Source organism: Bufo bufo, chromosome 1 (assembly GCF_905171765.1).
Source record: "Bufo bufo chromosome 1, aBufBuf1.1, whole genome shotgun sequence".
Lineage (NCBI taxonomy): Eukaryota > Metazoa > Chordata > Amphibia > Anura > Bufonidae > Bufo > Bufo bufo.
The window spans coordinates 828,153,565-828,297,743 of NC_053389.1; the positions used below are offsets into that span (position 1 = coordinate 828,153,565).

The following is a 144,179-nucleotide window of genomic DNA, read 5'->3' on the forward strand; positions in this document are numbered from 1 at the left end:
GATGCCAGAATATGTGCTGTGGGGCCTCTCTCCTCTTCCTGGGTGCAGGGGTCAAAGTAACTCAATGGTGGCTTCTCCTGTGGTGGTTAGTATGATGCCAGAATATGTGCTGTGGGGCCTCTCTCCTCTTCCTGGGTGCAGGGGTCAAAGTAACTCAATGGTGGCTTCTCCTGTGGTGGCTGATATGATGCCAGAATATGTGCTGTGGTGCCTCTCTCCTCTTCCTGGGTGCAGGGGTCAAAGTAACTCAATGGTGGCTTCTCCTGTGGTGGCTGATATGATGCCGGAATATGTGCTGTGGGGCCTCTCTCCTCTTCCTGGGTGCAGGGGTCAAAGTAACTCAATGGTGGCTTCTCCTGTGGTGGCTGATATGATGCCAGAATATGTGCTGTGGTGCCTCTCTCCTCTTCCTGGGTGCGGGGGTCAAAGTAACTCAATGGTGGCTTCTCCTGTGGTGGCTGATATGATGCCAGAATATGTGCTGTGGTGCCTCTCTCCTCTTCCTGGGTGCGGGGGTCAAAGTAACTCAATGGTGGCTTCTCCTGTGGTGGCTGATATGATGCCAGAATATGTGCTGTGGGGCCTCTCTCCTCTTCCTGGGTGCAGGGGTCAAAGTAACTCAATGGTGGCTTCTCCTGTGCTGATTGATATAAAGCTGATGGTTGTGCCATCTGACATGGTTGCCAGGGTCTGATTCAATGGGGGCCTACTCCTGTGGTGGGTGATCTAAATGCCTGATTCTCTGCTGTGAAACCTCTCTCCTCCGTCTGGGTGTAGGGGTCAAAGTCTTTCAAAGTCGCCTTCTCCTGTGCTGATTGATATGAAGCTGATGGTTGTGCCATCTGACATGGTTGCCGGGGTCCCATTAAATTGTGGCCTACTCCTGTGGTGGTTGATATGATGCCTGATTCTCTGATGTGGAACCTCTCTCCTCTGTTTGGGTGAAGGGGTCAAAGTAACTAAATGGTGGCTTCTCCTGTGGTGGCTGATATGATGCCAGAATATGTGCTGTGGGGCCTCTCTCCTCTTCCTGGGTGCAGGGGTCAAAGTAACTCAATGGTGGCTTCTCCTGTGGTGGCTGATATGATGCCAGAATATGTGCTGTGGTGCCTCTCTCCTCTTCCTGGGTGCGGGGGTCAAAGTAACTCAATGGTGGCTTCTCCTGTGGTGGCTGATATGATGCCAGAATATGTGCTGTGGTGCCTCTCTCCTCTTCCTGGGTGCGGGGGTCAAAGTAACTCAATGGTGGCTTCTCCTGTGGTGGCTGATATGATGCCAGAATCTGTGCTGTGGTGCCTCTCTCCTCTTCCTGGGTGCAGGGGTCAAAGTAACTAAATGGTGGCTTCTCCTGTGGTGGTTGATATGATGCCTGATTCTCTGCTGTGAAACCTCTCTCCTCCATCTGGGTGTAGGGGTCAAAGTCTTTCAAAGTCGCCTTCTCCTGTGCTGATTGATATAAAGCTGATGGTTGTGCCATCTGACATGGTTGCCAGGGTCTGATTCAATGGGGGCCTACTCCTGTGGTGGGTGATCTAAATGCCTGATTCTCTGCTGTGAAACCTCTCTCCTCCGTCTGGGTGTAGGGGTCAAAGTCTTTCAAAGTCGCCTTCTCCTGTGCTGATTGATATGAAGCTGATGGTTGTGCCATCTGACATGGTTGCCGGGGTCCCATTAAATTGGGGCCTACTCCTGTGGTGGGTGATCTAAATGCCTGATTCTCTGCTTTGAAACCTCTCTCCTCCGTTCGGGTGTAGGGGTCAAAGTCTGTCAAAGTCGCCTTCTCCTGTGCTGATTGATATAAAGCTTATGCTTGTGCCATCTGACATGGTTGCCGGGGTCTGATTCAATGGTGGCCTACTCCTGTGGTGGGTGATCTAAATGCCTGATTCTCTGCTGTGTAACCTCTCTCCTCCGTCTGGGTGTAGGGGTCAAAGTAACTAAATGGTGGCCTACTCCTGTGGTGGGTGATATGATGCCTGGTTCTCTGCTGTGGGACCTCTCTCCTTTGTCTGGGTGCTGTGGTCAAAATAATAGTAAGTGACCTTCTCCATTGGTGGGTGACTTGAAGCCTGATTCTGTGCTATGGGACCTCACTCCAATTAATATTGTTTAATTTTTATTTATTTTATGTTAACTCATCATTTCCCTATCTACATTTGTTTGCAGGGGATTTAACTACATTTTGCTGCCTTTTGCAGCCCTCTAGCCCTTTCCGGGTGTGTTTTACAGCCTTTTTAGTGCCCAAAAGTTCGGGTCCCCATTGACTTCTATGGGGTTCGGGTTCGGGATGAAGTTCGGGTCGAGTTCGGATCCCGAACCCGAACATTTTTCGAAAGTTCGGCCGAACTCGTCGAACCCGAACATCCAGGTGTTCGCTCAACTCTAAGTGAGACAAAACATTTTTTGGGCATTCAATTAATTGAAAATAACGATTAAACTGAAACAGGCTGTTTTTCAGCTGATCAAAATTTTAGGACCACATGCCTTTAAAAGGACTAATCTGTGCAAAGATGTGGATTCATTGTCATTTTCTGTCAGGTAGTCACACGTTGTGATGGCAAAGGCAAAAAAAACTCTCCCTTTTTGAACGTGGTCGGGTTGTTGAACTGCATAAGCAGGGTCTCTCACAGCGCGTCATCGCTGCTGAGGTGGGACGCAGTAAGACAGTCATTTGGAATTTCTTAAATGATCCTGAGGTTTATGGAACAAAAAAGTCAAGTGGAAGACCCAAAAAAATTTCACCAGCACTGAGCCGGAGGATCCAATTGGCTGTCCGTCAAGACACTGGACAATCCTCGACCCAAATTAAGGCCCTTACTGGTGCTGACTGCAGCCCCATAACCATCAGACGGCATCTGAGATTGAAGGACTTCAAAAACAAAATACGTCTTCAAAGGCCTTGAACGCCACAGAACTGCTTGTTTGGACTTTGCAAGAGAGCACCAAACAAGGACATTCAAAGGTGGAAGAAAGTTTTATTCTATGATGAGAAAAAATGTAACCTTGATGTTCCTGATGGTTTCCAACGTTACTGGCATGACAAGCAGATCCCCCCTGAGATGTTTTCTATGCGCCAAAGTGGAGGGGGCGCCATAATGGTCTGGGGTGCTTTTGGAACAATGGAGCTACAGGAACTGCAGGGGCGTCAAACGGCCGCTGGCTATGTCCAGATGTTGCAGAGAGCATTCCTCATGACGGAGGGCCCTCGTCTGTGTGGTAACGACTGGGTTTTTCAATAGGACAACGCTACAGTACACAATGCTCGCAGGACAAGGGACTTCTTCCAGGAGAATAACATCACTCTTTTGGCCCATCCTGCTTGTTCCCCTGATCTAAATCCAATTGAGAACCTTTGGGGATGGATGGCAAGGGAAGTTTACAAAAATGGACAACAGTTCCAGAAAGTAGATGGCCTTCGTGCGGCCGTCTTCACCACTTGGCGAAATGTTCCCACTCACCTCATGGAAACGCTTGCATCAAACATGCTAAAACTAATTTTTGAAATGTGATCAACAATAACGGCGGTGCTACTTATTACTGAGTTCATGTTTGGAAGTTGGATTTCTGTTTTGGGGAGGGTTTAGTTTTTTTTTGGAGGTGTGGTCCTAAACTTTTGATCAGCTGAAAAACAGCCTGTTTCAGTTTATTCGTTGTTTTCATTAAATTGAATGCTCAAAAAATGTTTTGTCTAACTCCCATTTCTTCTTGTTGCATGTTGAAGCTCTACTTGGAACCTTGTTAAGTTCCAGCCATGCTACATATGATTTTTTGCCATTTTTTAAGTGGTCTTAAACTTTTGTCAGGACTGTACCTTCAAAAATAGTAATTACTTTACAGATCATTTTGAAAATGACATTTTATTTTTTGGGGACGTTAGAAGGCTTAGAAGTATGGAAGCAAATCTTGAAATTTTTTGGAAAATTTCCAAAATCCACTTTTTAAGGACCAGTTCAGGTCTGAAGTCACTTTGCAAGGCTTACATAAAAGAAACCACCCAAAAATGAACCTATTTTAGAAACTACACCAATCAAGGTATACAAAACTGATTTAATAAACTTTGTTAACCCCTTAGGTGTTCCACAAGAATTGATGGAAAATAGAGATGAACTTTCAGAATTTCACTTTTTTGGCAGATTTTACATTTTAATCCATTTTTTCCAGTAGCAAAGCAAGGGTTAACAGCCAAATAAAACTCAATATTTATTACCCTGGTTCTGCGGTTTACAGAAACACCCCACACGTGATCGTAAACTGCTGTACGGGCACACGGCAAGGCGCAGAAGGAAAGGAACACCATATGGTTTTTGGAAGACAAATTTAGCTGAATTGGTTTTTAGATGCCAAGTCCTATTTGAAGCATCCCTGATGCACCCCTACAGTAGAAACTAAAAAAAAGTGACCTCATTTTGGAAACTACGCGATAAGGTGCCAGTTTTATTGGTACTATTTTGGGGTACATATGATTTTTTATTGCTCTATATTACGTTTTTTGTGAGGCAAGGTAACAAAAAAAATTATGTTTTGGCACCGTTTTTATATTTTATTTTTACAGCGTTTACCTGAGGGATTAGGTCATGTAACTTTTTTATCGAGCAGATCGTTGCGCACGTGGAAATACCTAATATGTCTACTTTTTCTTATTTATTTAAGTTTTACACAATAATAGCATTTTTGAAACCGAAATAATGATATTTTAGTGTCTCTATAGTCTGAGAGCCATAGCTTTTTTATTTTTTAAACGATTCTCTCAGGTAGGTTCTCATTTTTTGCGGGATGAGGTGTCGGTCTGATTAGTACTATTTTGGGGGGCATACACCTTTTGATCACCTATTTCTGGTGTCACATTCGATTACATTTAAAGAAAAACAACAATTTTGACTGTGAATAAATAGCAGTCAGTTGCACACACGTGTTTGTGTGTTTAAGGCCCAGCTGCCAGTGCATAGTGTCACTTCAGCGCAACTCATATCTGGTGTCACAGTAGCTTGCACGCATAGTACAACTTAACTAATCTAAAAAACATGCCAGGCAGAGGCAGGCCACCCCGCAGGGGCCGTCGTGGTCATGGTGCTGTGATTTCCTTTGGCCCTAGAATAATGCCCAGTGTTCAGAGGCCACGTACCCTGAACTTGAAAAGTTCTGAGGACATAGTTGACTGGCTAACACAGGACACCCAATCTTCTACAGCTTCCGCTCTGAATCTTGACGCACCATCCTCCTCCAGCTCAGCTTCGGGCACCTCTCAAGTTACCACTCGCCCGCCTGCCGCCACCACCAACACTAGCACCACAGCTGCTTCACTTGATCTGTCAGAGGAGTTATTTACACATCAGTTGGAAGAAATGAGTGATGCGCAACCATTATTGCCAGAGGATGTAGATAACAGGGATATGTCTCAGTCAGGCAGCATTACACACATGGACGTACGGTGTGATGATGATGATGATGTTGTACCCACTGCTGCTTCCTTTGCTGAGTTGTCAGATGCAAGTGAAGTGGTTGATGATGACGATGTGTCCGGGGATGTCACGTGGGTGCCCGCTCGAAGAGTAGAAGAACAGGGGGAAAGTTCAGATGGAGAGACAGAGAGGAGGAGGAGACGAGTTGGAAGCAGGGGGAGGTCGTCGCAAGGAGCTAGTGGCACAGTCAGACAGCATGCATCGGCACCCGGGGTCAGCCAGACAGCACGCCAATCAACGCATGCTGTTGCCACCACCAGAATTCCGTCATTGCAGAGCTCAGCAGTGTGGCATTTTTTTTGTGTGTCTGCCTCTGACACCAGCGATGCCATTTGCAACCTGTGCCCACCTAGGTACAACTGCTTTGCGAAGGCACATGATCGCACATCACAAATGCCTATGGGATCAACACATGAGTACAAGCAGCACACAAACTCAAAGCCGCCATCCTCCTCCTGGTCCAGCATCTTCAGCCACGTCAACCACTGCTGTCCTCCTTGCCCCCTCTCAACCATCCGCCACTCCGTCTCTCGCCTTGAGCAGTTCCTGCTCATCTGCCCACAGTCAGGTGTCTGTCAAGGAAATGTTTGAGCGTAAGAAGCCAATGTCAAAACGTCACCCCCTTGCCCGGCATCTGACAGCTGGCTTGAACTCTAAGCCCGCCAACTTTTACCATACAAGCTGGTGGAGTCTGAGGCCTTCAAAAAATTTGTAGCTATTGGGACACCGCAGTGGAAGGTACCCGGCCGAAATTTCTTTGCACAAAAGGCAATCCCCAACCTGTACTCGATTGTGCAAAAGGAAGTAATGGCATGTCTGGCACACAGTGTTGGGGCAAAGGTCTATCTGACCACTGATACCTGGTCTGCAAAGCACGGTCAGGACAGGTATTACACTTACACTGCGCATTGGGTAAACCTGCTGACGGCTGCCAAGCATGGAATGCGTGGCTCTGCAGGGGAGTTGGTGACACCGCCACGACTTGCAGGCAGGCCTGCTGCCACCTCCTCTACTCCTCCTACTCCATCCTCTTCCATAGCCTCCTCGGCTCAGTCCTCTTCTGCTGCTGCGTCTTGCTAGATATCAACGGCACCCCCCCAGCTCCCCAGGGGCTATTCCACATGCCGGATACGACAGTGTCACGCCGTCTTGGTGTTGACTTGCCTGAAAGCAGAGAGTCACACTGGACCAGCACTCCTGTCCGCCCTGAATGTACAGGTGGATCAGTGGCTGACTCTGCACCAACTGGAGATCCGCAAAGTGGTGTGTGACAACGGAAGCAATTTGTTGGCGGCATTGAATTTGGGCAAGTTGACACATGGCACATGGCACATGTGTGTAATCTGATCGTACAACGCTTTGTGCATAAGTACCCAGGCTTACAGGACGTCCTCAAGCAGGCCAGGAAGGTGTGTGGCCATTTCAGGCATTCCTACACGGCCATGGCGCACTTTTCATATATCCAGCGGCGAAACAACATGCCAGTGAGGCTCTTGATTTGCGACAGCCCGACACGTTGGAATTCAACACTCCTAATGTTCGACCGCCTGCTCCAACAAGAAAAAGCTGTCAACGAGTATTTGTATGACTGGGGTGCTAGGACAGCCTCTGCGGAGCTGGGAATTTTTTTGCCACGTTACTGGACTCTCATGCGCAATGCGTCCTTTTGAGGAGGTGACAAACCTTGTCAGTTGCACCGAAGGCACCATCAGCGACATCATCCCATTTGTTTTCTTCCTGGAGCGTGTCCTGCGAAGAGTGCTGGATCAGGCCATAGATGAGCGTGAAGAGGAAGAGTTGTGGTCACCATCACCACCAGAAACAGCCTTATCATCATCGCTTGCTGGACTTGTGGCAACGCTGGAAGAGGAGTGTGAGGAAGAGGAGTCAGAGGAGGAATGGGGCTTTTAAGAGGAGGAGGAAGACCAACCACAGCAGGCATCCCAGGGTGCTCGTTGTCACCTATCTGGTACCCGTGGTGTTGTACGTTCCTGGGGGGAAGAACATAACTTCAGTGAGATCACTGAGGACGAGGAACGGGACATGAGTTGCTCGGCATCCAACCTTGTGCAAATGGGGTCTTTCATGCAGTCGTGCCTGTTGAGGGACCCTCGTATAAAAAGGCTGAAGGAGAACGACCTGTACTGGGTGGCCCGCTACTAGACCCCCGGTATAAGCAGAAAGTGCCTGAAATGTTACCAAATTACCGTAAGTCTAAAAGAATGCAGCAGTTCCAAAATAAATTAAAAAGTATGCTTTACACAGCGTATAAGGGTGATGTCACAGCACAACGGGAATCTAACAGGGGAAGAGGTGAAAGTAATCCTCCTCCTACCACGACCACGTCGGCAAGGACAGGACGCTTTACTGACGTGTTTTTGATGGAGGACATGCAGAGCTTTTTAAGTCCTACGCATCGCTACAGCCCTTCGGGGTCCACCCTCAGAGAACGACTCGACCGACAGGTAGCAGACTACCTTGCATTAACTGCAGATATCGACACTCTGAGGAGCGATGAACCCCTTGACTACTGGGTGTGCAGGCTTGACCTGTGGCCTGAGCTATCCCAATTTTCGATAAAACTTCTGGCCTGCCCCGCTTCAAGTGTCCTGTCAGAAAGGACCTTCAGCGCAGCAGGAGGTATTGTCACTGAGAAGAGAAGTCGCCTAGGTCAAAAAAGTCTAGATTACCTCACCTTTATTAAAATGAATGAGGCATGGATCCCGAAGGGACTGACAGTGGGGGATGCATTTGACTAAAAAAGGCCTGATGAGATGCCTTGGGCTAAAAATTGTCCACACGCTGCTGTATTTAATCTCTGCATGCCGGATGACTTGCATGACTTCTCCGCCACCAACTAGGGTTCAAGCTGCAATGTTTTAGGGCACTTTCTGCCTGGGAAACATACATTTTTCTAGCTGCTGCTACAGTAGCGGCTGCAACAATACCTAATGTTTCAGGCATGTGTACATGCCTAATTTTCTGGCCTCTGGTGCTGCACTGTGGCTGCAAAAACAAAACAAAAAAAAAGGCACATACAAGTGTCAATTCCCCTTCGTGATCGTTACCTTGTTTTGGTGAAGGGTCTTGCGTATCACAATGAAGCGACCACCTCTATGAGTGTGTTGGCAATGGCAATGTTGGCACACCCCAGATGATAAGGTCGTTGCTTCATTGTGAACAGACCAAAAGCGATCGGCTGGATAATTTTGCATAGAAAAAACATTAATTTTCTTTGTGATTATCTAAGGTGATCATTAAAGCCTACTAGGCCAACAATGGGCCCACACTGCAGAATCATTGTTTTCTGGGTCTCTTAACTGTCACTGAACTACCTCAGCACGACCATAGGCTTTGAAAAACCGCCATCGCCTGCAATCTCCCAAACATGCGCACGAGCACAGTCATTACTACACCAAGATTGACGCATAGAGGAATAAAATTTATGTCATGAGTGTGTCAACTATTGACAACTCTTTGCGGTTGTCTAAAATCTATTCCATACACGTCCCCTGATAGGGGACGTAACAGGGATTAAACTGATAGGAATAGTACTACTTAACACACCACTCATATCTGGTGGCACATTAGATTGCAAGCCGTACAGTGCCCCAAATTGGAAGTGAGAGGACCGACCAAGCATCTTTTCCCATCTCCCGGTTCATAAAATCTATTACATACACGTCCCCTGATAGGGGACGTAACAGGGATTAAACTGATAGGAATAGTACTACTTAACACACCTTATAATAATAATAATACTAGCGGACGTAACAGGGATTAAACTGATAGGAATAGTACTAAACATACCACTCATATCTGGTGGCACATTAGATTGCAAGCCGCACGCGCAGTGCCCCAAATTGGAAGTGAGAGGACCGACCAAGCATCTTTTCCCATCTCCCGGTTCCTAAAATCTATTCCATACACGTCCCCTGATAGGGGACGTAACAGGGATTAAACTGATAGGAATAGTACTACTTAAACACACCACTTATATTGGGATTGCACAGTACATTACACGGCGCACGCGCAGTGCCCCAAATTGGAAGTAAGAGGACCGACCAAGCATCATTTTCCATCTCCCATTTCCTAAAATCTATTCCATACACCGGCCCCTGATAGGGGACAAAACAGATTAAACTGTTAAGAACAGATTTTTTTTAATTTTAAAAAAAGAGGACAGCCTCTGCGGAGCTGGGTATTTTTTGGCCGCATTACTGAACGCTCATGCACAATGGCTGTAGGCTCATGCGTCCTTTTGTGGAGGTGACAAACCTGGTCATTTAAACCCAAGGCAACATCATCGACCTCATCCCATATGCGTTTTTTCTGGAGCGTGCCCTGCGAAGAGTGCTGGATCAGGCCGTAGATGAGCATGAAGAGGAAGAGTTGTGGTCACCATCACCACCAGAAGTAGCCTTGTCGTCGTCGATTGCTGGACCTTTGGCAACGCAGAGAGGAGTCTGAAGAAGAGGAGTCAGAGGAGGAAGATGGCTTTGAGGAGGTGGAAGACCAACCATTGCAGGCGTCCCAGGGGGCTTGTTGTCACCTTTCAGGGACCCTTGGTGTTGTTCGTGGCTGGGTGGAGGAAGAGACCTTCAATGACGTCAGTGAGGACAAGGAACGGGACATGGCTAGCTTGGTATCCAACCTTGTGCAAATGGGGAGTTTGCAGTTGTGCAAATGGACTGTTTGTGGTTGTTTGCGGTGCGTTAAACGGGGAGTTTGGTCTGTCAGAGTTTGGTCTGTCACTGTGAAGCGAGCGTAACCCTTACACTACTTGATCGATACAACATCACATCATACCTGATGTTTTAAAGCACGTTATTCCAAACAATTTAGGAATGTTAGGTGATTTATGCCCTTTATGGATTAAAACCCGACTCTGCGTCAACTACGTAATTTTCCATGGGAGTTTTGCCATGGATCCCCCTCCGGCATGCCACAGTCCAGGTGTTAGTCCCCTTGAAACAACTTTTCCATCACTATTGTGGCCAGAAAGAGTCCCTGTGGGTTTTAAAATTTGCCTGCCTATTGAAGTCTATGGCGGTTCGCGAACATTTGAGAAAATTACGTTCGCAGTTCGCAAACAGAAAATTTTATGTTCGTGACATCACTAGTTAGGTCATGTGATATTTTTATAGAGCTGTTTGTTACGGACATGGCCATACCTAATATGTATACTTTGTTTATTTTTTTCACTTTAGCACAATAATAGCAGTTTTGAAGCAAAAAATTATCATATTTTAGTGTCTCTATAGTCTGAGAGCCAAAGCTTTTTTATTTTTTGACCGATTCTCTTAGGTAGGGTCTAATTTTTTGGCGTGATGAGGTGATGGTCTGATTGGTACTATGTTGGAGGGCATAAGCCTTTTTGATCACTTGCTGTTGCAATTTTTATTATGTAATGTGACAAAAATGGCTTTTTTTAACACCGTTTTTTTTTTTTTACGGTGTTCACCTGAGTGGTTAGGTCATGTGATATTTTTATAGAGCCGTTTGTTATGGACGTGGCAATACCTAATATATATCCTTTTTTGTCTTTTTTTCACTTTAGCACAATAATAGAAGTTTTGAAGCAAAAAATAATCATATTTTAGTGTCTCCAAAGTCTGAGAGCCATAGCTTTTTTATTTTTTGACCGATTCTCTTAGGTAGGGGCTCATTTTTTGTGGGATGAGGTGATGGTCTGATTGGTACTATTTTGGTGGACATACGCCTTTTTGATCACTTGCTGTTGCAATTTTTGTGATGTAATGTGACAAAAATGTTTTTTTGTTACAGTTTTTTTTTTGTTTTGTTTTTTACGTTGTTCATCTGATTAACCTAATATGTATTTTTTTATGTATTTCACTTTAGCACAGTAATATCAGTTTTGAAACCAAAAAAATGATGTTTTAGTGTCTCCATGTTCTGAGAGCTATATTTATTTTTTATTTTTTGGGCGATTGTTTTAGGTACTGGCTCATTTTTTGTGGGATGAGGTGACGGTTTTATTAATACAATTTTGGATGTCATACGCCTTTTTGATCGCTTGGTGTTGCACTTTTTGTGATGTAAGGTGACAAAAATGTCTTTTTTTACACTTTTTAAAAAAAATTATGGTGTTTATCGGACAGGGTGGATCATGTGATATATTTATAGAGCCGGTTATCACGGACACGGCGATACCTAATACGTGTGGGTTTTGTTTGTTTTTTCAGTTTTTTATTATAAAATAAGAGGAAAGGGGCGTTTTTTTTTTCTTTTTTACTTTACTAATTTTTATTACTTTAATAATTTTATTAAAAACACTTTCTTGTTTTACTTTTTTTACTTTACTTTATTTATGAAATTCACTTTTGGGGGTCTGATCCCCTCTGCAATGCATTACAATACATCTGTATTGTAATGCATTGCCTGTTAGTGTATGACACTGAGTCATACACTAACAGGTTGCCAAGGAGCCTGAGGTTGGATCTCCTCGGCTCCCGTAGAAGGCAGTTCCCGATGCCGTGCAAGGCATTGGGCAGCCTCTGCACGGCATTGGGCATCCTCTGCACGGCATTGGGCTGCCTTGTGTCGCATCGGGTCCCCACCACAGCAGTGCCGGGACTTGATGCGATCGTTCACCTGACACAAACCTCTTCTATGTCTCGGTCAGCACGGACCGCGGCATAGAAGCGGTTAATTCGCCGGCATCAGCTTTTACATCGATGCCGGTGGATACAGCAGGGGCCCGGCTACCACGGACTGCCGGGCTTCTGCAGTGATCGCGCGCGCACCGCTCCGGTGCCCGTGCGATCATGATGACGTACTATTACGTCAAATTGCGGGAAATCAGTGGTTCCCATGACGTAACAGTACGTCAAAGGTCGGGAAGGGGTTAAAGTAAGCAACAGTCACCAAAGCCATGAACAAATGAACAAGCTCCCCATCAAACTAGTCCCCAACATGGCACCTGGTTCTTCCACTTTAATTCATTTCAACCCTTTGCAAAATAAAAACTAATTGTAATGCTTGTAGGCAGGGACAGACACAGACAGTGGGCCCTGACCTAGAACCCAGCCTGCTTTCCCTAACTACTTGCAGTACAAGCCCTAGGAAGCAAAACGGCAACTGGTGGACAGTTCCTATTAGTGATGAGCAAGCACCAAAGTATTCAGGTGTTTGGCCCGAACACATTGCTGTATTTGTGTGCTCGGCCGAGCACCCGAGTATAATGGAAGTCAATGGGAGACAACCTGGCACCCCCTGCTCTGAAGAGAAGAGGGTGTCTGGTTCATAAAAAAAGTTTAGAAATTGATGGAAACCCCATCAACATGTTTTGGCAACAGCATTAAGAGGATAGCTGGATGCATCTTAGACTCCTATTATGTACACCATACAATAGACAACCACACAAAGGCTATATGCCAAAAGCCAGGTATGTACAAGCCATAAATCTATCCATGAGACAGATAACAGCCAGCACACCTTACAATGGCAGCCTTGTACACTAAGAGATATTCAAAACCAGCTTTCATCTGACTGAGAACCAGAAAACCTCAAAGTTATTTTGCATCTGTTGAATGGCTTGTGAGGACCTGCACACCTAGATCAATATCATTAGGGCGACAAAAAGTTTTCAGATTTTCCTAACATAATATTCAATAAACTTTCTATACAGTTTTGTCATATGAAAACTCAACATTTGCATAAACATGGGAAAGACATGCAAATGAGCAGGATCTGCCTTGTGTTTCAGCTGTTATAAGACTATGAAAACCAATAGATGGCGCTATTGAGTTATGAACAGCACCCTCTGTTGAATTCACAGACTTATGACAAGACTAATATTCTTGTCAGAAAACAATGAAACCAATAGAGTGCTGTAACGGGGCGCCAAAGGCGCACTCGGTCTCCCGTCAGCCGCAGACCTGCTGCTTAGCTTCGGGAGCAAGGATCTGTGTTTTGCCTCGTTCCCAGGGCGGCTTTGCTAGCTGGGAGGCTCCCTGCTCCTAGGTCTGCCTTGAGCGCCGAGCTGATCACTCGGTGCTCGACTTGTCTGTCTCTCGGTCATGTGACGCTAGCCACGTCACATGACCCTCACTCCCCACTATAAATACAGGCGGCCTGCTGGCTACAGGTTGCCTGTGATTTTCGTCCTATAGGCTGTGTACTTCAATGTTATTAAGCTACCTCTGGAATTGAACCTCGATCCGCCTCTTGACACCTCTTCTGCCTGCTCCATGTACCTTGACGCTACCTCTTGGATTTTGACCTCGACTTGTTTACGGATTTGTCTTTGACTCTTCCCTTGTTCTGACATGACCTCCTGGACTGACCTCGGCTAGTTTACCCGCCTCGTCTTCCGTTTTTGTTCTACCTCTTGTCCGTTTATTGTAACTTCTCAGTGGCTGTCCTCTTCCCTGCTGTCTCTTTCTCTCTGCTTGCACTTAGTAGGTTAGGGACTGTCGCCCAGTTGCGCTCCGTCACCTAGGGCGGGTGGTGCAAGTAGGCAGGGACAGGGGACCGGGTGGAAGCTCAGGGGGTGCACCTCTGCTCTATCTTGATACCCGTGACTCTACCCGTGACAAGTGCGCTGTTCATAACTCAATAGCGCCATCTATTGGTTTCATAGTCTTCTGACAAGAATTTTAGACTCAGTCTTATGACAAGATTATTAGTGTAGCCTTTTGCATGGAAAAATTGCGATAAAAATTAGCGATTAGAATATTTGCGATCTACACTAGGATGATATCTGACACTGGGAAAGCTGGGTAAAAACTTAGTAATAAAATCTGACACTGGGAAAGCTGGGTAAAAACTTAGTAATAAAATCTGACACTGGGAAAGCTGTGTGATAGCTCACAATCTACACTGAGTTATTTCCCAGCTTTTCCAGTGTCAGATATTATCACTGACATACTACATAATTATTAAATAATTTTTGCTATATTCGCTATATTGCTATATATTAGTCTTTTAGAATATTACGAATATTCAAAAAAATGAATATAGAGCAATATAGCGAATATGATCTCAGCGAATGAATCATGACTTATAAACAGCGCCCGCTGTTGTGAGTGAATCATTTTGTCATAACACTATGCAACTAATAGAGGGTGCTGTTCATGAGAGATTCTGTTCATTTGCATGTTTTTCTAATCCATGTTTATGCAAATTAGTTTTTTTATGACAAAACTGTTGTCACGCACACAGGGAGTGGGGAAGTGACCACTGAGCTCAACCCGCACCCCTGTCCCTGCCTACTTGCCTCACAAGTCCTAGAGACAAGGGACAACTGGTCGACAAACCCTAACTTAGGTAAGTGAAGGAAAGACGGACAAACATACAAAGCGACGTAAAACAAGCCGAGTCAAAACCAAGAGAGCAGCATGGTACCAGAGGAGCAAGCGGAGGATCGTCAGGAAGGAGCCGGAGTAAAAAGCAGGAGGAAACGCCAAGACCAAGGGATGAGACAGCAGGGAAGTCAAAACACGAGCAGAAGATCAGAACACCAGGTAAGTAAAACGCAGGAAGGACCTCAATATCAGGCAATCTGTGGCCAGCAGATTGCCTGTTTAAATAGGGCGCTAGTAGAGTAATAAAAATGGCCAGCGTCACATGACTCCAGAATACCAATACAACTGAGCGCCGAGTGAGCAGCTCGGCACTCAGCCCCATCGCGATTGCCCAGGGAACGGGCGATGCCGGGAGCGCTGATGATGCGAGCGCGCCCCAGCCGTCCCAGCACTGAGACAACTGTATAGAAAAATTATTGAATATTATGTTAGGACAATCGGAAAACTTTTTGTCGCCCTTATGATATTGATCTAGGTGTGCAGGTCCACCCAAGCCATCCAACAGATGTAAAATAACTTTGAGGTTTTCTGGTTCTCAGTCAGATGAGAGCTGGTTTGGAATATCTTATAGTGCACAAGGCTGCCATTGTAAGGTATGCTGGCTGTAATCTGTCTCATGGATAGATGGATGACTTGTACATACCTGGCTATTGGCATATAGCCTTTGTGTGGTTGACTATTATATGTTGTACATAATAGCAGTCTATGACGCATCCAGCTATTCTTTTAATGCTGTTGCCAAACCATTTTGATGGGGTTTCCATCAATTTCTAACCATTTTTATGAACCAGACACCCTTTTCTCTTCTGAGTAGGGGGGGGGCCTGGGGTTCTCCTATTGACTTCCATTGTATTAAATTATATTCAAGCACCCGAATTATTCGGCCCAGCAGTTCAGCCGAGCATGCTCGCTCATCACTAGTCCCTATGCTACTAAGGTGAATAGACAGACAAACACTTAGAGACAAACAACATAAAGGCAGAGCGTATGTAAATGGAGCATATCTAGACAGGCAATGCAGTACCAAATAAGAGAAAGAGCGTGGTCAACAGACAAGACAAAGTCATTTGTGATTAATTACATTGCATTTTTTGGTAAGTAGCTGATGCAATGACAGGGAACGGCAATAGCGCCGCCCCCATCATTGAACCCAACAGATGTCGCATTCATCACTGATTGCGGCATCTGAGATTAATATTAAAGCATTTTAGTGGTTGCTAATAGGGTTGAGCGAACCCGAACTGTAAAGTTCAGGTTTGTACCGAACTTTAGGATTTTTGGACCCTGGACCCGAACCCGAACTTTTCGGTAAAAGTTCGGGTTCGGTGTTCGGTGTTCGGCGAGTTAATGGCGCTTTTTGAAAGGAAGAGCAGCCAATCAACAAGTGTTTAACTCGTGTGCCCTTAGAAGCCATCACAGCCATGCCTACTACTGATTGGCCAGTGCAGCATGTGACCCAGCATCTATATAAGCTGTAGTCACGTAGCGCTGCACGTCACTCTGTTCTTATTAGTGTAGGGATAGGATGCTGCTGCTGTGAGGGAGAGAATAGGAAAGAATCTTTTATCAGAAGTGCTTGTTAACTAGCGATCTACAGTGATTTTATTTTGTGGGTGCAGTGCACAATTTTTTTACACTGCCCTGAGCCCAGTGACACAGAAAAATAACTTTTATCCATCTGTTAGTTAGGTGGGCGACGGCGGCCATTTTATGCAAGTTCAGTGCACCAGCACAGCATATGTGCTTTGTGACAATCAAATACAAGCTTGAAATACTGCAATTATATTTTGGCATAAAAAGAAATCACCCATTTTTGGCAATACCCTACATCTGGGGCCTTTGCTGCATTTGTCAGTGTGAAATACAAGCTTGAAATACTGCAATAATATTATGTTTTTAAAAAAACACCCATTTTGGGCAAAATAATAAATTTGCGGCATTTGCTGCATCTGTCAGTGTTAAATACAAGCATTAGATTCTGCTGTTATAGTCTGGGTTTAAAAAAACACCCATTTTTGGCAATACCCTACATCTGGGCCTTTGCTGCATTTGTCAGTGTGAAATATAAGCTTGAAATTCTGCAATAATATTCTGGGTTTAAAAAAAACACCCATTTTGGCAATACCCTACATCTGGGGCCTTTTCTGCATTTTTCAGTGTGAAATACAAGCTTGAAATACGGCAATATTATTCTGTTATTAAAAAAAACACCCATTTTGGGCAATATACTACATTTGTGGCCTTTGCTGCATCTGTCAGTGTGAAATACAAGCTTTAAATACTGCAATAATATCATGTTTTAAAAAAAAACACCAGTTTTGGGCAAAATAATAAATTTGCGGCATTTGCTGCATCTATCAGTGTGAAATACAAGCATTAGATTCTGCTGTTATATTCTGTTATTAAAAAAACACCCATTTTGGGCAAAATACTAAATTTGCGGCCTTTGCTGCATCTTTCAATGTGAAATACAAGCTTGAAATACTGCAAAAAAATTCTGGGTTTAAAAAAAACCACCCATTTTTGGCAATACCCTACATCTGGGGCCTTTGCTACATTTGTCAGTGTGAAATACAAGCTTGAAATAGTGCAATAATATTCTGTTATTAAAAAACACCCATTTTGGGCAAACTACTAAATTTGTGGCCTTTGTAGCATCTGTCAGTGTGAAATACAAGCTTGAAATAATGCAATAATATTCTGGGTTCAAAAAAACATCTGGCCTTTGCTGCATTTGTCAGTGTGAAATACAACCGTTAGATACTGCTGTTATATTCTGTTAGTAAAAAAAAACACCCATTTTGGGCAAAATACTTAATTTGCGGCCTTTGCTGCATTTTCACAGTGAAATTCAAGTGTTATATACTGCTGTTATATTTTGTTATTAAAAAACACCCATTTTGGGCAAGATCCGAAATTTACAGAGAACGAGGAGAACGTCAAAAAAGGGAAGTGGCCCCGGTCGTGGTGCTGCTGGTGGAGTTCCTGTTGCAGGGAGAGGACGTGGTCGATCTGTGCCAGCTACACGCACAAGTGAAACACCTTCCTCGGGTGCGAGTAGGCAACTTAATATTGTTAAGCAGGCAAAGCAGCAAAGGGAGGTGAATGTTATTGTCCATCTTGGGACAAATTATCTGGCTTGCAATGAGGTTTCAAAGTGAAGGAAGCTTTTTACACACTTGGTAATGATATACGGGAGGTTGCATCGACTGTTTCATTCTCTGCAGTTTTGCCTATGCATAACTTTCAGCATGACAGGAAGATGCGCATTAAGTAATTCAATGTATGGCTTGGTGAATGGTGTCTGGACCAAGGGTTTGGCTTTGTGTCTCATGTTAGCTCTCGTTGGAATGGAAAAGAACTGTACAAGAAAGATGGTTTGCATCTTTCTCTCAAGGGAACGAATGTCCTCAGTGAACAGTTCAAAATATTTGCTAAGGAGTATTTAAACTTGGAAAGGGGGACAAAAGAGTGATAATCCATTAGTCTGACTGCCCCCCGGAACAATGCCAGAAGATGCCAGTAGCATACAGGTTACAAAATGACAAGCTCAGAGTCTTGTCTACAAATGCTCGCAGTTTAGAGAATAAGATCAATGAGCTTGAGTCTATAATGGCATCTGAGAATATAGATTTAGTGGCTGTTACTGAGACATGGTTCAATGAGAGTAATGACTGGGATATAACAATACCAGGGTTCTCTCTATATAGGAAAGACAGAGAAGGCAAGAAAGTGGGAGGGTGGCCCTGTATGTAAAATATAGCATAAAATCTAATATAATATAAGTTAGCAAGACCAATTTAGAGTCAGTTTTGGTAATGTTGCAGCTTGATAATCATAAGGTAACTCGTGTAGGTGTGATATACAGACCACCTGGCCAAGTCAAAGAATTAGATGATCTACTAGTTAAGGAAATAGCTAAAATGACATTGAAAGGCGAAGTTATCATTATGGGAGACTTTAATCTTCCTGATGTAAACTGGAAAACCAAAATAGCTAGTTCTGCCAGGAGTACAGATATTCTAAATTCCCTACTGGGATTATCTCTACAGTAAGTAGTTGAGAAGCCAACCCGGAAGGAGGCCATTTTAGATTTAGTATTCACAAATGGTAATTTGGTATCTGATCTTACTGTAGGAGAAAGCTTGAGATCTAGTGATCACCAGTCAGTGTGGTTTACTATAAGTACAGGGACTGAGTCACACCACACAAAAACAAAAGTTTTAGATTTTAGAAAAACTGACTTTTCTAAAATTAGATTAGTGGTATACGAGTCCCTATCAGACTGAAACAGTTTCAATGGAGTCCAGGAGAAATGGGACTACTTAAAAGTGGCACTATTGAAAGCAACAGAATATTGCATTAGGCTTGTCAGTAAAAGCAAAAAAAGAAAGAGACCACTGTGGTACTTAGCAGAAGTGGCCAAAATCATTAAAAACAAAAAGATAGCATTTAGTAATAAAAAAATAAAAAAAAACGAGGATGACAGGCAAATTTATAAGATTAGGCAGTGAGAGGCCAAGCAAGTTATAAGTGCTTCTAAAGCACAGGCAGACGAGAAATTAGCTCAGTCAGTGAAAAAAGGTGATAAGACATTCTTCAGATACATAAATGAATAAAAAGGAAACTAAAACAAGGAATTACCAAATTAAAAACAAAAGAAGGAAGGTATATGGAAGAAGATAAAGAACTAGCTGACTGCCTCAATGAATACTTCTGTTCAGTTTTTACAAAGGAAAATGAAGGAAAAGGACCTCAGTTAGGAAGGAAGACTAATGAATCTTTTGATGCATGTGTCTTTACAGAGGAAGAGGTTCTAAGTCAGCTGTCTAAAATTAATACAAATAAGTCACAGGGGCCTGATGGGATACACCCAAAGCTATTAAAAGAGCTTAGCGGTGAACTAGCAAAACCATTAACAGATTTATTTAACCAATCACTGGTAACAGAAGTCGTCCCAAAAGATTGGAAATTAGCAAATGTGGTGCCCATTCACAAGAAAGGTAGTAGGGAGGAATCGGGCAACTATAGGCCAGTAAGCCTGACATCAATAGTGGGGAAATTAATGGAAACCATACTTAAGGAGAGGATTGTGGAACATCTAAAATCCCATGGATTGAAAGATGAAAAACAGCATGGGTTTACTTCAGGGAAATCATGTCAAACTAATCTAATAGATTTTATGGATTGGATGACTAAAATAATAGATGGCGGAGGTGCAGTAGACATCGCTTATCTAGACTTTAGTAAGGCTTTTGATACTGTCCCACATAGAAGGCTTATCAATAAATTGCAGTCATTGGGCTTGGACTCCCATATTGTTGAATGGATTAGGCAGTGGCTGGGGGACAGACAACAGAGGGTTGTAGTCAATGGAGTATATTCAGACCATGGTCTTGTTACCAGTGGGGTACCTCACGGATCTGTTCTGGGACCCATATTGTTTAATATCTTTATCAGCAAAATTGCAGAAGGCCTCGATGGTAAGGTGTGTCTTTTTGCTGATGACACAAAGATTTGTAACAGGGTTGATGTTCCTGGAGGGATACACCAAGTGGAAAAGGATTTAGGAAAACTAGAGGAATAGTCAAAAATCTGCCAACTAAAATTTCATGTTGATAAGTGCAAGATAATGCACCTGGGGCGTAAAAACCCAAGAGCAGAATATAAAATCAGTGATACAGTCCTAACCTCAGTATCTGAGGAAAGGGATTTAGGGGTCATTATTTCAGAAGACTTAAAGGTAGGCAGACAATGTCATAGAGCAGCAGGAAATGCTAGCAGAATGCTTGGGTGTATAGGGAGAGGCATTACTAGTAGACAGAGGGAGGTGCTCATGCCGCTCTACAGAGCACTAGTGAGACCTCATTTGGAGTATTGTGCTCAGTACTGGAGACCATATCTCCAGAAGGATATTGATACTTTGGAGAGAGTTCAGAGAAGAGCTACTAAACTGGTACATGGATTGCAGGGTAAAACTTACCAGGAAAGATTAAAGGACCTTAACATGTAGAGCTTGGAAGAAAGACGAGACAGGGGGGATATGAGAGAAACTTTTAAATGCATAAAGGGAATCAACAAGGTAAAAGAGGAGAGAATATTTAAAAGAAGAAAAACTGCCCCTCTAGTTTTAAATTAGAGGGGCAAAGGTTTAAAAGTAATATCAGGAATAGCGATGAGCGAACCCGAACTGTATAGTTCGGGTTCGTACCGAATTTTGGGGTGTCCGTGACACGGACCCGAACCCGAACATTTTCGTAAAAGTCCGGGTTCGGGTTCGGTGTTCGGCGCTTTCTTGGCGCTTTTTGAAAGGCTGCAAAGCAGCCAATCAACAAGCGTCATACTGCTTGCCCCAAGAGGCCATCACAGCCTTGCCTACTATTGGCATGGCTGTGATTGGCCAGTGCAGCATGTGACCCAGCCTCTATATAAGCTTGGGTCACGTAGCGATGCACGTCACTCTGCTATGATCAGTATAGGGAGAGGTTGCTGCTGCGACGTTAGGGCGAGATTAGGCAGATTAACTTCTCCAAAAGACTTCATTCTGTGATCGATCTGCAGCTGTGGATCATTGAAGTGCTAATATCGACTTGCTCACTTTTTTGAGGCTGCCCAGAGCGTTTTTAGATCACTTTTTTCTGGGGTGATCGGCGGCCACTTTGTGGCTTGTGGTGCGCCAGCACAAGCTATCACCAAGTGTATTTAACCATCAATAGTGTGGTTATTTTTTGCTATATCCTACATCAGCTGCAGGCTGAGCCTGTGTCACCGAAGTGCATTTAACCATCAACAGTCTGGTTATTTTTTGGCCATATACTACATCAGCTGCAGGCTGAGCCTGTGTCACCGAAGTGCATTTAACCATCAACAGTCTGGTTATTTTTTGGCCATATACTACATCAGCTGCAGGCTGAGCCTGTGTCACCGAAGTGCATTTAACCATCAACAGTCTGGTTATTTTTTGGCCATATACTACATCTGGTGCAGGCTGAGCCTGTGTCACCCAAGTGCATTTAACCATCAATAGTGTGGTTATTTTTTGGCCATATACTACATCAGGGGCAAGTTGAGCCTGTCACCCAGCGCCTAAAAAATAGACCTGACATTTCTATTCAACCAAATCTGCACAGTTTTAGCTGGTCAAGATATTTGTAGTGACCGTAAAAGCACATTTTTTGTTCTGGGTTGAAAAACTTAACACACACGCTACCGTGCAGATACAAGTCTAATTCTGTGATTAAACCTATACCTGTCACACAGCGCAAAAAAAAACAGGCCTCACATTTCTATTCAACCAAATCTGTACTGTTTTAGCTGGTCAAGTTATTTGTAGTGACCGTAAAAGCACACTTTTTGTTCTGGGTTGAAAAACTATTCCCAAATTTGCCATTCTCAAAATAACTAGTTTCTGCTATATGAGGCCTACTTGAAATCTATCCCAAAAAGGATATCTTACATTGAAGGTGCTGATAGTGTCATTCAGAAAAACTTAACACACACGCTACCGTGCAGATACAAGACTAATGCTGTGATTAAACCTATACCTGTCACACAGCGCAAAAAAAAACAGGCCTCACATTTCTATTCAACCAAATCTGTACTGTTTTAGCTGGTCAAGTTATTTGTAGTGACCGTAAAAGCACACTTTTTGTTCTGGGTTGAAAAACTATTCCCAAATTTGCCATTCTCAAAATTGTGGTGAACGGGAACAATTAGGAAAACATCCAATAAGGGACGCGGACGTGGACATGGTCGTGGTGGTGTTAGTGGACCCTCTGGTGCTGGGAGAGGACGTGGCCGTTCTGCCACAGCCACACGTCCTAGTGAACCAACTACCTCAGGTCCCAGTAGCCAGCAGAATTTACAGCGATATTTGGTGGGGCCCAATGCCGTTCTAAGGATGGTAAGGCCTGAGCAGGTACAGGCATTAGTCAATTGGGTGGCCGACAGTGGATCCAGCACGTTCACATTATCTCCCACCCAGTCTTCTGCAGAAAGCGCACAGATGGCGCATGAAAACCAAGCCCATCGGTCTGTCACATCACCCCCATGCATATCAGGGAAACTGTCTGAGCCTCAAGATATGCAGCAGTCTCTTATGCTGTTTGAAGACTCTGCTGACAGGGTTTCCCAAGGGCATCCACCTAGCCCTTCCCCAGCGGTGGAAGAGATAGAATGCACTAACGCACAACCACTTATTTTTCCTGATGATGAGGACATGGGAATACCACCTCAGCACGTCTCTGATGATGACGAAACACAGGTGCCAACTGCTGCGTCTTTCTGCAGTGTGCAGACTGAACAGGAGGTCAGGGATCAGGACTGGGTGGAAGACGATGCAGGGGACGATGAGGTCCTAGACCCCACATGGAATGAAGGTCGTGCCACTGACTTTCACAGTTCGGAGGAAGAGGCAGTGGTGAGACCGAGCCAACAGCGTAGCAAAAGAGGGAGCAGTGGGCAAAATCAGAACACCCGCCACCAAGAGTCTCCGCCTGCTACTGACCGCCGCCATCTGGGACCGAGCACCCCAAAGGCAGCTTCAAGGAGTTCCCTGGCATGGCACTTCTTCAAAAAATGTGCTGACGACAAGACCCGAGTGGTTTGCACGCTGTGCCATCAGAGCCTGAAGCGAGGCATTAACGTTCTGAACCTTAGCACAACCTGCATGACCAGGCACCTGCATGCATAGCATGAACTGCAGTGGAGTAAACACCTTAAAAACAAGGAACTCACTCAGGCTCCCCCTGCTACCTCTTCTGCTGGTGCCGCCGCCTCAGCCTCTTCTGCTGCTGCCGCCGCCTCGGCCTCTTCCTCCGCCTCTGGAGGAACGTTGGCACCTGCCGCCCAGCAACTGAATGCCAGCATTTCTAAACTACTGGCCTATGAAATGCTGTCATTTAGGCTGGTGGACACAGACAGCTTCAAACAGCTCATGTCACTTGCTGTCCCACAGTATGTTGTTCCCAGCCGGCACTACTTCTCCAAGAGAGCCGTGCCTTCCCTGCACAACCAAGTGTCCGATAAAATCAAGTGTGCACTGCGCAACGCCATCTGTGGCATGGTCCACCTAACCCCAGATACGTGGACCAGTAAGCACGGCCAGGGACGCTATATCTCCCTAACTGCACACTGGGTAAATGTAGTGGCGGCTGGGCCCCAGGCGGAGAGCTGTTTGGCGCACGTCCTTACGCCGCCAAGGATCGCAGGGCAACATTCTTTGCCTCCTGTCTCCTCCTCCTCCTACTCAGCTTCCTCCTCCTCTTCTTCCACCTGCTCATCCAGTCAGCCACACACCTTCACCACCAACTTCAGCACAGCCCGGGGAAAACGTCAGCAGGCTGTTCTGAAACTCATATGTTTGGGGGACAGGCCCCACACCGCACAGGAGTTGTGGCGGGGTATAGAACAACAGACCGACGAGTGGTTGCTGCCGGTAAGCCTCAAGCCCGGCCTGGTGGTGTGCGATAATGGGCGAAATCTCGTTGCAGCTCTGGGACTAGCCGGTTTGACGCACATCCCTTGCCTGGCGCATGTGCTGAATTTGGTGGTGCAGAAGTTCATTCGCAACTACCCCGACATGTCAGAGCTGCTGCATAAAGTGCGGGCCGTCTGTTCGCGCTTCCGGCGTTCACACCCTGCCGCTGCTCGCCTGTCTGCGCTACAGCGTAACTTCGGCCTTCCCGCTCACCGCCTCATATGCGACATGCCCACCGGGTGGAACTCCACCTTGCATATGCTGGACAGACTGTGCGAGCAGCAGCAGGCCATAGTGGAGTTTCAGCTGCAGCACGCACGTGTCAGTCGCACTGCGGATCAGACCCACTTCACCACCAATGACTGGGCCTCCATGCGAGACCTGTGTGCCCTGTTGCGCTGTTTCGAGTACTCCACCAACATGGCCAGTGGCGATGACGCCGTTATCAGCGTTACAATACCACTTCTATGTCTCCTTGAGAAAACACTTAGGGCAATGATGGAAGAGGAGGTGGCCCAGGAGGAAGAGGAGGAAGAGGGGTCATTTTTAGCACTTTCAGGCCAGTCTCTTCGAAGTGACTCAGAGGGAGGTTTTTTGCAACACCAGAGGCCAGGTACAAATGTGGCCAGACAGGGCCCACTACTGGAGGACGAGGAGGACGAGGATGAGGAAGAGGTTGAGGAGGATGAGGATGAAGCATGTTCACAGCGGGGTGGCACCCAAAGCAGCTCGGGCCCATCACTGGTGCGTGGCTAGGGGGAAACACAGGACGATGACGATACGCCTCCCACAGAGGACAGCGTGTCCTTACCTCTGGGCAGCCTGGCACACATGAGCGACTACATGCTGCAATGCCTGCGCAACGACAGCAGAGTTGCCCACATTTTAACGTGTGCGGACTACTGGGTTGCCACCCTGCTGGATCCCCGGTACAAAGACAATGTGCCCACCTTACTTCCTACACTGGAGCGTGATAGGAAGATGCGCGAGTACAAGCGCACGTTGGTAGACGCGCTACTGAGAGCATTCCCAAATGTCACAGGGGAACCAGTGGAAGCCCAAGGCGAAGGCAGAGGAGGAGCAAGAGGTCGCCAACGCAGCTGTGTCACGGCCAGCTCCTCTGAGGGCAGGGTTAGCATGGCAGAGATGTGGAAAAGTTTTGTCACCACGCCACAGCTAACTGCACCACCACCTGATACGGAACGTGTTAGCAGGAGGCAACATTTCACTAACATGGTGGAACAGTACCTGTGCACACCCCTCCACGTACTGACTGATGGTTCGGCCCCATTCAACTTCTGGGTCTCCAAATTGTCCACGTGGCCAGAGCTAGCCTTTTATGCCTTGGAGGTGCTGGCCTGCCCGGCGGCCAGCGTTTTGTCTGAACGTGTATTCAGCACGGCAGGGGGCGTCATTACAGACAAACGCAGACGCCTGTCTACAGCCAATGTGGACAAGCTGACGTTCATAAAAATGAACCAGGCATGGATCCCACAGGACCTGTCCATCCCTTGTGCAGATTAGATATTAACTACCTCCCCTTAACAATATATTATTCTACTCCAGGGCACTTCCTCATTCAATACTATTTTTATTTTCATTTTACCATTATAATGCGGGGCAACCCAAAGTTGAATGAACCTCTCCTCTGCCTGGGTGCCGGGGCCTAAATGTGTGACAGTGGCCTGTTCCAGTGGTGGGTGACGTGAAGCCTGATTCTCTGCTATGACATGAAGACAGATTCTGTGCTGACATAAGGCCAGATTCTCTGTTACGGGACCTCTCTCCTCTGCATGGGTGCCAAGGGCCTAAATATGTGACAGTGGCCTGTTCCAGTGGTGGGTGACGTGAAGCCTGATTCTCTGCTATGACTTGAAGACTGATTCTGCACTGACATAAGGCCAGATTCTCTGTTACGGGACCTCTCTCCTCTGTCTGGGTGCCGGGGCCTAAATATGTGACAGTGGCCTGTTCCAGTGGTGGGTGACGTGAAGCCTGATTCTCTGCTATGACATGAAGACAGATTCTGTGCTGACATAAGGCCAGATTCTCTGTTACGGGACCTCTCTCCTCTGCCTGGGTGCCTGGGCCTAAATATGCGACAGTGGCCTGTTCCAGTGGTGGGTGACGTGAAGCCTGATTCTCTGCTATGACATGAAGACTGATTCTGCGCTTACATAAGGCCAGATTCTCTGTTACGGGACCTCTCTCCTCTGCCTGGGTGCCGGGGCCTAAATGTGTGACAGTGGCCTGTTCCAGTGGTGGGTGACGTGAAGCCTGATTCTCTGCTATGACATGAAGACTGATTCTGCGCTGACATAAGCCCAGATTCTCTGTTACGGGACCTCTCTCCTCTGTCTGGGTGCCGGGGCCTAAATATGTGACAGTGGCCTGTTCCAGTGGTGGGTGACGTGAAGCCTGATTCTCTGCTATGACATGAAGACAGATTTTGTGCTGACATAAGGCCAGATTCTCTGTTACGGGACCTCTCTCCTCTGCCTGGGTGCCGGGGCCTAAATGTGTGACAGTGGCCTGTTCCAGTGGTGGGTGACGTGAAGCCTGATTCTCTGCTATGACATGAAGACAGATTCTGTGCTGACATAAGGCCAGATTCTCTGTTACGGGACCTCTCTCCTCTGTCTGGGTGCCGGGGCCTAAATATGTGACAGTGGCCTGTTCCAGTGGTCGGTGACGTGAAGCCTTATTCTCTACTATGACATGAAGACTGATTCTGCGCTGACATAAGGCCAGATTCTCTGTTACGGGACCTCTCTCCTCTGTCTGGGTGCCGGGGCCTAAATATGTGACATTGGCCTGTTCCAGTGGTGGGTGACGTGAAGCCTGATTCTCTGCTATGACATGAAGACAGATTCTGTGCTGACATAAGGCCAGATTCTCTGTTACCGGACCTCTCTCCTCTGCCTGGGTGCCTGGGCCTAAATATGTGACAGTGGCCTGTTCCAGTGGTGGGTGACGTGAAGCCTGATTCTCTGCTATGACATGAAGACAGATTCTGTGCTGACATAAGGCCAGATTCTCTGTTACGGGACCTCTCTCCTCTGTCTGGGTGCCGGGGCCTAAATATGTGACAGTGGCCTGTTCCAGTGGTGGGTGACGTGAAGCCTGATTCTCTGCTATGACATGAAGACTGATTCTGTTCTGACATAAGGCCAGATTCTCTGTTACGGGACCTCTCTCCTCTGCCTGGGTGCCTGGGCCTAAATATGTGACAATGGCCTGTTCCAGTGGTGGGTGACGTGAAGCCTGATTCTCTGCTATGACATGAAGACTGATTCTGCGCTGACATAAGGCCAGATTCTCTGTTACGGGACCTCTCTCCTCTGTCTGGGTGCCGGGGCCTAAATATGTGACAGTGGCCTGTTCCAGTGGTGGGTGACGTGAAGCCTGATTCTCTGCTATGACATGAAGACAGATTCTGTGCTGACATAAGGCCAGATTCTCTGTTACGGGACCTCTCTCCTCTGCCTGGGTGCCTGGGCCTAAATATGTGACAGTGGCCTGTTCCAGTGGTGGGTGACGTGAAGCCTGATTCTCTGCTATGACATGAAGACTGATTCTGCGCTGACATAAGGCCAGATTCTCTGTTACGGGACCTCTCTCCTCTGTCTGGGTGCCGGGGCCTAAATATGTGACAGTGGCCTGTTCCAGTGGTGGGAGACGTGAAGCCTGATTCTCTGCTATGACATGAAGACTGATTCTGCGCTGACATGAAGCCAGATTCTCTGCTATGGCATGAAGAGTCTGATTCTCTGCTGACATGAAGCCAGATTCTTTGCTATGCCATGAAGAGACTGATTCTCTGCTGACGTGAAGCCAGATTCTCTGCTATGGGACCTCTGTCCAATTGATATTGGTTCATTTTTATTTTTTTAATTTTTATTTTAATTCATTTCCCTATCCACATTTGTTTGCAGGGGATTTACCTACATGTTGCTGCCTTTTGCAGCCCTCTAGCTCTTTCCTGGGCTGTTTTACAGCCTTTTTAGTGCCGAAAAGTTCGGGTCCCCATTGACTTCAATGGGGTTCGGGTTCGGGACGAAGTTCGGGTCGGGTTCGGATACCGAACCCGAACATTTCCGGGAAGTTCGGCCGAACTTCTCGAACCCGAACATCCAGGTGTTCGCTCAACTCTAATCAGGAAGTATTACTTTACTGAGAGAGTAGTGGATGCATGGAATAGCCTTCCTGCAGAAGTGGTAGCTGCAAATACAGTGAAGGAGTTTAAGCATGCATGGGATAGGCATAAGGCCATCCTTCATATAGGATAGGGCCAAGGGCTACTCATAGTATTCAGTATATTGGGCAGACTAGATGGGCCAAATGGTTCTTATCTGCCGACACATTCTATGCTTCTATGAGTCCCCGTGCTGCTGTGGCGGGGACTCAATGTGTCAGAAGGCAGCCCTATTCCATGCAGTGGCTGTCCAATGCCTTGCATGGCATCAGGACCTGCCTTCTACGGGTGCCGAGGAGATCCAGCCTCAGGCCCGTCTCCTAGGCAAACCTATAAGCGAACACTGAGAATTGCTAAGCTATAAAAATATTATTTTATTGGAATTCATGATTAAAACATACAAAGGGAGATGACAGACAAATGCATAATGGAAAAAGTGTGGTACAATCCTGGGAGAATTTTTAGAGTACAAAGGTATAATAAAACAGGTGACCTGAGCGATAGAGCCTACAGATAAAATACTGCTACGTAAAATATGTATGTACATATAGATGTCCACTATCAATCAAATTGAGAGGTGCCGTTAAATGTAAAGTGCATGTGCAAACTGCAGTTTAAGCAGCGACGAGTAGCAGCTCTCAAATGTAAATCATTGATTGAGTGGGCGTCTATTTAGTCAAATGCTGTAAATACCATAATAAAGTGCATGTGCAAGCCACAACCAAGTGGCAAAAAGGGGTATGGTAAAAAAACTTATTCAAAAGGCTCAACAACAATGGTATATTTCAAGTAATTTTAGAGTAACAAGTCTACAGGAAGACCGCACACCCCGACGCACGTTTCGATTGAAACCTTCCTCTGGGGGTACAGTCTTCCTACTAAAGAGGCTGTATTTAAATGGGTGCTCCTCCAATCAAGGCTCACCAATTAATGTAAAGTACAGACATATGATGTCAATGGGACTCACTGCCCAATCACCGTCCTTCTAAGGGGTGGAGACACAGGTGGACCGTGCGGTGTCCAATCGCACGAATACAGCTGCACTCACTAGTCAAGGACCTTCAGTGACGTCATGAATCCCGCGAGATGTTCGGCGGTCACGTGATGGCCTGTCACGCGGCCGGCGAAGTCAGGGGGATAGATCACATGATCGCAAGTCGCGATCACATGATCCACACCAGCGCTATGGCCGGGAGATAGAACATGAGAGAAAAAAATCATATGATCGCGAATCGCAACCTGTTAGTGAACTACTCACTGTTGTACACAAACAGGCAATGCATTACATTACAGATGTATTGTAATGCATTGCAGAGGGTATCAGACCCCAAAAAGTGAACATCAGAAATAAAGTAAAGAAAAAAAGTAACAAAAAAAAGTGTTTTTAATAAAATTTATAAAGCAAAAAAATTAATAAAGTAAAAAAAGAAAAAAAAGAAAAAAATGACCGGCTCTATAAATATATATCATTATCCACCCTATCTGATAAACACCATAAAAAAAATAAAAAAAGTTGTAAAAAAAAAGCCATTTTTGTCACCTTACATCACAAAAAGTGCAATACCAAGCGATCAAAAAGGCGTATGTCCCACAAAATAGTATAAAAAAAACCTCACCATATTCCGCAAAAAATGAGCCCCTACTTAAGACAATCGCCCAAAAAATAATAAAACTATAGCTCTCAGAACATGGAGACACTAAAACATATTTTTTTGGTTTCAAACCTGCTATTATTGTGCTAAAATGAAATATAGGGTTGAGGGAACCCGAACCCGAACATTTTAGTAAAAGTTCGGGTTCAGTGTTTGGCGCTTTCTTGGTGCTTTTTTTTTTTTCAATTTTCAAAAGCTTTATTGAAAAATAAATATCTGTTACATTTGTGTCGATTCAATAAGAAGGAGGAGTAATCTCCCCTTTTACACAAAAGTGTTCTGGTAACAAATATAAAACACAAAACAGCATAACAACAATGTGGATGTATGTTAATAATGCTTTGTTCTATGTATCTCTTATCCGGGCCTAGAGGGAGGATTAAAGATATACACAAAAAACTGTTTACCAAGGCAGAGTAATTGACTAAATTAGAGGAAGCATCTAAAGGATCTCCAATTTTCCCAGAGAGACCTAAATTTGTGGTGGGATCTATTTTCCCAAGCCGCTATCTCTTCAAATCTGAAAATAGAGTCAACCTTGTTGAACTAGTGATCAAGGGAAGGAAGGTTAGTTGACAACCAATGGGTAGGGATTAGGAGTCGGGCAGTTACAATTAGGATCTTGAAGAGGGGGGTAACTTTTGTCTTGTGGTCTTGTGGCAAGCCCAAAAGAGCTAGCAATGGTGAGGGGGTGATGTTCGAATTGCAAATTTTGTTGCATTTTTTTAAAAACATTTTCCCACCAACTAAGGATAGAAGGACAGGTCCACTATATATGGAACATTGTTCCACGTCCCTCCCCGCATCTCCAGCAGACGTCTGATCCACTTCTATCATAACGGCAGGTAGTATCTGGTGTTTTGTACCATCTAGTTAGTACTTTATATCCATTTTCCTGGATTCTAGTACATCTTGAGGATATATGTGGCGTTTTGAAAAGTAGCAGTTGATCTTCGGGTGAAAAATGGGTATTCAAATCTTTTTCCCATTGGCTTATGAAGGAAGGTTTGGGAGGCAAGATGGGCGTAATGAGATATCTATAAATCGAGGATCTAGGTTTCCGAGGGGAAGATTGGTTGTGGATAAGGCTCTCGAGCCAGGTGATAGGTCTGAGTAGAGGATTTAAAGGAATGTTTTTGTTGATGTAAGTAAGCAGAAAAGATAGCAAGTGAGGCTGGGATTTGATCTCAGGGAGGGAGGAGATGAGAGAGTCCTGGACTAATCTGCCTGTCTCATTCTTCAAAAATATGGAGAGAATATACACTTCAGAGGAGCATATGTTGTGGGGGACACTTTGTCTGAGTTCTAGAGGGGCTAGACCTATAACATCTTTGACCTGGATCAGGGGGGAAGGAGACGGAAAACCCCAGTTTGAGCTTTGAAGCCATTTCCAGGCCTCAAGAGTAGCTATCGCCAGGGAGTTATGTTTGTAGGTTGAGAAAATATCGTGGTGAGGGTCCACAAGTAAGGCTCTTAGGGTCGGGAGATATTTAGGGGTTTCCATACCAACCCAAGATTTTTGTTCAGGGCATCTAAACCAGTCTAGGGTTCTGGAGAGAAGTATAGCCTTATTGTATAGTAGGGGGTTAGGGAGGCCTATACCACCTTGAGTTCTAGGTCTCTGTAGGGTCTTAATGTTAATTCTTGGTTTTTTGCCATTCCATATGAAGGAGCGAATGGTTTGTTCCAAGGAATGAAAAAATGAGTTAGGAATAGGGATGGGAAGGACCTGGAGGAGGTAGTTTAGCCTGGGTAGGACTAGTGACATGACCATATTTTTACCTCCAAACCAGGATAGTAAAGGGGGGTTTAGGGTTTCTAGTTGGTTTTTGATGGAGCTAAGTAGAGGGAGATAGTTCAGTTTGTATAGTGATGAGAGATCCGGGTGGATTTTAACTCCTAGATATGTTATGTGAGGTGAATCCCAATTAAAAGGTGAGGAAAAGAGTAGTTTTGATCTAAGTCTGGGGCTGAGTCCCAAGCTGAGAATTTGGGACTTTTTCATGTTTATTTTAAAGTTGGAGAGAAAGCTAAATTTGTCCAGGATAGTGTAGATAAGCTGTAGAGAGGTTTTAGGGTTAGAGGAAATTATTAAGAGGTCATCAGCAAATGCTGCAATTTTATGCTCTTGATCCCCTAATTTAAGACCTATAATGTCAATTTCTGATCATATGAGAGCAAGGAGGGGTTCAATTGTTAGGACGAAGATTAAGGGGGAGAGGGGGCATCCCTGTCTAGTCCCATTCTTTATGGGAAAAGGTTGTGAGGTAGTGTCATTAATCAGCACCGACGCCGAGGCATTGGTGTACATAGCTTGGATAGAGTGTATAAAAGCTAAAGGTATACCAAACTGCGTTATAGTGCTGTACATAAAATTCCAATGAATTCGGTCGAATGCTTTTTCGGCGTCAGTGCTGATCAGGACTAAAGGAAGATGGTGTTTTGAGGCGTGAAATAGGGCGTCAATTACTCTTGCTGTGTTATCCTTTCCCTCTCTTCCTTTGATAAAACCTGTTTGGTCTCTGTGGACAAGTTGGGGTAGAAGAGGGGCTAGTCGGTTTGCAAATAGTTTGGCCAATAGTTTTAGGTCTATGTTTAGTAGTGATATAGGGCGGTAGTTGCCACATTCGGTAGGGTCTTTCCCTTCCTTGGGTATAATGGTAATGTTAGCTTTTGTCATCTCTTGAGAGAGAGGGTCGCCTTGTAAGGATTGATTGCAGACATTTAGCAAGTGAGGTAGAAGGATGGTTTGAAAAGAGCAGAAATAGAAAGCTGGGAACCCATCTGGGCCGGGGGCCTTCCCTTTAGGGAGTTGTTTAATTGCTAAAAGAAGTTTGTCGCTAGTAAATGGAGAGTTTAGGGCCTTTGTATGAGTTTCATTAATTTGGGGTATTTTAATAGAGCGAAGAAAGAGGTCTATCAAGTCTTGATGTGCATAGTTTGGGGTATCGTTTTTTTGGGAGGTAGATTATATAGGGAGCGATAAAAATTCGACAATCTTTGAGATATGTCTTGTGTATTAGTGAGCATGATGCCTTCATTACTGCGAATTTTACAAATAAAGTTTTGGGCCTTTCTTTTTTTGATTCTAGACATCATAAATTTGGACACTTTATCACCGTGGGCGAAGTACTTATATTGTGCGTGAAGGAAATATTTAGCAGATTGGGTATTTAGTTGATTTTTTAGTTCGGCTCTGAGGAGCACTAACTTTGATAAATGGGAGTCTAGCAAAGATCTCTTATGTAGGGCCTCTATATCTCTAATATCTTTCAGGAGGGAATCAATGCGAGCTAGTCTCAATTTTTTTGTATAGGAGCCTAAGCTTATTAGTTGACCCCGGATATAGGCTTTGTGAGTGTCTCAAAGGGTATATGGGTGGATATCAGGGGTATTGTTGGTTGAGAAAAAATACCTTTTCTTTATTTTCTTGGGTTTGGATCAGCTGTTCATTGAGTTTCTATTAGGGGTAAGTATATGCATCCATATAGGGGCATGGTCGGATAGGCTAATAGAGCCTATTAGGGCCTTGGTGCATAACTGGATGTGTTCAGAGGAAACAAAGAGATAGTCCAAGCGCTGGTATGAACCATGCCGGTTGGAGTAAAATGTATAATCCTTAACATTGGGGTGTAAGGTTCTCCAGACGTCAAACAGGCGCCGGTCATAGAGAGATTTTCTCAATTTCCTTAAAGCTTTATTTGAGATAGCAGACTTTTGGGATGAGGAGTCTACCGGGGGGACCAACGTAAGGTTAAGGTCACCTTCCAAAACAGTCACTCCTCCTCTAAAGTGGTCAAACATCTGAATGGTTTTGTTAAGCCATGCAGCCTGGTTGACGTTTGGAGCATAAACATTAATAAATATATAGACCTGGTTTGCTATATTACCCTTTAAACTTATGAATCTGCCATCAGGGTCTTGGATATGGTCCAAGTAGGTGAATGGTGTGTTCTTACTAAAGACTATGCTAACTCCCCTAGAAGCTGAAGATTCAGAACCACAATGGTACCAAGTGGAGAAATAGGCGTGGGAGAGATTTGGGTAATGATTAAGTCTAAAATGTGACTCCTGAAGGAGAACGACGGAGCAGCCCCTTTTTTTAATTCAGAGAAAATTTGGCAGCGTTTGGAAGGGGCATTGAAGCCCTTTAAGTTGTAAGATGTAATTTGTAAATCCGCCATATAGGGTCAGAAATTAAAGGGCACTGCCCCGCCGCTCCTCTGCCCAGGGGGCACAAAATTGTAACTCCCTACACAGCACAGACAGACACATAGTGTTTCCCCCATCTGTGGGGGTTTAAGTGATCTGTAGATTAATATACAGTACAGACCAAAAGTTTGGACACACCTTCTCATACAAAGAGTTTTCTTTATTTTCATGACTATGAAAATTGTAGATTCACACTGAAGGCATCAAAACTATGAATTAACACATGTGGAATTATATACATAACAAACAAGTGTGAAACAACTGAAAATATGTCATATTCTAGGTTCTTCAAAGTAGCCACCTTTTGCTTTGATTACTGCTTTGCACACTTTTGGCATTCTCTTGATGAGCTTCAAGAGGTAGTCCCCTGAAATGGTTTTCACTTCACAGGTATGCCCTGTCAGGTTTAATAAGTGGGATTTCTTGCCTTATAAATGGGGTTGGGACCATCAGCTGTGTTGAGGAGAAGTCAGGTGGATACACAGCTGATAGTCCTACTGAATGGACTGTTAGAATTTGTATTATGGCAAGAAAAAAGCAGCTAAGTAAAGAAAAACGAGTGGCCATCATTACTTTAAGAAATGAAGGTCAGTCAGCCGAAAAATTGGGAAAACTTTGAAAGTAAGGGTTATTTGACCATGAAGGAGAGTGATGGGGTGCTGCGCCAGATGACCTGGCCTCTACAGTCACCGGACCTGAACGCAATCGAGATGGTTTGGGGTGAGCTGGACCGCAGAGTGATGGCAAAAGGGCCAACAAGTACTAAGCATCTCTGGGAACTCCTTCAAGACTGTTGGAAGACCATTTCAGGGGACTACCTCTTGAAGCTCATCAAGAGAATGCCAAGAGTGTGCAAAGCAGTAATCAAAGCAAAAGGTGGCTACTTTGAAGAACCTAGAATATGACATATTTTCAGTTGTTTCACACTTGTTTGTTATGTATATAATTCCACATGTGTTAATTCATAGTTTTGATGCCTTCATAGTCATGGAAATAAAGAAAACTCTATGAATGAGAAGGTGTGTCCAAACTTTTGGTCTGTACTGTATATATATATATATATATATATATATACAGGGAGTGCAGAATTATTAGGCAAGTTGTATTTTTGAGGATTAATTTTATTATTAAACAACAACCATGTTCTCAATGAACCCAAAAAACTCATTAATATCAAAGCTGAATATTTTTGGAAGTAGTTTTTAGTTTGTTTTTAGTTTTAGCTATTTTAGGGGGATATCTGTGTGTGCAGGTGACTATTACTGTGCATAATTATTAGGCAACTTAACAAAAAACAAATATATACCCATTTCAATTATTTTCTTTTACCAGTGAAACCAATATAACATCTCAACATTCACAAATATACATTTCTGACATTCAAAAACAAAACAAAAACTAATCAGTGACCAATATAGCCACCTTTCTTTGCAAGGACACTCAAAAGCCTGCCATCCATGGATTCTGTCAGTGTTTTGATCTGTTCACCATCAACATTGCGTGCAGCAGCAACCACAGCCTCCCAGACACTGTTCAGAGAGGTGTACTGTTTTCCCTCCTTGTAAATCTCACATTTGATGATGGACCACAGGTTCTCAATGGGGTTCAGATCAGGTGAACAAGGAGGCCATGTCATTAGATTTTCTTCTTTTATACCCTTTCTTGCCAGCCACGCTGTGGAGTACTTGGACGCGTGTGATGGAGCATTGTCCTGCATGAAAATCATGTTTTTCTTGAAGGATGCAGACTTCTTCCTGTACCACTGCTTGAAGAAGGTGTCTTCCAGAAACTGGCAGTAGGACTGGGAGTTGAGCTTGACTCCATCCTCAACCCGAAAAGGCCCCACAAGCTCATCTTTGATGATACCAGCCCAAACCAGTACTCCACCTCCACCTTGCTGGCGTCTGAGTCGGACTGGAGCTCTCTGCCCTTTACCAATCCAGCCACGGGCTCATCCATCTGGCCCATCAAGACTCACTCTCATTTCATCAGTCCATAAAACCTTAGAAAAATCAGTCTTGACGTTTCAGCTTGTGTGTCTTGTTCAGTGGTGGTCGTCTTTCAGCCTTTCTTACCTTGGCCATGTCTCTGAGTATTGCACACCTTGTGCTTTTGGGCACTCCAGTGATGTTGCAGCTCTGAAATATGGCCAAACTGGTGGCAAGTGGCATCTTGGCAGCTGCACGCTTGACTTTTCTCAGTTTATGGGCAGTTATTTTGCGCCTTGGTTTTTCCACACGCTTCTTGCGACCCTGTTGACTATTTTGAATGAAACGCTTGATTGTTCGATGATCACGCTTCAGAAGCTTTGCAATTTTAAGAGTGCTGCATCCCTCTGCAAGATATCTCACTATTTTGACTTTTCTGAGCCTGTCAAGTCCTTCTTTTGACCCATTTTGCCAAAGGAAAGGAAGTTGCCTAATAATTATGCACACCTAATATAGGGTGTTGATGTCATTAGACCACACCCCTTCTCATTACAGAGATGCACATCACCTAATATGCTTAATTGGTAGTAGGCTTTCAAGCCTATACAGCTTGGAGTAAGACAACATGCATAAAGAGGATGATGTGGTCAAAATACTCATTTGCCTAATAATTCTGCACGCAGTGTATATATATTCAACGAATGAAGAGGCAGCACTTCCAGTTGTTAGGTGATAGGGTGATGACCCCAAACTTTATTCCAGCTACGTTTCTGCCTTCTCAATTAAGCCTTTGTCAAACAAATAAAGTAGCAGCACACCACTAAATGCACTAAGACTGAGTGAACAGGTGAATGTGTGAACAGGGTCAAATACTTGACGCTAATACTTAGTGATAAGCAGTGAAGAAGCTCTTAGCGCATATTATTGATCAAAAATATGTTGGGCCCACCTACCAGACGACAAGGTAGCTTCTTATCAGGTGGGACCTACTCTAACACGGAATGTCCAGCTCCATTGTTACTCTGATTAAAAACACCAAGGGGTGAGGGATGGGCGGGGAGTGCTAAGTTCCAAAGAGGATGCCTAGTCCTCTATAATATACATATAACCAAAAAACGGACCAGCACCTCCAGAGACAAATCGCAGGTGCAAGCTACCCGGCAATAATACAGCAAACAAATAAAGTAGCAGCACACCACTAAATGCACTAAGACTGAGTGAACAGGTGAATGTGTGAACAGGGTCAAATACATGACGCCACCCCCCACCCCTTGGTGTTTTTAATCAGAGTAACAATGGAGCTAGATTCTCCATGTTAGAGTAGGTCCCACCTGATAAGAAGCTACCTTGTCGTCTGGTAGGTGGGCCCGACATATTTTTGATCAATAATATGCGCTAAGAGCTTCTTCACTGCTTATGAGTAAGTATTGGCATCATGTATTTGACCCTGTTCACACATTCACCTGTTCACTCAGTCTTAGTGCATTTAGTGGTGTGCTGCTACTTTATTTGTTTGCTGTATTATTGCCGGGTAGCTTGCACCTGCGATTTGTCTCTGGAGGTGCTGTTCCGTTTTTTGGTTGTATGTATATATATATATATATATATATATACACTGCTCAAAAAAAGTAAAGGGAACACAAAAATAACATCCTAGATCTGAGTTAATTAAATATTCTTCTGAAATACTTTGTTCTTTACATAGTTGAATGTGCTGACAACAAAATCACACAAAAATAAAAAAATGAAAATCAAATTTTTCAACCCATGGAGGTCTGGATTTCGAGTCACCCTCAAAAATTAAAGTGGAAAAACACACTACAGGCTGATCCAACTTTGATGTAATGTCCTTAAAACAAGTCAAAATGAGGCTCAGTAGTGTGTGTGGCCTCCACGTGTCTGTATGAACTCCCTACAACGCCTGTGCATGCTCCTGATGAGGTGGCGGACGGTCTCCTGAGGGATCTCCTCCCAGACCTGGACTAAAGCATCTGCCAACTCCTGGACAGTCTGTGGTGCAACGTGACGTTGGTGGATAGAGCGAGACATGATGTCCCAGATGTGCTCAATTGGATTCAGGTCTGGGGAACGGGCGGGCCAGTCCATAGCATCAATGCCTTCGTCTTGCAGGAACTGCTGACACATTCCAGCCACATGAGGTCTAGCATTGTCTTGCATTAGGAGGAACCCAGGGCCAACCGCACTAGCATATGGTCTCACAAGGGGTCTGAGGATCTCATCTCGGTACCTAATGGCTACCTCTGACAGACACAGCAAACCTTCTTGCCACAGCTCGCATTGATGGGCCATCCTGGTTAAGCTGCACTACCTGAGCCACTTGTGTGGGTTGTAGACTCCGTCTCATGCTATCACTAGTGTGAAAGCACCGCCAGCATTCAAAAGTGACCAAAACATCAGCCAGGAAGCATAGGAACTGAGAAGTGGTCTGTGCTCACCACCTGCAGAACCACTCCTTTATTGGGGGTGTCTTGCTAATTGCCTATAATTTCCACCTGTTGTCTATCCCATTTGCACAACAGCATGTGAAATTGATTGTCACTCAGTGTTGCTTCCTAAGTGGACAGTTTGATTTCACAGAAGTGTGATTGACTTGGAGTTACATTGTGTTGTTTAAGTGTTCCCTTTATTTTTTTGAGCAGTGTATGATTTTGTGCTTACCCACTTTTCAGTTGGATGGAAAAGGACTCTAGGAACCTAAAATGTGTTAGTATGATGACCATGTGAAAGGTTCAGAGGCTCCTTTTTTAGGTCAACTGCCAGTTTTGACTGCAAAAAAAAACTTTATTATTATCATTATTAGTATTAGTATTAGCATAATATACATGACTATAGATCTGAAGAGTTGATTCTCTTTTTGTTTAACTGAATTGGCCTGTGTATTTTTGCCACTAATTACCAGCAGTTTTATTTTTATATTTAATCATTAGATTATTTTTTTCCCACATGACTTGCTTTCCTCTTTGCCCTTATCTTCTGCTTATATATAAATATATGAAGTGAGACATTTTCTTTTTTAATGCTATTGCATATAAAACCTGTACAGATCCTCTTACATCACATGCTTCTATATGACAGTAAGCTACATTTACCCTCCTGTCTTTGTATATATACTTGTACTGATTATTATTATTCTTATATAAATGTTGAGAGAACACATTCATTTTCATCCTAGGAGAAGAAATATGAAAATATCTGAGGTAAGTGCTAGGAGACACAAGATTCAGTTTACACAACGCATTTTCTTAAATTTCAAGTGTGGAATCTGCGTTGAAATCCCACAAAAATATACAGTAAGTTATTCTAACAAACCTGAAGCAGAAAAAAATTCCACAACATTTTCTAGACATGCTACGAATATGTTTCCAATTTTTATCACCCATTTTCCGGCTAAAACCACCGTAGGATCTGTTACAATCTACAGTACATGTGCCAATGTATTTGTCTGTAGACAAGAGACTGAAAGCAAATATTCAATAGATTATGCTCACAAATCTGTGGGATTTATCACGCCCTGTACTTTAACAAGTCACAGGAATTTTGTAACTCTTTGGAAGGTTTATTTAAGTCTTTTTGCATTTTTGCACCACTTATTCCAATTTTGAAATGTAGATGGGAGGAGGGCATGGTTAGCTATGACAATTTATTTCACTTCTATTTGTAAAGAAGTAAAAAACTCACTCCAGTAGCAAGCAGCGTAGAGCAACTATTTCTAGGCAAAAGTGTTAGGCTGGGTTCACACAAGCGTGTCCGGATTAGTTCCGGATGCGTCCCGGTGTGTTGCGGCAAACCCGCGCGAGTAGGAATGCAATTGCAGTCAGTTTTGACTGCGATTGCGTTCCGTTGTTCAGTTTTTATCGTGCGTGTGCAATGTGTTTTGCACGCGCGTGATAAAAAACCGACTGTGGTACCCAGACCCGAACTTCTTCACAGAAGTTCAGGTTTGGGTTCGGTGTTGTGTAGATGTTATTATTTTCCCTTATAACATGGTTATAAGGGAAAATAATAGCATTCTGAAAACAGAATGCATAGTAGGTGATCAGTTGAGGGTTAAAAAAAATAAAAAAAAATAACTCACCTTCTCCATTTGTTCGCGTAAGTCCCGGTCTCTTCTTTACTTCTCAAAAGATGAACTATGGGCTAAAGGACCTTTGATGACGTAAGATCACATGCTCCAATCACATGGTCCATCACCGCGGTGATGTACCATGTGATTGGAGCATGTGATCTTACGTCATCAAAGGTCCTTTAGCCCATAGTTCATCTTTTTAAAGAACTAAAGACCGGGAGAACTACGCGAACAAGAGGAGAAGGTGAGTTAATTTTTTTTATTTTTTAACCCTCAATTGACCTTCTTCTAAGCATTCTGTATTCAGAATGCTATTATTTTCCCTTATAACCATGTTATAAGGGAAAATAATACAGTGTATAGACAGTCACCTAGCAACCGTGCGTGAAAATCGCACCGCATCCGCACTTGCTTGCGGATGCATGCGATTTTCACGCAACCCCATTCACTTCTATGGGGCCTGCGTTGCGTGAAAAACGCAGAATATAGAGCATGCTGCGATTTTCACGCAACGCATAAGTGATGCGTGAAAATCATCGCTCATCTGAACAGCCCCATAGAAATGAATGGGTCCAGATTCAGTGCGGGTGCAATGCGTTCACCTACCGCATTGCACCCGCGCGGAAATCTCGCCCGTGTGAACGCAGCCTTAGGTTTAAAGATTTATCAAACAATGTGTAACAGGTGATACATTTGGCACAGGAACACCAATACAGACTCAAGCGAAACTAAATTCAAATGTAACCCTCATTATAAATGCCCCCATTTAGTTTTTTATCATGGTTTTGCAAATTTTTCTAAAAAATAAAAACGCAAAAATGCAAAAACATGACATGGAAACACATTGGTCAGGAGGTAAACAACAAGTTGAATACTATGTTTAGAAATCAAATCATGTTTCCCTTGTCATGTGTTATGGTTCCTCAGTAAACCAGGTAAAACTATTTGTGGTCATCTTCAGTTTGTGTATCATGACAGCTGGTTGACAGTGGACCTTGTAGCCCAAATTATGCAAACAATTTTTGGCCAGTTACATTAATTTTGTTTATTGCTTTAAATTCAGCTTCTAACATCCTGCAGTTAAACAATTTTAATTTTTTTACATTTTAGTTTTTTCCTCCCTTTTTTCCAAGAGCCATAACTTTTTATATTCTCCGATCAAACCATCTTAATTTTGTGTTTTTAATAACAGTATTTAATTTACCATATCATGAATTGAAAAATGGGGAAAAAATATATATATATATATGAGGGGTGGAATTATAAAGAAATTAAATCCCATCATTGTTTTTTGGCTTTGGTATTTATGGAGTTCACTGTATGCTAAAACTGACATGTTACCTTTATTCTGTGGTTTAGAACAATTCCAACAATTTATTGTATTTTTTTTTACTACTTAAATAAAAATAAAATTAAAAAGAATGAAAAAAATATATATACTTTGTGCAGCCACTTTTTGTTTTCGTACTCCTAGGGTACTTGAATATGAGATTATTTGATTGCTTTTTCCATATGCTGTAATACTATAATACTGGCATCTATAGAGTGATCACACAAGGCTTAATAGGAAGATTACCATGGTAGATCAGCGAACATTCCTCACACCCAAATCTGTCACTACAAGCACTCAGCACCCCACTATTTTGGAGGGCAATTGGCGGTCAGACTGACCCCTCTCTCAGACTAAACGTGATCTCTGCCATTGTCCTATGAGTTGAGAATAGGGTGAGACGTGGCAAGAGAGAGGGACAGTGTTTCTGAAAAACAGTTTGAAAGAGCAATATTGGAGAGGGAGACTGCAGGAAGACCTATTCTGAGTAGGTTTTTATTTATTTATTACTACATTTACTTATTCCTAAAACAGCAGTAAACTAAGATATGCAGTTCAATCCCAATAAGATAGATGCCTTTATTATTCCAGTGCCAGCGTGCCAACCAATACCATCCAGTCTGCACCTTTTATGGGGGGCCAGGTCTTAATGACGATCATCCTCATCTTTTGCTGGCTTTACTTTTTCCAAATCATCCTTCTTGGTCTCCATGTCCTAGAAATGTCAGCAAGATACAGAGAGAGAGGAGGAGATGGATGTTCCTGATGACATATTCTCATCAATATTCGATAATGAGGAAAAGGAGGAAAAGCAGATGGCAGAAAAAGGGCTCCCACCTGTAGGGCAGGAGAGTGCTGGGGTTGAAGAAGTGGGTATGACAGAGCTGATTAATATTCTGTGTTTATAGTCGAATATCCTGCAGGAGATTGCAGGCGAGAACAGCAATATTTAGCATATTGTCCCCCCACCTAACCAGCCAAACCCACACCAGCAACATCCCGTTTAATGGTGCCAGGCGGCCATCAACAATGAAGACAAACTATACAGTGCGGTCATTATTAAAAAAAAGGCAGATGTGGGCTAATTGGCCAATGGCCGCAACCCACAGCAAAGCCAAGTACAGCGCTCGGTTAGCATTATTTTCTTTTTTAGAAGAAAAGCTAATTTAAAAATCTTTCCCAGAAACCCAAAGGTATGCAAATTAGCTTGCCTGACAAAATGGAAAAGAGGGTTTATCCTGTCTTATACCAACAGAATTAAGATATATGAATTTTCATCTATTCTTCCCAGAAATTAGTATTTTTTGATCTAACCAAATATAAAAAACATTGCAAATAAATTTCTCAAAGGCCAGTCAGCTAAGCAAGGGATTTTTCTCTTGAGACATTCTGGTTCTTTTTTCTTTCTGGAAGGAGGGCTAGCTTAGATATTTCACTGAGAAAAGTGTAATCCTGCATGAGATATTCTAGATTTCTTGTTGTTTTGGATGCATGCCTCACTTTCGGTTGAATATTATGTTAGGGGTAGATTAGTATGCGAGCGCTCCATACAGTAATAGAATGTATTGGCTCTGATGAGCCAAAGTTATTACTTCACAAAGTCTCGTGAATCGTCGGGTAATAACTTCAGAAATTAATTTTTACTGTAAAAAACTTTTTCTGAACTCGGGTTTGGTTCCAAGGTACCACTTGGACCTGAAACTGAATTCAATAAAATGTTTTTAACAGTAGAAATACATTTTTTAAGTTATTACCCAAAGTCTCACGAGACTTCGCAAAGTAATAACTTCGGCTCATCGGAGCCAATAAATTCTAATATTGTGCGGAGCGCTCATTCTGTACAGTATTCTAACGGATCGAGGTGCTAAGGAGGAGGCAACATCAGACGAGGAGAGTGTTGGTGGCAGCAATAAAGAGCAGAGGCTATGTACCTTATAAACAGTCAGGGCGATGTCTGCTTTGGAATCTGGTGATGTCACTGACACTGTGGGTGGCTAAGGCCCAGAACATGCCAGAGCTAAGCCGTACTCAGCTCCTCTAGCTTTGCACCCATATCCATCTGGCATTTTTCTCCACGCTGCTGGAAGACAGAAGTATTGCCCTGTGCAAGCTGTGCAAGAAAAAAATAAGACATAGGCAGACAAACACAAACATAGGCACCACAGATCTATTAAAATACATAAAATGGAAGCAGACTATCTTATGTTCAAGCACAGGTGGCAGCCAGTGACCACAACAGGAGTTCTTTCCTTCTCCCAGACCCCCTTGCAGCAGCCATGCTGCGCCCACGGGCATTATGGTGTCTTTTATATCGTCATCATCCTTTCGCTTCTCCAGCTCCTCTGACAGCCATCAATAATGGGATGCGTGGCCAGGAAACAACTCTACACACCCAGCAATCTAATTAGTAGCCATGTTGCTGGCATTACAGTTGTTGCTGTACCATTTAGTCAAGTCTTTTGCTTTTAGGGTACTGATGGTGTCCACTCAGCCTTGGTCAAAGATACCTAGCTGCCATTATTTCTCCCCAAAAAACATTGCTGCCTTGAACTCTCACGTGCTGGCAGGACCAGGACAAGGTATTTTGGTGCCCTAGGCAGATAAGACAAATTTTGCCCCCCCCCCCCATACACCCATAGGCCTCGTGTCTTGTCGTCAGCACATTGTCCAAAGAACTGCCCCGCCAGGGAACTCCTTGGAGCTGGCTTTGGTGTGCTCAGTCCCTGGGTGCGGTGGGTAGTAGCAGGCGTACTGTCTAGCGGACGGCCACTCTGCTTTTGCACCCTGCTCCCTCTTTTACTGTGCGGCCGGCGCTGTGTGACCACCACCTCTTCCTCCGAACTGCACACGTCACTCGCATGACCTTGATTGCATGTGGGGTCAATGACCTCATCATCCTCATCATCATCCTCCACATCATCTTCCACCCACTCTTCACCCCTGCCCTCCTTGCCGGACTGCACACTTCATAAAGCCGCAGTAGTTGGCACCTATCTTTCGTCATCATCAGAGATGTGCTGTGGTGGTCCTCCTATGTCCACATCCTGAAGCATAAGTGGTTGGGCATCAGTGCACTCAATCTCTTCCACTTCTGGGGCTGGGCTAGGTGGATGGCCCACGGAAACTCTGCCAGCAGAGTCATCAAAAAGCATAAGAAACTGCTGCATGACTTGGGGCTCAGACTGCTTGGCTGATTTGCAGGGGGGTGAGGTGAAAGACAGATGCCCATGGGCTGTAGGTGCCAACTCTGCAATTTCAGCAGGCGAGTATGTTGGAAACAATGTGAAGGAACTGGAGGCACTGTCAGCCACCCAATCTACTACCGCCTCTACTTGTTCTGGCCTCACCATTCATATACCGGTATTAGGGGCTACAAAATAATGCTGAGCGTTCTGTCACCTAGATGCACCTGAGGAAGGTGTTTCATTTGGGCCTGTAGCTGGCACAGATCGACCACGTCCTCTCCCTGCAACAGGAGCTCCACCAGCAGCACCACGACCGGGGCCACGTTCCTTATTTGATGCTCCCCTGCAGTATGCAGTGCAGGTGTACCTCACATAATAAATGGGTACATGTCACCCACCGAACTAACCGACGGATTAACTATATTTCTTTCCCTGTCATGTATGCAGTGCAGGTGTACCTCACACCAAAAATGGGTATATGTCACCCACCGAACTAACAGAGAGATTAAATATTATATTTTTGTGTCAGGGGTACCAAGATACTGCATTACACCCACAAAAAAATCGCTATACATCTCCCACAGAATTAACAGCCAGATGAATTATTATATTTCTGTGTCAGGGGTACAAAGATGGTGCATTGCACCCACAAAAAATCGTTATAGGTCACCTACAGAATTAACAGCCAGATTAGTTATTACATTTCTGTGTCAGGGGAGCAAAGCTGGTGTATTGCACCCACAAAAGAAATCACTATAAGTCACCCACAAAATAAATAGTCATATGAAATTCCTACCACTCTCCCTCACTTCAGCTTCCTGCTTCCTGTCCCTGCACTACTCAGAGCTGATGGGCGGTGCTACACATGACCCAGTTTGTATAGAGGCTGGGTCACATGATGCACCGGCCAATCACAGAGCTTAAAAGCTTGTTGATTGGCTGCCCTGCAGCCTTTCAACAAGCTTTATTAAATGCCTGAACACCAAACTCGAACCCAAAATTTTCCGGCAAAGGTCGGGTTCGGGTTCCGGTACCTAAACTCACAAAGTTCGGTACGGACCCGAACTTTGCAGTTCGAGGTCAATCAACACTACCAGGCTCTTATACATCTCCTCCACTGTGGACTTTCCCCCATCCACAACAGCAACGGAGCACAGCATCGCTCACACTACCCCTCATTCACATGTGTCAAGCCAAGCATTGCCACGCCATATTGGAGCTGATTGGGCTCGGTGAGAGTAGCCATACCGGCGAGCAGTTGCAAAGTACATCAAGCAGAAAACATCCCGCTGGCTGTCAACTTGATGACTTCAACTGGGCAAGGTGGTCAGTGAAATGGGTGCAACATTGTGGTTGAAATTCTATAATTTGAAAACCATTTTAAAACTGGGATCCGAAGTGTGCTTCAGTAACGACTGGTACCTCAGTACCGAAGTAAACTTAGGATTGCAGTTTTAAAATGGTTTTCAAGTTGTAGAATCAAATGTTGAAGTTCTTCACTGAAGTCTCGTGAGACTTTGGACATAACGACTTTGACATTTGATTTCTATGGAGAACCATCTTCAGATCTATGATCCTAAGTGCACTTACCTCAACACTATTCAGCACCCTATAATTGTGTTATGGGGATCTCAGTGGGGTGACTAATAAAAAAATGAGATGATCTGTTTTTATTTTTTGACTGATTTTACAGAGGAGGTCATCTTGTTTGAGCTTCTGTTAATAGCACTTAGAGATACGGTATGCTTTACAGCAGTCACATGGACAAGGCAGCAGTAGTCTGGGATTGGTTCTTTGACTTCTGTAGGAGAGTTTTCTAAACATGCTCTGTGACTTATGCAAAGATCACTGCAAAGGGAATGTGGGTAGATAAGCTGGGACATTACCTATTGTTATTGGTGGATCATATGCTATCTATGGATAGATACCTGTCATTCAATGATGCTTGTGAAGAAAATGAGATGACACTTAAAAATTGATTTTCGCATAACAGGCACTGTGAACAATTTAGATTATTTTATTTTAAGTATAGGACAAAACATGAACAATAATAAAAAAAAAATCTAACATTTAGGTCATTTTCTGATGATACCCTCTTAATTTTTTTTTATCATTGCAGGAGAACAATCTTACTGTCGATGTACAGTTTTTCCTCTTAGGATTTCAAAGTACTCAACATTTGAAAATGTTCCAGTTCTGTCTTCTTCTGGTGGTTTACTGTGGGACAATATGTGGGAATCTCCTAATCATCATCCTGGTGTCCACCAGAAAGAACCTCCACACTCCAATGTACTTCTTCATCTCACAACTGTCCATCAGTGACATCTTATTGACTACAGATATTGTCCCCAACCTGCTCCACATCCTACTGAATAATGGGGGGACCATTACTTTTATTGGTTGCATGACTCAGTTTTTGTTTTTTTGTGCATCAGAATCATTTGAATGTCTTCTCCTCACAGTGATGTCTTATGACAGATATGTGGCCATCTGTCATCCGCTCCGTTACACCTCCATCATGACAAGAGCCTATTGTTTGGTATTAACCTTCATGTGTTTGGTTTTCGCTTTTTCCATTGCATTGAATGAAAGCTTCACAATATTGATGCTGACGTTTTGTGGACCAAATATCATTGACCATTTTTACTGTGATCTTATCCCTCTACTAGAAATCACCTGTTCTAATACTTACACTATTGAGTTAGAGGTCTATATAATATGTTACCTAGTACTGTTGATCCCCATCATAATAATCATATTTTATGCTAATATTATTGTCACCATCTTACGGTTCCAATCTAATATCAGTAGACAGAAAGCCTTCTCCACCTGTAGTGCCCACCTCACTGTGGTCTCCATATATTACATTACACTACTGAGTGTTTATTATTCCCCCAAAGGAGGACAAACCTTAAACCTTAGTAAAGTCCTCTCCCTGCTGTATACTGTATTCACTCCACTCGTCAACCCCATTATATACAGTCTGAGGAATAAGGAAATAAAAAAATCTTTACAGGAAATAACCAAAAAATTTGAAATTTATAACAATGGTATAATATTCTATAGGTAAAGTAAAGTGAGTAAAAAAAAAATATTTCCTTATTCCAGAATTTTGTCTTTTTTTTTTTAGTACTGATCATTATAATTAGAGATGAGAGAATTTCTCAAAAATTAGATTTGGTCGGTTCGCCGAATTAACCGAAAAAATTTGATCCAAATATATTTGCGGTGAATTGCAATACAAAACGGCTATTTCCTGGCTGCAGAGAGCCTTTATAGTGGTGTAGAACACTGTGCCTTGCAGTAACACGCATAGGGAGTCTGCTGTGGTAGTGAAATAATACTGTGCGTCCATATGACATGCAGATGACAGGCGTCGCTCTTAGAATCACTGCACACTTCACTTATTTGGGCAGTCACGGGGCCAAAACTGACCAAATAACTCAAGTGTGAACTCAGCCTTACAGGTCTATGTTAGCGTCAAGAAGAAGCGCACTCCTATTACACCCTCGTCAGCTGATTCCACATAGATATCTACAGAACCTGTTCTATTAAACGCTTATAGTAGAGCCCCCCGACAGAGTGGAGAGGGGGTCAGCAGTAACTTTGTGTTGACGTCATTGATTATTTTGTCCTTCCTCTGATCCGTCAGAACAATAACCCCCAAAAATCTGATCCTGTCTGTGGAGCATCCGCCTTCACTCGGTCAGCATTTGGTTAGTAATCCATCAGTATATGTAATGCAAAAAAAAAACAGGAGTGGATCTAAAACAGAGATGACACGTGAAGGTAATATTTGCATGTTTTCTGTGTTTTGTACCCACTCCTGCTTTTGGCTACCAAATCATAAGCCAATTCTGATGGGACCATACAGGCCTTACAGCTGCTACACAGACAGGATCCGTTGTGCGTCTCATTTTTCCTTCCTTCTGACTAGAGTTAAGAGGACACTTGGATGTTCAGGTTCGACGAGTTCGGCCGAACTTCACAAAAAAGTTCGAGTTTGGCAACCGAACTTGTTCCGAACTAGACCCCGAACCCGAACCCCATTGAAGTCAATGGGGACCCGAACTTTGAAACACTAAAATGGCTCTTAAAAAGTCATGGAAAGGGCTAGAGGGCTGCAAATGGCATTAAAATGTGGATAGGGAAATGTCTTAAAATAACATAAAATACGTAAAAATAAAAAAATAATAATCTTGATCTAGGAGGAGAAGGTCCAGATGGAGTAGGAAGTTGAGGAGGCGGTAGATGTGGCAGTGTAGGTGGAAGCGGCAGTGGAGGACGAGGAGGTAGCCTACACTGGTTTTTGTTTTTGTTTTTTATTTTATTTTATTATTATTATTATTATTATTAATTTTTTCAAATTTTGGTAGACCCTAAAACATTGGGAAATATAACCTGTAATAACCCCCTCCAGCCGTGCTAAACAAACGTTCAGACAATACACTGGCTGCAGGGCAGGCAAGCACTTCCAAGGCGTAAAGGGCAAGCTCCGGCCAAGTGACCAATTTGGAGACCCAGAAGTTGAAGGGGGCAGTCAGTACGTGTAGGCATGTGCACACATACTGCTCAACCATGTCGCACGTCCCCGTGATGTCCACGATCCAATTGGATATCTTCTCTATCAACTTTCTATGCTCTTTTCTGCGCCTGGTGATCAAGGGTAGCAGGGAATCAGGTTTCCAGGCCAGAGAGGGAGCCTGAGAAAGGGATACCACATGCAAGGTCAATGGATGAAATAAAATGTGATCAAGCGGAAATGTGGGACAAATTATTGAAGCCGAAGCTTCCAAGTAAAGCGGCAATTACCCACTCCTGAATCGGGAGGTAGTGACGATAAATAACAATACAGGACTCTTAAGATGCCCTGTTATTGGAATGATTTATAAAAAATTACAGGGAATGTCACTGGGGTGTTTTAGATAACTTCTGCCTGATCGCACGTCCCCGTGACGTCCATGATGCAATTGGATAACTTCTCTATCAACTTTCGATGTTCTTTTCTGCGCCCACCATGGTGATCACGGGTAGCGGGGAATCAGGGTTAGACACCACAGAGGGAGCGTGAGAAAGAGAGACCGCATCCAAGGGAGGTCAATGGCTGCATTGTGATCAAGCTGAAATGTGGGACAAGTTATTAAAGCAGAATAATCGAATGAAAAGACATCAATTAAAGATGAATTTTAGAAATTTAAGTCCCTGTCACCTATGCAGAGCAGGGGTTTTTCAACTACAAAAATGGGTTAATGTCACACACCAATGTAACAGACGATTTTTAGAAATTTCGGTCCCTGTCACCTATGCAGAGCAGCGGTTTATTCACGGCAAAACTGGGTTCATGTAACCCACCAATAGAGATGTCGCGAACATAAAATTTTCTGTTCGCGAACGGCGAACGCGAACTTCCGCGAATGTTCGCGAACGGGCAAACTGCCATAGACTTCAATAGGCAGGCGAATTTTAAAACCCACAGGGACTCTTTCTGGCCACAATAGTGATGGAAAAGTTGTTTCAAGGGGACTAACACCTGGACTGTGGCATGCCGGAGGGGGATCCATGGAAAAACTCCCATGGAAAATTACGTAGTTGACGCAGAGTGTGGTAAGTTGAATTCGCAATGCGATTAATATAACCTGTATTAATCACATTGCCATTACAACTTAGAGCTAAGTTCCTAATGGTTGTATTGCTATAATTTACAAATATAACGAATATAGTGCTATATTCTCAATCTTCGTTATATTCTAGCAATACAACCATTAGGAACCCAGCTCTAAGTTGAATTCACAATGCGATTAATATAACCTGTATTAATCGCATTGTGATTACAACTTAGTCAAATTTGTGACACTGCAGCTTCAGAATGAATCTAAGATGGATGCTGTCCTTGCTTTTTGATAGGAGGTGGGAGGGTCTGGGAGGGAGGGTATGCTGATTGGCTGGAATGTGTCTGCTGACTGTGAGGTACAGGGTCAAAGTTTGCTCAATGATGATGTATAGGGGGCGGACCGAACATCGCATATGTTCGCCCGCCGCGGCGAACGCGAACAAGCTATGTTCGCCGGGAACTGTTCGCCGGCGAATAGTTCGGGACATCTCTACCCACCAATTGAACAGATGATTTTTAGAAATTTAGGTCCCTGTCACCTATGCAGAGCAGGGGTTTGTATACGGCAAAAATGGTAAAATGTCACCTGAGAATGTAACAGACGCTATTGCACCGTGCTCCCTCTTTTGCTGTGCTGGTGCCTCTGTGCGACCACCGCCTATTCCTCCATACTGCACACATCACTCGCATGACCTTGATTCCATGAGGGGTCCAGTACCTCATCATCCTCCACATCATCTTCCACCCAATCTTTACCCCTGCCCTTCTTGTCGGTCTGCAGACTGCAGAAAGCCACAGCAGTTGCCACCTATGTTTCATCATCATCAGAGACGTGCTGCGGTGGTCCTCCCATGTCCTCATCCTGAAACATAAGTGGTTGGACATTAGTGCACTCAATCTCTTCCACTTCTGGGGCAGGGCTATGTGGATGGCCCAGGGAAAACCCTGCCAGCAGAGTCATCAAAAAGCATAAGAGACTGCTGAATGACTTGGGGCTCAGACTGCTTGCCTGATTTGCAAGGGGGTGAGTTGAAAGAAAGATGGCCATGGGCTGCAGGTGCCAAATCTGATCTTTCAGCAGGGGACTGGGTGGGAGACAATTTGAAGGAACTGGAGGCACTGTCAGCCACCCAATCTACTACAGCCTGTATTTGTTTTGGCCTCACCATTCGTACTGTCCTAAATGCAGTGTAGGCCGCAAATGTACTTTCTAGCGCAAAAGATGAGCATTTGTCACCCAACAATGTAACAGACGAATTAGGGAAATGTATTTCCATGTCCACTAGGTAGAACAGGGGTATATCACAGCCAAAAATGTGTGAATTTCACTAAAACAATGTAACAGACGAATAAGTTAAATGTATTCCCATGTCAAATAGGTAGAACAGGGGTATATCACAGCCAGAAAATTGGTGAATTTCACCCGACAATGTACCAGACGAATTAGTGAACTGTATTTCCCTGTCTACTAGGAAGAGCAGGGGTATATCACAGCCAAAAATTGGTGAATTTCACCCAAAAATGTAACAGAAAAATTAGTGAAATTTATCAACCTGTCTACTAGGTAGAGCAGGGGTATATAACAGCCAAAAATTGGTCAATGTCACCCAACTGTGTAACTGTCACGGCCACGGTTATGGTCGTGACTCCTTGGGAGTCGCATACAGTTGCCCGCGGTTTTTGGTTGTTGTGTCAACCGCAACTGAGGCATTATGTAGTTGGCCTCGGTGCGGTTGCCGCGGACAACAGCCTTGTGTGCGGTTCCCGGGGAGTTGTTTTGGATGCACGTTTGTATGTCTGGTGTGCACTGTGTTTTATGTTTGTGTGCGCACGGACATCATTCCCCGCACTGTGGTTACCCGTGGCAACCTTAGGTGGTATTGTGTACATGTGGTGGCAGTGTCCCGGCCTTCGGGCTGACTCCCAGGACACGCTTGCCACCCATGTCGTTGCTTGCGGCAACGGCCACAGTGTGATCTGTTGGACACTTTTCCTTTTTGTGAGTTTCCCTTCTGTGGTGTGTGTAGGGTTAACTCCCTTCCCAGTGTGTGTGTGATGTCACTGGGTGTGTCCTTCCTTTGGGTGTGGCCACTTTGGGCCTATATAACCTCTCTCTGTGGCAGGGCTCAGGAGGTTGCTTCAGCATGCTTGCTGATAGCAGCCTCCTGTGTTTTTCCATCTGCCTGTGAGAGCCACCACTGTGGTCATAGATTTAAGTTTATGTTTATGCTTCTTGTATGTCATGTTGTATGTGATGTTCTGTTGGGACCTTCCTTGTCACTTTTGTGCAGTTTACGGTTCTGGATTCCTGTTGCTCAGGGATCCAGTCAGCAAGGCTGTGGCAGGTTGGAGGAACTTCTAGTTCGCCTGCCATACCCGTAAAACTGTTTGTGTTCCCCTTTTTCCCAACAGCTTGGCCAGTGAGACTCCTGCTCCTCCGCGTCTAGGAGGAGTAGGTCGTCTTACCCTGACTCCTAGCGCAGGGACCGGACGGAGGGTGAGTTAGGGATCCGAGGTTCCTGCGCATGGGTCCTCTTACCTTTAAGGTCGGCCCATGCAGTTAGGAGTTAGGGTCAGGGTAGGGACGCTGTTAGGAGGTGACCTGCTCCCTATCCTGTTCTCCTGGCCGAGTAGGCCAACAGCATCTGGCATTGCACGGCTGAGGATTTCCCCCATCCTCAGCCGTGACAGTAACAGAAAAATTAGTGAAATTTATTAACCTGTCCACTAGGTAGAGCAGGGGTATATCACAGCCAAAAATTGGTGAATGTCACCCGACAATGTAACAGACAAATTTGTAAAATTTATTAACCTATCCACTAGGTAGAGCAGGGGTATATCACAGCCAAATATTGGTGAATTTTACACGACAATGTAACAGACAAATTAGTGAAATGTATTTCTCTGTCCAATAGGTAGAACAGGGGTATATCACAGCCAAAAGTTGGTGAATTTTTCCCGACAATGTAACAGACAAATTATTGAAATGTATTTCATTGTCCACAATGTAGAGCAGGGGTATATCACAGCCAAATATTTTAAATACATAACCAAACAATGTATCAGACAAACTAGTGAAATGACCTAAAATAAAATAAAATACGTAAAAAATTAAAATAATAATCTTGATAAATGAGGTGGAGGTCCATATGGAGTAGGAGGTGGAGGAGGCAGTGGACGTAGTGGCGTAGGTGGAGGCGGCGGTGGAGGAGGACGAGGTAGCCAACACTATTTTTTGGTTTAATTAATTAATTAATTTTTTTAATTAGGGTACACCCCAAAATAGTGGGAAATATCAAAAATACAACAATGAGCAATTGCACTGCAGTATAACAATGGCTGGGTAAGGCCTGTACACATGTCTATTCTGCACAAGGTACAGACAAGTACCGTGAGATCCAGGCCTGGTTAATTTTAATGAACGTGAGCTTGTCCACATTGGCTGTGGACAGGCGGCTGCGCTTGTCTGTGATGACGCCCCTCCTGCCGTGCTAAATACACGTTCAGACAATACACTGGCTGCAGGGCAGGCCAGCACCTCCAAGGCGTAAAGGGCAAGCTCAGGCCATGTGCCCAATTTGGAGACCTAGAAGTTGAAGGGGGCAGACACATCATTCAGTACGTTTAGGCATGTGCACACATACTGCTCCACCATGTTGCTGAAATGCTGCCTCCTGCTAAGACGTTCCATATCAGCTGGTGGTGCCCGGTTGTTGTGGCGTGCTGATAAAGCTTTTCCACATTTCAGCCATGCTAATCCTGCCTTCTGAGGTGCTGGCGGTGCCCCAGCTGCGTTGACGACCTCTTCCTCATCCTCTGCCTTCGCCTTGTGCTTCCACTGTGCCCCGGATTTCAGGTGGGAATGCCACCAGCAGCGCGTCTACCAGGGTGCGCTTGTCCTTGCGCATCTTACGATCACACTCCAGTGACGGAATTAAGGACGGTACGTTGTCCTTGTAATGGGGATCCAGCAGCGTGGCCACCCAGTAATCAGAACAAGTTAGAATGTGACCAACTCGGCGGAACATCCTCTTCCATCATCACCGGAAGCATTTTTTTCAATGAGGCAGAGAAGTGGGATAGTAACGCTGATAACGGCATCATCGACACTGGCCATGTTGGTGGAGTACTCGAAACAGCGCAACAAGGCACACAGGTCTCGCACGGAGACCCACTCATTGGTGATGAAGAGGTGCTGTTCTGCTGAGCTACTCACCCGTGCGTGCTGCAGCTGAAACTCCACTATGGCCTGCTGCTGCTCGCACAGTCTGGCCAGCATATGCAAGGTGGAGTTCCACCTTGTGGGCACATCGCATATGAGGCGGTGAGCGGGAAGGTTGAAGTCACGCTGCAGCGCTGACAAACAGACCGTACTTTATTCAGCAGCTCTGACATATCGGGGGATTTTTAAGGAATTTCTGCACCACCAAATTCAGCAAATGCGCCAGGCAAGGGATGTGCGTTAAACCGGCTAGTCCCAGAGCTGCTACCTGTACCTTCATACTTATCCATTTGCTGCAGCAATTTTGCTTGAAGATTCCATGCAAAACCTTGCGCGTGGTGATGTATGAGGTCACCACTCCTTTTCGTGCTCAAATGAGTTAAGTACAATTATTAATATTTTTTTTTTATTAGCAACCATTAAAATTCTTTAATATTAATCTCAGATGCTGCAAACAGTGATGAATGCGACATCTGTGGGGTTCACTGACGGGGGCGGCGCTATTGCCATTCCCTGTCATTGCACCAGCTACTTGCAAAAAAATGCACTTTGTGACAAAGTAATTCATCACAAATTACTTTGTCTTGTCTGTTGACCACGCTCTTTCTCTTGTTTGGTACTGCATTGCCTGACTGGTTATGGCCCATTTACGTACCGCTCTGCCTTTATGTTGTTTGTCTCTAAGTGTTTGTCTGTCTCTTCACCTTAGTAGCATATGGACTGTCGACCAGTTGCCGTCTTGCTTCTTAGGGTTTGTACTGCAAGTAGGTAGGGAAAGCAGACTGGGTTCTTGGTCAGGGCCCACTGTCCATGTCTGTCCCTGTCTACAGGCATTACAATTTGTTTTTATTTTGAGAAGGGTTGAAATGAGTTAAAGTGGAAGAACCAGGTGCCATGTTGGGCACTAGTTTGATTGGGAGCTTGTTCATTTGTTCATGGCTTTGGTGACTGTTGCTTACCTTAATCTGTATGTTATCTTTTGTATATATCTTTTATTATTGTTTTGTAAGCTTTTATGCATCTAAGTCGTGTTAAAGGAGTTGTGCAGCCTGTTTATATTGATGATTTCTCCTCAGGAAGTATCGCTCTGTGCGAGCGTTTCTTTCTCTTCATTACGCTATGTCATCTTCCTTTTCAGCGGTGGTATACTCAAGTGAATGTAGCAAGTACTTGTGATTACACTGCATTTCCATGACGATGGGCAGCATAATGAACAGGAAGAGGCACTCACATGGAGCAGCCCTTCCTTTTCAAGCAGCTAGTCGGCGAGGGTGTCAGGTGTTGAATCCCCACTGTTCGGATATTAAGGAGGGGTCATGTTTAGAGTTGAGCGAACACCTGGATGTTCGGGTTCGAGAAGTTCGGCCGAACTTCCCGGAAATGTTCGGGTTCTGGATCCGAACACGACCCGGACTTCGTCCCGAACCCGAACCCCATTGAAGTCAATGGGGACCCGAACTTTTCGGCACTAAAAAGGCTGTAAAACAGCCCAGGAAAGGGCTAGAGTGCTGCAAAAGGCAGCAACATGAAGGTAAATTCCCTGCAAACAAATGTGGATAGGGAAATGAATTTAAAAAAAAAAAAAAATTAACCAATATCAATTGGACAGAGGTCCCATAGCAGAGAATCTGGCTTCACGTCAGCAGAGAATCTGGCTTCATGTCAAAGCAGAAAATCAGGCTTCACGTCACCCACCACTGGAACAGGCCACTGTCACATATTTAGGCCCCGGCACCCAGACAGAGGAGAGAGGTCCCGTTAGAGAGAATTTGGCTTCATGTCAGCAGAGAATCAGTCTTCATGTCATAGCAGAGAATCAGGCTTCACGTCACCCACCACTGGAACAGGCCACTGTCACATATTTAGGCCCCGGCACCCAGACAGAGGAGAGAGGTCCCGTAACAGAGAATCTGGCTTCATGTCAGCACAGAATCAGTCTTCATGTCATAGCAGAGAATCAGGCTTCACGTCACCCACCACTGGAACAGGCCACTGTCACATATTTAGGCCCAGGCACCCAGGCAGAGGAGAGAGGTCCCGTAACAGAGAATCTGGCTTCATGTAAGCAGAGAATCAGTCTTCATGTCATAGCAGAGAATCAGGCTTTACGTCACCCACCACTGGAAAAGGCCACTGTCACATATTTAGGCCCAGGCACCCAGGCAGAGGAGAGAGGTCCCGTAACAGAGAATCTGGCTTCATGTCAGCAGAGAATCAGTCTTCATGTCATAGCAGAGAATCAGGCTTCACGTCACCCACCACTGGAACAGGCCACTGTCACATATTTAGGCCCAGGCACCCAGGCAGAGGAGAGAGGTCCCGTAACAGAGAATCTGGCTTCATGTCAGCAGAGAATCAGTCTTCATGTCATAGCAGAGAATCAGGCTTCACGTCACCCACCACTGGAACAGGCCACTGTCACATATTTAGGCTTAGGCACCCAGGCAGAGGAGAGAGGTCCCGTAACAGAGAATCTGGCTTAATGTCAGCACAGAATCAGTCTTCATGTTATAGCAGAGAATCAGGCTTCACGTCACCCACCACTGGAACAGGCCACTGTCACATATTTAGGCCCCGGCACCCAGACAGAGGAGAGGTTCATTCAACTTTGGGTTGCCCCGCAATATAATTGTAAAATGAAAATAAAAATAGGATTGAATGAGGAAGTGCCCTGGAGTACAATAATATATTGTTAAGGGGAGCTAGTTAATGTCTAATCTGCACAAGGGATAGACAGGTCCTGTGGGATCCATGCCTGGTTCATTTTTATGAACGTCAGCTTGTCCACATTGGTTGTAGACAGGCGGCTGCGTTTGTCTGTAATGACGCCCCCTGCCGTGCTGAATACACGTTCAGACAAAACGCTGGCTGCCGGGCAGGCCAGCACCTCCAAGGCATAAAAGGCTAGCTCTGGCCACGTGGACAATTTGGAGACCCAGAAGTTGAATGGGGCCGAACCATCAGTCAGTACGTGGAGGGGTGTGCACAGGTACTGTTCCACCATGTTATTGAAATGTTGCCTCCTGCTAACACGTTCCGTATCAGGTGGTGGTGCAGTTAGCTGTGGCGTGGTAACAAAACTTTTCCACATCTCTGCCATGCTAACCCTGCCCTCAGAGGAGCTGGCCGTGACACAGCTGCGTTGGCGACCTCTTGCTCCTCCTCTGCCTTCGCCTTGGGCTTCCACTGGTTCCCCTGTGACATTTGGGAATGCTCTCAGTAGCGCGTCTACCAACGTGCGCTTGTACTCGCGCATCTTCCTATCACGCTCCAGTGTAGGAAGTAAGGTGGGCACATTGTCTTTGTACCGGGGATCCAGCAGGGTGGCAACCCAGTAGTCCGCACACGTTAAAATGTGGGCAACTCTGCTGTCGTTGCGCAGGCACTGCAGCATGTAGTCGCTCATGTGTGCCAGGCTGCCCAGAGGTAAGGACAAGATGTCCTCTGTGGGAGGCGTATCGTCATCGTCCTGTGTTTCCCCCCAGCCACGCACCAGTGATGGGCCCAAGCTGCGTTGGGTGCCAGCCCGCTGGGAACCTGCTTCATCCTCATCCTCCTCCACCTCCACCTCTTCCTCATCCTCGTCCTCCTCGTCCTCCAGTATTTGGCCCTGTCTGGCCACATTTGTACCTGGCCTCTGCTGTTGCAAAAAAACTCCCTCTGAGTCACATCGAAGAGACTGGCCTGAAAGTGCTAAAAATGACCCCTCTTCCTCCTCTTCCTCCTGGGCCACCTCTTCTTCCATTATCGCCCTAAGTGTTTTCTCAAGGAGACATAGAAGTGGTATTGTAACGCTGATAACGGCGTCATCGCCACTGGCCATGTTGGTGGAGTACTCGAAACAGCGCAACAGAGCACACAGGTCTCGCATGGAGGCCCAGTCATTGGTGGTGAAGTGTGTCTGATCCGCAGTGCGACTGACCCGTGCGTGCTGCAGCTGAAACTCCACTATGGCCTGCTGCTGCTCGCACAGCCTGTCCAGCATGTGCAAAGTGGAGTTCAACCTGGTGGGCACGTCGCATATGAGGTGGTGAGCGGGAAGGCCGAAGTTACGCTGTAGCGCAGACAGGTGAGCAGCGGCAGGGTGTGAACGCCGGAAGCGCGAACAGACAGCCCACACTTTATGCAGCAGCTCTGACATGTCGGGGTAGTTGCAAATGAACTTCTGCACCACCAAATTCAGCACTTGCGCCAGGCAAGGGATGTGCGTCAAACCGGCTAGTCCCAGAGCTGCAACGAGATTTCGCCTATTATCGCACACCACCAGGCCGGGCTTGAGGCTCACCGGCAGCAACCACTCGTCGGTCTGTTGTTCTATACCCCCCCACAACTCCTGTGCGGTGTGGGGCCTGTCCCCCAAACATATGAGTTTCAGAATGGCCTGCTGACGTTTACCCCGGGCTGTGCTGAAGTTGGTAGTGAAGGTGTGTGGCTGACTGGATGAGCAGGTGGAAGAAGAGGAGGAGGAAGCTGAGTAGGAGTGGTGTTGGTGGTACATCCCATGTTTGCTGGGCGGCAAGTGCCAACGTCCCTCCAGAGGCGGAGGAAGAGGCCGAGGCGGCGGCAGCAGCAGAAGAGGCCGAGGCGGCAGCAGCAGAAGAGGTAGCAGGGGGAGCCTGAGTGACTTCCTTGTTTTTAAGGTGTTTACTCCACTGCAGTTCATGCTTTGCATGCAGGTGCCTGGTCATGCAGGTTGTGCTAAGGTTCAGAACGTTAATGCCTCTCTTCAGGCTCCGATGGCACAGCGTGCAAACCACTCGGGTCTTGTCGTCAGCACATTGTTTGAAGAAGTGCCATGCCAGGGAACTCCTTGAAGCTGCCTTTGGGGTGCTCGGTCCCAGATGGCGGCGGTCAGTAGCAGGCGTAGTCTCTTGGCGGCGGGTGTTCTGATTTTGCCCACTGCTCCCTCTTTTGCTACGCTGTTGGCTCGGTCTCACCACTTCCTCTGAACTGTGAAAGTCAGTGGCACGACCTTTATTCGATGTGGGGTCTAGGACCTCATCGTCCCCTGCATCGTCTTCCACCCAGTCTTGATCCCTGACCTCCTGTTCAGTCTGCACACTGCAGAAAGACGCAGCAGTTGGCACCTGTGTTTCGTCATCATCAGAGACGTGCTGATGTGGTATTCCCATGTCCTCATCATCAGGAAACATAAGTGGTTGTGCGTTAGTGCATTCTATCTCTTCCACCCCTGGGGAAGGGCTAGGTGGATGCCCTTGGGAAACCCTGCCAGCAGAGTCTTCAAACAGCATAAGAGACTGCTGCATAACTTGAGGCTCAGACAGTTTCCCTGATATGCATGGGGGTGATGTGACAGACTGATGGGCTTGGTTTTCATGCGCCATCTGTGCGCTTTCTGCAGAAGACTGGGTGGGAGATAATGTGAACGTGCTGGATCCACTGTTGGCCACCCAATTGACTAATGCCTGTACCTGCTCAGGCCTTACCATCCTTAGAACGGCATTGGGCCCCACCAAATATCCCTGTAAATTCTGGCGGCTACCGGGACCTGAGGTAGTTGGTACACTAGGACGTGTGGCTGTGGCAGAACGGCCACGTCCTCTCCCAGCACCAGAGGGTCCACTAACACCACCACGACCATGTCCACGTCAGCGTCCGCGTCCCTTACTACATGTTTTCCTCATTGTTACCGTTCACCACAATAAGAAAAATATTATTTTTTACAGACACCTAACACTATCTGGCTATCTATTTAGGTACCGTATTACACTAATATAGGCATACCAGTAATGACAGATTTAGCTGAATATAAATGTGAGGCCTATTTTTTACGCGCTGGGTGACAGGTATAGGTTTAATCACAGAATTAGACTTGTATCTGCACGGTAGAGTGTGTGTTAAGTTTTTCAGAATGACCCTATCAGCACCTTGAATCTAATATACCCTTTTAGGGATAGATTTAAAGTAGGCCTGATATAGCAGAAACCACTAATTTTGAGAATTGCAAATTTGGGAATTGTTTTTCAACCCAGGACAAAAACTGTGCTTTTACGGTCACTACAAATAACTTGACCAGCTAAAACTGTACTGATTTGGAGGAATAGAAATGTCAGGCCTATTTTTTAGGCGCTGGGTGACAGGCTTAACTTGCCCCTGATGTAGTATATGGCCAAAAAATAAACACACTATTGATGGTTTAATGCACTTGATGAAAGCTTGACCCTGATGTAGGATATAGCAAAAAATAACCACACTATTGATGGTTAACCACCTCCGGACCGCCTAACGCACGGATGCGTCCGGAAGGGGGTTGATTCATTCCTCCTGGACGCATCCGTGCGTCATCTCGCGAGACGCGAGATTTCCTGTGAACGCGCGCACACAGGCGCGCGCGTTCACAGGATCGGAAGGTAAGCGAGTGGATCTCCAGCCTGCCAGCGACGATCGTTCGCTGGCAGGCTAGAGATGTGATTTTTTTAACCCCTAACAGGTATATTAGACGCTGTTATGATAACAGCGTCTAATTTACCTGCTACCTGGTCCTCTGGTGGTCCCTTTTGTTTGGATCGACCACCAGAGGACACAGGCAGCTTAGTAAAGTAGCACCAAACACCACTACACTACAATACACCCCCCCGTCACTTATTAACCCCTTATGAACCACTGATCACCCCTGATCACCCCTGATCACCCCATATAGACTCCCTGATCACCCCCCTGTCATTGATCACCCCCCTGTAAGGCTCTATTCAGAGGTCCGTATGATTTTTACGGATCCACTGATACATAAATCGGATCCGCAAAACGCATAGGGACGTCTGAATGGAGCCTTACAGGGGGGTGATCAATGACGGGGGTGATCACCCCATATGGACTCCCTGATCACCCCCCTGTCATTGATCACCCCCCTGTCATTGATCACCCCCCTGTAAGGCTGCATTCAGATATCCGTATGATTTTTACGGATCCACTGATACATGGATCGGATCCGCAAAACACATACGGACATCTGAATGGAGCCTTACAGGGGGGTGATCACCCCATATAGACTCCCTGATCACCCCCCTGTCATTGATCACCCCCCTGTCATTGATCAACCCCCCGTAAGGCTGCATTCAGATGTCCGTATGATTTTTACGGATCCACTGATACATGGATCGGATCCGCAAAACACATACGGACATCTGAATGGAGCCTTATAGGGGGGTGATCAATGACAGGGGGGTGATCACCCCTTATAGACTCCCTGGTCACCCCCCTGTCATTGATTACCCCCCTGCCATTGATCACCCCCCTGTAAGGCTGCATTCAGATATCCGTATGATTTTTACGGATCCACTGATACATGGATCGGATCCGCAAAACACATACGGACATCTGAATGGAGCCTTACAGGGGGGTGATCACCCCATATAGACTCCCTGATCACCCCCCTGTCATTGATCACCCCCCTGTCATTGATCAACCCCCCGTAAGGCTGCATTCAGATGTCCGTATGATTTTTACGGATCCACTGATACATGGATCGGATCCGCAAAACACATACAGACATCTGAATGGAGCCTTACAGGGGGGTGATCACCCCATATAGACTCCCTGATCACCCCCCTGTCATTGATCACCCCCATGTCATTGATCACCCCCCTGTAAGGCTGCATTCAGATGTCCGTATGATTTTTACGGATCCACTGATACATGGATCGGATCCGCAAAACACATACGGACATCTGAATGGAGCCTTATAGGGTGGTGATCAATGACAGGGGGGTGATCCCCCCATATAGACTCCCTGATCACCCCCCTGTCATTGATTACCCCCCTGTCATTGATCACCCCCCTGTAATGCTGCATTTAGATGTCCGTATGATTTTGACGGATCCACTGATACATGGATCGGATCCGCAAAACACATACGGACATCTGAATGGAGCCTTATAGGGGGGTGATCAATGACAGGGGGGTGATCACCCCATATAGACTCCCTGATCACCCCCCTGTCATTGATCACCCCCCTGTAAGGCTCCATTCAGACATTTTTTTGGCCCAAGTTAGCGGAAATTATTATTTTTTTTTCTTACAAAGTCTCATATTCCACTAACTTGTGTCAAAAAATAAAATCTCACATGAACTCACCATACCCCTCACGGAATCCAAATGCGTAAAAAAATTTTGACATTTATATTCCAGACTTCTTCTCACGCTTTAGGGCCCCTAGAATGCCAGGGCAGTATAAATACCCCACATGTGACCCCATTTCGGAAAGAAGACACCCCAAGGTATTCCGTGAGGGGCATGTTGAGTCCATGAAAGATTTAAATTTTTGTCCCAAGATAGCGGAAAGGGAGACTTTGTGAGAAAAAAAAAATCTATATCAATTTCCGCTAACTTGTGCCAAAAAAAAATAAATTCTATGAACTCGCTATGCCCTTTATTGAATACCTTGGGGTGTCTTCTTTCCAAAATGGGGTCACATGTGGGGTATTTATACTGCCCTGGCATTCTAGGGGCCCTAAAGCGTGAGAAGAAGTCTGGGATCCAAATGTCTAAAAATGCCCTCATAAAAGAAATGTGGGCCCCTTTGCGCATCTAGGCTGCAAAAAAGTGTCACACATCTGGTATCGCCGTACTCAGGAGAAGTTGGGCAATGTGTTTTGGGGTGTCATTTTACATATACCCATGCTGGGTGAGAGAAATATCTTGGTCAAATGCCAACTTTGTATAAAAATGGGAAAAGTTGTCTTTTGCCGAGATATTTCTCTCACCTAGCATGGGTATATGTAAAATGACACCCCAAAACACATTGCCAAACTTCTCCTGAGTACGGAGATACCACATGTGTGACACTTTTTTGCAGCCTAGGTGGGCAAAGGGGCCCACATTCCAAAGAGCACCTTTCGGATTTCACCGGCCATTTTTTACAGATTTTGATTTCAAACTACTTACCACACATTTGGGCCCCTAGAATGCCAGGGCAGTATAACTACCCCACAAGTGACCCCATTTTGGAAAGAAGACACCCCAAGGTATTCGCTGATGGGCATAGTGAGTTCATAGAAGTTTTTATTTTTTGTCACAAGTTAGTGGAATATGAGACTTTGTAATAAAAAATAAAATAAATAAAAAATCATCATTTTCCGCTAACTTGTGACAAAAAATAAAAAGTTCTATGAACTCACTATGCCCATCAGCGAATACCTTAGGGTGTCTACTTTCCGAAATGGGGTCATTTGTGGGGTGTTTTTACTGTCTGGGCATTGTAGAACCTCAGGAAACATGACAGGTGCTCAGAAAGTCAGAGCTGCTTCAAAAAGCGGAAATTCACATTTTTGTACCATAGTTTGTAAACACTATAACTTTTACCCAAACCATTTTTTTTTTTTACCCAAACATTTTTTTTTTATCAAAGACATGTAGAACAATAAATTTAGAGCAAAATTTATATATGGATGTCGTTTTTTTTGCAAAATTTTACAACTGAAAGTGAAAAATACATTTCATTAAATTTCGATTAATAACAAAAAAAGTAAAAATGTCAGCAGCAATGAAATACCACCAAATAAAAGCTCTATTAGTGAGAAGAAAAGGAGGTAAAATTCATTTGGGTGGTAAGTTGCATGACCGAGCAATAAACGGTTAAAATAGTGTAGGTCAGAAGTGTAAAAAGTGGCCTGGTCATTAAGGGTGTTTAAGCACTGGGGGCTGAGGTGGTTAAATGCACTTGGGTGACACAGGCTCAGCCTGCACCTGATGTAGTATATGGCCAAAAAATAACCACACTATTGATGGTTAAATGCACTTGATGAAAGCTTGACCCTGATGTAGGATATAGCAAAAAATAACCACACTATTGATGGTTAAATGCACTTGGTGGTAGCTTGTGCTGGCGCACCACAAGCCACTAAATGGCCGCCGATCACCCCAGAAAAAAGTGACTGAAAAACGCTCTGGGCAGCCTAAAAACACTGAGCAATTGAATAGAAGCAGTTCAATGATCCTCAGCTGTAGATCGATCACTGAATGAAGTCTTTTGGAGGAGTTAATCTGCCTAATCTCGCCCTAACGTCGCAGCTGCAACCTCTCCCTACACTTGTATCAGCAGAGTGACGTGCAGCGCTACGTGACCCAAGCTTATATAGAGGCTGGGTCACATGCTGCACTGGCCAATCACAGCCATGCCAATAGTAGGCATGGCTGTGATGGCCTCTTGGGGCAAGCAGTATGACGCTTGTTGATTGGCTGCTTTGCAGCCTTTCAAAAAGCGCCAAGAAAGCGCCGAACACCGAACCTTTTACGAAAATGTTCGGTTTCGGGTCCGTGTCACGGACACCCCAAAATTATACAGTTCGGGTTCGCTCATCCCTAGTCATCTTCCCCAAATTGGACGGATTAGTGTCGTGGATGGAGCAAGAGGGTATTGTCAACTAACTATGGAGTGGGAATGAGCGGCGAGGATGGGGAAGGGGGGGAGTGCGAATAGGAAGAGGTTATCAGGGAGGGATGCCACTCTCTGATGATCAGGAAGGGGGGGTGGGGGGATGGGGGAGAGGGGTTTCGTTGTCTCGGGGCATATCTATGGTGGACAGTCCTGGGAGGCTGGTCCTCCAGGGATTGACCTGGAGGCAGGATAGCCACAATATAATGACAGAAAGACTTTTTGTATGGAATGTCTGTGGTCTGGGGGACAGAACTAAAAGAGTGATTGTCTCTGACATAATTAGTAAACATCTTCCCGCGATTGTGGGTCTATTCGAAACTCACCTGACATCTGAGAAAGTTTTGTGCATGAAAAAAAAATGGGCACAAGCTGAGTATCACTCTTGCTTTTTTTCTTTCTCTCGGGGGCTCAGTGTGTATATACATAATAAAATAACCTATGAACCTATTGGACAAAGAGGGCAGGTTTGTGTTTCTCCACTGTAGATGGTCCCAGACTATTTGTATTTTGGCATTTGTTTACATCCCTCCCCCTTTCTCTCTGTACGTCATCTCTCAACTCTTCGACTTTGTAAGTCAAAGAGATGAATGTCCAATTATATTACTAGGAGATTTTAATGATGTTATGGACCGTGGATTGGACAGGATCTCCTCGGGATGTCGGAGCGGGTCGGGAACAGGAGGAATATCGTCATTATTCAACATATGCCAAGAAATGGCCCTAATAGATATTTGGCGACATTTGTATGGCAATGCAAGAGTATACTCTTGTTTCAGTCGTTCCTGTACTGCTCTTTCCAGGATAGACCTGGCCTTTTCAACATGTGACTTTATTAAAAGGATTGTCCGCATGAAAAATGAGCCACATACGATTTCAGACCACTCACCAATTCTCCTAGTAATAAAAAAGTGTGAGGTTGTGCGGACATGCCCACAGATATTATACCAACTGACCCCTTGCCCGATATGGATTGAAGATACACACTTCAAAGCTTTGGAGAGATTGTTCAACGATCTAATCTGGGGCAGGAAAAGAGAACGTATTAAATAGAATTATTTATGGCTAGTAGAGGAGAATGCTTGCGGGGCTGTTATCTAGCCTCTCAAATACAGTGGTATCTCTCTGCCCCTTTCAATATATTCCCCCAATTCATTAGAAATTATAGAGGACCCCAGCGGAATACATTCAGCATTTTAGAAACGGGCTATATGGGAGAAGGGGGAAAAAAAATTATCATATCACACTCTATGCAACGTGTTTGGAACTCACTTAAAGTTATTTTGGGAATTACGCTTATATTTTAATTTACCCCCCTATGGTATAATGTGCACTTTAATGAATTTAATAAGATGGATGATATTGAATTCTGGGAAAGGAAGGGAATAACTAGGGTTGAGCAAATGATATATAATGGTGATATTAGGACCTTAGAGGATATATTTGGGAACAGATATATTAAAATATTAGATAAGTATAAATACTTTCAGGCTAAACATGCTTTTAGGTGCACTAAAGATAAAGAGGTGTTTACGGTTAAATCATATGATTTTATGGATTGGTGTTTCAATTCATACCAGAATTGTATGTCTATCTCACTAATTTATAGTAAATTGAGAGGGGAAATGGGTAAAATTAATAAGTTTAGAAGTGAAGTGAAATGGGATCAAGATATTGGAAATAATAAAACACTAAAATGGGAATTAATCTACAGGAATATTCAGAAAACTTATATCTGGGAACCACAGGTTAATTCAGTTTAGGATTCTACACCGCCTATACTACACGCCCCTCTCTCTCTCTCGGTTTTACAAGGAGGTTTCAGATAGATGTCGTAGGTGCCCGGCCCGACGTGCAGATTTTATACATCTTGTCTGGTTATGTCCGGTGATTCAGGATTTCTGGACCAATGTTTTCTCTGAGCTCCAGAGATGCTCCCCATATAATTATGATGTAGATATAATTACTGCTGTCTTAGGTGCTTCCTTATTTGATGAGCAGGGACGGGAAAATATGTTCTGGATGAAGTTACTTATGCTGGCCAGGGTAGTAATTGCTAGGAACTGGGGCTCAAATAGCCCCCTGATGGTATCTGAATGGCATCAACTTGTTGACAAAGTGAAGAAATATGAGAAATCTGCTATCTATAATAAGAGCCCGAAAATTAGATGGGATAGAACTTGGTCGACATGGTCATAAGGCCTGGTTCGCCGTGGATGTGCTCCGAGACAACGACAATGAGGGTGGGGGGTGGGATGGGGGAATGAGATTAAATAAGTTCTTTTTTTTTTGGATATTAATCTTGCATTCATGATAGAAAAATTTACCAAATTTGTGGATATGTATTGTACCTGTGTAACATCATGTATGTCAAAGTTTCAAGTTTTTGGATATAAAATAAAAACTAATTAATAAAAAAAAAAAAGGAGAGGTCATCAATACAAACAGGCTACACAACCACTTTAAGTCTATTTTTTCCGAGTCTCAGAATTCATGTTAAAACAGTGAGTAAAATAGAAAAAATGGTTAACCACCTCCCGTCTGCCCGTTGACTATAAACGTCCGGGTAGTGGATCTCTATCTCTGAATGTACGTTCTGAAATGTCCATTCAGAGATGGCAGCTGCACACTAATTGTGCAGCTGCCGAGCAGGTAGCCCACTGTCAGTGACAGAAGGGCACCCCAGAGAGAAGGCAGGGACAGTTCACTTTTGTCCCTGCCTTCTAGATCGCTGTAAACACAGCGCTCAACGAGTGCTGTGTATGCAGATCAGGAAATGCTATGTGCTTCCTGTACCGGCCGGGTGGTCATGTGATCCCCGGGGCCGGGTGAGTGCAGGAACTGTCGGATCTTCCATAGACCTCGATCAGCCCTATGTCAGCCCCAGTTACAGATAAAATCAATAGCGAAAAATATATATTTTTTTATTTAAATGTCCCCCAGAGGTCTTGTATGACCTTATGGGGGACGAAAAGTGTAAAATAAAAAATAAAAAATAAAGTGATTTCTAAAAAATAAAAAAAGGCTTCACATAAAAAATAAAAATAAATTGTAAGTAATAAAAAAAAATGTTAAAAATAGAAAAAAATATATAAAATTGATATATTTGGCATTGTCGCTTCCGTGATGACCGGCTCTATAAATATATCACATGATCCACCCCGTCCGATAAACACCATATAAATAAAAACTGTGTCAAAAAAGCAATTTTTTTTACCTTACATCACGAAAAGTGCAACACCAAGTGATCAAAAAATTGTGCCAATAAAACCGTCACCTCATCCCGCAAAAAATGAGCCCCAACATAAGAAAATCGCTCAAAATATAAAAAAAACTATAGCTCTTAGAACCTGAAGACATTAAAACCTCTTTTTTTTTGTTTTAATAATGCTATTATTGTGTTACAGTGAAATAAATTAAAAAAGTTAACATATTAGGCATTGCCACATCCATAACAACCTACTCTATAAAAATATCACATGAACTTACCCCTCAGATGAACACCGTAAAAATAAAAATAAAAACAGTGTTAAAAATGCTATTTTTTGTCACCTAACATCACATAAAGTGCAACACCAAGTGATCAAAAGAGTGTATTCCCCCCAAAATAGTACCAATCAAACAGTCCCCTCATCCCGCAAAAAATGAGACCCTAACTAAGACAATCGGTCAAAAAAAAATAAGCTATGGCTCTCGGACTATGGAGACACTAAAACATCTTTTTTTTTTTTTTTAAATGCTATTATTGTGTAAAACTTAAATAAATAATAAAAAGTATACATATTAGGTATTGCCACATCTGTAACTATCTGCTCTATAAAAATGTCACATGACCTAACCTCTCAGATGGACGCTGTAAAAATAAGCAAATAAAAACTGTGCTAAAACCACCAATTTTTTGGTCACCTTGCTGCATAAAGTGTAATAATAAATGATCAAAAAAGCATATGTACCCAAAAATGGTACCAATAAAAATGTCAACTCTTCCTGCAAAAAACGAGCCCCTGCACAAGACGATCGGCAGAAAATAATAAATAAATATTGCGTTCAGAAAATGGACACAAAAACATATTTTTTTTCAAAAATGCTTTTTTATGTAAAAATGAATCAATCAAACAAACAATGTTTATGTACCCCAAAATAGTACCAATAAAACTGGCACCTTATCCCATAGTTTCCAAAATGGGTTCACTTTTTGCGAGTTTCTACTGTAAGGGTGCATCATGGGGGCTTCAAATAGGACATGGCATCTAAAAATCAGTCCATTAAAATTTGCCTTCCAAAAACCAAATGGCGCTCCTTTACTTCTAGACCCTGCAGTGTGCCCTTACATCAGTTTATGGCCACATGTGGTGTGTTTATGTAAACCGCAGAATTAGAGTAATAAATTGTAAGTTTTGTTTGGCTGTTAACTCTCGATGTGTTAAAGAAAAAAATGGATTGAAATGGAAAATCTGCCAAAAAAGTTAAATTTAGAAATTTCATCTCCATTTTCCTTTAATTCTTGTGGAACACCTAAAGGGTTAACAAAGTTTGTAAAATCAGTTTTGAGTAATTTGAGAGGTTTAGTTTCTACAATGTGGTCATTTATGGGGGGCTTCCACTATGTAAGCTCCACAAAGTGACTTTAGACCTGAACTGGTCCTTAAAAAAGTCTAAAAAATTTAAAAAATTGCTTCAAAAATTCTAAACCTTCTAACGTCCTAAAAAATAAAATTACATTACCAAAAACATGCCCACATAAAGTAGACATATGGGGAATGTTAATTAATGAATATTTTATGAGGCATCATCTGTCTTAAAAGCAGAGAGATTCAAATTTAGAAAACAGTGAATTTTTTTAATTTTTTGTAAACTTGAAATGAAATATATTGACTCAAATTTACCACTGTCATGAAGTACAATGTGTCAAGAGAAAACAATCTCTGAATAGCTTGGATAAGAAAAAGCATTCCAAAGTTATTACCACATAAAGTCACACATGTCAGATTAGTAAAATTAGGCCTGGTCAGGAAGGGGGTAAATGGCCCAGTCTGGAAGTGGTTAGGATTAAATATAAAAAAAAAGAAAAAAGAAAAAAGTATCAATATGAAGCTCAAATACCTTTTTTTTTAAACTAATTTTATTGAGCAAGTCAATACATTACAAGGATAGAACAATGGAGGAAATTACAAGTCTCCACTGCCCATGCACAGGTCAAGTACAAAATACAGGTCTGTCAAGCACATAATATGTTATGCAATATAACCACTGAGGCAGGTCAGTAATAAAGAAGACAACTGGAGAAGGCAGGTATAAATCTTCGCCATTGGTGCCATGGCACAGCAGTAGATCACATCCAAGACAGCCATAGCAGGCATGATAGTTCACGCTGTTGTACTCAAGAAAGAGGAGGTAATAGGAAGGGAAAAATGAGCTAGGTATAGTGACATCACAGAAACAAGGTCTCTGGGTCTGCAAGGTCTGCAAGACAGTCTGTCTAGTAACCTCTAGTAACCTCTAAAGGATTGATTCCAAATCTTGAGAAATTTGTGGTGAGATCTCAATTCCCACGAGGACAACTCTTCCAGACGGTATATCTGGTCAATTTTCTGAAACCATTGTTCCATGGAAGGAACATTGGTAGATAACCAGAGTAGTGGAATCAGCAATTTGGCAGCATTCAATAAATGTTTAAAAAGTGCTAGATTAGGAGGAGGGGGGTCACGAGGGAAAAGATTCAGGAGGGCAACTTCTGGTGTTGGGGTGATATTGGACCCACAAATCTGGTTACATGTTTTAAAGATCTTCTCCCACCACCGCTGTAATACCGGACACGTCCACCATATGTGGAGGAAGGTACCTCTATGCTTTGAGCATCTCCAACATGTGTCTGATGCCGAAGCGGAGTAAAGACATGTCTTGTCAGGGGTTTTGTACCATCGTGTGATAATTTTATAGTTATTCTCCTAAATCTTTACACACCTCGATGCCCTATGTGAAGAGTTATAAATATTGAGGGTATCCTCCGGGGAGAGGTGTCTATTTAGATCTTTTTCCCACAATCTAATGAAAGCTGGAGTTAGAGCGGTAGGGGGAGTCCTCAACCTGTTATACCATTGAGAGATCAATTTGTGTGGGGTAGAACTCTGAGAGATGATATTCTCAAACCAGGTTATAGGGCGTAATAATGTGTGCAGGTGGGCGTTTTGATGTAGATACGCCCTTAAAAGCTCAAATACCTTTTGACAAGTTTCCCTTTAAGTTATAATTCATAACAGCACACTATCTATTTCCCTTGTGAAATTAATTATTTTATTTGGATACTGTTAAAAACAAGCTGTTAATTAATTGCCTTATATTTATGTTCCCCAATTGACTTAAAGAGAGAAGACTCTGGAGACAATGGCAAGACGCGTATTACCTGGCTCTGAGCTTTCTGTTTTGTGTATAAATATCGAGCGTTAAGCCATTATGGTTAATATTAAGGTGCTGAATTAAAAAAAAATAAGAAATGCATATTTTTTTTAAAATGACCATCAAGAATAAAGAAATGTCTAATGTAAGTATTGTCAGTCAATTTCTACTAAATAATAAAGAAGATTTCTCCAATTGACAAATGTGTTGTTATTATTGTCTACTTAGAATTTTGACTTTAAAAGAGAAAGTCTGAACATTAAGAGTTCTAATCAACTCTTCATAATGTCCTTGGCTATGTTAGGTTATTATTATATTTCTCTAGCCAACAATGGATATACAAAAATACTTAAAAAATATGTAATGTCTGTAAATTACTTTTATAAAAAGGAGTAATTGCTTTCTAACTTTCTTTTTATTTTTTGTTAGCTTTTAACAAACATACAACCATATGATATAATGTGTCTCGGTTAATAGAAATACCCAGAAGGAGGGGAAATAAAAAGAGAAAAAATTAGAAAGTATGTAACAGTATATTTAGTAAAATGCTCTAACATATAGTATTTATGTCTAAAACATAAATGCTCTATTGTTATTGCACTGCTTGTTGCATTTTTTTAATAACATTTTTATATCTGCAGGAGAAGAATCAGACGGTTTCTGAGTTTTTCCTTTTAGGATTTCAAGGAAACCAATGTTTTAGAATTTTCCTCTTCTGTTTTTTCTTTCTGATTTATTGTGGGACAATATATGGCAACCTCCTGATCATCACCCTGGTGTCCACCAGCAAGAAACTTCACACTCCAATGTACTTCTTCATCTCACAACTGGCCATCAGTGACATCTTAGTGATCACAGATATTGTCCCCAACCTGCTCCACATCCTACTGAATAATGGAGAGACCATTACTTTTATTGACTGCATCACTCAGTTGTATTTTTTATGCGCCCCTGAAGTATTTGAATGTTTTCTTCTCACTTTGATGTCTTATGATAGATATGTGGCTATCTGTAATCCCCTCCGTTACTCCACCATCATGACAAGTCTACATTGCGTGATATTGTCTATAATCGGTTGGTTGGTTGGATTTTCCATTGTTTTGATTTACATCATAAATATTACAAAACTAAATTTTTGTGGGACAAATATCATTGACCATTTATTCTGTGACATGCTCCCCTTATTAGAACTTTCTTGTTCTGACACATTCATGATCCACTTGGAGGTTTTCTTTGTAAGCATTCCTTTTGTCTTCATTCCAACCGCAATCATTGTAGTGTCTTATATGTGTATTATTTTAGCAGTCTTAAGGATCCCATCCAGTTCTGGTAGACAGAAAGCCTTCTCCACTTGTAGCTCCCACCTCATTGTGGTCTCCATCTTCTACTGGACTATGTTCAGTGTTTATGTTGTCCCAACAAAAGGTTTAACCCTCTCCATGAGCAAAATCCTATCCCTGCTATATACTGTCTTTACTCCTTTGATTAACCCCATTATATACAGCCTGAGAAATAAAGATATTAGGGAAGCCATGCAAGAAATATCTCATAAATGTGTGGTCTGGTAAATTATCAGAAAGTAGGTGTTCACGGATGTTTTATGCTGAGTTTGTCAACCCCATTGGCAAAAACAATGAAATGATTACGTAAAACTATCTGCCAAGAGATTATGACACTTTTTTAATGTGTTTGTCTAATAACCAAAATTAAGAGACATTAAAAACCATAATGTTTTCATAGCCAGATTCTGTGATTTTAAAACCTGAGTTTTCCCCCAAAAAAAAGTTTGCATAATGGCTGTGCTTCTTTATAAAATCATAACTGTGAAGGAAGAGTTATGTTTGGGCTTCAGTCTAATTCAGTCATATTATTTCCTGTTTCAGATGCACAGCTAGATGCATTTTACTCAGAAGCAGGGGTAATCTCCCTTCTGCCAGAACTGTATGCAGTGACCTCGCATCCCCTACTTCCCAATATGTTTGTTTTCTTCTAGGGATCTCAGAAAGCTGATAAGGAGGGATAAATCACACTTACAGAAAAGCAGAAGGCCCATGTGATGTTCAGAAACAGTTGTTTTATCAGGCTCAGCATCTCAGCTAGCTCTGACATGCCCCCACTTCCTCTCAGCCGTCTTCTGAGTCTCTGTTACCAGGGATCAATTTTTCATGACAACAGACAATGGACTGTAACTTAGGTGTAAGTGAGACCCCTAGTGGAAATTACTTGGCCAGATTTTTTTAAGGTGGATGCAGACATATTTTTTAAATAAAGTGATTTATAAATTTGTTAGTTACACTATTCTCTATTAAATGAAATAACATTGTGTGAAAATACAGTGACTCTTTAAAGATAAATACAATATAAACTGTAATCCAGTAAGTATTCATGAGATATTTAAATTTCATACAATATTAGAAGGAAAAGAAAGGTGGAAAGATGAGTTATCAATATCAGATTAGCAGCAATCCAACTCCCATCACAACTGACAATCAACTGTTCTGCAGTAGCTGTGGCACTGGTGTTAATACTACAATGCCGTTTTCATTGTGTGGTGGCCAGGGCTGATTACTACAGCACTGCCCACATTCACTCATCCCCAGTGGGTGGAGGTAAAGAAGGGGAAACTAAACATGATGAACTCTTTCATACAATAGACAGCAAGGAAAATAGTCATTAACTGAAAAATCATTGGTATCTGACAGGACTTGTCTGGGATCTAGAAAAATGCTAATACTATTGCAAACACATTTTAAAATATATCAATAGTCTACTGGAAATTTCTACTGGAATTTTGTTCTCACAACTTGTCATGGTGGGCATGGGCACAGCATCACTCAAATAGCTTCTTCCCAAAGTCACCTCCATTCTCCTATGTCCCATGCTACGGGCTGTAGCCTGGCTCCTAGGTCTATTTCTATGTGTGTATTAGTGTCTATTCATTGAGCATCACCATGCAGCACTGCTAGAGGTAATTTCTGTTTTGCTCATTGTTCATCTGTTTGTCTAGTGAGCTCATCAGCATTCCTATATATGCTGGGCTGTTTGTTCCACCATTTCCCTAAGCAATCCTTTAGATGCCTTATGGCTTAACTTGCTTGCTAGGCCCTGCAAAAGAGCTATAAACTGTGTACCAACCTCCACCAGTTTTTCTTGGATCCTGACTTTCTGCCACCTGACCTGACCCATGCCTGTTCACAGAACTGAACATAAGCATCTTGTTCTGACTGTTTCTTAATTTGCATGTACTCTGCCTGCCCTGACCTCTGCCTGTTTCCTGATTATGTATATTGCCTGATTTGTTGGTGCTTATAACTGGTTTCTCTGACCACAGTGGGTCAGCAGCCAACTATACCAGGACTATTTCAAGAGGTAGGGCCCCAGGCCCGGCACTATAATAAGGCAGATCAAGTGGCTGCCTTAGGTCGCAGAGACGGGGGTGGGGGTAAAAATGAATCTTGAATATTTTTTTAAATACCCTGTATTTTTTGCCCCTGGGTCTTATGGGGCGAATACTAATGAAAAGCTTCCATTCTGGAAGCGCTTAATTAGTACCGGAGGACCGGAAAGCGGTGAAGGATCTTTACTCACCGCTTCCTGGTCCTCTTCTTGGCTATCTGCTGTAAAGGGCTGCGCACCATGTGACCATGTGACCTCACGCTGTGCGCAGCCTTCACAGCTGACAGCCGAGAACCAGGGAGAAGAGAGAGAGAGCGCTGGTGGTGAGGAGCGGCGGCGTTCAGGAGCAGGAGAGGTAAGTTATTTATTTTATTTTATATGTGCTGATGGCTGACATGGGGGGGCATGATGACTGACTTGATGGGGGACATGATGGCTGACATGGGGGGCTGATGGCTGACATGGGGGGCTTATGGCTGACATGGGGGGCTGATGGCTGACATGGGGGCATGATGGCTGACATGGGGGGTGATGGCTGACATGGGGGCATGATGGCTGACATGGGAGGCTGATGGATGGGGGCTGATGGCTGACATGGGGGGCTGATCTGAGGCATTGGGGGTCTGAAGTCTGATTAACATTGGGGTCTGATTGCTGGTCTGACCTGAGGTGTAATGGAAAATATGTTTTTCTTATTATCCTCCTCTAAAACCTAGGTGCGTCTTATGGGCCGGTGCAGCTTAGAGGGCAAAAAATACGGTCCTCAAACCAGTGATTGTCTGAAGCAGAGAGAAGATACCAGGACCACACAGAGGAGAAGCCAGCTGCTGCAGACGGGACCAGGGCCAGGTGAGCTGCGAGGGGGGGGCGGGTGCCAAAATGTTGCTTCACTTGTGTTGGCAAAAATCCTTGCACCGACCCTGGTAGCTCCCCTGCAGAGAAAGACAGAACCTTGTATATGGTTTAAAGGGTGACAACCAGACTTCCTTAGGACTAGCCCAAAATCAAACCAGCCCACACTCACTGCCCGTAACACAACTGATAAAAGTCAGCTGTGATATTGAGAAAGTTGAGACAATAAATACATTGCTAATGATCTCATCACTAACAATTTGGCTGACTGAAGTAAATGTGGCCATACACATTAGATAGAAGTTGGCTGATGGTTAAACAACAGTTGAGCAAACAATACACATTTTAGACCATAATGGCCTTTATAGTTTTTTAAACTGGTCATGCAAGTTGAAAAGATTTGGGCAATGCAAATAAAATCTTTCTGGTAACATTCTTTCAGGGAAAAATCTTTTGTCCACAAAACCTCTTAATTTGAACAAAAGACATTTTATCTGATTAATGGATGAAATTTTCAAACACAGCCATCATCTTTTCAGATAACGGTCTGTTATTGGTTGTCTAAAAATGATCATTTGTTGTTAAATTACATCGGACAAACATTTTTTTTTTTGAAATCATTCATTTTGAGCAAATTATGCTATTATGTATGGGTGCCTTAATAGTTTGAAAAAACTTTGGAAAAAATAATGAGAATAGGGACAGGAACTTTATGTCGTTCTGTGTTTAAATAATTTACTTTTGTGATTGCTAAAACATTATTTTTTACACTAATGGAACAAGGAAAGACTATAGTTATCACTATCTTAAAATGTTCAAAGACAGAACTTGAAAATTATAGTCCTGTACTAAAGATAAGTGAATTTTTTGAAATTTGTTTTGAGTCCGATTCTTAACATTTAAAAAATATATATATTTTGTTTCAAAATCGAGTCTACATAATAAAAAGTGAAAAAAAAAGGAATTCCGGCACTGGATAGATTTGTTGTTGCATCTTCTTTATTTTCCGTTTCACATTAAAGTGGACATCACCTCCCACCAGCACCCTGAAATCTCACATATATAGCATTAGGTAAACACATAGGGGTCAGTTATTACCCCCTTCTACCCCGGGCCAGTTTTCGCTCTTCTGCCCAGGCCATTTTTTGAAAATCTGGCACTTTATGAGGTAATAGCTTTGGAACACTTTTACTTATCCAAGCCATTCTGAGATTGTTTTCTCGTGACACATTGTACTTCATGATAGTCATAATTTTTAGTCAATATATTTCACCTTTAACGGAAAATGCAAATGTGATCGCACACTACATCCAGCACTCTGCCCTGCCTCCATGCTGGATGAGACATTGTTGTACATTTTGGCCAAAGCGTAATAAGCCACTCACCGCGTCAAGGTCGTCTCATTTGAGTGGTCCCTAACACTTGTTCCTACCTATTTATGGGCCATGACAGCGACATAAAGTCCAGGGAATGCAGGTCAGCATGCAAGCCAAGCACACTCTGCTTTTAACCCCGTCCGGTGCCATTACAGCTTTCATCGGATCCAGGGATGCAAGTACAAACATGCACGCTGAGCCCACCATATACTTCTCCTGGAGCCAAATGACCACTGGTAGGTTCTATATAAGCAGACTCAGTTTTATACTGACTTTAAAACCAGCCTCCAGGACAGATTGACTGGTCAGGTGTGCATGACTCAAAGGAGATCGCCACGCCTCCAATATAAACTACAAAGAAAAAATGTGGGGGGTTGAGTCTGCACTACCCGTATGTAGGTGCATATCACTATGGCAAAATACATATACAAACGGAAAATGCAAATGTGATCGCACACTTGCTGGTTTTAAAGTCAGTATAAAACTGAGTCTGCTTATATAGAACCTACCAGTAGCCATTTGGCTCCAGGAGAAGTATATGGTGGGCTCAGCATGCATGTTGGTACTTGCATCCCTGGATCCGATGAAAGCTGTAATGGCACCGGACGGGATTAAAAGCAGAGTGTGCTTGGCTTGCATGCTGACCTGCATTCCCTGGACTTTATGTGGCTGTCATGGCCCATAAACAGGTAGGAACTAGTGTTAGGGACCACTCAAATGAGACGACCTTGACGCGGTGAGTGGCTTATTACGCTTTGGCCAAAATGTACACCAATGTCTCATCCAGCATGGAGGCAGGGCAGAGTGCTGGATGTAGTGTGCGATCACATTTGCATTTTCCGTTTGTATATGTATTTCGCCATAGTGATATGCACCTACATACGGGTAGTGCAGACTCAACCCTCCACATATTTCACCTTTATTTGTGAATAAATCCCAAATTTACCAAAAATTTTGAAAAATTCTCAAATTTTCAAATTTCAATTTCTCTAATTTTCTAATAGATAGTGATACCTCATATAATAGTTATTACTTTACATTTCCCATATGTCTACTTCATGTTTGGATTATTTTGAAAATGACATTTTATTTTTTGGGGACCTTAGAAGGCTCAGGTCTGAAGTCACTTTGTGGAGCTTACATAATAGAAACCACCCAAAAATTACCCTATTTTAGAAACTACACCCCTCAAGGTATTTAAAACTGATTTTAAAAACTTTGTTAACCCTTTAGGTGTTCCACAAGAATTAATTGAAAATGGAGATGAAATATCAGAATTTCACTTTTGCGGCAGATTTTACATTTTAATCCATTTTTTTCCAGTAGCAAAGCAAGGGTTAACAGCCAAATAAAACTTAATATTTATTACCCTGACTCTGCGGTTTACAGAAACACCCCACATGTGGTCGTAAACTGCTGTATGGCCACACGGCAGGGCGCAGTAGGAAAGGAACGCCATATGGTTTTTGGAAGGCCGATTTAGCTGAACTGATTTTTAGATGCCATGTCCCATTTGAAGCCCCCCTGATGCACCCCTACAGAAGAAACTAAAAAAAGTGACCACATTTTGGAAACTAGGGGATAAGGTGACACATTTATTGGTGCTATTTTGGGGTACATATTGTGACGGTATCATCCGTGTCACCGTCTAGTATTCCCTTCTCCCCTAGAAATAGCACCGCCAAGTAATCCACAGAGCAATAAATCGCTATTATCGCTAGTATCGCTGGTATCGCCAAATAAGTCTATACATTAGCCCAAGCTGAATGCTAGAAATACTTTACTGGAAGGCTTCACATTGAAAAATACAATTGCTTTTATCCCCTGCTCCCATGCAAGGGAGACACCCACAACAAACATACATTAACCCATAACACAAAGGTTACAACCCACATAGACACCATGGTTAACATAATCAACACAGGCAGGAGAATACACATTGCACTCTGTCCTGAGAGACGATCCAATTACAACTCGGTTGTCTCCAGGACAGAGGACAATCGCCAATACACACAGAGAGACAATGGAACAAACAGCACTTACTCAAACATACAATGTCTCACCCTTTACAATACACATAGACATTTAACACATCCCAAAATGACACGAATTAGACCAGGAATTCAAAAGTTAGTACAAGTCTCTTTGGCCTGGATGTACTTATGGGTTTTCTGCACAAAACCGGTGCATTCAACATGGGACCATAATCACATGGTAAGAGGTTGGCAAGTAGTCCTTTCCAAGCAGTCGTGGCAACCTCAAAAGAGGGGAGTTTGTCACATATCTTCCCTTTGGGGTTAAGACTAAACAGGTATCTGACCTCCTGTCGGTCAGTACCTAGATTAGTCGGGAAGCCCACCCACAAAGAAACATTAGCAGAGTTGCCCACCCACGGTAAATAGTTAACCAGGGACTGTACTGGTCTGTAGGTCCCAGGTTGTGGTGAAACAGTTCCGCATCCTCAGTCTCCCTGGTGCAGCTAGGCAAACTGCTGGGGCTACTTGGGGAACAGCGGCCAGCGGTGTTCTGCACTGATGCCAGCACTTCTGCTGGGGCAAGGGGGGTGCAAGCCAGCCCTGTAACAAGGGGGTCGGTGGAGCAGAGGCTAGTGGCGCTCTGCCCTGATGCCAGCTCTTCTGCTGGGGTGAGGGGGGTGCAAGCCAGTCCTGTAACAAGGGGGTCGGTGGAGCAGAGGCTAGCAGCGCTCTGCTCTGATGCCAGCTCTTCTGCTGGGGTGAGGGGGGTGCAAGCCAGCCCTGTAACAAGGGGGTCGGTGGAGCAGAGGCTAGCGGCGCTCTGCCCAGATGCCAGCTCTTCTGCTGGGAAGGGATCAGTGGGTATCGCAGGCTCATCCCCTGCCCCCAGAACTCGGTTGGAGGGATCAGTGGGTATCGCAGGCTCATCCCCTGCCCCCAGAACTCGGTTGGGAAGTAGCTGGGAAGGGGAGGGCTCGCTTACCTCCTCCTCCTGGTATCCCTGCGGAGATGGCTGGGGATCTGGACCGACCATCCAGCATCCCTGTAGGACTGGCATAGAGCCCGCAGTCTCAACTGCACCCGTGTAGAGGGGTTTGTGTTCCCCTTTTCCCGGTATCTCCGGCTTCTGTTGGAAGGTGAGGCCGGTTGCCTCTCCTCCCCAGGACTCTGATTGCTGTAGGGCAGAGGGACCCAGCATCTCCTCCCCCTGGAACTCAGGTTGCCGCTGGGGAGAGAGACCAGTTGTCTCCTCTCCCTGTGATATGCACTGCCGCTGGAGATCTGGGCAGGCGGCCCAGCATCCCTGTAGGGCTGGTAGAGAGACCTCGGTCCCATCTCCACCTGCCATCTGTGGGTCCTCCCAGGACAAGTCTATGAGGTTGCTCACCTCTGAGGTTGGTTGGGCAAAAGAGGGTATAATTTCCAGGCAATCCTCTGGGCTGAGGGATGGTGGTTGAGCTAGGTTGAACAGTTGACGGTAGCTCTGCTCCAGCTCCCACTCCATGGTGACAAGATGAATCAGGTCTGGCCCAAGGTCGTCCGCTCGGGGAAGGTCCAGCTCGGTTTCCCTGATGTCGTGGATGTCCCAGAACCGACATTCTGTGGGGCATCCAAAGTCATCGCCCTCATCAAAGGCTTCCCACAGTAAGCCCGGACCATTATAATCCTCTCCCTCTTGCAAATAGTGGTTGCGCTGGGTGGCATACCACTTTAGTGCCCGGTACGCTTTGTCCAGCCACAACTCCCTCCAACTCAGGGTCCCCAGTTCTGTCACCCACTCAGCCAAGGGTTGCTCTCCTAGGAAGGGTGACCGCAGGGCCACGAGTACCTGGAGCCTCTGTTCCTCACTGGGAAGACTCTCTCTCCGCTGCCGCTGTACCTCCTCCAAAGCGTCATACCACAGCCCCTTTCGAGTGGCATCTCTGTAGTCCAGTATGCCCTTCTCTGATAAAGGCCCATCCTGTTGGGCCAAGTACTGCTGCAACCTCCAGTGAAACTCCTCTTCCATGTTGCTGTGGATAGGAACGCTGCCCGGTAGCTAGCTCTGTCCCTTGAGCTCCTTCAAAACCAGTGCCTGCTTGCCACCAGTTGTGACGGTATCATCTGTGTCACCGTCTAGTATTCCCCTCTCCCCTTGAAATAGCACCGCCAAGTAATCCACAGAGCAATAGATCGCTATTATAGCTAGTATCGCTGGTATCACCGGTATCGCTAAATAAGTCTATACATTAGCCCAAGCTGAATGCTAGAAATACTTTACTGGAAGGCTTCACATTAAAAAATACAATTGCTTTTATCCCCTGCTCCCATGCAAGGTAGACACCCACAACAAACATACATTAACCCATAACACAAAGGTTACAACCCACATAGACACCATGGTTAACATAATCAACACAGGCAGGAGAATACACATTGCCCTCTGTCCTGAGAGACAATCCAATTACAACTCGGTTGTCTCCAGGACAGAGGACAATCGCCAATACACACAGAGAGACAATGGAACAGACCGCACTTACTCAAACATACAATGTCCCACCCTTTACAATACACATAGACATTTAACACATCCCAAAATGACACGAATTAGACCAGGAATTCAAAAGTTAGTACAAGTCTCTTTGGCCTGGATGTACTTATGGGTTTTCTGCACAAAACCGGTGCATTTAACATGGGACCATAATCACATGGTAAGAGGCTGGCAAGTAGTCCTTTCCAAGCACTCGTGGCAACCTCAAAAGAGGGGAGTTTGTCACACATATGATTTTTAATTGCTCTATATTACGTTTTTTGTGAGGCAAGGTAACCAAAAAATGGATGTTTTGGCACCGTTTATATTTTTTATTTTTAACAACATTCATCTGACAGGTTAGATCATGCGCTATTTTTAAAGAGCAAGTTGCTACGGCCACAATGATATCAAATATGTCTACTTTCTATGATGTTTGTTTCAGTTTTACATAATAAAGCCTGTGTATATTTTTTTTAAAAGTGTTACACGACTAGGTTATTAATATGCACAATGCAGGGAGCATGTGATATTTACCCCAGGTGCAGGGCGCCTATGATGTTCCACCATTGTCTCTGACCACCTTGCCCAGTTGAAGTCAGCGTGGTGACAGCCAACGGGATGTTTGCTGTTTGATGTACTTTAGCAACTGCTTGCCTGTTTGGCTACTCTTGCCCAGTCAGCTCATTTCCAACACCGCATGGAAAAACTTGACTTGACACATGATATGAAGGAGGGGGAAGTGGAAACAATGCTGCGCCCTACTGCTGTTGGGGGTCGAAGCATTTCCATGGAGAAGGAGGAGGTGGATAAGTGCTTGGTGTGAGAGCCAGCCTGATGCATATGTTGAGGTGGTGTTAAAAGGACCTGGGTATATATGCTCGCTTGCTTATGCAGTGACATGCAAATCATTGACATCAAGCAGTCTGATGATTACTGGAGAGTCATGCTTTTAGACCCTCGCTACCAAGGTAAAATGGAGGAATGTTTTCCTCCTGAAGAAAGGGAAGACAAATGACATTATTTCCAGGAAACACTGTGTACACAGCTTGTAGCAGCTTATGGTGGGCAGACACCTGGCACCAGTGCATCTAAAAGAGAGGCCTCTCACTATCCCTAGCAGTCACCCTCCTCCTGCCGCCATGAACAGCAGATGCCGCAGCAGCAGTGTGTCACGCCCTGCCCTGTGGGTGTTCTGAGGAGATCTGTCAGAGTTGCTGCACGTGATTCGATCTGACAGTTTGTTTTGTTGTGGGTTTCAGCTGAATCCCACCTCCTCCCAGGTGTTGCTCTTTAGGTAATTGGTGAGGCTTTTTATTCCTCCCTCTCCATATAGCCTTTGCAGGTTATAGTTCGGCCTTGTGTGAGCTCTGGATGTTTGGTAGGTCATCTGCTCCAACACATCTTCAGATAAGTCCTTTTCCCTTGTTTCTTCTGTGTCTGTTTTGACTAGGCCTCTAGGGTGACGCTAGCTCCTTCGTTTGTTAAAAGAGCTGGGTGTCTGTTTCCCTCTTCCCTACAGCTGAGGGTTTGGTTCAGTTTATCATAATCTTAGGTACGTGGGCATGTGCATATCTACCATCGAGGTATGCACATGGGCATAGCAGCTTAGGGAAAGTGTTTTAGGGATTGCTAGGAGGTGACCCCTTTGTTTCCTAGCATTTGGGGCCTAGTCAATTGTTTTGTTTGCCTTGTCGTGTTCTGTTTCCTTCCCTTATCTTACCTATCGTGACATTATAACCCGCCATACCGTCATTTTTTCCCTTGCCGTTTGCAAAATGGAAACAATTGATGCTTTGGTTGATCGCATGCAGAGATTGTCTTTGGAGGTAGCTGACCTTCGCAATTTGGTTGCACGGTGTCAGAGTACTTTGGCATCTGGCGCTGCCGGGGGAAACCAGGTCTGCCTGGAACCTAAGGTCGCTCTCCCTGTTTTCCAGGGGAAGTGATAACTTTGTTTGGTTCAGGGAGTCCTGTAAATTGTATTTTTGTCTGCGTCCGATTTCATCTGGAGAAGAAAACCAAAGAGTAGGGTTTATTATTTCTCTGCTAAAAGGTGACGGTCAGTCTTGGGCTTTTTCTCTGCCGACCGGTTCACAGTCCCTCCGGTTGGTGGATGAATTTTTCAGAGCCCTGAGACTGATTTATGATGACCTAGACCGGGTCTCCATGGCTGAATCTAAGTTGCGCAGCTTGTGCCAGGGAGAACATACTGCTAAGTCGTATTGTGCTGAATTTAGAAGGTGGGCGACTGACTTGGAGTGGAATGATCCTGCACTCCGTAGTCAGTTCTGTCAGGGGCTATCTGAGAGATTAAAAGATGCCCTTGCATTTCATGAAAAACCAGATTCTTTGGAGGCGGCCATGCCTTTGGCCGTACGGATTGATAGACATCTTAGGGATAGATGCAAAGTTCCGTTCGGGCAGGGGGTGCTGTCTGGTGGGGAATTAGTCCCTCCTGTCCCTTGGGGTACTCTGACACCTAAATTAGGGGCTGGAGAGGAGCCTATGCAATTGGGTCAGGTTACTTCTTGCACTGGTAATAGGAATTTTAGGAAGCTGAATAGACTGTGTACTTCTGTGGTAAAGATGGTCATTTTGTTAATGTGTGCCCTTTTATTAAACCTCGAAGTGGTAATGAAAAACAAATAGGGGATTCCTTCAAAGAAAAAAAAAGTTCCCTTACTCTTGGTAGTGTAAATAGGGAGTCAAAGCAGGCATATTCGTATCCTACCAGCAGTACCCGATTCCTCCGAGAGTTTGGCAAAGGGACATATTAAACCATCTAAGTCTCCTATGGCCACTGGCTTATTTTTCGTAAAGATTAAGGACGGATCCCTTAGACCGTGCCTAGATTTCCGGGAACTGAATCTCATTACTGTCCGTGATCCTTATCCCCTTCCCTTGATTCCGGATCTATTTGATCAGATTGTTGGTGCCAAGGTGTTTTCTAAGTTGGATTTAAGAGGAGCTTATAATCTGATCAGAATCAGGGAAGGAGATGAATGGAAAACGGCCTTCAATACCCCCGAGGGTCACTTCGAGAACCTAGTCATGCCCTTTGGTTTAACTAATGTTCCAGCAGTCTTTCAGCGCTTTATCAATGACATTTTTCATCATTTGGTGGGGAGGTTCGTTGTTATTTACCTCCAGGGCCGGTGAAAGGATTTTTGCCAACACAAGCGAAGCTACATTTTGGCACCCCCCCTCGCAGCTCACCTGGCCTTGGTCCCGTCTGCAGCAGCTGGCTTCTCCTCTGTGTGGTCCTGGTATCTTCTCTCTGCTTCAGACAATCGTTGGTTTGAGGACCGTATTTTTCGCCCTCTAAGACACACCTAGGTTTTAGAGGAGGATAATAAGAAAAAAATATTTTCCATTACACCTCAGGTCAGACCAGCAATCAGACCCCTAATGTTAATCAGACCTCAGATCAGACGCTCATGTCAGACATCAGCCCCCATCCATCAGCCCCCCATGTCAGCCATCATGCCGCCATGTCAGCCATTAGCCCCTATCCATCATGCCCCCATGTCACATTTCTCCCTCTCCATGTCAAATCACCCCCCTATGTCACATCAGCCCTCCATGTCACATTTCTCCCCCTCCATGTCACATTTTTCCGCCCTCCCCCAGGGTGCGACCTAAGGCAGCCGCTTTGTCTGCCTTATGGTAGCACCGGCCCTGTTTACCTCGTTGACATACTAATTTACTCACCCGATATGAAGACTCATCAGGATCAATTGAGACAAGTGTTATTGATCCTTCGGGAGAATACATTTTATGCTAAGTTGGAAAAATGTGTGTTTGCTGTTCAGGAGCTGCTGTTTTTGGGGTACTTGCTTTCTGCCTCCAGTTTTTGTATGGATCCCGAAAAGGTCTGTGCGGTACTTGAATGGGACCGGTCGGAGAATCAGAAAGCCCTGATGCGGTTTTTAGGATTTACTAATTACTACAAAAAATTCATCCTGAATTATTCCACCATTGTCATACCTTTGACAGATATGACTAGGAAGGGCGCTGACTTCTCTGTCTGGTCGGATGAGGTCTTACAGGCTTTTTCTACTATTAAGAAATGTTTTGCTTCTGCTCCCATTCTGATGCAACCTGATGTGTCTCAACCCTTCATTGTGGAGGTTGACGCGTCAGAAGTGGGAGTCGGAGCAGTCTTGCCGCAGGGTCCCTCTCCTTGCAAATGGCGCCCGTATGCTTTTTTCTCCAAGAAACTCTCGGCCGCCGAAATAAATTATGATGTTGGGAATAGAGAGTTGTTGGCCATCAAATTGGCCTTTGAAGAGTGGCGTCATTGGCTAGATGGGGCTACTCATCCGATTACGGTATCTACTGACCATAAGAATCTGGTTTACCTGCAATCTGCAAAGCATTTAAATCCTAGGCAGACTAGATGGTCATTGTTTTTTACCAGGTTCAATTTTGTGGTCACCTATCACCCTGGGATTAAAAACGTCAAAGCGGATGTGTTGCCACGTAACTTTCCTGGGGAGGGGGGGAGATTCGGAGGATCCCGCTCCGATTTTGGCTGATGGGGTGGTGGTTTCCGCTCTTTACTCCGAACTGGAGACGGAAGTGTTGGGGGCTCAAGAGGGGGCACCTGATTCTTGTCCTCCAGGCAAGTTGTTTGTTCCTTCTGTACTTCGATACAAGCTGTTCAAAGAACATCATGATACTGTCCTTGCGGGACATCCTGGAAGTAGATCCACTGTAGATCTTATTTCCCGGAGATTCTGGTGGCCAGGGTTGCATAAAGGTTTTGAGGGTTATGTAGCAGATTGTGAGACCTGTGCACGCACGAAGGTGGCTCACACTCGGCCATCAGGATATCTTCTTCCTTTGTCCATCCCATCTCGTCCTTGGACGCATTTGTCCATGGACTTCATTACTGATTTGCCAAGTTCCTCTGGGAAAACTGCGATTTTGGTGGTAGTGAACTGCTTCAGCAAGATGGCTCACTTTGTACCATTATCAGGTTTGCCCAATGCGAAAACTCTCGGTCAGGTATTTATTGATAACATTGTGAAATTACATGGCATTCCCTCTGATGTGGTGTCTGATAGGGGAACGCAATTTGTTTCCAGGTTTTGGAAGGCGTTTTGTTCTCGTCTGGGCATTCAGTTGCCTTTCTCTTCGGCTTTTCATCCTCAGTCGAATGGTCAAACTGAGCGCACTAACCAAAACCTGGAGACCTATTTGAGGTGTTTTGCTGCTGAGAATCAATATGAGTGGTCCTCGTTCTTGTCTTTAGCTGAGTTTGCCTTGAATAACCGTAGGCAGGAGTCAACTGATAAGTCACCATTTTTTGGCGCATATGGTTTTCACCCTCAGTTTGGTACTTTTTCTGGGACCGAATCTTCTGAGATACCGGAAGAGGATAGATTCTCTTCCTCTTTGTCATCTATCTGGCGAAAGATTCAAGTTAATTTGAAAAAAATGGGTGAAAGATATAAACGGATGGCTGACAAGAGACGTATAACTAGTCCGGACCTGTGTGTGGGTAATTTGGTGTGTTTGTCCACTAAAAACATTAAGCTGAAGGTACCCTTTTGGAAATTGAGTCCAAGATTTATTGGCCCTTACAAAATCTCGGGCATTGTCAATCCGGTGGCGTTTCGTCTGGGACTTCCGCAGGCCTGGAAGATCCATAATGTGTTTCACAGGTCCTTGTTGAAGAAATATGTGAAACCTGCGGAACTATCTTCTTTGCCTCCTCCTCCTGTTTTGGTTGGTGGTAATCTGGAGTTTCAGATCTCTAGAATTATCAACTCACGTGTTCTTCGGGATTCCCTTCAGTACCTGGTGCATTGGAGGGGATATGGTCCTGAGGAAAGAATGTGGGTTCCGTCTACCGATGTTAATGCTAGCCGCCTTGTGAATGCCCTTCACAGGGCACACCCGGATAAAGTTGGGTCTGAGTGTCCGGAGGTCACCAATAGATGGGGGGTACTGTCACGCCCTGCCCTGTGGGTATTCTGAGGAGATCTGTCAGAGTTGCTGCACGTGACTCGATCTGACAGTTTGTTTTGTTGTGGGTTTGAGCTGTTTCCCACCTCCTCCCAGGTGTTGCTCTTTAGGTAATTTGTGAGGCTATTTATTCCTCCCTCTCCCTATAGCCTTTGCAGGTTATAATTCTGCCTTGTGTGAGCTCTGGATGTTTGGTAGATCGTCTGCTCCAACACATCTTCAGATAAGTCCTTTTCCATTGTTTCTTCTGGCGTCTGTTTTGACTAGGCCTCTAGGGTGACACTAGCTCATTTGGTTATTGAAGGAGCTGGGTGTCTATTTTTCTCTCTTCCCTACATCTGAGGGTTTGGTTCAGTGTATCATAGTCTTGGGTACGTGAGCATGTGCATATCTACCATCGAGGTATGCACATGGGCATAGCAGCTTAAGGAAAGAGTTTTAGGGATTGCTAGGAGGTGACCCCTTTGTTCCCTAGCATTTGGGGCCTAATCAGTTGTTTTGTTTGCCTTGCCGTCTTCTGTTTCCTTCCCTTATCTTACCTACCGTGACACAGTGGCAGCAGCAACCATTCAATGTGATGGAGCAGTTTTTGCATGTGCCACACCAGGCTGAGGCCAATCAGCAAGTTGACAGCTGCCGCCTCAACGCCCAGATTCAGGCCTACCTAAACTCTGGTCCATCTCTGGTGCATACCCTGTTTATTGTCATCTGCCCAAGACTTCCTGAAGTACACCAAGCAGGGCTGATGATTAGAGATGGCCTTGCGCTTCGCTTAGCAGTCGATTTGCTGCAAACTTTGCGCATTCGCGATTAGTGGAACATGCAAACATATGGCGATGTTCGCATGAGCCATATACTTTTGCATTGCACCAAACTTTCACCCATGACACATCCATCAGGTGGGACAGGACAGCCAATTGAGACATTTCAGCACATGGACACACCACCACCATATAACAGAACCGAATCTGGCAGCAATTTTACATTCTGTGTTTTGCCAATGCAGGGAGAGGTTGCTTTGTGGAGCAGAGACAGACTGTTAGGGACAACAAATGCTAGCTAATAGGGCCACAAAAGTCCTTTTAAGGACTGGTATAGGTGTGATATTTATAGGTGTGATAAACTGAGGGATTTAATACACTTATAATATACTTTTTAACATAGAAAGTATATTATAGAGCATTTATATTGTGCAGCAGTTGTGTGCGGTTTTGCTGCAATACCGCAGCTATATAGAGGGAAAAATGTTACTGGAAAAACAAATTTTAACTGGTGTGATATACCTGTTGCCCCAAAAAAACTGACTGAGGGGTGTGATATTCCTATAATATACTTTGTAACATAGACAGTATATTATAGTTCATTTGTATTGTGCAGCAGTTGAGTGTGGTTCTGCTACGATACCACAGCTATATAGCGGGACAAGTGTTATTGGAACAACTATTTGCAATGGGTGTGATATACCTGTTTCCCCCAAAAAATATGATTGAGGGGTGCAATATACCTGCTTCAACAAAATACTTATTAAGGGGTGTGATATACCTGCTTCTACAATGATGACGCCGGCTAATCTTCTTGCCCAACTGGCTTGTCTGAACTGCTAGCCCGCCAACTATTGCCATATAAATTGGTGGACTCGGAGGCCTTTAGAAAATGTTGTGGCCATTGGCACTCCGCAATGGAAGGTCCCCGGAAGGAAATATTTCTCCCAGAATGACATCCCAGAGCTATATGGCTACGTTCAGCGACAAGTGAATATATCTATGGCACACAGTGTCGGTGCCAATATACATCTGACCACAGACATGTGGTCTAGCAAACATGAGCAGAGAAGGTACATATCTTTTACTGCCCACTGGTTGAACCTTCTGATGGCCATCAAGCATGTAACCTGTGGCACCCATGTGGATTTGATGTTATCGCCAAGGATTGCATGCAGGCCTGCCTCTTCTTCTCCTCCTCCTACTCCATCCTCCATCTCCTCCTCGGCTGACTGCTCCTTTTCCACTGCTACCGCCTTTTCCCCTGCACCCCAAGCTCCCCAGAACCTATTTGACATGCCAGGTGAGACGTTGCCATGCTGTGCTGCGGCTTTTGTGAATAGAAGCCAAGAGCCACACCGGTCCTGCACTCCTTTCAGCTTGCGGTCACAGGCCGATCAGTGGCTAACCCCGCTAAATTTTACAGTTGGTAAAGTGGTGTTTGACAACGGTGCCAATCTGCTGAGCGTGCTGAAACAGGGCAAAATGACACACGTCCTGAACTTAGTCGCACAGCGATTCGTTGCTAAATACCCCGGGGTCCAGAACGTCTTGCGGCAGGCCAGGAAAATCTCTGGCAATTTAAGAAGATCTTACATGGCCATTGCTCGCCTTGCTGACGTTCAGCGGCGACACCACTTGCCCTTCAGACGTCTGATTTGTGACTGCCCTACAGGATGGAACTCCACCTTGTATATGCTTGATAGACTTTTCAAGCAGAAATGTGCCATTAATGAATACCTGTACGAACTCTGTGGCAGGACAGGTTCTGGGGTGCTTGGTCTTTTTTTCACCGCGCCAGTGGCTGCTCATGCACAACGCATACAGACTTCTGCTGCCATTTGATGAGATCACCAGGGCACCATCAGTGACCTCGTCCCTTATGTCTTCTTTCTGGAGCGTGCATTGCGTTGTCTAATTGATCAAGCCGTCGAAGAGCAGGAAGATGAAGAAGTTGCAGTGCCAAATTAATTCCAAGGGGTGGCTACTCCATCTGAGACAAGTCAGCAGGAGTCTGAAGAGGAGTCAGTGGAGGATGGTGCCTGGGTGCAGGAGGAGGAGCAATAAGAGCAGGCTTTAAACTTTTCTGGGATCCCTGGTGTTATCCATGGATGGGGGGAGGAGACCAAGGATGACATTCTCCTGGGCAATGAGTAGGAGCCAGGCTGCTCCACCGCTTCCAATTTAGTGCAAATGGGGGCCTTCATGCTCCAGTATTTGAAGAGGGACCCCCAAATAAAAAGCATAAAGGGCAAGGACCATTACTGGGTGGCAATGTACTTAGACCCCTGGTACAAACACAAAATGGTGGACATGTTACCAGCATCGCAGATGACTGTCAGAATGCAGCATTTCCAGGCCTTGCTGCTAGAGATGCTGCATTCTTCTGTTGCGGGCACTGGCAGAGGAATTTCCACCCACAGAGAAACAGTTGCGAGCACCAATCCTACAGCACATGCAAGAAGAGGGCAGTCTGAAGATGTGTTGGCCACTTCAGATATGAGATCATTCTTGCAGCCAACCCATCGACAGCCGCACTACAGATCCAGCCACAGGGAACGCCTAGACTGACAAGTGTCCGACTACATTGGGTTAACAGCCGATGTGGACGCTCTGAGAAGCAAGGAACCCCTTGACTACTAGGTGTGCAGACTTGAACTGTGGCCAGAGCTGGCACAATTTGCCATGGAACTCTTGGCTTCCCCCTTATTGAGTGTCCTGTCTGAAAGGACGTTCAGCGCAGCAGGGGGGATCGTGACTGATAAGCGCACTCGCCTAGCTCACGACAGTGTGGACTACCTCACATTTCTAAAAATGAATGAGACATGGAATTCAGAGGAATTTAACACCTGTGACGACTATGTGTAATTGAATTTCGACATGCCAGCCCACACATATCCGCCACGACCCAGAACAAAGAATAGTCCTTGCCTTATGTACAGTATATACAGCAGCAAAAAAAGGTATTTTCTGTTAGCTAAATGCCTAATGTTTGGGGCCTATACTCCACTGGCCTGCAGTAAAATTGTTATCCACTGACCATCTAATCTACCTCCAGCCACATAATCACTTGTTCTTTTCTGTCAGGTGAATGCCTAATGTTTGGGGCCTGTACTCCACTGACCTGCAGTAAAATTGTTATCCACTGACCGTCTAATATACCTTCAGCCACATTATCACTTGATGTTTTCTGTCCGGTGAATGCCTAATGTTTGGGGCCTGTACTCCATTGAGCTACAGGAAAATTGTTATCCACTGAACATTTAATATACTTCCAAGCACATAATCATTTGTTCTTTTCTGTCCTTTGAATGCCTAATATTTGGGGCCTGTACTCCACTGGCCTGCAGTAAAATTGTTATTCACTGACCGCCTAATATACCTCCAGCCACATAATCACTGGATATTTTCTGTCTGGTGAATGCCTAATGTTTGGGGCCTGTACTCCACAGGTCTGCTGTATAATTGATATCCAATGACTGTGTAATCTACCTCCAGCCACATACTTACTTGCTCTTTTCTGTATGCTGAATGCATAATTGTTGCAGCCTTGGAGGAATTCAATACCTGTGATGACCATGTGCTCTCGAATTTCAACTATTATTATTAGGGTTGTTTTTAAGAGGGGGGATTTCTTTAGCTATTTTTTTTATCCAATTTTATATTTTTAGTTCTTTTAAACATATGTATTTGACCTGTATTTGTACTGGCCTGCAGTAAAATTGTTATATATTGACCGTGTAATATACCTCCAGCCACACAATTACTTGATCTTTTCTGTCCGCTGAATGCCTAATGTTTGGGGCCTGTAGTCCAGTGGCCTACAGTAATATTTTTATCCATTGACCGCATAATGTACCTCGAGCCACATAATCAGAATTTCTTTGTCAGGTGAATGCCTAATTTTTAAGGCCCGTACTCCCTGGCCTAAAATAAAATTTTTCTAGGCTCCAACAGGGCACATTTAAGAGAATTTTCCTTTAAAAATTAAAATGGCCCCTGATTAAGACATATTTTTTGTTGGAATTTTTGTCATTGATCCCCCTCTAGTATGTCACTGTCCATGTTGTGGGACTATTTGTACACTTCTACTAAGTATTTGGTGGCTGCAAATATGAGCTGAAGGTTTTTCAGGTTCGCCTACCATTAAAGTGAACGGGGCCTGAACATTTCCTCGTGTTCGCGCGATTGCGTTCGCCGATGTCCGTCCATTACGAGCTACAGGGACTTTTTTTGAAACCCACTGGTAGTAAAAACAAACTGAACTACTCTTGAGACTTTCTATGTAGTCAGTTGGCCGCTGCCTATGTGCACCATCGCCCATCATCATGGTCAGGGCCCTCTGCTCTCACGTTCCACTGCCATGGCTTCTGGGGTGGGGGGGGGGTTGGGGGGCAGGAGCAGTACCAGCTCCATCAGCAGCAATTTTGTGAAGAAAATACACCTAGTGAAGAAAATACTCACCAGCAGCATTAGCTAGACATAGAGCAGAACCTGAACCAGCAGGCTGTGGCATACTTGACGTGCACCCTGCCATCCCACATCGAAGATCCCCTGGACTACTGGGCAGCCAAACTAGATTGGTGGCCGCAACTGGCCGAGTTTGCCCTGGACAAGATTTCATGCCTGACCAGCAGTATGGCATCAGAGCAGGAGTTTAGTGCTGCGGGGGCCATAGTTACCCCAAGGAGAACTTGCCTTTGTAAAGATGAATCAGGCGTAGATCAGCCTGGATTTTCAAATACCAGTGCCTGATGCATCAGACTAGATCATCCATGGTGCCAAACCTACACTTTGACAAAAGAGACATGTTTCTTCTGACTACCTGCTTTAGCTAATATTCTGATGCTGCCATCTTCCTGATGCCACACCTGCTGCAAGGTGCTCCTACAGCCACCCTCATCTTCAGCTGGTACTGGTATTGCCCCCACCTCCCCACTATGTCACTGGGCCACTCTGTGATCTCCTCATGCTGCTGTCACCTCACCAGTATGTCACTGGGCCACTCTGTGGTCTCCTTATGATGCTGCCACATCACCACTCTGTGGTCTCCTCATGCTGCTGCCAGCTCACCACTATGTAACTGGGTCACTCTGTGGTCTCATGCTGCTGACACCTCACCACTATGTCACTGGGCCCCTCTGTGGTCTCCTCATGCTGCTGCCATCTCCCCACTCTGTGGTCTCCTCATGCTGCTGCCACATCAAAGGTCTGTGGTCTCCTCATGCTGCCAGCTCAACACTATGTCACGGGGCCACTTTGTGGTTCCACATGCTGCTGCCACCTCACCACTTTGTCACTAGGCCACTCTGTGGTCTTCTCATGCTGCTGCCACCTCAACACTATGTCACTGGGCCACTCTGTGGTCTGCTCATTCTGCTGCCACCTCACCACTCTGTAGTCTCCTCATGCCGCTACCACCTCACCACTCTGTGGTCTCCTTATGTTGCTGCCACCTCACCACTATGTCACTGGGCCTCTCTGTGGTCTCCTCATACTGCTGCCACCTCAACTCTATGTAACTGGGCCACTCTGTGGTCTCCTCATGCTGGTTCCACCTCAACACTATGTCACTGGGCCACTCTGTGGACTTCTCATGCTGTTCCAACCCTCCCCATGACTGGGCCACTATTTTGCCTTTTTGGCCTGGTTAACGTCATCATTTATTTGACCCTTCTTCTGATCTGTCAAAAGTAAGGAAAAATGAGACGCACAACAGATCCTGTCTATGTAGCAGCTGTAAGGCCTGTATGACATGGTCCCTATTTTGCATCAGAATTGGCTTATGATTTGGTAGCCAAAAGCAGGAGTGGGTACAAAACACAGAAGACATGCAAAGATTTAATTCACGTGTCATCTCTGTTTTAGATCCACTCCAGTTTTTTGGGGGGCTTTAGCAATACTGACAGATTACTGACCAAATGCTGACCAAGTGAAGGCGTATGCTCCACAGACAGGATAAATTTTTTGGGGGTTATTGTTCTGACAGATCAGAGGAAGGGCAAAATAATAAGTGACGTCAACACAAACTTACTGCTGACACCCTCTCCACTCTGTCGGGGTGCTCTACTTCTATAGGCTGTTAATAGAACAGGTTCTGTAGGCATGTACCGTATTTTTTGCTTTATAAGACGCATCTGATGATAAGACGCAGCTAGATTTTTAAGGAGGAAAATAAGAAAAAAAAAATTTGAACCAAAAGGTGTGCTTTTGGAGGGGTTTTGAACTAATGGTGGTCTGTGGATGACGCACTGTTATGGGGGGACCTGTGGATGACGCACTGTAATGGGGGGACCTGAGGATGACGCACTGTTATGGGGGGACCTGAGGATGATGCACTGTAATGGGGGGACCTGAGGATGACGCACTGTTATGGGGGGACCTGTGGATGATGCACTGTTATGGGGGATCTGTGGATGACGCACTGTTATGGGGGATCTGTGGATGACACATGCTGGTCACAGATGATGATCTTATGCTGGTCACAGTATCATATGTGTCACAGTATATTGTCCCTGTGTGAATAGTGACCCCCATTACACCACAGGGCACACAGTAGATTTTATATGTAAAATCTTTTAATGGCTCTGCTTTCTTCTATAACAGTACTCACTATAAAAGCAGCGGTCCGACCAGCACGTGACGTCACTCAGTCAGTCACGCTCCTGCCAGATTCATTAATGAAGTGGGAGGAGCATGACCGAGTGAGTGACGTCACGCGCCGGCTGGACTGCTGCTTTCATAGTGAATACTGTTATGAAAACTGCTTCATTACACTCTTTCTTCTATATGTAAAGTCTATAATCTTCAAGCAGTATCTCTGCTTTAAACTAGGGCAATCCTCTGTAGTAGTACAACTCACTATGAAAGCGGCAGGCAGGGCGGCAGCGTAATCTCGCGATTCTCACTCACTCACGCTCCTCCCACTTCCTTCCCATGAATGAAGTGGGAGGAGCGTGAATGAGTGAGCATCGCAAGGTTACGCTGCCGCTCTGCCTGCCGCTTTCATAGTGAGTTGTACTGCTACAGAGGATTGCCCTAGTTTAAAGCAGAGATACTGCTTGAAGATTATAGACTGTACATGTGATAATTGCCGTGAGTGGGGCCCGATGTATTACAGTACAGTGACTGCATCGGGCCCCGCCGCGAGTGTTGCCAGCCTCCGTCCCCTCCTCCCACCCCTCTGATACATCGCGGCTTGCGATGTATCAGCGTGACCAAAGTAAACATGGCAGTGTTCGCTTTATAAGACGCACTGCCATTTTCCCCCCACTTTTGGGGGGAAAAAAGTGCGTCTTATAAAGCGAAAAATACGGTATGTGGAATCAGCTGACAGCGGTGTAAAAATATGCAAATTAATTCTACTGTCCAAAATTTCCTCAAGCATTTAGATTCAAAGAAAACTGCATTTCTTATGATTCATTTCTTATGTATCAGAGAGAGAAACACTTTTCCAGACATTTAAAATGAATCTTTCACCAACAACCTCCCTATCCAACTATTTATATAGACACATAGCTGTGGTTCACCTGATCAAAATTATGTTTTTCTTTTGTTGATTAGTGATGAGCGGCAGGGGCAATATTAAAATTTGCAATAATTAGCGAATATGTGGTAGAATATTCGTCATATATTCGCGAATATTCGTATTCGTGATTAAATCTGCAATGTAAAAGATTATTTTAGTGATTCCGAAAAATCTGCAATGTAAAAATCGCGTAATGCAAAGTGGGTCAAAAACGAATATATAGCACTATAGAACATAGTGCTATATATTTGTTTTTTAGAACATTCGTAAATTTTTTCCATCTGAAGTGAAGTCATTGGCCCACAAGCAACTTAAGCATGGAGGAATCCTGACTTCAGATGGAAAAAAATTACGAATATTCTAAAAAACGAATATATAGCAGTATATTTAATATAGTGCAATTGTAAGATCCTCACCTGTCTCGCACTCCGGTGTGAGCAAAAAGGGTCCTCGTGGAGCTGTGGGACAGGTTACGTGTGTCTCCATTGGTACACCAGCTCCGACCCCTTTGCGAACCGACGTGGGGATGCGTTTGCATGCGCGCCGGAGGGGAAGACAGCATGGCTTTCAGGGACAGCTTGGCCGGGCTAGTGGCAGTACGCTGGGGCCGAGCTTGTCCCCGGTGCCTATTGCGGATTCCATTCCGGTGTCCATGTCGACGCGCTCACGCACTCTTGCACTCTCGCATAGCCTGTTGTGCATCCGCATTTATGTTCGAAAACGGGTTTGCAAGGGGATGCGTGGTCACGCGTATGCACTTCTTATGCGCTTTACTGACAGTGAAGGGAATAGCACCTGGCCGCAAGTTCAAAGCAGATTGGGGGCCGGCATTGGTCTAATTGACTAATGACCGACCAAAGCCTTGTACACAGGTGTAGGGCAGGATCATGACCTATGGGGAATGGACACTTGGCGCCCTGGGATTTGTTAGCAGACACATAAAAGGTGGCCACCCAGGAAGGTCAGTGCCCACTGTTATCCTTCCTTATCCAGGTGCAGGTCAGTACTGCTAGCTACTGACTGACGTTTTCTGGGACTCCGTCCGTTCCAGTGGGACCCAGGACCCGGGACTTTCCGTGACGCATCCGTTTACCTGGCAAGTTGCACAGAGACTTATGCACGGATTGGGACTACTCCTGGCTTTCCTTAGTTTTTTGTTTGAATGATGTTTGCCCAGTGAAGTTTACCTGGACTTTGTTTATTTTGTTAATAAACCCCTTTGACTTCATCCTCACTGGTCTGTTTTGTTGGTGCCTTGCATTACAGCTATATATTAGTTTTTTAGAATATTCGTAATTTTTTTCCATCTGAAGTTTTAAATCCTCCCTGCTTAAGTTGCTGCTGGGCCAATGGCTCATTGGCCCACAAACAAGAAGCAGGTAGGAATCATGTTTTCAGATGGAAAAAAATTATGAATATTCTATAAAACTAATATATAGAACTATATTCAAAATATTCTCAAATTCTCGAAGTTGCGATATTCACGATAAATATTCGTAACTCGAATATTCACGCTCAACACTATTGTTGATCTGAGGTTCCTTTCCCAAATTATGATTCTTTTCCTTAATGAGCAACAACCTCTTTCCTTTTATCAGGATAAATTTGGCATGTCTTTAAAGAAACACAGACCATTAAAGCCCTTGTTGGACCTGCTAAAAGGGAAAAGGATCCCGTATACACATAGAAGCTTCCAGTGACGTCCTGTCCACAGCAAAGATGAAGACAAAAGAGAAGCCGGGCTCCGCGAACAAGTAGATTAAGGTGAGTTAAATTTTATTTATTTTTTTAACCCCTCCTACCCTATTGTACTATGCATTCTCTATTAGGAATGCTATTATTTTCCCTTATAACCATGTTATAAGGGAAAATAATAAAGTTCGGGTCCCCATCCCGATCGTCTCTTAGCAACCGTGCGTGAAAATGCACTTGCTTGCGGATGCTTGCGATTTTCATGCAGCCCCATTCAATTCTATTGGGCCTGCGTTGCGTGAAAAATGCAGAATATAGAACATGCTGCGATTTTCACGCAATGCACAAGTGATGCGTGAAAATGACCGCTCATGTGCACAGCCCCATAGAAATGAATGGGTCAGGATTCAGTGTGGGTGCAATGCGTTTAACTCACGCATCGCATCCGTGAAGAATACTCGCCCCGTGTGAAAGGAGAATTCCAGTAGATCCAGTTTGACTGGATAAAGTCTCTTCCTGCTTGTGAGGAAAATTGGGGCACATTTATTAAGACCTGCATTTTAGAAGCCGGTCTTAACCACCTCAGCCCCCTTAGCTTAAACACCCTTAATGACAAGGCCACTTTTTACACTTCTGACCTACACTACTTTCACCGTTTATTGCTCGGTCATGCAACTTACCACCCAAATGAATTTTACCTCCTTTTCTTCTCACTAATAGAGCTTTCATTAGGTGGTATTTCATTGCTGCTGACATTTTTACTTTTTTTGTTATTAATCGAAATTTAACGATTTTTTTGCAAAAAAATGAAATTTTTCACTTTCAGTTGTAAAATTTTGCAAAAAAAACGACATCCATATATAAATTTTTCTCTAAATTTATTGTTCTACATGTCTTTGATAAAAAAAAAATGTTTGGGTAAAAAAAAAATGGTTTGGGTAAAAGTTATAGCGTTTACAAACTATGGTACAAAAATGTGAATTTTCCGCTTTTTGAAGCAGCTCTGACTTTCTGAGCACCTGTCATGTTTCCTGAGGTTCTACAATGGCCAGACAGTATAAAAACCCCACAAATGACCCCATTTCGGAAAGTAGACACCCTAAGGTATTCGCTGATGGGCATATTGAGTTCATAGAACTTTTTATTTTTTGTCACAAGTTAGCGTAAAATGATGATTTTTTTTTTTATTTTTTTTTTCTTACAAAGTCTCATATTCCACTAACTTGTGATAAAAAAATAAAAACTTCCATGAACTCACTATGCCCATCACGAAATACCTTGGGGTGTCTTCTTTCCAAAATGGGGTCACTTGTGGGGTAGTTATACTGCCCTGGCATTTTAGGGGCCCAAATGCGTGCGAAGTAGTTTGAAATCAAAATCTGTAAAAAATGTTCGGTGAAATCCGAAAGGTGTTCTTTGGAATGTGAGCCCCTTTGCCCACCTAGGCTGCAAAAAAGTGTCACACATGTGGTATTGCCGTACTCAGGAGAAGTTGGGCAATGTGTTTTGGGGTGTCATTTTACATATACCCATGCTGGGTGAAAGAAATATCTTGGCAAAAGACAACTTTTCCCATTTTTTTTATACAAAGTTGGCATTTGACCAAGATATTTATCTCACCCAGCATGGGTATATGTAAAATGACACCCCAAAACACATTGTCCAACTTCTCCTGAGTACGGCGATACCACATGTGTGACACTTTTTTGCAGCCTAGGTGGGCAAAGGGGCCCACATTCCAAAGAGCACCTTTAGGATTTCACCGGCCATTTTTTACAGATTCTGATTTCAAACTACTTACCATACATTAGGGCCCCTAGAATGCCAGGGCAGTATAACTACCCCACAAGTGACCCCATTTTGGAAAGAAGACACCCCAAGGTATTCCATGAGGGGAATGGCGAGTTCCTAGAATTTTTTATTTTTTGTCACAAGTTAGCGAATATGATGATTTTTTATTTTTTATTACAAAGTCTCATATTCCACTAACTTGTGACAAAAAATAAAAACTTCCATGAACTCACTATGCCCATCACGAAATACCTGGGGGTGTCTTCTTTCCAAAATGGGGTCACTTGTGGGGTAGTTATACTGCCCTGGCATTTTAGGGGCCCGAATGCGTGAGAAGTGGTTTGAAATCAAAATCTGTAAAAAATGGCCGGTGAAAGCCGAAAGGTGCTCTTTGGAATGTGGGCCCCTTTGCACACCTAGACTGCAAAAAAGTGTCACACATGTGGTATTGCCGTACTCAGGAGAAGTTGGACAATGTGTTTTGGGGTGTCATTTTGCATATAACCATGCTGGGTAAGATAAATATCTCGGTCAAATGCCAACTTTGTATAAAAAAATGGGAAAAGTTGTCTTTTGCCAAGATATTTCTCTCACCCAGCATGGGTATATGTAAAAAGACACCCCAAAACACATTCCCCAACTTCTCCTGAGTACGGCGATACCAGATGTGTGACACTTTTTTGCAGCCTAGGTGGGCAAAGGGGCCCAAATTCCTTTTATGAGGGCATTTTTAGACATTTGGATCCCAGACTTCTTCTCACGCTTTAGGGCCCCTAAAATTCCAGGGCAGTATAAATAACCCACATGTGACCCCTTTTTGGAAAGAAGACACCCCAAGGTATTCAATGAGGGGCCTGGCGAGTTCATAGAATTTTTTATTTTTTGGCACAAGTTAGCGGAAATTGATTTTTTATTTTTTTTTTCTCACAAAGTCTCCCTTTCCGCTAACTTGGGACAAAAATTTCAATCTTTCATGGACTCAATATGCCCCTCACGAAATACCTTGGGGTGTATTCTTTCCGAAATGGGGTCACATGTGGGGTATTTATACTGCCCTCGCATTCTAGGGGCCCTAAAGCGTGAGAAGAAGTCTGGAATATAAATGTCCAAAAAAATTTACGCATTTGAATTCCATGAGGGGTATGGTGAGGTCATGTGAGATTTTATTTTTTGACACAAGTTAGTGGAATATGAGACTTTGTAAGAAAAAATAAATAAATTCCTGCTAACTTGGGCCAAAAAAATGTCTGAATGGAGCCTTACAGGGGGGTGATCAATGACAGGGGGGTGATCAATGACAGGGGGGTGATCAATGGATCGGATCCGCAAAACACATACGGACATCTGAATGGAGCCTTATAGGGGGGTGATCAATGACAGGGGGGTGATCACCCCATATAGACTCCCTGATCACCCCCCTGTCATTGATCACCCCCCTGTAAGGCTGCATTCAGATGTCCGTATGTTTTTTTACGGATCCACGGATACATGGATCGGATCCGCAAAACACATACGGACATCTGAATGGAGCCTTATAGGGGGGTGATCATCCCATATAGACTCCCTGATCACCCCCCTGTCATTGATCACCCCCCGTAAGGCTGCATTCAGATGTCCATATGTGTTTTGCGGATCCGATCCATGTATCCGTGGATCCGTAAAAAACATACGGACATCTGAATGGAGCCTTACAGGGGGGTGATCAATGACAGGGGGGTGATCAGGGAGTCTATATGGGGTGATCACCCCCCCTGTAAGGCTCCATTCAGACGTCTGTATGTGTTTTGCGGATCCGATCCATGTATCCGTGGATCCGTAAAAAACATACGGACGTCTGAATTGAGCCTTACAGGGGAGTGATCAATGACAGGGGGGTGATCAGGGAGTCTATATGGGGTGATCACCTCCGCCATTGATCACCCCCCTGTAAGGCTCCATTTAGATGTCCGTACGTGTTTTGCGGATCCGATCCATGTGTCCGTGGATCCGTAAAAATCATACGGACGTCTGAATGGAGCCTTACAAGGGGGTGATCAATGACAGGGGGGTGATCAGGGAGTCTATATGGGGTGATCAGGGGTGATCAGTGTTTCATAAGGGGTTAATAAGTGACGGGGGGGTGTAGTGTAGTGGTGTTTGGTGCTACTTTACTGAGCTGCCTGTGTCCTCTGGCGGTCGATCCAAACAAAGGGGACCACCAGAGGACCAGGTAGCAGGTATATTAGACGCTGTTATCAAAACAGCGTCTAATATACCTGTTAGGGGTTAAAAAAATCACATCTCCAGCCTGCCAGCGAACGATCGCCGCTGGCAGGCTGGAGATCCACTCGCTTACCTTCCGTTCCTGTGAACGCGCGCGCCTGTGTGCGCGCGTTCACAGGAAATCTCGCGTCTCGCGAGATGACGCACGGATGCGTCCAGGAGGAATGAGTCAACCACCTTCCGGACGCATCCGTGCGTTAGGCGGTCGGGGGGTGGTTAATAAAGCCCTAAGCTGGCGGTGGATCCGCCAGAGTTATGAAGATGTGCCGACCTCTCCATGACTTCGGCACATCAGGCTTCCGAGATGTATTACATTTAGACCTTTTTCTACACCTGCAACAGGCGTAGAAAATGGTAAATGAGATGGGCCTGCCGGTCCGACCCCTTCCCCGCCCATGCCATGCCCACAATTTTTGATCTGGTGTGAGCGGGGCAAAGTCGCAGATTGTGGCACAACTAAACGTTGTTCTCATTTTGTGTTAATGTTTTTTTCCTCTGGATTTTGTTTTCTCAGTTTTTTTTGTTTTCTGCAGTATTTCTCCTTATAGTAGTTTGCTGTTGATCTGACTGAGTGAGAAGCTTTTATGCCTAAGGCTACTTTCACACCTGCGTTCTGTGCGGATCCATCTGGTATCTGCACAGACGGATCCGCACCTATAATGCAAACGCTTGTATCCGTTCAGAACAGATCCGTTTGCATTATTCTTTAAAAAAAAAATAGTCTAAGTCAAAACGGATCCGTCCTGACTTACATTGAAAGTCAATGGGAGACGGATCCGTTTTCAACTACACCATATTGTGTCAGTGAAAACGGATCCGTCCCCATTGACTTACATTGTAAGTCAGGACGGATCCGTTTGTCTCCGCATCGCCAGGCGGACAACAAAACGCTGCAAGCAGCATCCAGAGCGGAATGGAGGCAGAACGGAGCCAAACTGATGCATTCTGAGCGGATCCTTATCCAGTCAGAATGCATTGGGGCTGAACTGATCCGTTTTGAACCGTTTGTGAGATCCCTGAAACGGATCTCACAAACGCAATTCAAAACGCCAGTGTGAAAGTAGCCTAAGTTATTCACATGCATTGCTCTGTTTACTAGACTGTAATGTTTTATATGGAGCAGCAGATAGATTTCAACTTTGATAATATATAGGGGGGTTGTTCGGGCCTTGGTCTATGGACCTGTGCTGTTCCTGGCTGCCTCGGAACCTATAGGACCAGGAGCTGCTAGTTCCAATCACAGGCCTCATTAGTGACAGTGGCATTAATGTTACGTCACAGCAGTAATGTACCATCCAAGCTTCTGTGACTGCTGAGGCCTGTGATTGGCTGCAGCAGTCACGGGACCAAGCCGCTTCCTGGTCCTCCAAGGCCTGAAAACAGCAGTGAGACCACTGACAGGTTACTCTTTTTTTATGCTCAGAGGCAAAAGTTCATCACATAAGGGTTGATGGCTCCAAGGCCAGACAACCCCTTTAATACTATATACCAAAATGAGACCTTGTTCTCTTTGCAGTTGTAACCAGTAGTTAGGCCAGTGCTTCAGCTAGCCCACTATGAATGTTGGTTGCATTGTACTCTATACAGTACCTTTCAAAGTTTGACTACTGTGGTGGTCCCTGTTTTGGGGAATACTGCAGTTGCAAGTTGTATTAGGAAGAGTCTTGTAGGTCTCCTTTACCCATGATTGTTAGTCAGGCTTTGTTTCTTCCCACCATGACCTTTCCTAGTGTGTTTCCCCTCCCTTCTGCCTTCTTCCTTCTCCAAGATTCAACAGTTCAACAGTACACTTACAGAGAGGAGATAGCTGATGGAAGTCTGTTCTGCCCCCACTTTGGGTCCAGGATCATTATGGCTATGTTAACAATCTGTAGTTTTAATGTTAAAGCCTAAAAGCTCAGACGGACATTACCTAAATCTGCCATTATCTTAAGTTCAAAATGGTATCCTTGCGCTATTACAGGAAACCCACTTCAAGGTCTCACATATTCGTAAACTGTCCCATCTGCTATATGACAAGTGGTACCGTGTGCCTCTCCTAGGTGGGCTACATGGGGGTCTGCATAGACATCAGTAGGAATGTGCCTTTTACTTTTATGAAAAGAGCAGATGTATCTTCCATAAAGGGAAACTGGGGAACTGACTTGTGATGATAGGCAACATCAATATGCCTAACACAGGGCAAACAAAGTGGCTGAAGCCATTATTAGAAAGGCTCTCTACTTTTGTGGATGGCTTGCTTTGTCTGGACAGCGACTTAAATGTTGCATTAAATCCAACACTTGATACCTAATCTGGCTCATCTGCTCTGTTAGCTAGGAATCTCCAAAATTTTTAAGAGATATTTGGTGGTAACTGGCTTGGTGGATACTTGGAAAACAATGCATCCTACAGATAAGGACTTCTCATACTATTAGGCCCCTTTCACACGAGCGAGTATTCCGCGCGGATGCGATGTGTGAGGTGAATGCATTGCACCGGTACTGAATCCCGACCCATTCATTTCTATGGGGCTGTTCACATGAGCGGTGATTTTCAGCCATCACTTGTGCGTTGCGTGAAAATCGCAGCATGCTCTATATTGTACGTTTTTCACGTAACGCAGGCCCCATAGAAATGAATGGGGTTGCGTGAAAATTGCAAGCATCCGCAAGCAAGTGCGGATGCGGTGCGATTTTCACGCATGGTTGCTTAGTGACGATCGGGATGGAGACCCAATCATTATTATTTCCCCTTATAACATGGTTATAAGGGAAAATAATAGCATTCTGAATACAGAATGCAAAGTAAAACAGCGCTGGAGGGGTTAAAAAAAATGATTATTTTTTTTTAACTCACCTTAATCCACTTGATCGCGCAGACGGTATCGCTTCTGTCTTCTTTCTTTGCTGTGTGCAGGAACAGGTCCTGTGGTAAAGTCACTCCGGTCATCACATGGTCCATCACATGATCTTTTACCATGGTGATGGACCATGTGATGACCGGAGTGACGTCACCACAGGTCCTGTTCCTGCACACAGCAAAGAAAGAAGACAGAAGCGATACCGTCTGCGCGATCAAGTGGATTAAGGTGAGTTAAAAAAAAATAATCGTTTTTTTTAACCCCTCCAGCGCTGTTTTACTTTGCATTCTATATTCAGAATGCTATTATTTTCCCTTATAACCATGTTATAAGGGTAAATAATACAATCTACAGAACACCGATCCCAAGCCCGAACTTCTGTGAAGAAGTTCGGGTTTGGGTACCAAACATGCGCGATTTTTCTTACGCGCGTGCAAAACGCATTACAATGTTTTGCACTCGCGCGGAAGAATCGCGCATGTTCCCGCAACGCACCCGGACCTTTTCCCGCAATGCCCATCTGAAAGAGGCCTTAGGTTGTTCACTGCTCATATCAAAGGTTGGATTATATACCTGTATATCAGGCCCCAGTTTTCCAGGACATTAAACTTGTTGGTATGGCCAAACCCGAGATTATCTGTAGATTGGAATTTTTACATCTTTTAATATAAACATATTTAGAAACATTGCAACCAAAACAACCAGAGAATAAATGTACCAAATAACACCCTGAAAATTAAACACCACAATTTTACCATTTTCACTGAAACATTGAATAATTCATCATCTTGCTACTGTATATTATAGACAAAAAAACATGAAAGCTGAAAGCACCAGAGAATCCAGAAAATTGCATTTTACACACATTAATTTACCTATAGATTATGATACTGTTGTTGCAACTTTTATTGGTTATTTCTTGAAGAGATTTCTTGATTTCCTTATTCCTCAGACTGTATATAATGGGATTGATGAGTGGAGTAAATACAGTATACAGCAGAGATAGGAGTTTACTAAGGTTCAAGGTTTGTCCTCCTTTGGGGGAAAGATAAACACTCAATAGAGTAACATAAAATATGGAGACCACCATGAGGTGGGAGCTACAGGTGGAGAAGGCTTTCTGTCTACTGATACTGGACTGGAACCGTAAGATGGTGACAATAATATTAATATAAGATATGATAATTATCGTAATGGGGATGAAGAGTGCTAGGAAACATATAAGGTAGTCCTCTAACTCAATAGTGTAAGTACTAGAACAGGCGATTTCTACTAAAGGAACAAGATCACAAAAAAAATGGTCAATGATATTTGGTCCACAAAACGTCAGCATCGATAATGTTAAGCTGTCAGTAAATGCAATGAAAAAACTTAAAACACAACAGATTATGGTCAATATCACACAATGGGTCCTTGTCATTATAGAGTAGTAACGGAGGGGATTACAGATAGCCACATATCTGTCATAAGACATCACGGTGAGGAGAAAACATTCAAATACTTCTGAGGCACTGAAGAAGAAAAACTGAGTCATACAACCAGTAGCACTGATGGTTCCTCCATTATTCAGTAGGATGTGGAGCATGTTGGGGACAATATCTGTGGTCAATAAGATGTCACTGATGGACAGTTGTGAGATAAAGAAGTACATCGGAGTGTGAAGGTTCTTGCTGGTGGACACCAGGGTGATGATCAGGAGATTTGCAGATATCGTTCCACAGTAAACCACAAAGAGAAGACAGAACAGGACCGTATTTGACTCTTGGCTGCTTTGAAATCCTAAAAGGAAAAACTGATTGTCCACAGTAAGATTAGTCTCCTGCAAAGATATAAAGAAAAAAAAAACTTTATAGTGATAGCCTACTATAATATACAATTATTATCAAAATATAAAGGCATAAAACAGGTGGAAACATAATGAAGGTCCAACCAGAAATTCTGTGCAGATATATAAAGAAGAATAAAGAAAATTCTATAACAAAGTACTGGTGCTACTTTTTCTGTCTTGCTCTGGCGAGGGAGAGGGGTCACATGACCGAGCCCTATGGGGAAACTGGATTTCCTCTGATGTCACGACCAGGTCTCCCATGCCTTCTGTCAGAATCACCAGTTGAATGGTTGTGGTGTCAGACCAATAGGATCTTAATCCACAAGCAGGGTAGAATTGGGACTTTGTGGGAAACAATATTTGGAGACGGCAGCAAGGGAATGGCGAATTGTGTCATGGCAGAAGGCTGTAGTAGGCATTTCCATTTCTGGGTGAAGAGGGAAAAAAAATTGGGGGTGAAATTATAAAAAAAAAAAACACACAATTCCGCCACATTTTTATTAGTTTTGCTTTTACAGCATTGCAGTAAAATTGACTTGTTTTCATTCTGTGGGTTAGAATATATGTAGTTTTCTTGCATTTCAATACTGAAAAAAAAACTTTGGAAAAAAATGCATCACCATATTCTGACTCCCATAGCTTTTTTTACTTTTATGTTATGGAGCTGTGTGAGGGCGCATTTATTTTTTGCGGAGAATCTTTACTTTTCATTCATACCTTTTTGGGGTGTGTATGACCTTTTGATCACTTTTTATTACATTTTTTTGTGGGAGATTAAGCGACCGGCGGTTCATCCATATTGACTTTTTTTCTTCCCATTTTGCTGTTGGTCGTATCGGATTTTGCACTCGGTGAGGCCTATGATGTTTATTTTTTTAAATTGTTTATGTATTTTTATTTTGGGAAAAGGGGGGTCATTTGAAATTTTATATTTTTTTAAAACATTTTTTTCATTTTTTTATAGTTTATCTAGGGAATATGAACAAGCAATCATCAGATGCTTCTTTTACAGACCCTAGTGCATTAGCTAGTCTATGAGTGTGACGATTACCACACCTCACGCCCCGCCTGACGTCAAATATGTAGAGCCAGCGAGATATGATACAGTCACTGGTTACCAAGACGTGACGTTACGCTGCCCCTGAGGAGCAGGTAAGATCAGCTTGGTACAGTGTTCACAGACTCCTCCTGTCCACACGGGCACAGAGAGGCAACAAGCTGAGGGAGCCTTTTCACTGCCCCAGTGAAACAGCGATTCCTCAGCCCGGGAAGACTGCCACCAGCTTCTCGTTTGATATAAGCCCAGTCCGCTAACGGTATTATATATAGCGTGAGAAACCAACCCGCAGTAGTGTATAAAAAGACCGAAACACGCATGTGGGGATTCGTGATTGAGATACAAGACAGCACAAGATTAAATTATATATTTAATCGCCTTAAGGGCTCACTAGACAATACACTATACACACAAAGAATATATACAGTGGTCTGAGGTTACAAATACAGATGCTAGGTTACAACCAGGGTTAAGCAGAATAAAAGTCAGTTTACCAGGTACATAAGTCCTTTGGGTTGTGATGAGTTCTTAGCTGTATTCACATGGGCGGCAGTGATGTCACCAGTTTGCAGGTCCCATTAAACACATGGCACAATGTGACCCCCCTTCAGAGAAAAGACACGCCCGCTTGCTGGCATGAGCCTTTTGACCTGTAGCCGGTCCGTCCCCTCCTGGCCTCTGGGGGGAGTCCACTCCCCCTCTTCTGGTGCTGGCAGCAAATGAGCCACAAAACCGATTAGGGCTCATGGCTCCAGACCAGAATGTCGCAGGGAGGTGGTTCTGGGACCAATGGATCTGCCTGGGTTCCGGCTACCAGTAGAGTCCACACATGGTACCGTTATTTGGTTTCTGAGGGGAGATATTTGAGGGGAACTATGACCATGGGCCTGTTCATTGTGGCCACAGGGACACAAACATATATCTGGTTTATGTCTGTGATGGACGCGCGATTCATAATTTCTTATGAATTGCCGGTTCCATGATGTCTGATAATTTTATTGAAGTGGTGAATGGCTTAAATTCCCTGCAGAGAGGTTTTCCTGTACCATTAGCTGGGTTCCTGGCTGGCTGGAGTAGATGCTATGTGTAAGCGAGTGGCTTGTTTGCAGCCACTCCCTGCACTTAATACGGAGGGAGTCAGGGTCACCTAGAATCAAGCCAACATAAAAACACAAATACAGAAAAATACTTATCTGAGATACCAGCAGTAGAAACTTCAAGCAGTGAACACAATCCAGGAAGTAGTATAAACCGCAAAGTGAAGCAGTATGGGAGGAGATATAAAGGGAAGCAATCACTGCTAATAGATGACAGCTGGGAGAGGGAGAAGAGATGTCAAAGCGAAAGCAAAACAAAAGAACATCATGCAGGAGGTACTGAAGAACGTCTGTCAGAACTTCTCAGAGATCTGGCGGTGACACAGGGTCCTTTAGGTTATATAGGACTTTAGGCATTCCTGTGTGTGAACACACTTACATATGGGGTCTGTTCATATTGGTAGTCAGTCAGGGCTTTGATTAGGGTTTTCACTAGGAGGTGTCCATCTTCCTTCCCTAGTTTTCAGGCCTTATTTCTTTTTCCCTTTCCCTCCTATGTTCAGTGTGGTGGTTTCCCTCCCACACTAGAGAGTCACACAAGCACAGTGATACCAGGTATTGGTACTTTTGGCAGTGTGGGCAGGTGCCAAGTCCTGCTGGATAAGGAAATCCGCATCTCCATAAAGCTTATCAGCAGAGGGAAGCATGAAGTGCTGTAATATTTCTTGGTAGATGGCTGTGCTGACTTTAGACTTGATATAACACAGTGGACCAACTCCAGCAGATGACATGGCTCCCCAAACAATTAGTAACTGTGGAAACAACAATGGACCTCAAGCAACTTGGATTGTGTGCCTCTATACTCTTCCTCCAGACTCTGGAGCACAGAGCAACAGTTCAGTCCATTTTCTCCTTAGTCCAGGTAAGACACTTCTGACGTTGTCTCTCGGCCATGAAGTGACTTAACACAAGGAATATGGAAGTTGTAGCCCATGTCCTGGATAGATCTGTATTTGGTGGCTCTTAAAGCACTGACTCCAGCTGCAGTTCACTCCTTTAAATCTTCAATGGCTTTTTTTTTTTTTTTACAAGTCTTTCAAGGTTGTGGTTATGCCTGTTTCTTGTGCATCTTTTTATACCGCACTTTTTCCTTTCACTCAAGTTTCCATGAATATGCTTAGGTACAGCACTCTGTGAACAACTAGCTTCTTTAGCAATGACCTTTTGTGGCTTAGGGGCAACTGTCCAGTCAGCAGTCTTCCCCATGATTGTGTAGTCTACTGAACCAGACTGAGGAACTATTTAAAGGCTTACCTTTAAAGGTATTTTGTGTTGATTACGTGATTACAATGTGACACCATGAGTCTACAAGATTGAACTTTTCCATAATATTCTAATTTTCTGAGATCCTGACTTTTGGGTTTCAGTTTCCATGCTGTCACAATTTAATTATTATTTTTTTATTATTATTATTATTATTATTATTATTATTATTTTTTATATACAGTACAGACCAAAAGTTTGGACACACCTTCTTATTCAAAGAGTTTTCTTTATTTTCATGACTATGAAGGCATCAAAACTATGAATTAACACATGTGGAATTATATTCATAATAAGTGTGAAACAACTGAAAATATGTCATATTCTAGGTTCTTCAAAGTAGCCACCTTTTGCTTTGATTACTGCCTTGCACACTCTTGGCATTCTCTTGATGAGCTTTAAGAGGTAGTCCCCTGAAATGGTCTTCCAACAGTCTTGAAGGAGTTCCCAGAGATGCTTAGCACTTGTTGGCCCTTTTGCCTTCACTCTGCGGTCCAGCTCACCCCAAACCATCTCGATTGGGTTCAGGTCCGGTGACTGTGGAGGCCAGGTCATCTGGCGCAGCACCCCATCACTCTCCTTCATGGTCAAATAGCCCTTACTTTCAAAGTTTTCCCAATTTTTCGGCTGACTGACTGACCTTCATTTCTTAAAGTAATGATGGCCACTCGTTTTTCTTTACTTAGCTGCTTTTTTCTTGCCATAATACAAATTCTAACAGTCTATTCAGTAGGACTATCAGCTGTGTATCCACCTGACTTCTCCTCAACGCAACTGATGGTCCCAACCCCATTTATAAGGCAAGAAATCCAACTTATTAAACCTGACAGGGCACACCTGTGAAGTGAAAACCATTTCAGGGGACTACCTCTTGAAGCTCATCAAGAGAATGCCAAGAGTGTGCAAAGCAGTAATCAAAGCAAAAGAGGGCTACTTTGAAGAACCTAGAATATGACATATTTTCAGTTGTCTCACACTTGTTTGTTATATAATTCCACATGTGTTAATTCATAGTTTTGATGCCTTCAGTGTGAATCTACAATTTTCATAGTCAAGAAAATAAAGAAAACTTTTTGAATGAGAAGGTGTGTCCAAACTTTTGGTCTGTACTGTATATATATATATATATTTTTTGAGGGGGGGGTCCAATTCATGAAGCAGCATATATACAGTACATGATTACTGCAGCAATATCCACGGTGTGGCAATCTACCTGTGTGTGTGTTAAAATTGAGCATCAAGCCTCAATCATCCGTTCTCCATTTACGTATTTTCAGCTTCCACACGGTCACAAATATTTTTTTTTTATTGGGGATATAAGCAGCATATATACATGTTTACTACATTAATACACAGGGCGGTCCACAACATTATCTGAGAGGCCCGAAAACATCCAGGCTACACGAGGGTTCCAGACAAAAGACCCAAAGCCAAAATGTGGGTAGTAGCAGCACCAATTTTCTGGCCAGTAGTAACAGTAGTAGTAGTAGTACTAGTAGTAGTAGTAGGCTGCATTGGCCCCTGCTGGCTTCAAAAAGGCACAAAATTATAGTTGCGGAGAAACAGGATGAGATTATGGATTGGATGGATCACTCTCCACTCAGTCACAGCAGGGTGATGTGGAGGTGACTTCAGAGATGGAGCCAGAGGCACAGCGTTCTTCCTGCTCCTTGTAGCTCCAAAGAAGGCTTTCAGTGGAGTCATCCCAGTCTTCACAGACCCATCCTAGTGGGGCACCTTCCTTATTTCTAAGAAGTGGCAGATGGTCAAGAGAGTCTCCCTTGTGTAAGAGCCCTCATTGGTTGGGCTGCCAAGAGAAAGAGGTTGGGTAGGAGGCTGATGACCCCATGCTCAGTTTCCATGTACTTACTTTGCACACAGTTGAAATTTGTTGTGAGGGTGGTTAACTTGTTTAAAATGTATTTTTTTTCAAAGTGGGTTAAATTTCATGAGGTGGCATATGTATGTGATTGCTGCATCAATACAGATATTTTCTCACAGTCCAGGTAGGTTGAATGCAATCAATAGACATCTGCTTGCTGCCGGAGCCCATAACACTGTGTGTTTAAACATCTCCTGCCCCCAAAAATGGACAATTTTTGTAAGCTTTGGAATATACAGTCAGGTCCATAAATATTGGGACATCAACACAATTCTAACATTTTTGGCTCTATATACCACCACAATGGATTTGAAATGAAACGAACAAGATGTTCTTTAACTGCAGACTGTCAGCTTTAATTTGAGGGTATTTACATCCAGGTGAACGGTGTAGGAATTACAACAGTTTGTATATGTGCCTCCCTCTTGTTAAGGGACCGAAAGTAATGGGACAATTGGCTTCTCAGCTGTTCCATGGCCAGGTGAGTGTTATTCCCTCATTATCCCAATTACAATGAGCAGATAGAAGGTCCAGAGTTCATTTCAAGTGTGCTATTTGCATTTGGAATCTGTTGCTGTCAACTCTCAAGATGAGATCCAAAGAGCTGTCAATATCAGTGAAGCAAGCCATCATTAGGCTGAAAAAACAAAACAAACCCATCAGAGAGTTAGCAAAAACATTAGGCGCGGCCAAAACAACTGTTTGGAACATTCTTAAAAAGAAGGAACGCACCGGTGAGCTCAGCAACACCAAAAGACCCGGAAGACCACGGAAAACAACTGTGGTGGATGACCGAAGAATTTTTTCCCTGGTGAAGAAAACACCCTTCACAACAGTTGGCCAGATCATGAACACTGTCCAGGAGGTAGGTGTATGTGTTTTCAAAGTCAACAATCAAGAGAAGACTTCACCAGAGTAAATACAGAATAGGGATGAGCGAACCCGAACTGTATAGTTCGGGTTCGTACCGAATTTTGGGGTGTCCGTGACACGGACCCGAACCCGAACATTTTCGTAAAAGTCCGGGTTCGGGTTCGGTGTTCGGCGCTTTCTTGGCGCTTTTTGAAAAGCTGCAAAGCAGCCAATCAACAAGCGTCATACTACTTGCCCCAAGAGGCCATCACAGCCTTGCCTACTATTGGCATGGCTGTGATTGGCCAGTGCAGCATGTGACCCAGCCTCTATATAAGCTTGGGTCACGTAGCGCTGCACGTCACTCTGCTGATTCAAGCATAGGGAGAGGTTGCAGCTGCGACGTTAGGGCGAGATTAGGCAGATTAACTCCTCCAAAAGACTTCATTCTGTGATCGATCTGCAGCTGTGGATCATTGAAGTGCTATTATTGACTTGCTCACTTTTTTGAGGCTGCCCAGAGCGTTTTTAGATCACTTTTTTTCTGGGGTGATCGGCGGCCATTTTGTGACTTGTGGTGCGCCAGCACGAGCTATCACCAAGTGTATTTAACCATCGATAGTGTGGTTATTTTGTGCTATATCCTACATCAGCTGCAGGCTGAGCCTGTGTCACCGAAGTCTATTTAACCATCAACAGTCTGGTTATTTTTTGGCCATATACTACATCAGCTGCAGGCTGAGCCTGTTTCACCCAAGTGCATTTAACCATCAACAGTCTGATTATTTTTTGGCCATATACTACATCAGCTGCAGGCTGAGCCTGTGTCACCCAAGTGCATTTAACCATCAACAGTGTGGTTATTTTTTGGCCATATATTACATCAGGGGCAAGTTGAGCCTGTCACCCAGCGCCTAAAAAATAGACCTGACATTTCTATTCAACCAAATCTGCACAGTTTTAGCTGGTCAAGTTATTTGTAGTGACCGTCAAAGCAGACTTTTTGTTCTGGGTTGAAAAAGCATTCCCAAATTTGCCATTCTCAAAATTGTGGTGAACGGGAACAATGAGGAAAACATCTAATAAGGGACGCGGACGTGGACATGGTCGTGGTGGTGTTAGTGGACCCTCTGGTGCTGGGAGAGGACGTGGCCGTTCTGCCACAGCCACACGTCCTAGTGAACCAACTACCTCAGGTCCCAGTAGCCAGCAGAATTTATAGCGATATTTGGTGGGGCCCAATGCCGTTCTAAGGATGGTAAGGCCTGAGCAGGTGCAGGCATTAGTCAATTGGGTGGCCGACAGTGGATCCAGCACGTTCACATTATCTCCCACCCAGTCTTCTGCAGAAAGCGCACAGATGGCGCATGCAAACCAAGCCCATTGGTCTGTCACATCACCCCCATGCATATCAGGGAAACTGTCTGAGCCTCAAGTTATGCAGCAGTCTCTTATGCTGTTTGAAGACTCTGCTGCCAGGGTTTGCCAAGGGCATCCACCTAGCCCTTCCCCAGGGGTGGAAGAGATAGAATGCACTAACGCACAACCACTTATTTTTCCTGATGATGAGGACATGGGAATACCACCTCAGCACGTCTCTGATGATGACGAAACACAGGTGCCAACTGCTGCGTCTTTCTGCAGTGTGCAGACTGAACAGGAGGTCAGGGATCAAGACTGGGTGGAAGACGATGCAGGGGACGATGAGGTCCTAGACCCCACATGGAATGAAGGTCGTGCCACTGACTTTCACAGTTCGGAGGAAGAGGCAGTGGTGAGACCGAGCCAACAGCGTAGCAAAAGAGGGAGCAGTGGGCAAAATCAGAACACCCGCCGCCAAGAGACTCCGCCTGCTACTGACCGCCGCCATCTGGGACCGAGCACCCAAAAGGCAGCTTCAAGGAGTTCCCTGGCATGGCACTTCTTCAAACAATGTGCTGACGACAAGACCCGAGTGGTTTGCACGCTGTGCCATCAGAGCCTGAAGCGAGGCATTAACGTTCTGAACCTTAGCACAACCTGCATGACCAGGCACCTGCATGCAAAGCATGAACTGCAGTGGAGAAAACACCTTAAAAACAAGGAAGACACTCAGGCTCCCCCTGCTACCTCTTCTGCTGCTGCCGCCTCGGCCTCTTCTGCTGCTGCTGCCACCACCTCGGCCTCTTCCTCTGGAGGAACGTTGGCACCTGCCGCCCAGCAAACATGGGATGTACCACCAACACCACCACCTGCGTCACCAAGCATCTCAACCATGTCACACGGCAGCGTTCAGCTCTCCATCTCACAAACATTTGAGAGAAAGCGTAAATTCCCACCTAGCCACCCTCGATCCCTGGCCCTGAATGCCAGCATTTCTAAACTACTGGCCTATGAAATGCTGTCATTTAGGCTGGTGGACACACACAGCTTCAAACAGCTCATGTCACTTGCTGCCCCACAGTATGTTGTTCCCAGCCGCCACTACTTCTCCAAGAGAGCCGTGCCTTCCCTGCACAAACAAGTGTCCGATAAAATCAAGTGTGCACTGCGCAATGCCATCTGTGGCAAGGTCCACCTAACCACAGATACGTGGACCAGTAAGCACGGCCAGGGACGCTATATCTCCCTAACTGCACACTGGGTAAATGTAGTGGCGGCTGGGCCCCAGGCGGAGAGCTGTTTGGCGCACGTCCTTCCGCCGCCAAGGATCGCAGGACAACATTCTTTGCCTCCTGTCTCCTCCTCCTCCTACTCAGCTTCCTCCTCCTCTTCTTCTACCTGCTCATCCAGTCAGCCACACACCTTCACCACCAACTTCAGCGGGTAAACGTCAGCAGGCCATTCTGAAACTCATATGTTTGGGGGACAGGCCCCACACCGCACAGGAGTTGTGGCGGGGTATAGAACAACAGACCGACGAGTGGTTGCTGCCGGTGAGCCTCAAGCCCGGCCTGGTGGTGTGCGATAATGGGCGAAATCTCGTTGCAGCTCTGGGACTAGCCGGTTTGACGCACATCCCTTGCCTGGCGCATGTGCTGAATTTGGTGGTGCAGACGTTCATTCGCAACTACCCCGACATGTCAGAGCTGCTGCATAAAGTGCGGGCCGTCTGTTCGCGCTTCCGGCGTTCACACCCTGCCGCTGCTCGCCTGTCTGCGCTACAGCGTAACTTCGGCCTTCCCGCTCACCGCCTCATATGCGACGTGCCCACCAGGTGGAACTCCACCTTGCATATGCTGGACAGACTGTGCGAGCAGCAGCAGGCCATAGTGGAGTTTCAGCTGCAGCACGCACGGGTCAGTCGCACTGCGGATCAGACCCACTTCACCACCAATGACTGGGCCTCCATGCGAGACCTGTGTGCCCTGTTGCGCTGTTTCGAGTACTCCACCAACATGGCCAGTGGCGATGACGCCGTTATCAGCGTTACAATACCACTTCTATGTCTCCTTGAGAAAACACTTAGGGCGATGATGGAAGAGGAGGTGGCCCAGCAGGAAGAGGAGGAAGAGGGGTCATTTTTAGCACTTTCAGGTCAGTCTCTTCAAAGTGACTCAGAGGGAGGTTTTTTGCAACACCAGAGGCCAGGTACAAATGTGGCCAGACAGGGCCCACTACTGGAGGACGAGGAGGACGAGGATGAGGAGGAGGTGGAGGAGGATGAGGATGAAGCATGTTCACAGCGGGGTGGCACCCAAAGCAGCTCGGGCCCATCACTGGTGCGTGGCTGGGGGGAAACACAGGACGATGACGATACGCCTCCCACAGAGGACAGCTTGTCCTTACCTCTGGGCAGCCTGGCACACATGAGCGACTACATGCTGCAGTGCCTGCGCAACGACAGCAGAGTTGCCCACATTTTAACGTGTGCGGAATACTGGGTTGCCACCCTGCTGGATCCCCGGTACAAAGACAATGTGCCCACCTTACTTCCTACACTGGAGCGTGATAGGAAGATGCGCGAGTACAAGCGCACGTTGGTAGACGCGCAACTGAGAGCATTCCCAAATGTCACAGGGGAACCAGTGGAAGCCCAAGGCGAAGGCAGAGGAGGAGCAAGAGGTCGCCAACGCAGCTGTGTCACGGCCAGCTCCTCTGAGGGCAGGGTTAGCATGGCAGAGATGTGGAAAAGTTTTGTCACCACGCCACAGCTAACTGCACCACCACCTGATACGGAACGTGTTAGCAGGAGGCAACATTTCACTAACATGGTGGAACAGTACCTGTGCACACCCCTCCACGTACTGACTGATGGTTCGGCCCCATTCAACTTCTGGGTCTCCAAATTGTCCACGTGGCCAGAGCTAGCCTTTTATGCCTTGGAGGTGCTGGCCTGCCTGGCGGCCAGCGTTTTGTCTGAATGTGTATTCAGCACGGCAGGGGGCGTCATTACAGACAAACGCAGCCGCCTGTCTACAGCCAATGTGGACAAGCTGACGTTCATAAAAATGAACCAGGCATGGATCCCACAGGACCTGTCCATCCCTTGTGCAGATTAGATATTAACTACCTCCCCTTAACAATATATTATTCTACTCCAGGGCACTTCCTCATTCAATACTATTTTTAATTTCATTTTACCATTATATTGCGGGGCAACCCAAAGTTGAATGAACCTCTCCTCTGTCTGGGTGCCGGGGCCTAAATGTGTGACAGTGGCCTGTTCCAGTGGTGGGTGACGTGAAGCCTGATTCTCTGCTATGACATGAATACAGATTCTGCGCTGACATAAGGCCAGATTCTCTGTTACGGGACCGCTCTCCTCTGTCTGGGTGCCGGGGCCTAAATGTGTGACAGTGGCCTGTTCCAGTGGTGGGTGACGTAAAGCCTGATTCTCTGCTATGACATTAAAACAGATTCTGCGCTGACATAAGGCCAGATTCTCTGTTACGGGACCGCTCTCCTCTGTCTGGGTGCCGGGGCCTAAATGTGTGACAGTGGCCTGTTCCAGTGGTGGGTGACGTGAAGCCTGATTCTCTGCTATGACATGAATACAGATTCTGCGCTGACACAAGGCCAGATTCTCTGTTACGGGACCTCTCTCCTCTGCCTGGGTGCCGGGGCCTAAATGTGTGACAGTGGCCTGTTCCAGTGGTGGGTGACGTGAAGCCTGATTCTCTGCTATGACATGAAGACAGATTCTGCGCTGACATAAGGCCAGATTCTCTGTTACGGGACCGCTCTCCTCTGTCTGGGTGCCGGGGCCTAAATGTGTGACAGTGGCCTGTTCCAGTGGTGGGTGACGTGATGCCTGATTCTCTGCTATGACATGAAGACAGATTCTGTGCTGACATCAGGCCAGATTCTCTGTTACGGGACCTCTCTTCTCTGCCTGGGTGCCTGGGCCTAAATGTGTGACAGTGGCCTGTTCCAGTGGTGGGTGACGTGAAGCCTGATTCTCTGCTATGACATTAAAACAGATTCTGCGCTGACATAAGGCCAGATTCTCTGTTAAGGGACCGCTCTCCTCTGTCTGGGTGCCGGGGCCTAAATGTGTGACAGTGGCCTGTTCCAGTGGTGGGTGTTGTGAAGCCTGATTCTCTGCTATGACATGAAGACAGATTCTGCGCTGACATAAGGCCAGATTCTCTGTTACGGGACCTCTCTCCTCTGCCTGGGTGCCTGGGCCTAAATGTGTGACAGTGGCCTGTTCCAGTGGTGGGTGACGTGAAGCCTGATTCTCTGCTATGACATTAAAACAGATTCTGCGCTGACATAAGGCCAGATTCTCTGTTAAGGGACCGCTCTCCTCTGTCTGGGTGCCGGGGCCTAAATGTGTGACAGTGGCCTGTTCCAGTGGTGGGTGTTGTGAAGCCTGATTCTCTGCTATGACATGAAGACAGATTCTGCGCTGACATAAGGCCAGATTCTCTGTTACGGGACCTCTCTCCTCTGCCTGGGTGCCTGGGCCTAAATGTGTGACAGTGGCCTGTTCCAGTGGTGGGTGACGTGAAGCCTGATTCTCTGCTATGACATGAAGACAGATTCTGCGCTGACATAAGGCCAGATTCTCTGTTACGGGACCTCTCTCCTCTGCCTGGGTGCCGGGGCCTAAATGTGTGACAGTGGCCTGTTCCAGTGGTGGGTGACGTGAAGCCTGATTCTCTGCTATGACATGAAGACTGATTCTGCGCTGACATGAAGCCAGATTCTTTGCTATGGCATGAAGAGTCTGATTCTCTGCTGACGCGAAGCCAGATTCTCTGCTATGGGACCTCTGTCCAATTGATATTGGTTAATTTTTATTTTTTTAATTTTTATTTTAATTCATTTCCCTATCCACATTTGTTTGCAGGGGATTTACCTACATGTTGCTGCCTTTTGCAGCCCTCTAGCTCTTTCCTGGGCTGTTTTACAGCCTTTTTAGTGCCCAGAAGTTCGGGTCCCCATTGACTTCAATGGGGTTCGGGTTCGGGCCGAAGTTCGGATCGGGTTCGGATCCCGAACCCGAACATTTCCGGGAAGTTCGGCCGAACTTCTCGAACCCGAACATCCAGGTGTTCGCTCAACTCTAATACAGAGGGTTCACCACAAGATGTAAACCATTAGTGAGCCTCAAAAACAGGAAGGCCAGATTAGAGTTTGCCAAACGACATCTAAAAAAGCCTTTACAGTTCTGGAACAACAGCCTATGGACAGATGAGACCAAGATCAACTTGTACCAGAGTAATGGGAAGAGAAGAGTATGAAGAAGGAAAGGAACTGCTCATGATCCAAAGTATACCACCTCATCAGTGAAGCATGGTGGTGGTAGTGTCATGGCGTGGGCATGTATGGCTGCCAATAGAACTGGTTCTCTTGTATTTATTGATGATGTGACTGCTGACAAAAGCAGCAGGATGAATTCTGAAGTGTTTCGGGCAATATTTTCTGCTCATATTCAGCCAAATGCTTCAGAACTTATTTGACTGTGCTTCACAGTGCAGATGGACAATGACCCAAAGCATACTGCAAAAGCAACCAAATATATTTTTTAAGGGAAAGAAGTGGAATGTTATGCAATGGCCAAGTCAATCACCGGACCTGAATCCGATTGAGCATTACACTTGCTGAAGACAAAACTCAAGGGAAAATGCCCCAAGAACAAGCAGGAACTGAAGATAGTTGCAGTAGAGGCCTGGCAGAGCATCACCAGGGATGGAACCCAGCATCTGGTGATGTCTATGCGTTCCAGACTTCAGGCTGTTATTGACTGCAAAGGATTTGCAACCAAGTATTAAAAAGTGAAAGTTTGATTTATGATTATTATTCTGTCCCATTACTTTTGGTCCCTTAACAAGTGGGAGGCACATATGCAAACTGTTGTAATCCCTGCACCGTTCACCTGATTTGGATGTAAATCCCCTCAGATTACAGCTGTCAGTCTGCAGAACATCTTGTTCTTTTCATTTCAAATCCATTGTGGTGGTGTATAGAGCCAAAAATGTTAGAATTGTGTCCATGTCCCAATATTTACGAACCTGACTGTATAAAAGCATTACACGTGTTGGCGCAATGTGTTTCTAAACACAATGTATGATAACACCGTCAAATGTGCGTTTTTCCCATAGCTATGTATGTCAGTGTCCCTCAGACATCATTTAATATTGCTGTCATTGCCTTCCAGAGCTTGGGGAAAGGAAGGGAAAAAATTCATAAAAAATAAACAAAAAGAGATAACAAGTTTTCATAAAAAAATATATGAGTCCTAGGAAGCTAGAAGGGGTTATATACCAACTTTCAGGGCAATTGAAGCAACTTCAGTTCGGCCTGAACTTTTTCAAAAACCGTACTGGAAGCACATCTCGACTGGTTCACTCTATAGCCATCATCTGGCCCCAGGAACACATCTCTGGTCACACAGTTGGCAGATGGAGAGTTTGTATTAATTCTACTCGCACCTCAAGCGGATTTGTATGTATGATCCCACTTAGTATCTAATGGAAACAGCACAGGACGCAGTGATGCAGGTAATATCAGCTCATGCATTGTGTCTCAGTATGACTGTCAAGCAATTGTGATTATGGTCTCATTGATTGGTTTGTTTATAGCCCCTCTGTTTCAAACTCAGCATTTCATGAATATATGGTGCATGTAATATTAGTCCTTGCACTGTTGCATAGTATGAATGCTAAGGGACTGTGACTTATGTTGTTTCTATCTGTTGGTTACAACTCTGCCAAATTGTTTTGCCTTAAACTCTGTATCTTAGGAGTACATGTGTGTACCACCGGTTCCATTTTTGTGCGTTTTGCCCCTATATCAATGCGCCGTTAGTCCATTAAGAGGCCGCACACTTTTTCTGTATTGACCCACTTAGGTATTGTCCCCTGATGAACCCTCTGTTGCATTAAGAGGGGGAAACACGTTGGAACCTGTGAAATTTGGATACATCTTGTAATAGGGTCTTTTCAAGGACAGTTCAGTCCTAGGTACGCAGACAGAGTACACCCACCATTAAGGTATATCTCTGGGCTAAGCAGCTGTGGAGGGAAAGTTTAGCGATAGTTATTCCCTGTATGCCAGTTTCTCAGCCTTTTACCGCCCTCTGTTGATAGCTTTCTACTCACCAATTAGGATGCTTTATCCAAGTTGTAATTTTATTTTATTGTGATTATAAATAAAAGTTAAGTTTTAGGTCCTTGCCCTCAGTGATACAAGAAATGTTTGAACCCTACCATGCACATGAAAACAACTCTCGAAGAGTACCTGCCCTAAAAAGTCCAACAATATCCTTACCTCTATGCTTTTTCTCCCTGGTATTGTTTTTTTTTTAAATGTTTGCAGAAAGGACAAAAAGTGAAAACTCTATTGGGGGGATTTATAACGAGGGGAAAATCTAAAGTAAGTTTTGCTTGAGCCTCTGCTGGTGTACTTTTGTTTGATAAATTAGTCTCTTCCTTAGGGCTCATTGACATGACTGAGCCGTGTTTTGCGGTCCACAAATTGCGCAATCGCAAATGGAACGGGCAGACCATTATAGAAATGCCTATTCTATCCACAAAACGGACAAATATAGGACACGTTCTATTTTTTTTTTTTTGAGGGGTCATGGAACAGAGCAAGGGATGCGGACAGAACACGGTGTGCTGTTCGCATCTTTTGCTGCCCCATTGAAATTAATGGGTCCGCACCCGTTCCGCAAAATTGGTCGTGTGAATAAGCCCTTAAATCTAACACTTTCGTCTACAAAAGCTACACCAGTTTTCTTTCTCCACCCTCCTACTTGAGTGAGAGTGCAACTTTTTTGTGCAGCTTTAAAAAAAGCGTTTCAGTGATAAACCTGGAGCGAAACTGATTAACATAGTTAACTGTGTCCACCCTCCCACCCATATTTTAAAGCTGGCCTGAGTGGTGTAAAAATGCAATAATTTGCAACATTTTTGCACAGATGAGCCCAAAAAATTAGCAAAAGCCCCACTTTGCAACTTTTTGAATATGGAATTCTGGAGTGAAATCTTGATAAATCAGGGTCTAAATCTGAATTTACTCCCAATCTGTTCTCTATTCTTGGGCTGATTTCATGTGCAGTGTAAAATAGTTTGATCCACAACTAACCGTCATATCTTGACACAGATCTTGAAATATAAAAATTCCCACCAGAAAGATTTGAAAATGTGCAGTCGGCCTAGAAACTGCTGTGAATTTTCAACTCCGGTTGTGAATAGGGTTTTGTACAAGTGCAGATCCCACACCCAAAAGTCCCAATTATTGTCAAGCAAATCAAAGTTTCCGAAGTGGACTTAAAATTTGATTCACCGCAAAGCCAAACTTTCTCGAGCTTCATGGTAATGAATCGATCTTCCTGAAATGGCGGTTAAAAAAAACAAAAAACAAAACATACTTACCTCATCCATTTGCACGCGAAGAGCCCGCTGCAGCCATCTTGATTAAAGATACCTGTCAAAATATCGCCGTGATGACGTCATCACGTCACAGTGTGAGATTTCACGTGGTGTTCGATATCAAATGGATAAGGTGAGTATTTTTTTATTTTTAACTGATTCACCCCTGAAAACCCCTGAAATGTATAATCTCAGATTCCGCGACCAGTGATGAACGCAGCATCTTAGGAGTTCAATGATGGAAGGGGCTGCGCAATTGCAGTTCCCCGTCATTGCGCCCGTTACTTACAAATAAATGCTTAGTGATGAAGTAATTTGTCGAGCAGTCAAATCAAATTTTCCATAACCTCACTCATCTCTAGTCGCAATAGGTGAACCCAGCCATGCGTCTCATAACACTTACCTGAATAATGTTCATCTTCCTTCTCCTTCTGATAAAGATGAATGCGTTCTCTCAATACTGATCTGAGGCAATCAGAAGTATGAGTACAATGACATCATCGGGGTAAACGTAGCTTCATACAGGAGCATGTGGAGAGGAAATGGAAATGTTTCATATGCAATTGACTGGCTTCATATATAAGCAGAAGACAAGGCCAAGGAGGAAAACAAGTCTGCAGGGATCTTTACACTCGTGACTCATGTGGGAAAAAAAGACTCTAATAATGAAATATAAAAATAAAACTGTCGCTAATTAGGGACCAAAATACACAGAATAATTCATTACGACAAAAAGAGAATGAAATCTACGAAGCTATAGTCAAGTATAAGGTACTGTCTAAAATAATAGCACTACTACCACTACTATTAGCACTACTACCACCACTACTACTACTACTACAACCACTTCTATTAATACTACTACCATTACTACCACCACTACCACCACTACTACTACCACCACTACTACTAATACTACTACCACCACTACTACTGATACTACTACTAATACTACTACTACCACCACTACTACTAATACTACTAATACCACTACTACAACCACCACTACAACTACTACTCCCGCCACTACTACTAATACCACTACCACTACCACTACAAACACCACTACAACTACTACTCCTGCCAATACTACTACCACTACTACTACCACCACTACTACTACTACTACTGCCACCACCACTACAACCAGCACTTCTACCATCACTACTACTACCACCACTACTACTAATATTACTACTACTACTCCTACTACCACTACTATTACCACCATTACTACTATTAATACTACTACTACTGCCACCACTACTATTAGCACTACTACTACCAACACTTGTACTAATACTACTACTACTAATATTACTTCTACTAATACTACTACTATTACTGCCACCACTACTACCACTACTAGTACCACCACTACTACTACTACAACTACTATCACTACTACTACCAATACTACTAGCAATGCTACTACTACTATCACTACTGCTGCCACTACTACAACTACTGTTACTACTACCACTACTACTACTGCTACTATTACCACTACTACTGCTACTTCTAACACTACCTGGTGCATAGCTAAAGGCTCATGGGCCCTGGTGCAAGAGCTCAGCTTGGTCCTTCCCACCCCTTCCCTTAGTTATTTGTGGCAATGGGCTGGGTTTAAGCTAGCCTTTCTGCTGCCTAAGGTAAAAATTTAAATCCCCCCCATAACAAATTCTCAACCTAACCCCTCCCCTTTAGTCCTACTGTTAAAAGGGTTGTCCTCTTTTTACTATCTACTATTAATATCAGACCTCATCTAAGACCCCAATATCAAACCTCAGATGAGACCCCCCATCTCAGACAAGATCTCTTTTAAACCTCTATGTCAGACCCCATATCAAACCTCTCTTGTCTTCTCGGCGCCCACACTACACTGCAGCTTAAGGTCACAGTGTGCTCTGTACATCCTGACGCTGTAGGCAGCCAGAAACACAAAAGGGAATATACATCTGACAAACACAACGTGCAACAGCACACTACAAACCAAAAGTAGAGTACAAAAGTATATTACATTGCAAATACTATGCTAATAACTTAGAGATTCTTAGCAAATACATTTTGTACAAAATCATTTGAGCCCATCTGCCGAACGCCAAGGCAACCTCTATAAAACGGGTCCTAACACTAAAACTCACCTGTTGGGTGCGATAACTGCGACCATGGATCCAGAGAGTGCAGGTCCCACATGCATGCTGGGCCCCCTTGATTTACATCTGTGTGGAGCCAAAATGGCCTTCATTGAATCCAGGGGCTACAAGTACCAGCATGCATGCTGAGCAGACTATATACTCAATCTGATTAAAATCCGCCTGCGAGGCAGGGGAGGGGCAGGAGGGAGTGCACGACCCAGCATATAGGAGTCAGCCACTACTCCTATATATAACACTAGAAACACAAAAGGGGGGGGGGGGGTCAGCTCATCCCAATACGCAGGTGCACGTTGCTTGTGGCTGCAAATATACATCTGACAAACACAAGGTGCAACAGCACACTACAAACCAAAAGTAGAGTACAAAAGTATATTACATTGCAAATACTATGCTAATAACTTAGAGATGCTTAGCAAATACATTTTGTACAAAATCATTTGAGCCCGTCTGCCGAACGCCAAGGCGACCTCTATAAGACGGGTCCTAACACTAAAATTCACCTGTTGGGTGCCATAACTGCGACCATGGATCCAGAGAGTGCAGGTCCCACATGCATGCTGGGCCCCCTTGATTTACGTCTGTGTGGAGCCAAAATGACCTTCATTGAATCCAGGGTGTAACGGACCGTTTCAGCAGACAAGGGGTTAAAATCCGTTTAGGCGATATACCCTTCTGAGAGACAGGCACAGCTACTGCAGAACACCAACCTCCCGAACTGGATACAAAATAGCACTCCAAACTGGAACCTCACGAATAGCTGCTAGCAGACGAACAGGAATCAGCTTACACTCCTGGCAATCAGTCTCTAACAGCATACAGTGGATCCCCCCAATAACGAGACAAGGCTCCGTGTTGAGGGTCAAGCAGTGGTCTGACTGTACTTCAAGTACAGCCTCTTTTATTCATAAACCACAAACATAGTACTGCCCACAGGGTTTTGAAATACAACCAATCAGTATATTACAACACATACAATTTAAGTACAGCAACCAATCGTTCACGCCCCCAGAGGACCAGAAGGGAGACTGCGACACAGGACAGATACAACATATCCCCACAATGCATCATGGTTTCCTCCTCTCTGTCCCGGAGACAACCGAGGAGCAATCCAATTATCTCTCAGGACAAAGGGAAATCGCCAATACACATGTGCAGACAACAGGACAGACATCACCATTTTAAACACACAATGGCACAATGGGACAGTAGAAACACACCCAGCATATTCCTCCCAAGCTGACAAGTTACACTTATTATAAATTGTTACAACTTTGTGAGTTTACATTGTCCATACATATAACTTACATCAATTTAAACAGTATAACTTGGGGACAAACCTATCCAAAATTCACTTGAATAGGTTCAGGGGTTTAAAAGTTAGTATGGGCCATAATCCTGAGGCAAGAGGCTTTTAAACAGGCCTCTCTAAAACCCAGTGGCGAGGTTGGTTTCGCCACACATCTCCCCCCCCCAGGGAAGACTAACCAGATACCTGACCTCACGCCGGTCGGTACCTGAGTTAGTCTGGCAGCCCACGCACAACCCAATACTGGACCTGTTGCATTTGGTAGCCTGTCTCTGTCCAGTGAGTCCACCAAGTTTATGTTGGAAGCTGGTACTCCCGGTCTCTGTGTTGCTCCCTGGCTTGGAGTCTGGTTGTTGGAGGGGGAGAGGTACTGTCTCTACCCCCTGTGCTGTAAGTGCAGAGACCACGGTCCCATCTTCACTGTTGTGGGGCTTACTGTCTCCCCCTGGTGCGTTAAGCTGCCGCTGGGGAGAGGGGGTAACGAGCTCCTCTCCCATACATACTTCCAGCCGCTGGGGAGGGCGACTGACCGTCTCCGCTCCCAATACAGTGTCCTGCTGCTGGGGAAAGGAGACTGGGCTCTCTATTCCCTGCTGGACACTCTGCCTCTGAGGAATGGAGACTGGGCTCCCAATTCCCAAAAAATCATGCTGCTGCTGGGGGGCAGGAACAACTACCTCTGCCCCCTGTAACTCAGCCTGCCGCTGGGGAGGGAGGACGTTGCTCTCCTCTCCCTGCATTTCACACTGCCTTCCCAGCATATCACTCTGCTGCTGGGGGGCAGGAACAACTACCTCTGCCCCCTGTAACTCAGCCTGCCGCTGGGGAGGGAGGATGCTGCTCTCCTCTCCCTGCACTTCACACTGCCGCTGGGGAATGGAGACTGGGCTCCCAATTCCCTGCAATTCACACTGCCGCTGGGGAATGGAGACTGGGCTCCCAATTCCCTGCTGGACACTCTGCCGCTGGGGAGAGGAGACTGAGCTCTCTCTGTCCCGCAACTGTAACTTCCGATGGAGGTCCACCCAATGTGGCAGCTGACCGTCCCCTTCTGCCCGGTATAGTAGGGTCTTGAACACTAGACTCCTCACGAACTTCACGTATTTCTCAGCTGGATTGGGTCCGAAGAAGTTCAGCCGCAACCACATCATACGGTCAAATTCCTCAACAGAGTGTCTGTACTCCACTGCTGGTTCCATCCTGGTGCTTTTAGGGTCGCTGTACTGAGACATGCGTTGCCCTTAAGTTGTAAAATCCAAAGAAATGGTGTCTCCTGTAGCTGTCCTTCTGGCTGTAGGAACGATCCCGCTGCTTGCCACCAATGTAACTGACCGTTTCAGCAGACAAGCGGTTAAAATCCGTTTAGGCGATATGCCCCTTTCTGAGAGACAGGCACAGCTACTGCAGAACACCAAACTCCCGAACTGGATACAAAATAGCGCTCCAAACTGGAACCTCACGAATAGCTGCTAGCAGACGAACAGGAATCAGCTTACACTCCTGGCAATCAGTCTCTAACAGCATACAGTGGATCCCCCCAATAACGAGACAAGGCTCCGTGTTGAGGGTCAAGCAGTGGTCTGACTGTACTTCAAGTACAGCCTCTTTTATTCATAAACTACAAACATAGTACTGCCCACAGGGTTTTGAAATACAACCAATCAGTATATTACAACACATACAATGTAAGTACAGCAACCAATCGTTCACGCCCCCAGAGGACCAGAAGGGAGACTGCGACACAGGACAGATACAACATATCCCCACAATGCATCATGGTTTCCTCCTCTCTGTCCTGGAGACAACCGAGGAGCAATCCAATTATCTCTCAGGACAAAGGGAAATCGCCAATACACATGTGGGGACAACAGAACAGACATCACCATTTTAAACACACAATGGCACAATGGGACAATAGAAACACACCCAGCATATTCCTCCCAAGCTGACAAGTTACACTTATTATAAATTGTTACAACTTTGTGAGTTTACATTGGCCATACATATAACTTACATCAATTTAAACAGTATAACTTGGGGACAAACCTATCCAAAATTCCCTTGAATAGGTTCAGGGGTTTAAAAGTTAGTATGGGCCATAATCCTGAGGCAAGAGGCTTTTAAACAGGCCTCTCCAAAACCCAGTGGCGAGGTTGATTTCGCCACACAGGGGCTACAAGTACCAGCATGCATGCTGAGCAGACTATATACTCAATCTGATTAAAATCAGCCTGCGAGGCAGGGGAGGGGCAGGAGGGAGTGCACGACCCAGCATATAGGAGTCAGCCACTACTCCTATATATAACACTAGAAACACAAAGGGGGGGGGGGGGGTCAGCTCATCCCAATACGCAGGTGCTCGTTGCTTGTGGCTGCAAATATACATCTGACAAACACAAGGTGCAACAGCACACTACAAACCAAAAGTAGAGTACAAAAGTATATTACATTGCAAATACTATGCTAATAACTTAGAGATGCTTAGCAAATACATTTTGTACTAAATCATTTGAGCCCGTCTGCCGAACGCCAAGGCGACCTCTATAAGACGGGTCCTAACACTAAAACTCACCTATTGGGTGCCATAACTGCGACCATGGATCCAGAGAGTGCAGGTCCCACATGCATGCTGTGTGGAGCCAAAATGGCCTTCATTGAATCCAGGGGCTACAAGTGCCAGCATGCATGCTGAGCAGACTATATACTCAATCTGATTAAAATCAGCCTGAGGGGCAGGAGGGAGTGCACGACCCAGCATATAGGAGTCAGCCACTACTCCTATATATAACACTAGAAACACAAAAGAGGGGGGGGGGGGGGTCAACTCATCCCAATACGAAGGTGCACGTTGCTTGTGGCTGCAAATATACATCTGACTCCTATATGCTGGGTCGTGCACTCCCTCCTGCCCCTCCCCTGCCTAGCAGGCTGATTTTAATCAGATTGAGTATATAGTCTGCTCAGCATGCATGCGTGTACTTGTAGCCCCTGGATTCAATGAAGGCATTTTGGCTCCACACAGACGTAAATCAAGGGGGCCCAGCATGCATGTGGGACCTGCACTCTCTGGATCCATGGTCGCAGTTATGGCACCCAACAGGTGAGTTTTAGTGTTAGGACCCGTCTTATAGAGGTCGCCTTGGCGTTGGGCAGACGGGCTCAAATGATTTTGTACAAAATGTATTTGCTAAGCATCTCTAAGTTATTAGCATAGTATTTGCAATGTAATATACTTTTGTACTCTACTTTTGGTTTGTAGTGTGCTGTTGTGTTTGTCAGCTGTAGGCAGCCAGGTCACAGCAGTGCAGTCCCTGAGAACAGCAAGCAGTGCTTCATCCCCCCTCCTCCTGCATACTAGTGAGTGCATCCATAATGCGCTTCCCTCTGGACCATTGTGACCCTTATAGCTACGCAAGTGACTACTACCACTACTACTAATAATAATAATAAGTAATAACTACTAATAATAATAACACCACCTTTACCATCTTAAAGGGAACCTCTAGCATCGGTCATGAGGCTGCCACAATAAATCTGGCTGTTAATTCTGTAGGTGACCTATAGCGATTTTTTGTGGGTGCAATGCACTATTTTTGTACCCCTGACACCAAAATATAACAGTTAATAGTCTGTTAGTTCGGTGGATGACATATTCCCATTTTTGGTGTGAGATACACGTGCACTTTATACGTGACAGGGAAATTAATTTAGTTAATCTGCCTGTTAAATCGGTGGGTGACATATACCTATTTTTGGTGTGAGGTACATCTGCACTGCATACGTGACAGGGAAATTATTATTCTTAATCCGTATGTTAGTTCGGTGGGTGACCTTAAAGAATGAGGAGAGCATCAAATAAGGGACATGGCCCAGGTCGTGGTGCTGCTGGTGGAGCTCCTGTTGCAGGGAGAGGACTTGGTTGATCTGTGCCAGCTACACGCACAAGTGAAACACCTTCCTCAAGTGCACGTAGGTGACAGTACATTCAGCGTCATTTTGTAGGCCAGAATACCGATGTACGAATGGTGAGGCCAGAACAAGTAGAGGCGGTAGTAGATTGGGTGGCTGACAGTGCCTGCAGTTCCTTCACATTGTCTCCCACTCGGTCCCCTGCTGAAACCGAAGAGTTGGCACCTGCAACCCATGGGCATCTGTCTATCACCTCACCCCCTTGCAAATCAGCCAAGCAGTCTGAGCCCCAAGTCATGCAGCAGTCTCTTATGTTTTTTGATGCTGGCGGAGTTTCCATGGGTTATCCACCTAGCCCTGCCCCAGAAGTGGAAGAGATTGTGTACACTGATGCCCAACCACTTATGTTTCAGGATGTGGAAATTGGAGGAACACCGCAGCACATCTCTGATGATGACGAAACACAGGTGCCAACTGCTTTCTGCAGTGTGCAGACCTGCAAGAAGGGCAGGGGTAAAGAGTGGGTGGAAGATGATGTGGAGGATGAGGTCCTAGAGAAAGTTTGGAGAAAGAGCTGGTGGTCACACAGCGCCAACCGCACAGCAAAAGAGGGAGCAGGGTGCAAAAGCAGAGTGGCCGTCCCCTAGCCAGTATCCCTGCTCCTGCCCACCGCACCCAGGGACTGAGTACACCAAAGCCAGCTCCAAGGAGTTCCCTGGTGTGGCAGTTCTTCAAACAATGTGCTGATAACAAAATGCAAGTGGTTTGCACTCTGTGCAATCAGAGCCTGAAGCGAGGCATAAATGTTCTAAACCTGAGCACAACCTGCATGACCAGGCATCTAAGTGCAATGAAAGAGCTGCAGTGGAGTACACACCTAAAAAAACACAAAAGTTCTCAGGCTCCTCTTGCTCCCTTTTCTGCTGCAGTCTCAGTCTCTTCCTCCCCCTCTGGAGTTACAGTGGCACCTGCCATCCTGCAAACAGAGGATGTGGCAGAAACACCACCACCACCGTCACCCAGCATGTCCACAGTGTCCCATGGAAGCGTTCAGCTGTCCATCCTCCAAACATCCGTGATCCCTGGCCGTGAAAGCCAGCATTTCAAAATTCCTGGCCTTATGGCGGTAGCTGTCCCACAGTACGTGGTTACCAGCCACCACTACTTTTCCAGGCGAGCCATCCTTGCCCTGCACAACCAAGTGGCGGACAAAATCAGGTGTGCATTGCGCAACGCCATCTGTGGCAAGGTGCACCTAACTACGTGGACCAGTAAGCACGGTCAGGGCCGTTATATCTCCCTAACAGCACACTGGGTAAATGCAGTGGTGGCTGGGCCTGAGGCGTATAGCATTTTGGCGCATGTCCTACTGCCACAAAGGATTGCAGAACATTTCTCGTTGCCTCCTCCTCCTACTTGGCTTCCTCCTCTACTGCCTCCTCATCCGGTCAGCGTAACCCCTTCACCACCAACTTCAGCACAGCCAGGGGCAAACAACAGCAGGTTGTTTGAAACTCATCTGTTTGGGGGAAAAACCCACACCGCGCACGGGCTGTGGACGGGCCTTGAGCAACAGACCGATGAGTGGTTGGTGCCGCTGAGCCTGAAGCCTGGCCTGGTGGTGTGCGATAACTGGTGAAATCTCGTAGAAGCTCTGGGGCTGGCTGGTTTGACGCACATCCCTTGCCTGGCGCATGTGCTGAATTTTGTGGTGCAGAGGTTCCTGAAAAATTACCCAAATATGTCAGAGCTGCTGCAGAAAGTGCGGGCCGTCTGTGCGAGCTTTCGGCGTTCTCACCCTGCTGCTGCTCGCCTGTCAGCGATGCAGCGTAACTTCGGCCTTCCCGCTCACCGCCTCATATGCGACGTGCCCACAAGGTGGAACTCCACCTTGCACATGCTGGCCAGACTGTGCGAGCAGCAGCAGGAGATAGTGGAGTTTCAGCTGCAGCACGCACGGGTGAGTCGCTCTGCGGAACAGCACCCCTACACCACCAACTAGTAGGCCTCCATGCGGGCCGTGTTGCACTGTTTCAAGTACTTCACCAACATGGCCAGTGCCGATAAGGCAGTCATCAGTGTTACTATCCCACTTCTATGTCTTCTTGAAAAAACACTTTGGGCGATGATGGAAGAGGAGGTGGCACAGGGGGAGGAGGAGGAAGAGGGGTCATTTCCACCAGGGGCGTACATAAAAATCACTGGTCCTCATAGCAAGAATCTGAACTTGGCCCCTAACCCCGCCCGCTACCCACCCCTGTCCCATCTCGCCTCCTGTCCTGGCTCGTCCTCTGCCACACCCACATTTGCCAATAAAGAAATGTATACATACGTTCGTACGTATTCGTACTGACCCAGAGAATGAAGGGCACAGGTCAGTTTTGCGACAAAGGGAATGCCGTAGGAACAAAGCCCTGTGGTGTCTGAATCTATGGGACTCCTGTGGATATTCCATACAAGTTTTATCTGCAGTCCTATGTAACATTACAAATAACACAGTGATAACTCTCTGAGTACAGATAATGTAGTAGAAGTCACCTGTAGTCCTATGTAACACCACAAATAACACAGTGATGGCTCTCTGATTACCGGAAATGTAGTAGTGTTACCTGCAGTCCTATGTAAAACCACAGATAACACTAGTGCTGATAATGTGGTAGTGTTACCTGCAGTCCTATGTAAAATCACAGATAACACTAGTGTAGATTATGTGGTAGTGTTACCTGTGTCCTTAGTGTGCCTTCCTGTGCCTCTCCCACGGACTCCATGCTGGCGTCTCTGCCTCCTCTTCCTTCTTTTTTCTCTTGCCCCGCAAAGAACTTCCTGATGCAGCTGCGTCAAGACATAGGAACACTGTGGGCATGGTGATGGTCACCTCACTGCTCCTGCCTGTCTGCTTTGGAAAAGCCGGGCATAGATGGGCTATGTCAGGTTTTAGCAGAGTGGGCACAGGACAGTGGACACAGGGCTTAATATATATGCGAGCACAGCTAAACGAGTGCAGGGCAGGAGCCCGCATAGACATCGCTCCTCCTGCCTCTGTCCACTGTGCTAAAGACAGACGTAGGCCATCCCCCCACATCTTAACCCCTTTGCTACCAGCGCCATTTTGTCATAGCTTCTCTTACCCCAAACGGTTCCACTGCCCAAACCCCTTTAACTCCTTGCTGCTGATGCTGAGTGTGCACAAAAGGTGACTGATGTGTTGGTGGGTGGGTTGGGGGAATATGATTGGTGGCTATGTGCACACTCAGCATCAGCAGCAAGGAGTTAGAGGGGTTATCCAACCCCTAATGCCCCCCAAATGCCCGGGGGGGGGGGAAGAGTAGGAGGAAAGTACACTGTCCTCTATGAGCCCCCCCCCCCCCCCCCCCGAGTCCTCTACAAGCCCCTCCAACCCCTAATGCCCCCCAAAATGCTCAGGACAATGTGCTTTCCTTCCTACTCCCCCCCCCCCCCCCCCCTGGATCCCTGCTACAAGGACAACATGCTGTCCTTAATTCCGTCACTGGAGCTTGATCGGAAGATGCACAAGTACAAGAGCACGCAGGGGCAAACAACAGCAGGTTGTTTGAAACTCATCTGTTTGGGGGAAAAACCCACACCGCGCACGGGCTGTGGACGGGCCTTGAGCAACAGACCGATGAGTGGTTGGTGCCGCTGAGCCTGAAGCCTGGCCTGGTGGTGTGCTATAACTGGTGAAATCTCGTAGAAGCTCTGGGGCTGGCTGGTTTGACGCACATCCCTTGCCTGGCGCATGTGCTGAATTTTGTGGTGCAGAGGTTCCTGAAAAATTACCCAAATATGTCAGAGCTGCTGCAGAAAGTGCGGGCCGTCTGTGCGAGCTTTCGGCGTTCTCACCCTGCTGCTGCTCGCCTGTCAGCGATGCAGCGTAACTTCGGCCTTCCCGCCCACCGCCTCATATGCGATGTACACACAAGGTGGAACTCCACCTTGCACATGCTGGCCAGACTGTGCGAGCAGCAGCAGGAGATAGTGGAGTTTCAGCTGCAGCACGCACGGGTGAGTCGCTCTGCGGAACAGCACCCCTACACCACCAACTAGTAGGCCTCCATGCGGGCCGTGTTGCACTGTTTCAAGTACTTCACCAACATGGCCAGTGCCGATAAGGCAGTCATCAGTGTTACTATCCCACTTCTATGTCTTCTTGAAAAAACACTTTGGGCGATGATGGAAGAGGAGGTGGCACAGGGGGAGGAGGAGGAAGAGGGGTCATTTCCACCAGGGGCGTACATAAAAATCACTGGTCCTCATAGCAAGAATCTGAACTTGGCCCCTAACCCCGCCCGCTACCCACCCCTGTCCCATCTCGCCTCCTGTCCTGGCTCGTCCTCTGCCACACCCACATTTGCCAATAAAGAAATGTATACATACGTTCGTACGTATTCGTACTGACCCAGAGAATGAAGGGCACAGGTCAGTTTTGCGACAAAGGGAATGCCGTAGGAACAAAGCCCTGTGGTGTCTGAATCTATGGGACTCCTGTGGATATTCCATACAAGTTTTATCTGCAGTCCTATGTAACATTACAAATAACACAGTGATAACTCTCTGAGTACAGATAATGTAGTAGAAGTCACCTGTAGTCCTATGTAACACCACAAATAACACAGTGATGGCTCTCTGATTACCGGAAATGTAGTAGTGTTACCTGCAGTCCTATGTAAAACCACAGATAACACTAGTGCTGATAATGTGGTAGTGTTACCTGCAGTCCTATGTAAAATCACAGATAACACTAGTGTAGATTATGTGGTAGTGTTACCTGTGTCCTTAGTGTGCCTTCCTGTGCCTCTCCCACGGACTCCATGCTGGCGTCTCTGCCTCCTCTTCCTTCTTTTTTCTCTTGCCCCGCAAAGAACTTCCTGATGCAGCTGCGTCAAGACATAGGAACACTGTGGGCATGGTGATGGTCACCTCACTGCTCCTGCCTGTCTGCTTTGGAAAAGCCGGGCATAGATGGGCTATGTCAGGTTTTAGCAGAGTGGGCACAGGACAGTGGACACAGGGCTTAATATATATGCGAGCACAGCTAAACGAGTGCAGGGCAGGAGCCCGCATAGACATCGCTCCTCCTGCCTCTGTCCACTGTGCTAAAGACAGACGTAGGCCATCCCCCCACATCTTAACCCCTTTGCTACCAGCGCCATTTTGTCATAGCTTCTCTTACCCCAAACGGTTCCACTGCCCAAACCCCTTTAACTCCTTGCTGCTGATGCTGAGTGTGCACAAAAGGTGACTGATGTGTTGGTGGGTGGGTTGGGGGAATATGATTGGTGGCTATGTGCACACTCAGCATCAGCAGCAAGGAGTTAGAGGGGTTATCCAACCCCTAATGCCCCCCAAATGCCCGGGGGGGGGAAGAGTAGGAGGAAAGTACACTGTCCTCTATGAGCCCCCCCCCCCCCCCGAGTCCTCTACAAGCCCCTCCAACCCCTAATGCCCCCCAAAATGCTCAGGACAATGTGCTTTCCTTCCTACTCCCCCCCCCCCCTGGATCCCTGCTACAAGGACAACATGCTGTCCTTAATTCCGTCACTGGAGCTTGATCGGAAGATGCACAAGTACAAGAGCACGCTGGTAGACGCGCTGCTGATAGCATTCACACCTGACAGCGGGGGCTCAGTGGAAGCAGAAGGCGAAGGCAGAGGAGAAGGAGGAAGAAGACTCCAACACAGCTATGTCAGCGCCAGCACCTCAGAAGGGAGGGTTAGCATGGCCGAAATGTGGAAAAGCTTTGTCAGCCCGCCACAATATACAGCACCACCAGCTGATACGGCACGTCTTAGCAGGAGGCAGCATTTCAGCAACATGGTGGAACAGTACGTGTGCACACGCCTACACGTATTGACTGATAGGTCTGCCCCATTCAACTCCTGGGTCTCCAAATTGGGCACATGGCCTGAGCTTTCCCTTTACGCATTGGAGCTGCTGGCCTGCCCTGCAGCAAGTGCATTGTCTGAACGTGTGTTTAGCATGGCAGGGGGGATAATCACAGACAAGCGCAGCCGCCTGTCCACAGCCAACGTGGACAAGTTTGCGTTCATTAAAATGAATCAGGCATGGATCCCACAGGACTTGTCCGTACATTGTGCTGAGTAGAGAATAGTAAACCGGCAGCACCCAGCCATTGCTATTCTCCAACGCACTTTCTCTTTGCATTTTCTTTTCTATTTCCCAATGTTTTGGGGTCTTCCCAAATTTATAAAAAAAAAAGTGTGGCTACCTCCTCCACCGCCGCTTCGACTTACACCCCCACGTCCACCGCCTAACCTCCTACTCCACTTTGACCTCCGCCTTCTAGTTTAAGATTATTATTTTTATTTTTTTTCTATTCTATGTTATTTTAAGTCGTTTACCTATCCACAAATGTTTGCAGGGCAACTGTCCTGCTCTGTCCCCCATTGTGATATGTAGTAGTCAAAACATTAGTGTACTGAAAGCAGTGGTGTATGCCAATCTGCTTCTTTTAACAGTCCCACACCCGAAGCAGATTGGCATACACCACTGCTTTCAGTACAATAATGTTTTGACTACTACATATTACAATCCACTCCCTTTTGTGTCACCCCAAATTCCTCATAGATTGTAAGCTCTTGCTAGCAGGGTCCTCACCCCTAGTGTTTCAGTTGTATATTAGCCAGTTACGTTGTGATGTCTTTTGTTTTGTACATGTGCAGTAGCTGGGTTTGGGGTGGCCCCAACGCTACTCTGAGTTCCCTGGAGACTGACGAGGTGTCACCACATGTTGCTGCTCTCTGGAAGGGATGGTAAGGCGTGGTGCACCCCAATTGGAAAAAAGTTCAGAGAGTCAGGGACTGCAGAAACCAGTGTGGTATTTTATTGGAGGAATTCAGGTGCAACACAATACAGGTAAAGCATTGGTCTGGCTTCTCCAGTGTCCACCCTGGCAGAAGAAGGGTTTTCTGCTGAGGAAAGGCCTAATCTAGCTGTCCCTCTTTCACAAGGCTGGTAATCCGGGTTGCTCCTTGATCAAAGGGTTTCAGACCCATGGTCTGTGGCTCATCATCCCCCTCTCAGCGTCTTCTTCTGGTCACTCATGTAGACTGGCATGAGTCTCCCCTCCAAGCACTGGTCCTTAACTGCAGAACACTAGGGGCTCTGACTGCTCCCCTTATATACAATTTCTAGGAAGACTGGACCCTTCTAGTGGGAGGGGAGGAATTGAGAAGCTCAGGACAGACAGAAACATTGTGACATTTTCTGTCTCTCATGAACTTACATTAGAGCTTCAATGCTACTAAATGACAATGACAGCAATTCTTCCAGACAAAATTAAGTTTCCAGACATAACAACAGAGCTAAACCAATCATTCAGAAGGTCAATCTGTCTGGTTTTGGTGGTAAACGACGTCTAGCTTTTTCCCTCCAAAACCCTATGACAGCTGTGGAAAATTACCAGCTACTTATTTAAAGTCCCAAAAGTCTCTCGGTAATTATTAAGACTTTCCACAGAGCCTTGTAAATGTAGTGCAAGCTAACAGGAAATACACTCACCTAAAGAATTATTAGGAACACCTGTTCTATTTCTCATTAATGCAATTATCTAGTCAACCAATCACATGGCAGTTGCTTCAATGCATTTAGGGGTGTGGTCCTGGTCAAGACAATCTCCTGAACTCCAAACTGAATGTCAGAATGGGAAAGAAAGGCGATTTAAGCAATTTTGAGCGTGGCATGGTTGTTGGTGCCAGACGGGCCGCTCTGAGTATTTCACAATCTGCTCAGTTACTGGGATTTTCACGCACAACCATTTCTAGGGTTTACAAAGAATGGTGTGAAAAGGGAAAAACATCCAGTATGCGGCAGTCCTGTGGGCAAAAATTCCTTGTGGATGCTAGAGGTCAGAGGAGAATGGGCCGACTGATTCAAGCTGATAGAAGAGCAACGTTGACTGAAATAACCACTCGTTACAACCAAGGTATGCAGCAAAGCATTTGTGAAGCCACAACACGCACAACCTTGAGGCGGATGGGCTACAACAGCAGAAGACCCCACCGGGTACCACTCATCTCCACTACAAATAGGAAAAAGAGGCTACAATTTGCACAAGCTCACCAAAATTGGACTGTTGAAGACTGGAAAAATGTCAGAATTTGGCGTAAACAGAATGAGAACATGTATCCATCCTCTGATGGCTACTTCCAGCAGGATAATGCACCATGTCACAAAGCTCAAATCATTTCAAATTGGTTTCTTGAACATGACAATGAGTTCACTGTACTAAAATGGCCCCCACAGTCACCAGATCTCAACCCAATAGAGCATCTTTGGGATGTGGTGGAACGGGAGCTTCGTGCCCTGGATGTCCATCCCTCAAACAGGAAACACGGATCACGGATGCGGCTGCAAAACGGTGCATTTTCCGATTTTTCCACTGACCCATTGAAAGTCAATAGGTCAGCGAAAAAAAAACGGAAAACAGCACAACGGCCACGGATGCACACAACGGTCATGTGCATGAGGCCTAAGGCCTAACTGTGAGTGATAATGAGAAACTCTGCGTCAAGTCTGGCCCTTAAGCATATGTTTAATTTCACTTATTTTTCCACATGGTTGGAATTTTATTTTCTTGTGATTCAATGATTGGAAAATGTTCAATTTTTTCATTTTCACTCCCAGCCTTCTTAAAGCTATAACTATCGTGCGCTCAGCCTCGCTGGAAGATTCGTAGCCGGCATTATTTCTCGCAAAAAGCCTTCCCTGTCTTATACTCTCACATAGAAGACAATGTGAGCAGCTCCCTGTGATTCTCGTTGTGTGGTTCATGCCACGGTGGACACCAGGAGCAGCTCTTACTGGCAGGGACAGTATATTTCTTTCACAGCCCACTGGGTCAATGTTTTTTCCTGCAGCGCCGAGGCAGCATCCCGCTGACTCCAACTGGAAAACATGGTCAGCGACAATGGGCAGAACATCCTGGCCGCCCTGAACCTGGTCAAATAACACATGCTTCCTGCATGGTGCACGTCATCAACCTAGTGGTGCAGTGCTTTCTAAATACGTACAGTGTCTTAAATGGTAAGGAACGTTCTCTTGGACCTGCAGTAACAGACTGGCCTGCTGCTACACCACTTAATCTGTGACATGCCAACTCACTGGAATTCAACATTGCACATGCTCGATCATCTGAATGAGCAGCAGAAAGCCATGAACAATTTCGTCTTGACCCAGACAGTCTCAGCAGCAGTGGGCATGAGTTGCTACAAGGTCAGGCAGTGGCAGCCCATCCGAGATGCCTACCGAGTGTTGAAGCCCTTCGACAAGGCCACAAAGTTTTTAAGCAAGGACAACTGTGGCATGAACGATGTCCTCCCTCTCATATTTATTTAGAACAGATGCTGACATTCATGCAGCATGGGACCAAAGCAGAAGAAGAGCAGCTGACATATCTTTCTGTCCACCCTACAGCTGTTGGGGACAAACAAAGGGAATCTGCCATGGAGGAGGAGGATGAAGATGAGGAACTGCCACTGCAAGAGGAGGAGGAGGTGGAGGAGCAAGAGATCAATGATGATGGTGACAGCGGCCAATAATCTCGGTGGGTGGTGGAGCTAGAAAGAACTGGTTCCTGGGGCACACTGGCCAAAATGGCCATCTGTATGCTTGCCTGCTTATGCAGTGACAGGAAAATCGTTGACATCAAGCAGTCTGATGATTACTGGCTTTTATGCATCTAAGTCGTGTTAAAGGAGTTGTGCAGCCTGTTTATATTGATGATTTCTCCTCAGGAAGTATCGCTCTGTGCGAGCGTTTCTTTCTCTTCATTATGCTATGTCATCTTCCTTTTCAGCGGTGGCATACTGAAGTGAATGTAGCAAGTACTTGTGATTACACTGCATTTCTGTGACGATGGGCAGCATAATGAACAGGAAGAGGCACTCACATGGAGCAGCCCTTCCTTTTTAAGCAGCTAGTCGGCGAGGGTGTCAGGTGTTGAATCTCTACCGTTCAGATATTAAGGAGAGGTCATCAATACAAACAGGCTGCACAACCACTTAAAGTCTATTTTTCCTGAGTCTCAGAATTCACATTAAAACAGCGGGTAAAGTAGAAAAAATGGTTAAGATAAAATAAAATAAAAATAAAAGAGAAAAAAAAAGTATCAATACGATGCTCAAATACCAAGTTTCCCTTTAATTTATCATTCATAACAGCACAATATCTATATCCCTTGTGAAATTAATTATTTGATTTGGATATTGTTAAAAATAAGCTTTTAATTAATTGCCTTATATTTATGTTCCTCAATTGACTTAAAGAGAGAAGACTCTGGAGACAATGGCAAGACACGTATTACCTGGCTCTGAGCTTTCTGTTTTGTGTATAAATATCGAGCATTAAGCCATTATGGTTAATATTGATGTGCTGAGATTTAAATAAGGAATGCATATTTTTAAAAATGACCATCAAGAACAAAGAAATGTCTAATGTAAGTATTGTCAGTCAATCTCTACAAAATAATAAGGAAGATTTCTCCAAGTGTCAAGTTTGTTGTTGTTATTGTCTAGTTAGAATTTTGACTTTAAAAGAGAAAGTCTGATCATCCAGAGTTCTAATCAACTCTTCATAATGTCCTTGGCTATGTTAGGTTATTATTATATTTCTCTAGCCAACAATGGATATACAAAAATACTTAAAAATATGTAATTTCTGTAAATTACCTTTATAAAAAGGAGTAATTGCTTTCTAGCTTTCTCGTTCTTTTTAGTTAGCTTTTCACAAACATACAACCGTATGATATAATGTGTCTTGGTTAATAGAAATACCCAGAAGGAGGGGAATTAAAAAGAGAGAGAAAAAAATAGAATATATGTAACAGTAGATTTAGTAAAATGCTCTAATGTATAGTATTTATTTCTAAAACATAAATGCTATATTGTTATTGCATTGCTTGTTGCATTTTTTTTTTATAACTTTTTTTATCTGCAGGAGAAGAATCAGACGGTCTCTGAGTTTTTCCTTTCAGGATTTCAAGGAAACCAATGTTTAAGAATTTTCCTCTTCTGTTTTTCCTTTCTGATTTATTGTGGGACAATATGTGGGAATCTCCTGATCATCACCCTGGTGTCCGCCAGCAAGAAACTTCACACTCCAATGTACTTCTTCATCTCACAACTGGCCATCAGTGACATCTTAGTGATCACAGATATTGTCCCCAACCTGCTCCGCATCTTACTGAATAATGGGGCGACCATTACTTTTATTGACTGCATCACTCAGTTGTATTTTATATGCGCCCCTGAAGCATTAGAGTGTTTTCTTCTCACTTTGATGTCTTATGACAGATATGTGGCCATCTGTAATCCCCTCCGCTATTCCTCTATCATGACAAGTGAATATTGTGTAATATTGTCTATACTCTGTTGGTTGTTTGGATTTTCTATCGTTTTGATTTACATCATAAATATGGCAAAGTTATTTTTTTGTGGACCAAATATTATTGACCATTTATTCTGTGACATTGTTCCTTTATTAGAACTTGCCTGTTCTGACACCTTCATGATCCACTTGGCAATTTTTTTTGTTAGCATTCCAGGCATCTTCATTCCAACCACAATCATTGTAGTGTCTTATATGTCTATTATTTTAGCAGTCTTAAGGATCCCATCCAGTAATGGTAGACAGAAAGCCTTCTCCACCTGTAGCTCCCACCTCATTGTGGTCTCCATCTTCTACTGCACTATATTCAGTGTTTATGTTGTTCCAACAAAAGACTTAACCCTCTCCATGAGCAAAATCCTATCCCTGCTATATACTGTCTTTACTCCTTTGATTAACCCCATTATATACAGCCTGAGGAATAAAGATATTAGGGAAGTCATACAAGAAACATCTCATAAATGTGTGGTCTGGTAAATTATTAGTGTTGAGCGCGAATATTCGAATAGCGATTTTTTTTTAGCGAATATCAGCACTTCTCTAATTTGTGAATATTTCGAATATAGCGCTATAAACTCGTTATTTTGAATATTATTTATTTAATTTTTTTATTGTTATATTTTATTCTTTCCCACTTCCCAAAAATAGTTCTTACCTGTTCTGAGGATTCCTGGCTTCCTGGCTGCTCCAGTCAGTGCCCGTTGCCGCTTCTGCCGACTTCCGTGCTCATGGAGCGTCCCCATCACCATGGGAACGCCTCCATACTAGAATGTACTGTCGGATGTGAGAATTAAGTGGAAATTGCAATGCGATTAATATAACTTAAAGTAATCGCATTGCGATTTCAACTTAGAGCTGGGTTTTTAATGGGTCAGCTTGCTAGAATTAACGAAGTTAACGAATATGGAATATAGCAGTGCTAAGTTAAAATCGCAATGCGATTACTTCAAATGATAATAATCGCATTGCGATTTCAACTTAGCACTGCTATATTCCATATTCGTTAACTTCGTTAATTCTAGCAAGCTGACCCATTAGAAACATAGCTCTAAGTTGAAATCGCAATGCGATTAATATAACTTGAAGTAATCGCATTGCGATTTCAACTTAGACCTGGTTTACTATGGTTGGCTTGGTAGAATTAGCGAAGATGACGAATATGACAAATGTATTCGTCATATTCCTCAAAACGAAGATAACAAAATTGTCTCCATCTTCGTTTTAGCTCCAAATTCGTCAACTTCGCTAATTCTAGCAATCAAATAGGAAAGTTGACTATAGAGACAGCTGTTTTTAATTCGCTATGTGATTATATTACTTTGCTTTTTTTTTATAAATAGAATAATTATAATAATTATCAAGTATTATAATTATTTTATTTATTAAAGAAAAAAGCAAAGTAATATTATCGCATAGCGAATTAAAAGCGTAGCTGTCTCTAGTCAACTTTCCTATTTGATTGCTAGAATTAGCGAAGTTGACGAATAAGGAGCTAAAACGAAGATGGAGAATACTTTGTTATCTTCGTTTTGAGGAATATGACGAATACATTTGTCATATTCGTCATCTTCGCTAATTCTAGATATCAAACCAATAGGAAAGTTGCCTTAAGTTAATCGCGATAACTAGAATAATGACAAATTCGATTTCGACAAATATGAGACGAATATTCTAGTGAATATGCGCGAATTTCGTCAAAATCGAATATGGCACCTCCCGCTCATCACTATAAATTATCAGTAAGATGGTGTTCATAGATGTTTTATGCTGAGTTTGTCAACTCCATTGGCAAAAACTATCTGCCAAGAGATGATGACAATATTTTAATATGTTTGTCTAATAACCAAAATTAAGAGACCTTAGAAAACATACTGTTTTTATAGCTAGATTCTGTGATTTTAAAAATTATGATCACTGGCGCTATTTCGCGATGCGGACTGATAGTGCTGCAAGAAACTGTCGGTACCGCAACCGACTAAAATAATTGCGATATGAAAAACAGTATTGTTTCTGCGCAAACTATCAAATATAAACCGTCTCTTAATTGACTCCTGTTTGTCATCTGCCACAATGGCTATTAAATGTACCCAGAAGTCAGTTCATGCACATATATAGAAATTGTAGCAAAAAAGAGGACTTTGAACAGGAAGCAAATATACTGCAAAATAAATTTGAAATCAAAGGATACACCTGTGACCTCCTTAATAAACAAAGAGAAGTAGTAGGAAAATCTGATAGACAAGTACTAATTGAGCATAATGTAGACAGTAATAAAATGAATAAACAAGATATTAGCAAAAAACAAAATGGCTGCACACCATTATATATACAAACAATAAAGCTAAGAAATGGGGGTCATTCTAGATAAAAGTTCTACAATACCGACTATAAATGAGTATACATGAATAATGGAAGCTCTTAGCGCACATACGTGTCGGGCCCATCTACCAGGCGTCAAGGTGGCTTCCGCAGATGGGTCCCTATCACTAAAGAAACTGCCTCACTTTGGACTTATTTAATCCCTTAAGGACTCAGCCCTATTTCACCTTAAAGACCGCGCCATTTTTTGCAAATCTGACCAGTGTCACTTTAAGTGGTGATAACTTTGAAATGCTTTGACTTATCCAGGCCATTCTGAGATAGTTTTTTCGTCACATATTGTAATTCATGACACTGGTAAAATGAAGTAAAAAAAAAATCATTTTTATTTATAAAAAAATACCAAATTTACCAAAACTTTGTAAAAAATTGCAAATTTCCAAGTTTCAATTTCTCTACTTCTATAAAACATAGTAATACCTCCAAAAATAGTTATTACTTTACATTCCCCATATGTCTACTTCATGTTTGGATCATTTTGGGAATGACATTTAATTTTTTGGGGATGTTACAAGGCTTAGAAGTTTAGAAGCAAATCTTGAAATGTTTCAGAAATTTTCAAAAACCCAATTTTTAGGGACCAGTTCAGGTCTGAAGTCACTTTGCGAGGCTTACATAATAGAAACCACCCAAAATTACCCCATTCTATAAACTGCACCCCTCAAGGTATTCAAAACTGATTTTGAAAACTTTGTTAACCCTTTAGGTGTTCCACAAGAATTAATGGAAAATAGAGATACAATTTCAAAATTTCACTTTTTTGGCAGATTTTCCATTTT

General features: G+C 44.6%; 2 protein-coding genes across 2 annotated transcripts; both read left to right on the forward strand.

Moving 5' to 3' along the window:
• Positions 1–14,821: 14,821 nt before the first annotated feature.
• On the forward strand, positions 14,822–73,045 carry LOC120989901 (olfactory receptor 11L1-like). Its single transcript, XM_040418323.1, has 2 exons — positions 14,822–14,947; positions 72,119–73,045. Exons 1-2 carry the CDS (start codon positions 14,822–14,824, stop codon positions 73,043–73,045), a joined length of 1,053 nt encoding a protein of 350 aa, XP_040274257.1.
• A 66,996-nt stretch (positions 73,046–140,041) lies between these two features.
• LOC120989902 (olfactory receptor 6N1-like) lies at positions 140,042–141,498 on the forward strand. Its single transcript, XM_040418339.1, has 2 exons — positions 140,042–140,071; positions 140,572–141,498. The coding sequence occupies exons 1-2, from the start codon at positions 140,042–140,044 to the stop codon at positions 141,496–141,498; spliced, it is 957 nt and encodes a 318-aa protein (XP_040274273.1).
• Positions 141,499–144,179: the final 2,681 nt, after the last annotated feature.

Coding starts and splice junctions, on each gene's coding strand:
- LOC120989902 (XM_040418339.1), top strand. CDS start 140,042: ATGACCATCAAGAACAAAGAAATGTCTAAT. Junction 140,072..140,571: donor AGAACAAAGAAATGTCTAAT/GTAAGTATTGTC, acceptor TTTTATCTGCAG/GAGAAGAATCAGACGGTCTC.
- LOC120989901 (XM_040418323.1), top strand. CDS start 14,822: ATGGTACCAGAGGAGCAAGCGGAGGATCGTCAGGAAGGAGCCGGAGTA. Junction 14,948..72,118: donor GCAGAAGATCAGAACACCAG/GTAAGTAAAACG, acceptor TTATATCTGCAG/GAGAAGAATCAGACGGTTTC.